Source organism: Anabrus simplex, chromosome 6 (assembly GCF_040414725.1).
Source record: "Anabrus simplex isolate iqAnaSimp1 chromosome 6, ASM4041472v1, whole genome shotgun sequence".
NCBI lineage: Eukaryota > Metazoa > Arthropoda > Insecta > Orthoptera > Tettigoniidae > Anabrus > Anabrus simplex.
This window is the reverse complement of record NC_090270.1, coordinates 301,151,787-301,295,965: the sequence shown is the minus strand read 5'-3', so window position 1 is coordinate 301,295,965 and position 144,179 is coordinate 301,151,787. Positions and strand designations below refer to the sequence as shown.

At 41.2% G+C, this 144,179-nt stretch overlaps 1 protein-coding gene across 1 annotated transcript; it reads right to left on the bottom strand.

Moving 5' to 3' along the window:
- Nucleotides 1-43,688: 43,688 nt before the first annotated feature.
- Nucleotides 43,689-129,340, bottom strand: LOC137501301 (uncharacterized). The gene is made up of 4 exons (XM_068228296.1): nucleotides 129,095-129,340; nucleotides 118,770-118,931; nucleotides 96,723-96,887; nucleotides 43,689-43,877 (listed from the first exon to the last, which is right to left on the bottom strand). The coding sequence occupies exons 1-4, from the start codon at nucleotides 129,338-129,340 to the stop codon at nucleotides 43,689-43,691; spliced, it is 762 nt and encodes a 253-aa protein (XP_068084397.1).
- Between the last annotated feature and the right edge of the window lie 14,839 nt (nucleotides 129,341-144,179).

The following is a 144,179-nucleotide window of genomic DNA, read 5'->3' as shown; positions in this document are numbered from 1 at the left end:
GGCCTTAAATTTAATTATCGAATATTTATATTATTAGCAGTCCTATCGATAAATACTATATAACTAAAGTTATATAGAATTCAATTTCCAATCATTTATGTCTTATACATTTTTACCGTGCCGGCTCTGATAACACAGATATTAATGAATTTGTATTTTTGTTGCTAAGTCCATATCAACGCCGAGCCACGAGAAAATGGGTCAACAGAATTTAATGAAAACCGCTATATAGAGTCGGGGAATAAGAAACTACAGTCTAAGCTGTAAATAATTTTATTTTCCCGAGATGAAATGGTAGTTTAGGGGAAGGCGCCTGAAATTTAATTTTTAAATACCGGTACCTATGTTATTGGTGCTATTGAAAAGTACGGTACTACATAACAAAAGTTATAGACAATACACTTTCCGATCATTTATGTTTCATTCAGTTTTACTGTACCGACTATGATAAGAGTGGTATTTCAGAAGGCCTACAATATTTTAAATTAATTTATTGGCTTTAGGTGCCAGACCAAACAGCCAGCTAGATATACAAAGGCCTACAATATCCAAAGCGCATAACACTGATCAACAATAACTTTACATTGACCATTGTTTGTTGTGATGTTCTTCGTGCCGCTCAACTCCGATAGATGGGATTACTACTGCGTACCGAGTATAACAGCCTGACTGAACATTGGCGGAAATAGCTAGGGAGTTGGATAACTTTCTTCTTTAGCATGCCACTCCTCTGGTTCATACATTTTCTGATACTGCACGTACGTAACACACTGGTTCATCATAGCATTCGAGCTATTCAATCACTACTCTGAGGCACTGATTGGAATGAGTAGTGTGCATATTTAATGGAATAATGACAGAGGAATGTTCATGGCAGTCTGCGACCTGGTTGTTCCAGCTCTGGACCTTTGGACTGTTAGATCGGCACCGTAGTACTGTTCGTTGAAAGTGAGAAAGTGTGCGGTTTTTCATTTGATCGAGCATTCTGTATGATAACATTGCTTTCAATCGCTACATTCCTACTGACGTTTTTGTAATGACCTATGTTGAATTCAGTTAGGAAAACCACCAAGTCAGTCTTTCTGAGAATCCCGTAGCGAAGCACGGGTACATCAGCTAGTTATATATGAACACCTATCGAAGGATAACCTAGCTACGCTAGAAAGAGTGAAGAGCATGTATCTTAAAAAAAGTTCTCTACCTGGCAAAAAGACTAACCTATTAGCTCACAAGACAACCGTTCTATATAGGAGAATGCGATTAAAAATGTCATTGCCTTCTACGACACAATACCAACTTCAGGATAAAAAAGCTAATATATGGATAGAACTTTACCAAACATACGTCAGAATGGAAGAATTCTGACTACGAACTGCGGCATACCATAACGCGCTCTTATTAAATGTTCATAAAACCATTGAAAATAGCAGACAAAACAATATGACTACGAGTTATCTGACCTAGAGGTGTGACAAACGGTTATTTTGGTGTAATTGCTACATCTGTCACGGTTACAATAAAGTAACTGTGAAAAGTAGCAGTTATAAATAACGTCCAACATTACTTACCTTTTATTGGTCTCAGGCTGTTCACGGCTTCTCAAGCTTGTCTCCTTACAGCTGTGTTGCGAAATCCCATTCATTCACTCGCACATGCGCGCACGTATCATTACATTGTTGAAAGTCGGTGCAGCAAAACACGCATTCCTATTTGCTATAAAGTTAACGAGAGGCAGACAACGGACAACATAGCGTCTTTTCTGAAATAGAGGAGTAAATTTGACAATGCGCCGATCAAGGATAGAAGACAAGAAAACATGATGATCTGTCTGCCAAACCTCGACATTAACCGGTACATGAGGATGGATTAAGTAACATTAAGTAATGTTATCTATAATATCAATATGGAAATTTAGCATACTAATTTATTTATGGTACAAAACATTATATGGGTGAAGCTTATAATTATAATATTATAATGTAGGTAGCCCTGCACGATGTCTGAGTCAACGATTACCCCTGAGCAGTTGAATATGTCATAACAGTTTACACTTTAGTTACCAGAAGACAGCAGCAACTTAAACAAATGCACTATAGAGTATATTATACACAATAGTGTATTTGACTTAAAGTGATCTCCTACGAAAGCGCTCTCACTTGGAAGACATGCGTACTATCTGAACTCTGAAGGTCACATTCTGTGTCTGTAAGCTGCTACTAGTGACAGTTCCCACTTCTCAGTTACTGTTTTCACTAGCACGTTATTCTGTTGTTGTTACCCAGTAACCTGTTATTTTTTGGCCTCGTTACATTTGTAACTGTGACAAAATAACTGCTACGTTATTTTTCACCCATCTCTAATCTGACCTATTTATAAGGAATGCTGCGGATCGGCACGCATCCTCTAGTTTTATATAATACCGCGTTGAATTGAAGAAAAAAACCGGGCTGAGACGGTTGAGGAAGGTTCGATCCTGGCTCAGTCCAGTTGTATTTGAAGGTGCTCAAATACGTTAGCCTCGTATCGGTAGGTTTACTGGCACGTAAAAGAAATCCTGCGGGACAACATTCCGGCACCTCGGCGTTTCCAAAAACCGTAAGAGTAGTTGGTCGGACGTAAAGCATATAACATTAACAAATTCATATTAAATTGAACAAGGTGCATAATTATTCTCTTCATTTGCGGGACATTTTTCAAGATGAGGATACATTAAATACCTTTTATTATGTGAGGTGTAATAAAACCTAATTGCATTCAATGACCGCAAACTGAAATTACTTTAAATTACATAAGGAATACATTTAAATGAGTGTTTCTTCTTTCTTTCTTTCTTTCTTTCTTTCTTTCTTTCTTTCTTTTTCCCTGACCACGTATGTGTTCGGAGTGTAAGCACTCAGGAGTATCACTTAGGGTCCGGTCTTCCGATCCGAAAAGAACTACTGTACCTGGTCCACTGCCTAAAGGCAGTTCCAAATGTTCATCATCATGTTACTCTTGCGTTCTCGAGTGTGAAACTGGCCAAATTATTTCTAACACACTCAAAAATTTTAACTATATTCTTTATTATTCTCGGGTTCGCTTTAAGGATAGAATCACACTGAAACATCGATCTGTGTAAAAGTACCATTTGATTCGATGTTAATACATTCATTTACTTCGCTGTACAAGAAATGTATAGGAGACGTCTGAGTTACCATGCGAATGGTTCATTAAGGATCCAGTGGGACCTCTCACTTCTCCATTTTTGAGTCTATCATTCTTTCATATCTTTTTGTTTTTTGTTTGTTAATTTCGTAGAATTCCAGTAACGTCATTTTGTTTTCATTCAGATATAACTATATTTTTCTCAGTATCTCGTACTCTTGCAATTACCTTCTTACATTATTATTATTATTATTATTATTATTATTATTATTATTATTATTATTATTATTATTATTATTACTTATTCGCTAGGGCCATTGAGAACCACATTAAGTCTTGTTACATTTGCCAGTGAACTTTGCTTTCTTTTGAGCCCAGAATTCTCTCGTTCTTTCTGAGCGGGCCTGGTTGCGTTTTTCTGTACAAGGGCCACCATGTCCAATTTTCGGTTGTTCGTCTCGGTTTAGCCCGTTCGTCACTATCTTCTTTTGTAAAGGACCTCTATCAAAGGCGTCTTCCGGTTTGATCTGTAGCACTTGAAGATATTTGTTCGTATTTCTAAACCAAGGCATCGTGGTTTTAGGTTTTGCAGTGGTGGCTGGTGGTATCTGAAGCTGGGTGTTGCACCAAATATTTCAGTGTCACATTTTTATAGCTTACAGAAATAACGAAGTTATGAACTACATTCCTAATACAACTGAAATATATCTTGCAATTTCAACCCAGGAAATAAGAGCCTAATTAAACCCTATAACTACCGTTACTCTCAATAAAAATGTTTTTGGCTTTACATCCCACTAACGACATTTTTACGGTTTTCGGAGACGCCGAGGTGCCGGAATTTAGACCCGCATGAGTTCTTTTACATGCCAGTAAATCTACTGACACGAGACCTTCAAATACCACTGGACTGAGCCAGGATCAAACCTGCCACGTTGGGGTCAGAAGGCCAGCGCCTCAACCGTCTGCGCCACTTAGCCTGGTACATCGGAAGCCAAGATCCGGCAGGAGTGGGAACAACAGTGAGGCTTCTCCGTCGTCATCCCACGAAATCGTCGCAAGAAAAACAATAGGCTACATTTTTATTGGCACATGGAATGTAAAAACATTGCTCAAACTGAGAAGTTTGGAGGAACTAAAAAAATTCAATTGTGAAGAACTGTTTAGATGTTATAGGTGTATGTGAGACGAGATGGGCCGGCAATGGTGACTTCAGTTCTGAGGACTTTAGAATAATTCATAGTAGCAACGGTAGAACCGTATGTAGTGGAGTAGCAATCGTATTGAGAGGTAAATTTCTCTACAATGTTGGGAACTTTATCATATTAATGACAGAATCCTAAGGTGAAAGTAAAAGCCAGACCAGAAGACTTGGTCTTAACACAATCTCATTCCCCCATACTACCAACAGTTAGGATGACGATGTAGAAGAGATTTATGAAAACATCGAAGAACTATTTGAAATTGTGTACAAGAACGCCAATGCGATTTTGATGGGTGATTTTAATGCATCTGTAGGTTCAAATGAAAATGTTCAATACAGTGGTAAATTTGGTCTCGGAGAAACAAATTCAAGAGGCAGAAGACTTAGAATTTTGTGAGCAGTACGAGATGGTTATATCAAACACATGTTTTGAGGTTCCCAAAAGAAGATATTATAGTTGGAAGGCCCTTGGAGATAAAAGAAGACACACCAGATTGACTATATAGTGATTAAACAGAGCTACAGAAATCAAGTGAAAACCAGTTATAGTTATCCAGGTGCTGAAATCGACAGTGATCATATTCTTGTTGCAGCTACATGTGATGTCAGATTCAAGAAGTTCCAAGAATAAGTGGTGCCTAAATAAATTTCAAGATTCTAGTGTGTTACAAACATTCAAGAATGCTGCCAAAGTGAAGAAAGGTAACTCGGGATGGGATGATATAAAAAGCGGATTAGGTATAGCTGCCACAGAAGTCCTCGGTAGAGCAAAATTAGAACTAAGGAAACCATGACTTACTTACTTATTTCCTGTTGCTCTCTCTGGAGCATAGGGCCTTGGCAAAATTTCTCCACACAGTACGGTTCCTGGCCATTCTCTTTACTTCGCTCCAGGTCTTGTCAACCTCTGCGATTTCCTTTTCGATTGTCCTCTTCCAGGTCTTCTTTGGCCGACCTCGCTTTCTGGCGCCTTGAGGGTTCCAGTCAGGCACCGCCCTCTCAACAGCTCCATCCGGCTTCCTTAATGTGTGGCCAATCCAGCGCCATTTCCTCTCCTTGATCTGGATGTCAATCGGCTGTTGATTGGTCATGGTCCAAAGATCTTCATTAGAGATTATGTCTGGCCACCTCACATTTGTTATGCGACGCAGACATATATTTATGAACACCTGTAGCTGGTTATTGATCTGTTTTGTAACTTTCCATGTTTCATAGCCGACTTTACATTGCTGTTGAAGAGGCGAAGCTTAGTCTTCCTGGAGATGTTTCTATTCTTCCACATGGGATAGAGCTGGACAAACGCACCAATTGCCTTCCGGATACGGCTTCGAACATCTTCCTCAGCTCCCCCATCCGTTGTAACTATACTTCCAAGGTAGAGGAAGGACCCAACTCGCTCAATTTCCTGTCCATTTATTGTCAAGCTGGTCATGACATCCGAATTAATCCTCATCTCTTTAGTCTTGTTTGTGTTGATCATGAGACCTGCACATTCCGCTTCCTTCTGCAACCCACTCAGTTTATCTTCTATGTCCCGGTACCGCTGCGCCATAAGGCAAATGTCGTCTGCGAAGTCAAGATCTTCAAGCCTGTCTCTCATCCCCCATTTAACACCCCTCTTACGTCCTCCTATTACCTTCTTCATCACACTGTCTTGGACCTGCAGGAACAGAGTGGGAAAAAGAACACACCCCTGTCTCACTCCAGACTTGACGTTTATCCTTTCTGTAAGTTTCCCTTCATGAAGAACCTGACACTCGTACCCCTCGTACATCTCTTTCATGATGTTTATAATCTTTGATGGAATTCTGTATTCCCTGAGGGTCTCCCATATAATTCTTTGATTTACAGAATCAAAGGCTTTCTCGAAGTCCACGAATGCGAGGCAGAGGATACTCTGCCATTCCACACTCTGTTCTATGATGATTCGAAGTGTATTGATGAGATCCACACAGCTGCGATGTTGTCGAAATCCCGCCTGTTCCATTCGAAATCTTCTTTCTACTGAATCCTTTATGCGATTCAGGATGACTCGCGACAGCACTTTGCTTGGAATGGAGAGCAAGGTGATACCCCTCCAGTTGTTGCAGTTTGTTGCATCCCCTTTTTTCGGTAACTTGACTATCAGCCCCTTCTTCCAGTCGGTCAATATTTTTTCCTCTTTTCATATCTTCTCCAGCAGTGGGTGCAGCAATTTGATTGTAGTATCAAGGTCTGCTTTCAGTATTTCCGCTGGAATGTTGTCCAGACCTGGTGCCTTCCCATTTTTCATTTGCTTCAATGCTGTCCGTATCTCACCCTGGGTTGGAGAGTCAAGGCCGATGCCTGGATCACCTTCTGCTTCTTCCTCACCTTCTTCTCCTTTCTGCTCATTTTCCAGTCCCACATTTCTATTAAAAACCTCCGCAAAGTGTTCCCTCCATCTACTCAGCTGCTGTTCGCACGTAGTGAGGATCTCGCCTGTCTTGCTCTTCACAGGCCTAGTTTTATTAAAACCTTTCTTCGAAAGCATCTTTGTGATACCATAAAGCTCCTTTATATCACCCCGTTTTGCCGCCTGTTCTGCTTTCTCTGCCCGCTCATCAATCCACTTCCTGTGATCATTTTGCACACTCCTCTTTATTTCCTTATGTGCTACTGAATACTCAGCTTGTGTTTGAGCCTTCTGCTGTCTACTTTTGCATTTATTTAGCTTGGCCTTTATCTCCTTTCTATAATTTATCTTGTCCCAGGTCTGATCAGATATCCATTCCTTCCGCAGGTAGTTTTTGTACCCGAGCTGCTTCTCACTTGTTGCCACAAAGATGTTCTTCACCTCGCTCCATACAGTCTCCACATCCCTCTCTATTTCGGAATCCAACACCTGGAATCTGTTGTTAAGTTCCAGTTGAAATTGTTCCAACGTCTGCTGATTCTTTAGCTTACGAACATCAAACTTCTTGTGCCGGGTGTTGAACTTCTGGTGGACTGCCACAATCTTTATACGGAAGTTGGCGACAACAAGATGATGGTCACTTGCCAATGTCCGCTCCTCTCTTGTTCCTAACATCTTCCAAACTCCTTCTGAACCTCCTACTCACCGCAATGTGATCAATTTGGATATCCGTGACTTGATCAGGAGACACCCACGTGACCTTATGACACCGCCTATGCGGGAACACCGTGCCACCTATCACCAAGTCTTGGCTGGCGCAATATTCCGTAAACTTTTCCCCATTTTCATTCATCTCGCCAAGACCGTGTATACCCATGATATGTTCCAATCCTTCATTTTTTGAGCCAACCTCCGCATTGAAGTCTTCCATAACTATGAGAATATCCTTCTTACTTTTTTTCATTGTGGCATCTCGCAACATTTGGTAGAATTCTTCATTTCCAACTCCGATTGTTCTGTAGGTGCATAGCATTGGATAATGGTCACATTCCTGATCTTGGTCTTGAATCTAGCAGTCAGTAGCCTACTGGAAATCGGCTTCCACTCCATAAGACTTCTCATTGCATTTCTACTGAGCAGCAACCCTACTCCATCCCTGTGCTCTTCGTTCTCACCACCAGAATATAGAAATGTAATTCCATTTGTTGTATCTCGCCAAATCCTGGCCACCTCACCTCACTCAATCCCAGGATGTCCAGCCCGTAGTTCTTCATTTCCCGTGTCACTTGTTTAGTCTGCTTTTCTCCCTCAAGGTCCTCACATTTCAGAAACCAATTTTCGTTATCCTCTTCATGCCAAAGGTCGCCGTCAGATTATCCGTCCGGTTTTGTAATTTCGCTTCAGTTTCTATAATCAGATTATTTACGAAGAGCGAGCGATTAACCCACTGCTTCCGAGTGCATTGACGGGGCTGCCATCTTAAGCCTGAGACACCACGCTGATTTTCTGTCGGGGTGTCTTCCCTTAGCCTTTGAAGTTCCCACTTCTACTGCAAGGCAGCCGTTCCTATTTTATTTACTCAGAATAGGAGGGTTGCCCCTTCCGCCAATTCCACCGTTCCGAAGTCCCTCTTCTCCGCCTTCACTGCCGTTGAGGTCTTCGCCGTAACCCTGGCAAGGGACCCTTACATGGGACTACCAGTCGGGTCAGCTGGACCAAGGTTTTTTAAAGAGGTGTTACTCCTCTATCACCCGCCCTTTGTCCTGACTTGTGGCAGGCAGAGCCTGGCTTCCCAAACATTAGGTCCAGGTTGGTGGGGTTAAGGAAACCATAGATGACCTCAAAAATTCTAGAGCTCATTGAAGAAAGGAACAGACTAAGGAAAATACAATTTGAACAACACAAAGAACTAAAAAACTTGATAACAATGAAATGCCAACTAGCCAAATACAACTGGACGAAGGAAGTAAGTGGAGAAATCGAAAATGATTTGAAGAAGGGATATTCTGATTAATCGTATGTTAAGATAAAATCTCTGGGCTACAATAAAAAACTAAAAGCACTGCGGTTAAAAGTAAAGATAGAAAACTGCGCTTTCAAGAATACATTGAAGACTTATATGATGGAGAAGATATTGCCAATATTGAAGAATATTTAGAGGATGTGGAATCAGCTCAAGAAGTCGACAGGAGTCCGCCATCACTAAACCAGAGTTCGATGCAGCACCTTTTCTTCTTCTCCTTCTTTACCTGTTTACTCTCCAGAGTTGTTTTTCCCTCGGTCTCAGCGAGGAATCCCACATCTACCGCCTCAAGGGCAGTGTCTTAGAGCTTCAGACTCTGGGTCGGGGATATAACCGGGGAGGGTGACCGGTACCTCGCCTTGGCGGCCTCACCTGCTATGCTGAACATGGTTCCTGCGAGGGGATGGGGAGATTGGAAGGGATAGACAAGGAAGAGGGAAGGAAGAGGCCGTGGCCTTAAGTTAGGTACCATCCCGGCATTTGTCTGGAGGAAAAGTGGGAAACCACGGAAAACCACTAGATAGATAGATAGATAGATAGATAGATAGATAGATAGATAGATAGATAGATAGATAGATAGATATGATTTATTTTAACTGGCAAAGTTAGGGACACGTGTCCCTGTCTTACATTTACCAGTGAAATACATAATTAACATAAAAATATATAACATAGTGAATAAATGAAAAAAGAGACTGAAACAAATTACTACGGTACTATGCTATCCTGCTGTACATAAAAATAACCATTATAATACACAATATAAATTAACATTTTGCTTCCTACGAAGAAATTAACATACAACAAAGAACGAATTACAATTTCAATAATAATAATAATAATAATAATAATAATAATAATAATAATAATAATAATAATAATAATAATAATAATAATAATAATAATAATAATAATAAAATAATAATAATAAATAATAATAATAATATGGCTGAGGAGTGAAGGTTAAAAAGTAGGATGATCCTATTTACGGGGTATGAACGCATTAGCTTATATTTAGCTTACCTTTTTATAAGAATTATTGATATATCTATCATCCCGTTCTACCGTACCCGCCGTCGTAGCTCACTGAGTAGAACGCTGGGTTATCAAACCCACATGCACCGTCGAGCTACGGCTCGAACCTACGTCAAGATTTGGTTTTTCTTTTGTGTGTGTGACGTCAGGTCCTAGTTTCCGACGTGTAACTGCGTTTGTAAGCATGACATCCTGTTGTTACATGACAATAGTCGAGCACAAGATCCATTCAACTGAATGCATGAGTCGACTAACCACGCAGTGCACAACCATGACTGGTCCTGTCAAGTGCACGTAGGGCGGCTTCCTGATGGAGTACACAAACGGCGAATACGTCGATATGCTTTTAGTGTTGAGTGGATCCGATAACCAAGCTTCTGCTGCTGCTCGTGAGCATGTAGCACGGTACCCTCGAAGGCGCCATGCCGATAAGAATGTTTTTCGTCGCCTTGAGCAACGTCTGGAGGAAACCGGTAATCTTCGTCCACAAGTAGTGGACAGAGGTCGTCCAAGGACTAGGCGTACTCTACAAACAGAGGACGACACTCTTGAAGTCGTTCACCAGTCACCTCGGCGAAGTACCCGTGATATTGCAAGGCAGTTCCAGGTATCTCAAACACTGGTTGTTGACGTGTTGCACGACGAAAAACTGTATCCACATCATTACACGTTAACTCAAGCCCAGCGGCCAGAAGACCGCATTCAACGAGTACAGTTCTGTGAATGGCTTTTGCAACAAGTTGAAGATAACGAATATTTTAACGTTAAATGAAGCGTTTCCAGGTAAATTAATTGGTCGTGGAGGTCCAATGTTCTGGCTTCCACGTTCCCCGGACCTTAACCACTAGATTTTTATTTGTGCGGACACTTAAAGGAACATGTCTTTAGTACTCAACGCATGGATGTACAAGACCCAATAGCTCGCGAGCATGCTGCATCGGCGATGGTGGATGCAGGTGTGTTGCGTAGTGTCCGGCAAAGTGTGCTCCAGCGAGTGGCGAAGTGTTTGCAAATGCAAGGTGGTCGCTTTGAACATCTGCTGTGAAGTGAACGTTGCTCGTAATTGTACGTACCGGCTCTGTGAAGATAAGACTGGACGTCACACGTACACTATGGAATTATTGTGCGTAGCATAATGGGCAATCCAGTGTAGCCTCCCTACTGTCCTGTATTGTGTTTCCTTGTACCGCACTGGATATAGATGACGTTACTGCATCCACTATTATGCTCCACGCACTGGCTTTATTTATGCCATGGACGAAACAAAGTGGTCGTTTACGTCTGTAAGAAGTTATGTTGTGGTTGAATGTTTAAATAAAGGTAACTATAACGTTAAGACAGAACATAGTGTAGTGCATAGTGGAGGTGTACATTGGATACAATTTGATACATTAACTGAAAAAAAAATTGACGTGACCGCGACTCCGCACAGCCGGCATGTATGGCATTACCTCGTCACACTGAGCTAATGAGACAGCTGCGGCAGAGCGCCGAGTTCATGCGACCTGTGCTTGGCCACGCTCTGCACGCCGTTACAGCGTTGCCAGAGCCTCGTTTCTTAACTCGCATTTCTATTAAACCTATTGGTGGGACTAGGTTTTACGAGATAAACTTTTGTCGTGAATTTCGACGAGGAACCGCATGCCGACCTCCACGTGTGGCATATTTTGTTCACCCTGTACAACACTCAAACGACGGAAGTTAATATTAATGGTACTACAAGAGAAGCAAAAATTAGAAGAAGAGTATGACAAGGCTGCCCACTGTCAATATATCTCTTTAACCTGTTTATAGAAAATGCAGTTACAAAATGAAAGAATACTAAAGGGGTGAATTTTAATGGTATTCAGGTGCACAGTATCCGCTTTGCAGATGATATTGCTCTCATAGCTAATTCTGAAAGGGACATTCAACAAATCCTTAGAAAAAGTTAAACTAAAAATAAATATAAAGGAAACAAAATTCATGATAGTAGGCAAAAAGAAGCCCACAGGTAGAAAACACATAAAATTAAATAACATACTGATAGAACAAGTTACAGAATTCTCCTATTTGGCTAGCGTAATTAACTCTGATAACAGAAATCAAGAAAATAGTGGTAGCAGAACAAGCCTTCCAAAATAAGAAAAAAATTATTACTAAACAACCATCTCAGTTTGGAGACCAGAAACCAGAAAATCATTTCTCAAGACCTTTGTTTGCAGTGTGTTACTGTATGGGTGGGAAACCTGGACATTAGGGAGAAGAAACAAAACTTGAGGCTGCTGAAATGTGGTTTTGGAGAAGAATTACAAAGACAAGTTGGACAGGTAAGAAACAAATGGCTATGTTTTAAATACGTAAAAGAGGATCGATATTTTTAAATACGATAAAGAAGAGGAAAACAAAGTTCCTTAGACGCGTACTGAGACATGACTCTCTTCTCCAAACCATCATTGAAGAGACCCAGCGGGCGACCAAGGATGTCGTTATACATCAAGAACTCCGTCAGTGAACTGGCATGTGGTTCATATAGCAACATGAAGAAGCTAGCAGAAGATCGTCAGATGTGGCTACAGCGACAATAAGATGATGGTGATGATATTTCAAGAAGAACCTGTCACAATGTTACCCCGTTAGATGGGGTTACTTTGTAACACCATCATTTTACCATCGCATTTCCACGTTTGGTGCAGATTCACAAAGTTACCCCCATTGAGAGGTTAAAGACTTCGGCTAAATATAAAAGGAGAATTTCTTTCACAACCATGATAATACAACACATTGTATATTTCTAAAACCTCAGATATACACATTTGAAATATTCAACATTGAAGTTATTCTACTTTCTCTCTCTCTCTCTCTCTCTCTCTCTCTCTCTCTCTCTCTCTCTCTCTCTCTCTCTCTCTCTCTCTCTCTCTCTCTCTCTCTCTCTCTCTTCAAACTCCACATATTTATATTTAATCTAGACCGACTCATTCATACCCATATACAGTCTCACTCACTCGGGATCACATAAACTTTCATCCGCCCTTCCAAGCGTACTGAACATTCACACGGTAGAAAATTACGTTATGACCAACGAGCTAGAATAACATAGAGGGGCTGTAAGCCTGTCATCAGCTCTCCCTGCTTGAAGCAAGTTGATAAGGGGCAGCCATGTTAACGGTTGTCAAAACAAAGCGAATTGGCGTGAGAGCATATGTTGAGGTGAAAGGGAGATCGTGCATGCCAATTTAATTCCGTAAGTTTTAAGAAGTGAAAACATAGATTCTCGCTTTCAAGAATGCCAGCCGCAAGCTCAGCGTATGGTTGTTCTAATCGGAGTAATAAAACCAAGGATATATCGTACTTTAAGTACGTATTACTGAATTATAGCCGAGATTCCTTTTTGTAATTTCTGTTTGTAATTAAATCCATTTTATTGTTTACTTAGTGAAAGTACGGATAGCCACGGTAATTATTTGTCGAATTTTGTTTCAGATTTCGTTTAAAGAACAAGGAGTTAACGGAACAATGCGTTGTGAGGGCGAAAAGAGATAAATGGTATCCCACTCAATTCAGTTGCTTATGCTCGGTACATTCCCAGCCCTATTTAATTTTCATTCACATTTACAAATAAAGGAAATGGAGCGCCCACAACCAAGAAAACGTAACTACAAAAAAAAAAAAAAAACCCACTTATTTCGTTCAAACGTACACTAAGTATGGTAAATACAGTATTTTACTGCTATTTTTGAAATGTATACAGCCTTTATTGTAGATGTCTGTTGCCTTGGTTTTTAAAACTATGCCACACTTCATAATGGACAACTTTCAAGCTTACCTTTCAGCTAGTAATCCCAGTATGATTCGGTAATGGGAGAAACATGATATCCCCCTATATTATAATAAATAATTACACTAAGCGATTATTGTGGTCAAGTATTCATGGGCCGCCTCTGTGGTATACTGGTTAGCGTGAGCAGCTGCCACCCCTGGAAGCCCGGGTTCGATTCCCGGCTCCGCCACGATATTTGAAAAGGGGCACGAGAGCTGGAACGGGATTCTATCAGCCTGGGGAGGACAACTGAGTAGAAGTGGGTTCGACTCCCACCTCAGCCATCCTCGAAGTGATTTCCCGTGGTTTCCCACTTCTCATCCAGGCAAATGCCAGGATGGTACCTAACTTAAGGCCACGGCCGCTTCCTCCCCCCCCCCCCACAAGGCCCCTGTTCAGCATAGCAGGTGCAGCCCTCCCTCACATTTGTATCCCCCGACCCAATGTCTCACGCTCCAGAACACTGTCCTTGAGGTGGTAGAGGTGGAATCCGTCGCTGAGTCCGTGGGAAAACCAACCCGGGAGGGTAAACAGATTAAGAAGGGAACACAGTACTCATGAGGATGCAATAATTTTAAAAATATGAACAGAATGAGGTTCTAACCTATTGTAGGTCCCTATGATATTTATGTCCATCGTTGTTATTCTAATTTACGCTTAACCACAACAGCCAAGCAGGGTAACGCTCTTGTTCCGATTTCGAGGCCTATTCGTATGTCACTGTGCGATGATTTCGAACTACCCTACAATCAACTGATCGTGCCGCAATATGATAAAGTGGCGGTATTCGCTTTAATGCTTCAAGCTATCGGCAACGGTCTTTAATTCTCCCCCAGTGATTCTAAAATGCGTATTTTCTACACTTTTCGCCATTTAAAGGCTATGCCCCCTTGCTTGTGTGACAACAGGAAACATGGCGGACTTTCGTTCTATTAGCTTCACCCAGGCAGCGCTTCCGCCTCTCTATGTTATTCTAGCTCGTTGGTTATGACAGAAGGTTTCGTTATATATATATATATATACATTCTTTTTACCTCTTTACAAAAGTGTTCAGTAGGTAGTTATTTGTCTGTGCTGAGAGTTCGTTCCATAGCCAAGCAGAACGAATAAACAAGCTACTTTGATAAGATGCTGTTCTTGCAAGTGGAGGGAAAGGGACACCCCTCGACCTTTTGGAGCGGAACGGTAGTTTAGCTGTAAGCGGTTGAAAGGGTTGATGTGAATGTTACCTCCGAGTGGTAGTGATTGTTCTTTTAAGAAGAAGTAGAACTAGGCAACCATCTATATGTATATATAAAATACGTGTTTTGTCTGTACATTACTCAGAATTTGAAAAAGATGGTATTTCTGAATCGGCCATGTCCACAGTAACAAGGAAATGCACATTTTACTTTTCCGTAATCTCTCTCTGTCTGTCTGTCTGTCTGTCTGTCTGCTGTATGCATGTATGTATGTATACGCATCACGAGAAAACGGCGGGAGAGAATTTAATGAAAATCAGTATGTAAAGTCGGAGCATGAGCCGCTACAATGTAGGCCAGGGTCTCTCAGAGTGCATGCGCCTCTGCACGATGCAAAAGACGACTTCGCTTGGTTACCCAGAGTGCAGACCCCCACTCCTCGATTTGGAGCAATAGCGCTGTCTCTCTCTTTCCCCACGCCCGTCTCGCTCGCTTCCCCTGTCTCCCTCTTCCTCACTTGTTCGGGAGCGCTCTAAATCCGAGCCGAGCTGAGCCGAGTTGAACCGAGCTTAGCCGAGTAGCCCAGAGACGAAGCGTTAGTCCGAGCGAGCCGAGTGGAACCGATGCACAGTGAACGGAGCTCTTGCGCCTCGATTCGCACGCGTAAGATTTTGGGCGTTTGAGAGGCCCTGATCTAGGCTGTAAATCATTTTATTCACGCTGAGTAAAATGGTAGTTTAGGGAAAGGCCTAAAATTTAATTTTTACATATTTACATTATTAGTAGTCATGTCGATAAATACTATACAACTAAAGTTATATAGAATTACATTTTCGATCATTTATGTCTTATACATTTTTACCGTACCGGCTATGAAAACAGATATTCATGAATTTGTATTTTCGTTACTAAGTCCATATCAGTGCCGAGCCACGAGAAAATGGGTAGACAGAATTTAATGAAAATCAGTGTATAGAGTTGGGAAATAAGAAAATACAGTCTAAGCTACAAACAATATTATTCACCCTGGATGAAATTGTAGTTTAGGAGAAGGCACTTAAAATTTAATTTTTAAATGCCTATGTTATTGGTCCTATCGAAAACTAAGTTACTACGTAACCAAAGTTACAGAGAATACAATCTCCGATCCTTTATGTTTTATTCAGTTTTACTGTACCGACTATGATAAGAGTGGTATTTCAGAGTCGGTAGGAAACTAAATGTGAAGGCCTACAATATCGAAAGCGCGTAACATTATCTACTGTATCATGTCCATTATTGTTGTCAAGGTCCTCTTTGTCTTTGGGCAACCTGCAGCTGTTGCAGGAAGATTGTATAATAAATAATAATTACTTTGACCATTGTTTGTTGTGATGTTCTTCGTCTCTTATGCTGCCACTCAACTGCTGCGTACCGAGTATAACAGCTTGACTGAATATTGGCGGGGAATAGCTGGGAAGTTGGAAAACTCTTTTCTTTAGCATGTCATTCCTTTCGTCCATACATTTTCTGATACTGTTGGTACGTAACCCACTGGCTCATCATAGTATTCCTGCTATTCGATCCCTACTCTGACGCGCGGTTTTGAATGAGCTGCTGCCATCTTGCGCAGTGGCCTCTAAGCTAGCTTTCTTCATAAGAGTAGCCGCTATCTTGTGCGAGCACCCCTAGGCTGTCCCATAAGGAGCTGTGTATAGCCACCATTTTGTGTCCGTCATCTTGCGCAAGCATCCCTAGGGAGTCTCAAGCCATCTTGTGCAAGCACCCTTAAGCTGTCTCATAAGAAGCTATGTATTGCCGCCATCTTGTAGAGTTAGCCGTCAATACCAAAGGGTCTAAGTAGGAACCGAACCGTTGATCTGATCATTAAACTACTTTTTTATGCTATCATTTCTAATACTGCGAACCTAGGTATTGGGCAGAAAAATTTTGTCCGTTTTGCTCTACGATGCACCGTTTTCGAGATATTTAACATTTTGCATTTAAGCCCCAAATTTAATGAATCGAACCAGCACGGTACGTTATACTCTCTACCATAGCTAGACCTGATCATGTTACAAAAACTTGCTTCAATACAAGCTAAAACAGAGCAAATGCCAAAGGGTCTAAGTAGGAACCGAACCGTTGATCTTATCATTATACTACGTTTTTCGTATGTTATCATGTTCCTCATACTGCGAACCTACGTATTAGGCAGAAAAAGTTTGTCCGTTTTGCTCTACGATGCACCGTTTTCGAGATATTTTTATAGTTTTGCATTTAAACCCCAAATTTAACGAATCGAACTAGTACGGCACGTTAGCCTCTAAGCTAGCTTTCTTCATAAGAGCATAAGCCATCTTGCGCAAGCACCCTTAAGGTGACTCATAAGGAGTCGTGTATAGCCACCATCTTGTGTCCGCCATCTTGGTCAAGCCTCCTTAGGGCGTCTGAAGCCATCTTGTGCAAGCACCCTTAAGCCGTCTCATAAGAGCAGCCGCCATCTTACGCAAGCGCCCTTAAGGAGTCTCATAAGGAGCCATGTATAGCCGCCATCTTGCGCAAGCATCCCAAGGAAGTCTCATAAGAACCTGTGTATAGCAGCCATCTTGCGTAAGCACCCTTAAAGAGTCATGTATAGCCGCCATCTTGTGCAATTAGCGTCGAGAGATGGCTGCTGTAGAATTTTTTAAATTATCCGCCACCATATTTCAAAGATTTGTACCTAAAGAGTGCAGAACTGAGGTTTGCGATGCAAGATGGCGGATGACACTCCGTAGGAGTCTGCACTCCAATTACATCACAGTCTAGCCTCGCAGAGACAATCAGTTTCCTTTGCGCATTAAAATTACACCTTCCAGTCAAATGTTCATGCACAGCTGCCCCAATGTGGGCTTATCCATTGCAAAATATTTACTTTTTCCATAAGGAAAATTTAACACTCAGAAATGAATATACAGGGGTATACTAGCCCATACTACATGGTCATAATGGTAAAAGAAAATGTTGCACATGACCGGCCATAAATAAAAGGCAAGAAGGCGAAACTCTTGCGCTCCTTCAAGAAATAGTTAAAATCCTAAGTGGGCTTATGGCCCAATGATACAGAGGCTAATCCTATACTACACCGGGGTGACTAAATCGGAAACATTATTAGTAGGTATATTGGATGGTTCGGTGGCCGCCGCCGCCGCCGCAGGGCTCCCAGGGGCCCGCTCTTCCGCCGCCACCCAGGAGGCCTTCCCAGGAGCCCGCTCCTCCACCCGCGGGAAATTTGAATTGGTAAACAAAGCCACGTGGTTTTTGACAGCTATCATCGACAACAACGCATCGCTAACCTCACTGCTGCCATCTTGACCTCCTTTTATGTCAAGGCATAGCTCTATCGAACAAGTTTAAACCTGCATCACGAAGGCAAGAGTGTGCAGCGATAACATTATTATGCATGTTTAGACTTGCAAATCACAAAAGAAGTGATTGAAACATAACAAGACTAGAATCGAACACTGCACTCAATGTCGTTAACTTCATCATGTGGTCGGAACATTGATTGAAGTGTTCAGAACACTAAATAAGTGATCAAGACTAAAATAGAACACTGTAATCGATACAACATGTGTTTAGAACATGTCAGGGGATACCTTTGATCTAAGAAGATTAGATTACCGCATATTCCTTGTAGGGCTAAAGGGCTAATAGGCAAATTGGCTAAAGGGCTAATGGGCTAAAGGGCTAATGGGCTAGGGTGCCTCTCCTCTCTTTATCCGGGCTTGAGACCGGCTCTACAACTAGAGGCGGAGTTAACACCCTAAGGAAGGGAGAATGTTCGAAAATAATCTATACGCTTATAGCTACTCGATCGACTATATACTACAGAAGGATGACTTAGGTGAGGGTAAGCGCTGGGACTGTAGGAAGGTGTTTAAGCTGTTGTACTGTCGAGAGCGATCTATTACTTAATAATACTGAAACGGTAACACCCTACGAGCATTCACGTTTCATTTTTTTATTAAGAGAAGCTCGCTAACACCCGGCCGTAAGCCTTTAAAACTTGCGCCGAGCGCACAGGCATAATGGGAACTGCGAGCAAGTTCGCGACGTTCCAGAACACCGGCCAAGGACAAGCGACGTCACGCAGAAGGTTCCTTCGTGTTCCATTGCTGCATGAACGAAATATAAGCGAGTCGCCAGCCGGGGGGTAAGGCAGAATGTAAGCAGAGAGCCTGCAGTAAAGCAGAAAGAGAGTGTGCGGTATGCGACGGCAGTGTGCTGAAGGCAGAGAGTGGAGTGAGTCGGCAGTAAGCCGTGAGTCAACGAGTGTGTGCAAGTAAGCACGTCGCGACATAATTCGTCTCTCGGTCCGGCTGTATATTTGAATTCGTTTAAAGACTGTGTTCTCGCCAGCTTGAATTCATTTAAAGACTGTGTTCTCACATAAACTGTGCCAGCTTTGAATTCGTTTAAAACTGTGTTCTTGCATTAATTGTGTCAGCTTTGAATTCGTTTAAAGACTGTGTTCTCGCCAGCTTGAATTCATTTAAAGACTGTGTTCTCACATAAACTGTGCCAGCTTTGAATTCGTTTAAAGACTGTGTTCTCGCCAGCTTGAATTCATTTAAAGACTGTGTTCTCACATAAACTGTGCCAGCTTTGAATTCGTTTAAAGACTGTGTTCTTGCATTAATTGTGTCAGCTTTGAATTCGTTTAAAGACTGTGTTCTCGCCAGCTTGAATTCATTTAAAGACTGTGTTCTCACATAAACGGTGCCAGCTTTGAATTCGTTTAAAAACTGTGTTCTCGCATTAATTGTGTCAGCTTTATTTCATTTAAAGACTGTGTTCTTGCATTAACTGTGTCAGCATTGATTTCGTTCAAAGACTGTGTGAAAGCAGCGGTAGTATTTCTAGCCAGCCTCAATTTCATTTAAAGACTATGTCTATCCGTTGAACTGTGTTGCATTATGATCTTAAGTGCCAGTGTTAATCTGAAAATCACGACGTACGGGAATTTGGACTGTCATTTATTTCAACAAATGTATTATGCTGGTGGAGTACAGTGCAGAGACTGTACTCGATAAATTTAATTTTCTTTATGAAGTGCTTGATCACCGCACCTCGGAAGGTTCTAGATTGTTTCATTTGCGTATTATTCCAAATACGAACTGTGACTCTAACTTTATCCTTGCTGCTGTGGGAACTATTTCGGCGTGCTTCGCCATAGGGAAGTGTCACACCAGTACCCCATGACGTCAAATGTGGAAGCTCCACATTTCCCCGTTCCTGCCTCTGGTTCGAGTCATCAACACTAATACAAACACCAACGACGGAAGACAACGCCGACGCCGACCGCAAGACGACGCAGCCGCCGCGGGACGACGTCCTCTTCACGCCCTCAGGGACAAATCTACAATTCAGCTATAAAAGGTGACATAATTATTTGCCTATTTATTGAATAAACTGAAGGATCCACTTAATCATGAATTTTTCTTTCACTACCCTTCTCTCTTACTCTCTTAGCATGGGCCGTACACGCCTTGTCGTTCCTCATGCTCTCCGATAAACTGAAGTACGGGCGTTCCTGTTACAGAGAGAAGGTAGTGAATAGTGGCACCCGTGACGTTGGGGCCAGATTAAAGAGAGTAAAGTGATAAAAATTAACTTTGAAATCAGTGATATCTTAACTTACCAATTCAAATAAAAGTGCATAGTACGTACGTTAATTCCAGTTCAGTGAATGTGTTAAAATTTTACGAAGTTCAATTCAATGACTTTGACGAAATTTTAAACTTTTGGCACAGAACTCTGATCAAGTTTATGGCACAAGTGATTATTTTTCTCTTTTTCTTGCTATGTAAAACATTTCAGGCATAATATTCATGCACAGGCTTATATAAATTTTGATATTTGGTGAAATTTTGAACTTTACCATTGGACAATAATGGTGACATTTAATTTTATGCACAAGTGTTTGATATTTTGTGTTGGTGAAATTTTGAACTTTACCATTGGACAATAATGGTGATATTTAATTTTATGCACAAGTGTTTGATATTTTGTGAAATTTTGAACTTTACCATTGGACAATAATGGTGACATTTAATTTTATGCACAAGTGTTTGATATTTTGTGAAATTTTGAACTTTACCATTGGACAATAATGGTGATTTTACGTATGAGGTGAATGATTGTATTTTCTGCATTTTGTGAAAATAACGACATTAATATGGAAAATATACTAGCTGCCATTGAGGCTTTAAAAATCAGTCTAAATGACAGGATTACGGAAAGTAACACTAATCTCGGACGTAGGATTGCTGAATCTAACGCGGCCTTGGAAAGTCGTATGGAAGACACTAAGGCTAGTATAGGTCAACTTAGGGAGGCTAATGATGCCAACATTGTAAAATTGACAGAATCTGTTGATCAAAAATTTGCGGAAGTTAATAATAATTTGGAACGTAGGCTCAATAGTGCAGGTGCCGAAATTGAAAAAAGATTTAAAGAATCTAACAAAAGAATGGATTCTAAGTTTACGGAAATAAATGAAAGATTAACACGTGACTTAGAAACCATTAAGCAAGATATAAAATCACAAGTGGCGGAGGACTTAAAACTTGCTTTCCCGTCTTCTTCTCAGGAAGTCCTTAAAGAAGTAGAAAGCTTAAAGGAAGAATTTCAAGAGTCCCATGCTCAATTATCTCTTGCGCAAACTAAAATCGCGTCTATTCAAGACAAACTTCATGAATCTGTTAAAAATAATTTCATGAAGTTGGGAAACGAAATTACTCTTCTGAAAAGTCAGCAAGAGGAGGCCGATAAACGTGTCAAGACTCAGTTAGATAATGCTCACACGCAGATTACTCGTATCTGTCGCGATGTAGCAGAAGTCAAGACCGACATAGAGAAGGAGGTCAAGGAAATTGAGAATTCCGTACAGGGGAAAATTAAAACCCTAAAACTTGAACTCCAAGGAGGTATAGAAGCTCTCAACAGCAAAGTATCGCAATTCGAACAGGATGTTTCATCATCTAGCCTTCACAACACTAGTGGAGAATCCATGAATGTTTCCACAATTTTTAAAATAACTGAGGAAAAACCAGCCAAATTTTCGGGGAAGGAGGAGTATACTGCTAAGGAGTTTCTCCTCAACCTCGAAGAATTCTTTCAAGAAAATCACGTTAAGACCGACCGTCGTTTACGAATAGCATCTCGATTGTTAGAAGGCAAGGCGTTAATGTGGTTTACCGCTTTTAAATTCAGTATTAACACTTACGAAGAATTTAAGGAAGCCTTACTTAGACGATTTTGGAGTGCTGAGGCTCAGCACCTGATAAAACTTCAATTATACTCTAGAAAGTATAACACGTCCGTCAATTCCTCGCGATATTCAGATTATCTCATATCTCAGCTTAAAAAGATGCAGTTTTTCGACCCTCCTTTACCGGAGCAAGAACTTATTCAGGTCATAACGCTGCAATTTCCACCAAATGTTCAGGAAATATTGGTGGCAGCAAACGTCCAGGACTTGGAGCAGCTCGATGATGTCCTGAGGAAACTCGATACTGCGCACACTCAGAGCGCAGCAAAAGCAGGTCGAACCAAAGAAACTACAACCAACTTTACGGAAATGAAAACTCCGGTTCAAGTAAATCCAGAACCGCGAGAAGAAAGAGAAACTCGCCGAGATATTCCGTTTCGGTATAGAAGATCTAGGAATCGCCCCTACGAAGGGAGGGCTAAGTTTCAACCTGGACCTTCATGGAGGCAGGCAGCTAATCAACCCAATGATAATAGGAACTCCCAGCGGGAAGAATTAGAGAAACGTTGGAGAGAGACTACGGAATATGTAAGGAATAAGAACAGGGAAGAGGGCTTACCTGGAGCAGCTTCTTTGGAATACCAGGCAGAGATACAGAGAAGAAATGAGAGAACGGAAATGGATCCAAGAGCTACGGGTACAAAAAAAAAACTTTGTCGAAGCAATAAAGAGACTGCCTGAAAACCCGGAGGGAGGAGAAGTAGTATGTAGCGCACTCATTAACCATTGGTATTTAGAGGATGCAGATTTACTATATCTGAGGATTCAACACCACGACAGCCTCAGATACAACGCGGCTTACCGATCATTATCATTAAGTTAGGCAATATGATTGTCCACTCTCTAGTAGACTCGGGATCGCAAGCCTCACTAATTTCGCAGAAATTAATAGATGTGGCGCAGGAGACGACCTACATCTCCATCTTGCCGGTTGCTCAAGTTAAGGTTAAAGGCATAGTTCCTGACAAAGCTATTAAATGCAAATTCCAGGCGTTTCTTGAGTTAGAAATTGGTGGTGTTAAGTTCCAACATCTATTTTTGATCTTGACGCAAATGAAATTCGACTTAATTCTTGGATCAGACTTTCTCATTCAACATGGGGGAATCATTGATTATCCCGCTAATGTGATTAAATTTTTCCACATCGAATCTGTAGGGCTACAGTTGGTTACTTATAATGACGTGAAGAATCCGGAATGTGAGACCCCGGTGGGCATAGTAGAAGGCAAGATGAGCGAGGCTCCGCCTGTCGAAGAAAGCGTCCACGAAGAGGGGCGACCCGAGGAAGTGGGACCCGTAGAGGACCAGATGGCGTCCATTATCGATGATGAGTTTAACGAGGACCACTACAACTTCACGCTTTACGCCAATGTAGCTGAAAGCCCAGATTACGATGATGATAAAGTAATAAAGGCAATCCAAGAGCTTTTTAAGAAGTTTCCAGATGTATTTTCTGAGAAACCTGGAGTCATTAAGGGTTTCAAGCACCACTTAGATGTTACTGACACATCACCTTATAAGAAACGGCCTTATGCGATACCCATGAAGTACTTGGAAGAAGCACGGATCATCATTAAACAGATGGAGAATGATGGAATCATATCAAAATGCGTCACACCTTACATTAATCCTCTGGCTATAGTAAGAAAACCAAATGGTAATCTGCGCATATGCCTCGATGCGAGGGCTTTGAACGATAGGCTTGTGTTAGAATATGACCACCCTCCCCTACTCCGGGATGTAATTAGGAGATTTCATAACATGAAAGTATTTTCTGCTATGGACATGGCTTCTTCATATTTTCACATTTTATTGGATGAAGATAGTCGGAAATTTACCGGATTCATCTTTGATAATGTCACTTATGCCTTTAATAGACTCCCTTTTGGCATTAAGAACTCTGGTGCAGTTCTTATCAGAGCCTTAGAGGAACAACTCTCCGATGAAGTAAAGGCAATCACCACCATTTATGTGGACGATATCATCATCGCGTCCGAGTCCCTGGAACAACATGTACGAGATGTTCATAAGGTGTTGGAGGAATTACAGACCAAGAACTTTAAAATTAACGCCAAGAAAAGCCAGTTTTTCAAAACTGAAGTTTTGTTTTTAGGCCATCTTATTGGAGGGAATGGGATCAAGCCCAATCCGGCTAAGATTCAATGTATTCTAGAATTTCCTAAACCCACAAGAATGAAACACATCAGGCAATTCTTAGGCCTCTGCCAGTTCTTTGCGCAGCATTGCCCTAATTTTACTGAAACGGTAGCACCCCTGCAGCAGTTGTTGAGGAAGAACAACAGGTGGAAGTGGACTGATGTCTGCGATAAAGCATTTGTGGCGACAAAACAGATGTTGAAAGACAATGTTCAACTCGCCTATCCTAATTACGAGCTACCCTTTTATATTGAATGTGACGCCAGCCACGTAGGGATCGGTGCAGCTCTTTTCCAAATTGATCCAAGGGAACCTGAAGTTCGCATCTTTCTCTCGTTCATGAGCCGCAAGTTGAGACCCCATGAAAAGACTTATACGACAACAGAGTTAGAAGCCCTTGCCGTAGTACATTCTCTCATTTACTGGAAGAAAATAATCTTTGGATATCCGGTGATCATTTGCACAGATCATCAAGCACTGACGTTCATTCTCAAGTCAGACATTACAAGCGAACGGATAACCCGATGGGCGCTGTTTGTACAGCAATTTGATATCACTCTTGTTCACAGGCCCGGAAGGAAAAATATCTTAGCCGACGCATTAAGTCGGAATCCGACAGATGAGGTTTCGATCCATGCGATTGAAGTCATGAATGAGGAAGACGAAGAGTTCTTGCGACGACTAAAGTATCTAGCGCAAGCTCAAGGGAGAGATCCTCTAAGCCATAAGCTGATTCGTTTTTAAAAAGGATTTATCCCTCAAGACGACGACGAGTATCCTCGTATATCTAGGATAGCTCAAAATTTTTGCTACCATGATGGCCTACTTCACAAGTACGTCGACCTCGCTAGAACAACAGATCGTATTTATGCCCCTCCTCGAATAAGGACTGCTATTATATGGCATTGCCATTCCATTTCTGGACACGCCGGTACGGACAAGGTCCTAAACCTGATTAGAGAAAGGTTTACCTGGGAATACTTACGCCGTGACATCCGTAACACCATTAGGACTTGTGATATTTGCCAAAGGATCAAGCCCAATAACAGGCTCCTCCGGGAATATCCACGACCTCTAATACCTGAAAAACCTGGCCAGATCTTCGCAATGGACCTATATGGACCTTTGCCCAAGGCGTTACGTGCCAACAGATACATTGTTGTCACCATAGATGCATTTTCTAAATACACTATGTTGCTTCCAATTCAGAAGGCAAATACCGGGAACATTCTCCGCAGGATTCGTCGAAACATAATTCCCGAGATGGGCAAGCCGGAATTTCTCTTAACAGACCATGGAAGTCAGTTTACCTCCATGGAATTCCAAGTTGCACTGGAAGAACTTGGGATAAGGCATATCATGAACTCCATCCGACACCCGGAAGCCAACCCAGCCGAACGGGTTATGCGCGAAATTGCCAGATTCTGTAGATTGTATTGTGGACAACAGCATTGGAAGTGGGTTGAAGTTCTGCCCATTATGCAAAGGATCGTCAATACCACCATGCATGAGTCTATTCAGGACATCCCTTTGAGTGTACATAAAGGCCTCACCCCTGACAGACCTTGGGATCGAGTTTTGCCTGATCAACCTGACGCAGCAGTGAGCCAACAAGCTCGCATTACCAAGGCACTTCGGCAATTACGACATGCTGCTCAAATCCGAGAAAAGAAGTTACGACATCACAAGTTTCGACAACCCTTACGAGTGGATGACCTAGTTTTAATACGCAAGCCTGCAGTTTCACACCCTGACCAGGGAATTTACGCCAAATTTTGTCCCTTGTTCATAGGACCCTTCAGGATACTTACCGCACTAGATAATGGTGCCTACGAAGTAGGAAGGGCAGATAGCGACGTTGAGGGAATCTTCAACTCGGCCAATCTCAAGAAATACTTTACTAGGAGATGAGCGAAAAGAAAATCGCCCAGCAATTTTCTTTTTCCCGAGCAGGGGGGGGAGATGAAACGGTAACACCCTACGAGCATTCACGTTTCATTTTTTTATTAAGAGAAGCTCGCTAACACCCGGCCGTAAGCCTTTAAAACTTGCGCCGAGCGCACAGGCATAATGGGAACTGCGAGCAAGTTCGCGACGTTCCAGAACACCGGCCAAGGACAAGCGACGTCACGCAGAAGGTTCCTTCGTGTTCCATTGCTGCATGAACGAAATATAAGCGAGTCGCCAGCCGGGGGGTAAGGCAGAATGTAAGCAGAGAGCCTGCAGTAAAGCAGAAAGAGAGTGTGCGGTATGCGACGGCAGTGTGCTGAAGGCAGAGAGTGGAGTGAGTCGGCAGTAAGCCGTGAGTCAACGAGTGTGTGCAAGTAAGCACGTCGCGACATAATTCGTCTCTCGGTCCGGCTGTATATTTGAATTCGTTTAAAGACTGTGTTCTCGCCAGCTTGAATTCATTTAAAGACTGTGTTCTCACATAAACTGTGCCAGCTTTGAATTCGTTTAAAACTGTGTTCTTGCATTAATTGTGTCAGCTTTGAATTCGTTTAAAGACTGTGTTCTCGCCAGCTTGAATTCATTTAAAGACTGTGTTCTCACATAAACTGTGCCAGCTTTGAATTCGTTTAAAGACTGTGTTCTCGCCAGCTTGAATTCATTTAAAGACTGTGTTCTCACATAAACTGTGCCAGCTTTGAATTCGTTTAAAGACTGTGTTCTTGCATTAATTGTGTCAGCTTTGAATTCGTTTAAAGACTGTGTTCTCGCCAGCTTGAATTCATTTAAAGACTGTGTTCTCACATAAACGGTGCCAGCTTTGAATTCGTTTAAAAACTGTGTTCTCGCATTAATTGTGTCAGCTTTATTTCATTTAAAGACTGTGTTCTTGCATTAACTGTGTCAGCATTGATTTCGTTCAAAGACTGTGTGAAAGCAGCGGTAGTATTTCTAGCCAGCCTCAATTTCATTTAAAGACTATGTCTATCCGTTGAACTGTGTTGCATTATGATCTTAAGTGCCAGTGTTAATCTGAAAATCACGACGTACGGGAATTTGGACTGTCATTTATTTCAACAAATGTATTATGCTGGTGGAGTACAGTGCAGAGACTGTACTCGATAAATTTAATTTTCTTTATGAAGTGCTTGATCACCGCACCTCGGAAGGTTCTAGATTGTTTCATTTGCGTATTATTCCAAATACGAACTGTGACTCTAACTTTATCCTTGCTGCTGTGGGAACTATTTCGGCGTGCTTCGCCATAGGGAAGTGTCACACCAGTACCCCATGACGTCAAATGTGGAAGCTCCACATTTCCCCGTTCCTGCCTCTGGTTCGAGTCATCAACACTAATACAAACACCAACGACGGAAGACAACGCCGACGCCGACCGCAAGACGACGCAGCCGCCGCGGGACGACGTCCTCTTCACGCCCTCAGGGACAAATCTACAATTCAGCTATAAAAGGTGACATAATTATTTGCCTATTTATTGAATAAACTGAAGGATCCACTTAATCATGAATTTTTCTTTCACTACCCTTCTCTCTTACTCTCTTAGCATGGGCCGTACACGCCTTGTCGTTCCTCATGCTCTCCGATAAACTGAAGTACGGGCGTTCCTGTTAACACCCTAAGGAAGGGAGAATGTTCGAAAATAATCTATACGCATATAGCTACTCGATCGACTATATACTACAGAAGGATGACTTAGGTGAGGGTAAGCGCTGGGACTGTAGGAAGGTGTTTAAGCTGTTGTACTGTCGAGAGCGATCTATTACTTAATAATACCTACACGACGTAATTCATGCTCTATTTCAAAAATATCTGCTTTGTACTGTGTGTAACCGGCATCATGATAGGCTCTTAGCAGTTGTAAATGTTTTACGAGTACGTTGGGGTCTTTACAGTATCTTATATCTACATAGGGTAACAAAGGCTTGTTGTGAACTTTGAGTCTATATGCAGACAGTTGATGTGTAGAGACTTGTTTTGATGTAATACGTGCTTCGGCAGTAGCGTTTCTAGGTACAAACTTAACTTGTTTCGATAGCAATGAAGTGTTGAAATTTTCTTCTCCTTTATCTTGCATCTCTTCTTGAGATGTTTGCACTACGACAGAACGTGTAGTAGGCTTAGGAAATGAAGTAAAATCATCAAGCTGTAATGGCAATGAAACATTAAGATTTCCCTCTTTTACTTTCCCTTTACTACTGTTTTGATCAACATCATTATCCTTATTATCATAATCATGATCTTGCCTCTCTTTATCTTGAAGTTTGTGCTTAGTAACAGAACTTGTAGCAGGCCTAGACAACAAGGAAGAATTAAGAATCTCTCGCAGAGGTGTACTTTTTAAAAATAAATCAGCTCTTTGTATTTTGTCCTCGATGAAGCTACGTTACAGGCGGCTTCATGACGTTGTATGCGTTCTTGAACTCTCTTCTACAATGTTTGCATTGAAAAATTGTCCTACATGATATTTCATGACGTCTCTTGTGATAGCTTCGGGAAAATGCTTTTCCACACTCTTTGCAAATATACCTAGAAATAGGTTTTTCCATGACGGACTTTTATCTTCTGCTAACAGATTCTTCTTTAAATCTACTTGACACTTGTTACTCCCTACTTCGATGATGCGAACAGCTTAGCGATTAACAGTAAACTAACACAAAAGCGTATAACCAAGGTAGCAACAGTAAGATAGCAGCAGTGAGGTTAGCGATGTTCTGTTGTTGGATTTTAAATTCAGCGCTACGACATGCATAAGGTCTCAGTCTTGAGGTTTAGCGGCGTAAAGATGGCAACAGTGAGGTTAGCGATGTTCTGTTGTTGGATTTTAAATCCCGCGCTACGACATGCATTAGGTGGCAGCCTTGAGGTTTAGCGCCGTAAAGATGGCAACAGTGAGGTTAGCGACTCTCTATTGTCCTTCAAAGTGAGGTTAGGGTCCGTCAAGATGACAGCTGTCAAAAAGGCACGTGGCTTTGTTACCAACAAGTGCACGTGGTTGTGACGTCATGTTATCAATTTAAAGAAAGACACAATATTAAATAACACAATTCACACAGTCGCACTGTTACAGCAAAGCATACACAACACTCACAATAAACAACTTGACAGACACGTCCACTGCGAAAGTATACGAGGCACAGATATCAACAGTCGAAGGGCCTGGCCACTGATGGTCTATCGGCGATGTGTTGTCATCTTCATTACTGCGCCATCTCCAATATTCCTTGTTCTTCAGAGTTAATGTCGACTCCTGATTGTAGTAACTTATTGCCAGTTAAAATCTTTGGTGAGAAAATGTCACTGTTTCATTAATTGCTGTGATTAAACATTAATTAGTTGTAGCCCAAAATACCAGTAGGCCTACATAGTATTTCATGCTAGCCGTGAAAACCTAACATGTTATATTAAATAAATTTATTATAATTTAGCCTTCTATTATTGCCTGTTGTTCTCGCTACTAGATCAATTTAATATAATACCGACATTTATACGATTACCTCCTTCATGTAATATATTTTGTTTATGAGAAAACCTTGTACAGTATGTAACAATAATACTGGAAAATGAAAGCAACTACTAAATCGTTGATGAGTTGAAACATGTCGCGTATGGTCATAGTTTACTTTCACACAAGTAGGTCCACAAAGTGTACAATTAAACGTGCGTTGAGTGGTCTTGTTCCCACACCTGCTCTCAGGCTACATTTTGCTCCTCATAACACAGCAAATTCCTTATTTTACCTCCAACCTCGCGGCTCCGCAGAGGTTTGTGCCGACAGTTGGCAATTACCAGTTTTGAACGATTGACTTGGCGCGACAATCACTTGGAGAGATTCGAAAAATGCTTATTACACAAAATTGTAATATTCGAGTTAAAAAAATCAATTCGGAAATCACTTCACGCCCCCGTGATAAAACCCCACGCCCCGAGGTTGGGAATCCCCGGTCTAATGTATTCTGTTTTCTTTTATGTGTTTTTCTTACAGATATTACGGGTAGTAATCAGCTATGCGGGAAACGACATGGAAAGGAATGTGATTGTAGCGGGGGATCTGAATTTACCAAATGTCAATTGGGAAGGAAATGCGAACGATAGCAAGTAAGACCAACAAATGGCAAATACGCTAATATGGAAAGGACAGCTGATTCAGAAAATGATGGAACCAACTAGAGGGAAAAGTATCCTGGATGTGGTGCTGGTAAAACCAGATGCGCTTTTTAGAGAAACCAAAGTAATAAATGGCATTAGGGATCATGAAGCTGTTTTTGTTGTAGTTAAAAATAAATATGATAGAAAGAAAGGTCTTGAAAGTAGGACTATTATGCAGTGCCATATGGCTGATAAAGCAGGCATGAGGCAGTGCGGGGGAAGAAATAGAGATTGAGTGTGTGAAAATAGTCAAATACTGGATGGGGTTGAAAAGAGGGGAAGGAGGGATAGTGTTCCAGGCTGCGTACAAACAACAAAAGAAAAACATGTATAAGAGGTGCTGGCTAGAAAAAATTAAACTATACTTGGAGAGGGTGGGATTGGGGTAGAAGCTAGGGATCAGGGGATGCTTTCGAGGAGGATTAGAGTTATACAAAGGCAGAAATTGTTAGAAGAGCACAGGAACAGAGGAGGATTACTATGGTGGCTCCTGGGGCTATACGACAATAAGGCATGGACAAAGGGTAAAGAGAAGGCATTATGCGTATCATGTGGGATATCATGCAATGATCTACACTTAATAGATAATAGTAAAGATACGGAAAAGGTAAGAAATAAAACTTTTGAGTGCCAATAATCGGAAATTATTAGAAAAAGGGGATGAGCAAAAAATCTTTGGTTGGATTATCGAAGAATGGGAGAACAGAGGTGAATTAAACAGGTATTTATGTGCGGTAAGGAGAGTTTGTGAAATATAGTTAAAAGGGGAAAGTTCATACAAAGAAAGTTTGAAGAGCTAAGGGAGTAAAGTGAGAATGAATTTGAGGAGCATGTATGAGTGATGAGTAAAATTATTAGAGATAAGGATTATTACGTGTAGAGTTGATTAGTGCTGTTAAGTAGGAAAAGTATGGTGACAAATATGTGTGAAGAGTGAGTGAAAGTTAGTTAAGTTAAAGACAAAAAGTCAGTAGATTCTGTTGTATATGATTATTTAACGTGGAGTTACATGGTGAATGTGAAAGGTGTGGGGAGTGTAAATATGAGTAGGGAAGTGGCAAGATATTGTATTTTGGAAGGTATAAGCGAAAAAGGTACGTCGTGTTATAATGGTATGGCAAGGCATGCTCGTATAATTGAAAAACAAAAGTTGTAAGTTAGATAAGGAAAAATCATGACTCAACTGTTGACTCACAAGCGATCTGGAATGTACTTGGAAGTACGTTAGTGCATAAGAAATATTAAGAATTGCTAAGTCGCTAGGTGAATACGGCGATTAGGTAACAAGAATGAAGTCACATGAGCTGCGGTTAACAGAATGCTAAGAAAGCGGAGCTTGAAAACACTGTTCTGCTGAGGATGATATGTTGATTTTATGAGGATTCAATAATATAGATCAGGCCTTGAGGTTTTGAGTAAATAAGTGTGTGTAAGCTTTAGGGTAGAGGAGTTTAGAATAAGTTACTCATAAGGGTGGCGCTCACATGAGGATTAGTTTGCGCACATGTGAACGTCCACAGAGTAGACTTTGTAAATTTGTATCTTTTTATTGTCTATTTTATTGTTTTTTGTAGGAAGGGGGCAGTAGGGGATGACACAAGAGGGAGGGATAGGGCGGGCCTATCCCAAATGTTGTTGGTAAAGGTGAATAGCTGGGCTTGAGAGGGAGAGAGGGAGAGAGGGGGCGTATGGGGTGCTGGATTCCAGCACGCGTGTGGCCTGTAATCAAACGGAATTGTGAGGATATAGCTTTATCAACTGCGTAAAGGACCGGACGTGTCGTTCCAGGGAGGGCGGCTCCTTTTTGTCCTCATCAGGGGGGACGGCACGGCCGGTCACTAAGGTAATTATAAGGGTGGCGCTCACCTGTGGATAGGCTATCCGCCCATATGGGCGTCCACATAGGAGACTTAATTTTTATTTTGTAAGGGTGGCGCTTGATGTGGCCCGGTTTTTCGCCCATGTGAGCGTCCACATTGTAGACTTCGTTTAGTTTTATTTTGTAAAGGTGGCGCTTGCATGTGGCCCTGTTTTCCGCCCATGTGGGCATCCGCATGGTAGATTTAGTTCATATATATATACTAACAAATTTACCCGTGCTTCGCTACGGTATTCTACGTTGTATACGGATATCGAAGTAAATACTGTACGTGCAGTAAATACGATTGTTTGAAAATTGCATGTCTCTTAGCCTTATCCGAGAAATAGCATGGAGAGGTCCCCATACGTTGTTTCCAATGTAAAGTGTGGGTTGCGGAGTTGTGATGATAACGGCAGGCTCACTTGCCTACAGCCATTCACAATCGAGTTGGGAAGTTTAATTATAATTGCAGGCCCCATTGCCTAGTGCGCGGTCACAATAGATTTGTAGAGTTTTCGTTACAATGGCAGACCCCTTTCCTACTTCCAGGCAGATAACAGTTGAGGAGTTTTTATTATAATGGCAGGAAACTTCCCTACTACCAGTCAAAATTGAGTTGTGCAGTTATCATTACAATGACATGCCCTATTTCCTTCTGCCAGCCAGCTTACAGCCAGTCACACAGAGTTGGTGAGTTTCCGTTAAATTAGCAGGTCACTATGCCTAATGCTAGTCATATTTTAGATGGGTACATTTGTTTATAATGGCGGGCACCTTTGCCTACAGCCAAACACAATCGGATAGGGGAGCATTGAACAAAATTGCATGCTCCCTTGCCTTCTGCAAGTCAAATCGAGAAGTGAATTATTCATTACAATGGTAGGCCCTCCTTACTAATGCCAGTTACACAGGAGCTGGAGAAGGACCCATTCCTAATGCCAGTCAAAGTCTGTGTGGGGAGTACTGATTACAATAGCAGACACACACTTTCTCGATCACTACAAATCGACATCAATGAATATATATAGATCGACACACGAAAGTACAGTATATGCATATTTACAATATTGCTGACCTTCATTTACAGATGAACTGCAGCTAAACGGTACGTCATATGGACAAAAAGATTGTACCATAAGACGCAGTATTTAGTGACCTAAATGGCTGGTCCTATGATATTTTCTCGCATCTCATCTATTCATCGGTCAGATTGAGTTAGAAACGTTGAATAAGGTGAAATTTGTGTAAGATTATCTTACATTGCATTACTTATCGGATAATTATGTGACAGCATTTGGCTCACACATGGGTATTGGGTGGGCCAATGTTCGTGTAGTGTTTGATGATTCTATCTTTCCTGTAAGTGATTGAAAGTATGAATTATGCATGTAAAATTCAAAATGTACTTAAAATCCAGAAATAGAGACGAATCTAACGTATAAGGGATAATGTTACGACAAAAAATCATAAGTCCAAGGTTGAATATCACTCCAAATTGAACGGTGATTGTGCCACCCGTTACGTGAAACGACTTCCCATTTATCCCACGAAATACCTCGAAATGAAGGTCTGCACCATCATTAAAATTGCCTCCATATTTCGATATTCTTCGGGGATAATATGTGAAAATTTTAAAGATCTTGGAAGTTATACGTCCGTTACAGGCTAAAACGTATAATTTTGCCAAATTTCTATTTTCTTGCTCGACTGGCAGATTATGCCGCAATCTAGATTTTGGGTAAGGGGGTTAAAATTAGGACTTCCAGAAAACTACACCAAAAATATGCAGATGCTCATTATTACCCCTCAAACGGGTAGCTGTAGGAAAATTTCACCAAAGTAGTCAATGTACGGGCACAGACAGTCGTTACGATTTTATTTATATGGATAGATAAGGAATCTGCTCCACGTACAACACCTTTTGGGCTGTGCCCGCTTGACTTAACCTGCAAAGCCGACCATTCATGATATCTCACTTATTAATACTCCTGTCGAAAGATGCACATGAGAATTTTTTTTAGAGGATTGTAGATTTCTATTAATTTTGGAGGTGCATATTTTGAGGGAGTGCAAAATTATGGTTTAAGTTTCGGACAAACCCCCAGTAAATTTAGGTATTCCGAAATAATATTGGCCCTAAAACCTATTCGAGGACAGGTGGATTCTAAATATCAAGTTTGGTAGAAATATATTAAGTAGTTTTCAAGTTATAAGAACTCATACAATCAATTCTTTTTTTTTTTTTTTTTTTTTTTTTTTTGATATTTGCTTATGGTTCATGTTTGCGGGCTACTGTAGTCACGTCCTAGTTCGTAAACCATGGGCAACGGCTGAGTGGCCTAGTAAGTGGTCCTGAGAGTCGGAATACCAGTTGCTATGGAATGGGAGTGGGCATCTCGGACATATTCCGAGTCGTGGACTCGTGGCCCTCCTTGTGCTTAGGCGGCTAGGACTATACAATTCACCGGTGGTCCATAACCCGTTAGAGGAGAGATCCTCACTTGGACTATAGTGAATTCACCGAGAGAACCAGTCCTGATGTAAACATAAGCACATGCTTGGGTTAACGTTTATTGGTTAGTGCTGCCGCGGGACACCTACGCGGAGACATGAAACTAGTCCGTTAGCCACATCATGGCTAATGCGATCCTAGATGCAAAATGTCCGAAATATAATTCCTCAAATAATTTAAGTCAGAGAAATATACAAAAAACTATTTGTATTCAATGTTATTTAAAATAAACAAGCATTTCAAATTGAAGAGCACGAGGGACGCATTCGCTCATGCTTGACCCGCCATTTTGTTAAGCTGTGAGCTTGGGAAGCAAGCAGTACAGTGCGTGAGTAAGTGAGTGAGTGAGACATTACTTGTTCTTGTGCAATGTGGTTCACCGAGTTGAGTTCGTTAAGCATCTCAAAGGGAAATCTTTGAAAAGTGGCGAGAAGGCAATTGCATTGAATGTGTTTCATAAATTTTGTAAGAAATACCCGACTTTAACTTTAAAGGATTTGCGAAGCTGACATCCGAGTTCACTTGTGTTTCGGAGTGGAGCATTAATACCGCACGCAGCGAACGACTGCCCCAAGGATTGGTAAGAACACCTGGGGAATCGAAAAAGCGCTTACTTGGAAGGCGTTCGTCCTTTATCATATTCTGATTAGGTAAAGTACCGGTACTGTACATTTTATTGTTTTAATATGCCTCTTCTAAGTTCCTCGCTAGAATTTTACTTGATTAGATATGTGAAGTTTTACTTATATGCGCTGTTATGATTGATTTATTACGTATTTACGTTTCGGCCATAAATTCGAATCTATCTTTCTTTTCTGATATGTTAAATATCGAGATGCCATTTGTCATTCATTGTTGTTTATTTTTCGCGGACAGTGAGTATAATTTGTGCCGTAATCCGCAACACAATTGCCTGTCAACTACTGTACATGTTGACGTCAGTGGTATCCGGCAACAGTCTATGTAGAGCTAATCCTGATGTAATAGCCGCAGTCAAGCGAAGTAACGACAGTTTCAAGACTGTCCACGTGGTTCCTGCCATGTGTCCGGAACTAGCCCAGTGATTCTCCAATCAGCATTTAGACCGCGGATGGATACATACGGATACACATTTTTCTTTGTTTACATCAGGTTCGGTTCTCTCAGTGACGGGAGAATATGTGCAAGTAGGGCAGCATCCTGCTTCATGAATTTACCGAGCTCAGAACACTTTAAGCAAGCCTCGGACCTATGGGAGTAATGGAGTCCCACTCCCATTTGACAGGCGAGGAACTCCTTGGAAACAACTTGGCGAACGAAATGGAATTCGATGGGGAGCTATCAATATTAATGGGGCTTATGGAAGAAAGAAGGTAGAACTGGCTGAGTCAGCAAAGAGGATGCATCTGGATGTGCTAGGAGTAAGTGATATTCGGGTAAGGGGAGATAATGAGGAAGAGATAGGAGAATATACAGTGTACTTGACGGGTGTTAGAAAGGGAAGGGCAGAGTCTGGGGTAGGGCTCTTTATCAGGAATACCATTGCACGCAACATAGTTTCTGTTAGGCACGTAAATGAGCGAATGATGTGGGTAGATTTGTCAGTTGCAGGAATTAGAACTAGAATTGTGTCCGTGTATTCACCATGTGAGGGTGCAGATGAGGATGAAGTTGACAAGTTTTATGAAGCATTGAGTGACATCGTGGTCAGGGTCAACAGCAAGGATAGAATAGTGCTAATGGGCGATTTCAATGCGAGAGTTGGGAATAGAACTGAAGGATACAAAAGCGTGATTGGTAAATGTGGGGAAGATATGGAAGCTAATGGGGATGGGAAGCGTTTGCTGGACTTCTATGCTAGTATGGGTTTAGCTGTTACGAATACATTCTTCAAGCATAAGGCTATTCACCGCTACACATGGGAGGCTAGGGGTACCAGATCCATAATAGACTATATCTTAACAGACTTTGAATTCAGGAAATCTGTTAGGAATGTACGAGTTTTTCGCGGATTTTTCGATGATACAGACCACTATCTGATCTGTAGTGAACTAAGTATCTCTAGGCCTAAGGTAGAGAAAGTGAAATCTGTCTGCAAACGAATAAGGGTAGAAAATCTCCAGGACGAGGAAATTAGACAGAAGTACATGGATATGATTAGTGAGAAGTTTCGAACAGTAGACAGTAAGCAGGTTCAGGATATAGAAAGTGAATGGGTAGCATACAGGGATGCTGTAGTAGAAACAGCAAGGGAATGCCTAGGAACAACTGTGTGTAAAGATGGGAAAAGGCGAACATCTTGGTGGAATGCTGAAGTGAGAGCAGCTTGTAAACGTAAAAAGAAGGCTTATCAAAAATGGCTCCAAACAAGGGCTGAGGCAGATAGGGCTTTGTACGTACATGAAAGAAACAGAGCGAAACAAATAGTTGTTGAATCCAAAAAGCAGTCATGGGAAGATTTTGGTAATAACCTGGAAAGGCTAGGTCAAGCAGCAGGAAAACCTTTCTGGACAGTAATAAAGAATCTTAGGAAAGGAGGGAAAAAGGAAATGAACAGTGTTTTGAGTAATTCAGGTGAACTCATAATAGATCCCAGGGAATCACTGGAGAGGTGGAGGGAATATTTTGAACATCTTCTCAATGTAAAAGGAAATCATCAAGGTGGTGTTGCAAACAGCCAAGCTCATAGGGAGGAGGAAAATGATGTTGGTGAAATTATGCTTGAGGAAGTGGAAAGGATAGTAAATAAACTCCATTGTCATAAGGCAGCAGGAATAGATGAAATTAGACCTGAAATGGTGAAGTATAGTGGGAATGCAGGGATGAAATGGCTTCAAAGAGTAGTAAAATTAGCGTGGAGTGTTGGTAAGGTACCTTCAGAGTGGACAAAAGCAGTAATTGCACCTATCTGTAAGCAAGGGAACAGGAAGGATTGCAACAACTATCGAGGTATCTCATTGATTAGTATACCAGGCAAAGTATTCACTGGCATCTTGGAGGGAGGGTGCGATCAGTCGTTGAGAGGAAGTTGGATGAAAACCAGTGTGGTTTCAGACCACAGAGAGGCTGTCAGGATCAGATTTTCAGTATGCGCCAGGTAATTGAAAAAAAGCTACGAGAGGAATAGGCAGTTGTGTTTATGTTTCGTAGATCTAGAGAAAGCATATGACAGGGTACCGAGGGAAAAGATGTTCGCCATACTGGGGGACTATGGAATTAAAGGTAGATTATTAAAATCAATCAAAGGCATTTATGTTGGCAATTGGGCTTCAGTGAGAATTGGTGGTAGAATGAGTTCTTGGTTCAGGGTACTTACAGGGGTTAGACAAGGCTGCTATCTTTCACGTTTGCTGTTCGTAGTTTACATGGATCACCTGCTGAAAGGTATAAAATGGCAGGGAGGGATTCAGTTAGGTGGAAATGTAGTAAGCATTTTGGCCTATGCTGACGACTTGGTCTTAATGGCAGACTGTGCCGAAAGCCTGCAGTCTAATATCTGGGAACTTGAAAATAGGTGCAATGAGTATGGTATGAAAATTAGCCTCTCGAAGACTAAATTGATGTCAGTAGGTAAGAAGTTCAACAAAATTGAATGTCAGATTGGTGATACAAAGCTAGAACAGGTCGATAATTTCAAGTATTTAGGTTGTGTGTTCTCCCAGGATGGTAATATAGTAAGTGAGATTGAATCAAGGTGTAGTAAAGCTAATGCAGTGAGCTCGCAGTTGCGATCAGCAGTATTCTGTAAGAAGGAAGTGAGCTCCCAGACGAAACTATCTTTACATCGGTCTGTTTTCAGACCAACTTTGCTTTACGGGAGCGAAAGCTGGGTGGACTCAGGATATCTTATTCATAAGTTAGAAGTAACAGACATGAAAGTAGCAAGAATGATTGCTGGTCAAACAGGTGGGAACAATGGCAGGATGGTACTCGGAATGAGGAGATAAAGGCTAATTTAGGAATGAACTCGATGGATGAAGCTGTACGCATAAACCGGCTTCGGTGGTGGGGTCATGTGAGGCGAATGGAATAGGATAGGTTACCTAGGAGAATAATGGACTCTGTTATGGAGGGTAAGAGAAGTAGAGGGAGACCAAGACGACGATGATTAGACTCGGTTTCTAACGATTTAAAGATAAGAGGTATAGAACTAAATGAGGCCACAACACTAGTTGCAAATCGAGGATTGTGGCGACGTTTAGTAAATTCTCAGAGGCTTGCAGACTGAACGCTGAAAGGCATAACAGCTATAATGATAATGTATGTATGTATGTATGTATGTATGATATATGCTTTACGTTGCACCGACACAGATATGTCTTATGGTGACGATGGTGTAGGAAATGTCTAGGAAGTGGAAGGAAGCGGCCGTGGCCTTAATATAGGCACAGCCCTGGCATTTGGCTGGTGTGAAAATGGGAAACCACGGAAAACCATCTTCAGGGCTGTCGACAGTGGGACTCGAACCCACTATCTCCCGATTACTGGATACTGGCCGCACTTAAGCGACTGCAGCTATCGAGATCGGTCTCATACAATCAGACAAACAAACAAACACCAAAGCTGAGAAATATTCAGATGGTCATTATTACACCTGAAACGGATAACTGTACGGAAATTATGCCAAAATAGTTAATGTACAGGCACACAGTCGTTACGATTATATTTATATAGATGACAGATAAGCATGGGCACGTTTGTAAGTGCAAACCTTCATTTCGAGATTTACTGCTCCTAAACGGTAGATCATACCAACAAACGGTTTGCACCCTCAGACTTCCCTTTTAACTCTCTACATGTCTGCTTTTTAAAAAAAATCTCGTATCTCCCATATTTATGGGTTCGATTGTGTTACGGTATTTGAATGAGGTGAAAATTGAGTACATTTTTAACATTTTACATTACTTTTCACATGCTTATGTGGAAGCTGAAATCATAAAATTTGGTTCGCATATAGCCATTGGTCGTGTCAATGTGCGTGCCAAATTCGATTACTCTATCTTTCTATAAGTGTGTCAAACTAAGTAACAAACGTGTAAAAAGCACACAATGTACGAACAATCGAAATATACAGCCAAATCCACCCCATAAGGGAGAGAGAGAGAGAGAGAGAGAGAGAGAGACGACAAAAGTCACATGACCAAAGTTGTAGATCACTCCAAATTGAACGAAGATTGTGCCATCCGTTTTGTGATAGGACTTACCGTTTAGCCGGGAAATACCTCGAAACGAAGATCTACACCGTCGTTAAAACTGCCTCCATATTTCGATATTCTTCGGCATAAAAATGAAAAATTTAAAAATCTTGGAATTTTCCATAGGTTACCGGCTAAAACGTATAATTTTGCTTAATTTCAATTTTCCAGCTCGTGTGGCAGATTATGAGGCAACCTTGATTTTGGGCAATTTAGGACTTTCAGGAAGCTATAGCTAAAAATATGCAGATGATCATTATTACCCCTTAAACGGAAACCTGTACGGAAATTTCGCCAGAATAGTCAATGCACAGGCACACGGTTGCTACGATTTGATTTATATACACTGACTGACAGAGCAAATGCAACACCAAGAAGGAGTGGTTCGAAAGGGATGAAAGTTGGGGAAAAAACAGAGACGGCACGGACGAATAATTGATGTTTATTTCAAACCGATATGCAGGTTACACAATGCGCACGGCATCGACTCAGTAGGATGTAGGACCACCGCGAGCGGCGATGCACGCAGAAACACGTCGAGGTACAGAGTCAATAAGAGAGCGGATGGTGTCCTGAGAGATGGTTCTCCATTCTCTGTCAACCATTTGCCACAGTTGGTCGTCCGTACGAGGCTGGGGCAGAGTTTGCAAACGGCGTCCAATGAGATCCCACACGTGTTTGATTGGTGAGAGATCCGGAGAGTACGCTGGCCACGGAAGCATCTGTACACCTCGTAGAGCCTGTTGGGAGATGCGAGCAGTGTGTGGGCGGGCATTATCCTGCTGAAACAGAGCATTGGGCAGCCCCTGAAGGTACGGGAGTGCCACCGGCCGCAGCACATGCTGCACGTAGCGGTGGGCATTTAACGTGCCTTGAATACGCACTAGAGGTGACGTGGAATCATACGCAATAGCGCCCATAACCATGATGCCGCGTTGTCTAGCGGTAGGGCGATCCACAGTTACTGCCGGATTTGACCTTTCTCCACGCCGACGCCACACTCGTCTGCGGTGACTATCACTGACAGAACAGAAGCGTGACTCATCGGAGAACACGACGTTCCGCCATTCCCTCATCCAAGTCGCTCTAGCCCGGCACCATGCCAGGCGTGCACGTCTATGCTGTGGAGTCAATGGTAGTCTTCTGAGCGCACGCCGGGAGTGCAGGCCTCCTTCAACCAATCGACGGGAAATTGTTCTGGTCGATATTGGAACAGCCAGGGTGTCTTGCACATGCTGAAGAATGGCGGTTGACGTGGCGTGCGGGGCTGCCACCGCTTGGCGGCGGATGCGCCGATCCTCGCGTGCTGACGTCACTCGGGCTGTGCCTGGACCCCTCGCACGAGCCACATGTCCCTGCGCCAACCATCTTCGCTACAGGCGCTGCACCGTGGACACATCCCTATGGGTATCGGCTGCGATTTGACGAAGAGACCAACCTGCCCTTCTCAGCCCGATCACCATACCCCTCGTAAAGTCGTCTGTCTGCTGGAAATGCCTCCGTTGACGGCGGCCTGGCATTCTTAGCTATACACGTGTCCTGTGGCACACGACAACACGTTCTACAATGACTGTCGGCTGAGAAATCACGGTACGAAGTGGGCCATTCGCCAACGCCGTGTCCCATTTATCGTTCGCTACGTGCGCAGCACAGCGGCGCATTTCACATCATGAGCATACCTCAGTGACGTCAGTCTACCCTGCAATTGGCATAAAGTTCTGACCACTCCTTCTTGGTGTTGCATTTGCTCTGTCAGTCAGTGTAGATAGATAAGGACTCTGCTCCACGTATGAACACTTTTTGGACTATGTCCGTTGGAATTAGCCTGAAAAAACGATCTTTCATGATATCTCCCTTATTAATCCTCCTGTTGAGAAAATGCATATGAGAACAGATATAGAATTGGATTTTCATCAAGTCTGATCGATTTCCAGTCAGGCTGGTCTTGTTCTTAATATATTGTGGGAGAGTAAAACCACAATTTCGGTTCCCTATAAAGCCCCAGTCCGTTCCGGGAATTTTAAATAATATTGACCTTAAAACCTACCCTTGGATAGGTGGATGCTAAATATAAAGTTTGGTTCAAATATCTTCAGTAGTTTTCAAGTTGTAAGAAATACGCTTTACACGCACCCGCTCTTGCGTTAAGTACGGTGGGACTTGTACCGAAAAACGGTCCGTTAATGATATCTCCTTTATTAACCCTGTTATCGAAATGATGCACACGAGAAAAAAGATTTAGAAATTAATTTCCTTTAAGGCAGGTAGATTTCCATTAAGTTTGGTTGTGCATAGTTTGAGGGAGTGCAAAATCACTGTTTCGGTTTCGTATATACCCCCAGTCAGTTCAGGGAAGTAGAAACAATATTTGCCCTAAAACCTATCCAAGGACAGGTGGAATCTAAATATGAAGTTTGGTGGAAATATATCCAGTAGTTTTCAAGTTATAGAAAGACAAACAAACAAACAAACAAAGAAACAGACAGACACAAAAACCTACCCTTGGACATGTGGATACTAAATATAAAGTTTGGTTCAAATGTCTTCAGTAGTTTTCAAGTTGTAAGAAATACGCTTTACACGCACCCGCTCTTGCGTTAAGTCTGGTGGGACTTGTACAGAAAAACGGTCCGATAATGATATCTCCTTTTATTAATCCTATTATCGAAATGATGCAGATGAGAAAAAAGGTTCAGAAATTAATTTTCATTAAGGCAGATAGATTTCCATTAAATTTGGTTGTGCATATTTTGAGGGAGTGCAAAATCACGTTCTCGGTTTCGTATAAACCCCAGATCATTTCATGGATTTCGAAACAATGTTTGCCCTAAAACCTACCCAAGGATAGGCGGATTCTAAATATGAAGTTGGGTGGAAATATATCCAGTAGTTTTCAAGTTATAGAAGGACAGACAAACAGGCAAACAAACAGAAAAACAGACAGATGCCAAAGCTAAAAATTATGCAGATGATCATTATTGCACATGAAACGGATAACTGTACGGAAATTACGTCAAAATAGTCAGTATACAGACACACGGTCGTTACGATTTTATTTATATAGATTTTTCTTCTTTGTAACGGGAACATGTATTTGGGCCGAAAGCCTGTAATATTCTTCAATAAATATACTCTAATAATGCTCGAATTCTAGTGTATTAGTATTTCCGGAACATTACACGAAAGGTTTATTATCGATGCCCAAGGGCAAATGGACTTAGGTACTTATCTGGCGCAAGTACTTAATTGTTACGTAACACGGATCATTTCTACATGTAAATATACTTTGTAACTTTGTTTTTCGGGTCGCTGCCCGCATTTTTCTCTGTTTAGAGTTTTCTTTACATTTGTTGTCATGTATTTTCATTCATATGCGAGTCGCATTTTTACGACCGATTTTGGGGTCAAGTTTCCTAATTTTTATCTTTGTTTTTCAATTAGTATGGATCATATATATGCTTTGGGACCAATAAATCCATTACCCCTTATATATATACCATTTCAAGATATGCCGCCATATCTCCTGTACATGTACTCATTAGTGTAAGTTTATTTAGAGATTTTCTTTCGGCCACTTTGGGACGGCACCGCACGCTCTACCTCCCCCCTGAGTTAGTCGGGTTTAAGGACAGGAAATGGTGCACAATATCCAACTGAGGTCTGGAAGCGGTAAAAATTACACGAGGAATTGAAGTCAAAAACATATGTAATATTTATTTTATTACAACACATACCAATTGAATCTCTGTTCAGCCAAGGCTCGATATACTTCGAGTATTATTAATAAAATATGAATTCTCACATTAATTACTAGCCTAAAAATAATCCATTATTACCGTATACAGTCTTTTCGGTAATCTCAGCGTTTAATCTCCAGCAACCTAATCTTTCCTTGTTAAGAAGGAAAATGCATTCCCCTTTGTACTTTCCATAGGGCAACTCGGGGAAATAAGATGATGGGTCTAGTTCAATAGTCCAGTTCCTTAGGTAGTAAGTACCCTGTAAAAGAAGACCAATTCATGTTCATGCTATGAACAAGGAAAAAAACAGATAGATAGATAGAAAGATAGATAGATAGATAGATAGATAGATAGATAGATAGATAGATAGATAGATAGATAGATAGATAGATAGATAGATAATGCCTTTATTGGTGGCGAAGTTAGGGCTCAAGGCCCTCTCTTACACTTAAGCACTAGAAGAGTATACATTTACATAACTTATAATTTCGAATACAAATAAAACAAATTATATTATTAATAATAATAAGAAGAAGAATGAAATAATCCTTAATTTTAAAATACACAAAATAAAGTACATTTAAATGATGTAACTACAGTAATCCATTCATTCATCTCATTCATTCCTTCATTCACTCAACAATTATCCAGCAAGGCAGCGGGATCTACCCAGCAAATGCTCACGGCAAGCCACTTTAAATTTGCGATGAGGTGGATTGTCTCTAATGTTCGCAGGTAGCGAATTCCATGACCTAGATTCAGAGATTATGAAGGAGTGGTTGTACACAGCAGTGCGGTTTACAGGTACGGCAAGAGTCAGACCCTGTATTGTGTTCTTGGTAGGACGAGAGGTAAGAAAAAGATGAAGATAGTGATAGTCAGGAGTATTAGTGGAAAGTACTTTGTGCAGATGTGATAGCATGTGAAATTCACGGCGCTGGTGCACTCGAAGCCACGACAGCTCCTTATAATAAGGTGATATATGAGCATCATATCGCAGATTAAAGATATGTCTCACGCAGCTGGTCAGATTCCGGTCCAGATTCTTGTTACTGTCGCAGATTATTTCAGTCAACACAGTGTCTCAGTAGTCAAATACAGGCAGTTTCAGGGAGCGAATTATTTGTACTTTAAGTCGAACAGAGAATACGTTAGCGAATCGTTTCATGGGATATAAGCATTTATGTACTTTATTACATGAGCTTATCACCTGTTGAGTCCAATTTAGGGTCTCAGTGATAATAATTCCTAAGTTAGTCACTGAAGTAGAGTAGGGTATGATTTTGTTGTTTAAAATATGTCCTGTTGCTTGATGGAATATAGATTTTTACTGGTACCGATAATAATAACTTGAGTCTTATTTGGGTTCATTAATGAACGGTTTTATTTGCATAGTCACTAAGATCTTGAAGGTCGTAATTTATTTTAGTAATTGCAGTATCAATATCATTCGGTTTTGAATGATAATAAATCTGTACATCATCCGCGTACACTTGCAATTTGCAGAATTTAAGATATTTGATACATCATTAATTTTGGATGATAAATAACAGTGGTCTGAGAACCGACCCCTAAGGTACACCGAGGGTCTTACTTTGCCATCCTGAACTCAAATTTCCAACCGCCACACGTTGCCGGCGATTTTCAAGGTAAGATGAAAAGAATCGAAGTGGTACACTATTAAAATTTAGCTCTCGAAGTTTCTGCAGTAGTAACTGAGAATTGACAGTGTCGAAGGCACTGCTGAGATCTAATAATGTCAGTACAGTCACGCCCCGTTGGTTCGTTGCACGTCTAATAATAATAATAATAATAATAATAATAATAATAATAATAATAATAATAATAATAATAATAATAATAATTCAAACCTTTTTTAAGTCCTTTCCCCCTACCTTTAAGTGTATTTTCCGAAGAAATAGTAAGTTTCTCTCTTTTTAAGGGAGATTCGAAATACCGATTTTCACGTCTGTTACATCTCCAGTCTTTTAGATATTAGTAGACTGTTATTGACTTGAACTTTACAGGCCTTCGCCCATTACAATGTTCAGTTCCATAACAACCAACAAGAATTGAATTTTTTTGGTAGTGGCTTTACGTCGCACCGACACGGACATGACCTATGGCGACGATGGGATAGGAGAGAGCTAGGAGTGGGAAGGAAGTGGCCGTGGCCTTAATTAAGGTACAGCCCCAGCATTTGCCTGGTGTGAAAATGGGAAACCACGGAAGACCAACTTCAGGGCTGCCGACAGTGAGATTCGAACCCACTATCTCCCGGATGCAAGCTCACAGCTGCGTGCCACTAACCGCACAGCCAACTCGCCCGGTAGAATTGAATATTAATCACAATGATAGTAATAGTTAAGTTCGAATTTTACAAAGAAAAAATGGCTTCCAGTCAACTCATTACCGGACCCGAAGGAACTAAAATACAGTTATTAATAATACACAAGCTATTACAAGTGTGTAGGGCCCCCACGCGGTGGTCACTGCCCGGCGGAGCCCAATGCCGCGAGGCTGCTCACAACATTAACAGTGGGGTCCCCCCACAATGATCACCGCCCGCAGGAGTCCCGTGATAACCAGGTGAACTATAACTGCCAGGAAATGTGAGGCTACTCACAAGACAATATGTATTTTGAACTAACAGAAGAATTACCTGCAAACGTGAGGCTGCTCACGGGCCTACAATAATTACATACTAATAGGAATGATAATCAAATAATAACCGCTCCTACCAGAAGTGCTTACTTCTAGGTAGGGTCTGGTGCTGACCAGGAGCCTGGAAAATGTTATGTAACCTGCTGAGGGTACGTACAAAAGAAGGATAAGCGACAAATTACTAAGACGATAGATAGTGACAGAGGAAAGATAGTGCAACCATGTATAGACCTACTTCTACATCCTGCCCTGTCAGCTTGTCTGGTAGAGTTTACCACTACACTCCGACGATATCATAACTTTTTTAAATTGCTCAGTGCCAATCAACTACTAACCCACTTATGCTGGCTACTACACTGTTTACCCCTATGTGTTTGATTAATTACACCACACACTACTTCTCACTTTCCTTAAGCATAGTTTTTTAACTGCACAAAGGAACCTATTCAAGCCGCCTTCTTATCTCCATTGATTCGCTATCCATACTACGATTTTCCTTTCATCATTTTGCCTACACATTTCTTGTTGCTTCACGCTTAGGAACATTGCCCTTAGCTTCTCTGTCTCTGTACAAGAGCAAAGCAGATGCAGGTCATCAGTCATTTCCTTACAAAGAATACAATGTGAACTCTCTTTACTCATAATCCATCCCTTATTTATATACAATCCCATCAGCCACCATAATATCCCGCCTTTTAATCTTCCTTCACCGCATCTTATGCTTAATTTGGAGATTTGGTAGATCTTATAGAATAGACTGAGCGAAGGCCTTTCCCTGTTTTCTTCAAACCATTTCTGCATCTGTATGTCCTTAATTCTCATCATGGCCCTGTGTGTTCTGCTATTTTTCCCCTTCCATACCTTCCACCAGTATATACCTTACCCAGCTTCTCAACATAGGTTTTAATTTTTGAAAGCCAACAATCATCATACATTGCTTTCAATTCTTGTTTATATGCTTCCTGCAGCAAAATACCGCCTTTGCCCCTCCTAAGTCTCGACCAGTAATTCATTACACTTTTAACGCAATCTACCTCTATAAACTCTTCGCATATTATTAATGCCCCTATACTGACTGTACATTGTCGTAATCTAATAACAGTCTTGCTGAATTTATGTATTATTTGGTTCAAGCTAACCCTGTATTTTCTAATCTCCATAATTCTACCCCATATAAAGCTCTGTTTGTAACTAGCGTTTTTAGTAATAATCTCAGTATTTTATAGCTTATCCCTGGGTGTTTAGCAACGAGAATTTTAAATGCAGCGAGAGCTACAACTCCTCTCAGTTTGCACCTCTTGATGTGGTCATCCTATCCTCCTCTGCTATTTAGCAGCACTCCTAGGTATTCTAATCTACCTACTTCCTCTATTCTTACTCCCTGAATCATCCATTCCCTTAATTTTTGTCCTCTTCCTCTTCCTTAAAGTCATCACCTTCGAATTGTTACAATTGATTTTTAACGACCACTTCTCTGCGTGTTCAGCTAATTTATCCATACTTTTCTGCAGCCCCCCCCCCCCTTGTTAAAGTCATTAACAAAATATCGTCTGCGAATATCAGACCTGCAATCTCTATATTGCTCACCGCCTGAACAGCCCAATTTTCCCCTCCATGCCCGTCCAGTATATCATTTAAAAATAATACGAATAATATGGGCGATAATTTGCAGCCTTGATTTAGATCCAGCTTGCATTATATCGGCTTACTTATTACATTATCCTCTAGTTTGATGCTACTAAATACTTTCTGATGCAACGCCTCTATCGCACAGATCATCTTCCTAGAAACTCACAACCTCCCTAATTTTACTGTTAACGCTCTTCTACTCACGGTGTCAAAAGCTTTCTCAAAACTGATCGCTGCCAGAAACACGCTACCTCTTTCCCAGACCATGTACTTTTCTGCTTTCAACTTCACAATCATGATATTGCCTATTGTTTGCCTCCCTTTCCTGAATCCTCCTGGGAATTTATAAATTATACCATTATTTCCAGACCATTCCCTTAACCTATTTACCAAAACACCTCTATAAATTTTACTCAATGAATCTAAGAGAGTTATTCCTCGGTAAATGTTAGGTAGGTTTCTATTCCCTTCCTTTTTATACATTGAGCAAATAATCCCATATTCCCATTCTTTCGGTACTTTCCCCCATTAAAAACCTTGTTGAATAGTTTTACAATTCCCACCCCCATCTGTTTGTATTTGCTTATTTGCTTCCAAAACTCGTTCATCAATCAATCAATCAATCAATCAATCAATCAATCAATCAATCAATCAATCAATCAATCAATCAATCAATCAATCAATCAATCAATCAATCAATCAATACTGATCTGCATTTAGGGCAGTCGCCAAGGTGGCAGATTCCCTATCTGTTGTTTTCCTAGACATTTCCTAAATGATTTCAAAGAAATTGGAAATTTATTGAACATCTCCCTTGGTAAGTTATTCCAATCCCTAACTCCCCTTCCTATAAATGAATATTTGCCCCAGTTTTTCCTCTTGAATTCCAACTTTATCTTCATATTATGATCTTCCTACTTTTATAAACGCCAATCAAACTTATTCGTCTTCTAATGTCATTCCACGCCATCTCTCCGCTGACAGCTCAGAACATACCAGTCGAGCAGCTCTTCTTCTTTCTCCCAATTCTTCCCAGCCCAAACTTTGCAACATTTTTGTAACGCTACTCTTTTGTCGGAAATCGCCCAGAACAAATCGAGCTACTTTTCTTTGGATTTTTCCAGTTCTTGAATCAGGCAATCCTGTTGAGGTTCCCATACACTGGAACCATACTCTAGCTGGGGTCTTACCAGAGACTTATACGCCTTCTGCTTTACATCCTTACTACAACCTCTAAACACCCTCATAACCATGTGCAGAGATCAATATCCTTTATTTACAATCCCATTTATGTGATTACCCCAATGAAGATCTGTACTTATATTAACACCTAGATACTCACAATGATCCCCAAAAGGAACTTTCTCCCCATCAACGCAGTAAGTAAAACTGAGAGGACTTTTCCTATTTGTGAAACTCACAACCTGACTTTTAACCCGTTTATCAACATACCTGCTGTCCATCTCACAACATTTTCGAGGTCACGTTGCAGTTGCTCACAGTCTTGTAAATTATTTATTACTCTATACAGAATAACATCAACCGCAAAAAGCCTTACATCTGATCCCACTTCTTTACACTTATCATTGATATATAAGAAAACATAAAGGTCCAGTAATACTGCCTTGAGGAATTCCCCTCTTAATTATTACAGGGTCAGATCAAGATTCGCCTACACTAATTCTCTGAGATCTATTTTTAGAAATATAGCACCCATTCAGTCACTCTTTTGTCTAGTCCGATAGCACTCATTTTTTGCCAGTAGTCTCCCGTGATCTATCTTATCAAATGCTTTAGACAGGTCAATCGCGATACAGTCCATTTGACCTCCTGAATCCCAGATATCTGCTATATCTTGCTGGAATCCTACAAGTTGAGCTTCAGTGGAATAACCTTTTCTAAAACCGAACTGCCTTCTATCGAACCAGTTATTAATTTCGCAAACATGTCTAATATAATCATAAAGAATGCCTTCACAAAGCTTACATACACTCCATCTCAAAACTTACTGGCCTGTAATTTTCACCTTTATGTCTATCACCCTTTCATTTATACACAGGGGCTACTATAGCAACTCTCCATTCATCTGGTAGAGCTCCTCCGACCCAACAATAATCAGATAAGTACTTCAGATATGGTACTATATCCCAACCCATTGTTTTTAGTATATCCCCAGAAATCTGATCAATTCCAGCCGCTTTTCTAGTTTTCAACCTTTGTACCTTACTGTAAATATCATTGTTATCATATGTAAATTTCAATACTTCTTTAGCCTTAGTCTCCTCCACTATCTGGACATTATCCTCGTAACCAAAAATCCTTGTAACCATTCCACCCGCCCACTGATTTCATCTTAAGTTTACCAATCACCCTCTGTACTTCTTCTAGTGTGAATTCCTTATCCAGTTTATATATCCTTACTTCCACATTAGACCACATGATCTGCCTTTTTTCCTTATACTCCTATTCGTCTCTTCCTCGTAATAACTCGCTAAAAGATGTCACCTACTGAACACAATCAAGATACATTTTTTAAGCCCCTTCCCTCTTTTATTAATAATATTTATTCTGTCCCATATTCTTCCAATTTCATTCGCTCTGCATTCCCTATTCATTAGCTCTGATTGAACCTTCATCCACTGCTTCTTCCTCTCCGCAATTTTACCCTTGTACTCTTTCCTCAACCTGAAAAATACTTCTCGTTCCTTGCTCCCTCCATTCGCTCTATATTCTTTTAATGCTCTTACCGCTGCCTTTCTGCGAGCTTCACATTATTTGTTATACTAACCTTCACCTTCCATTTTTCCTTCTGCTACATTCGACTGCCCGTGCCACTCTCCTTATGGGATATTATATTAGCTCCAACGCTCTATCGATATTATTTTTCACTATAGTCCTTTCCCAACCAATTCTAATTAATTGCATCTCTATGCCCATAAGTGCGTCTAGCTCTCCTTTTCAGTTCTCTGTCCATATATATTTAGTATAACCACTACCCCACTCTACAGGCATTTTCTTACATTCCTCGTTAACTTCCTCTCTCCTTCTCAATAATCTAACACATACCGGAGCGTGGTGCGATTTAATCCAGTCCTCCACAACTATACTTTTGATATTCTCTAGCATGTCTTCCGAACTCAATATTATGTCAATAACACTCCCCCCTTGTGCAGTAATATAGGTCATTTTACCTTCTCTGTCCCCCTCCCAGTTACCGTTCAAGATGAAGAAGTTCCCAACTTCACAGAATTCTAAAAGTTTTCCATCATAGCTATTAATTACATATCATTACCGGTGTCCGACTCGTTGGCTGAACGGTCAGCGTATTGGCCTTCGGTTCACTGGGTCCCGGGTTCGATTCCCGGCCGGGTCGGGGATTTTAACCTTAATTGGTTAATTCCACTGGCACGGGGGCTGGGTGTATGTGTTGTCTTCATCATAATTTCATCCTCATCACGACGCGCAGGTCGCCTATGGGAGTCAACTGGAAAGACCTGCACCTGGCGAGCCGAACATGTCTTCGGACACTCCCGGCACTAAAAGCCATACGCCATTTAATTTCATTACCGGTACTTCTTCTTCCTAACCCTACCGTCAACTCGCATTCTTTGCTAAACCTTGGACTTCGCTCGCCTATTCTGCCATTCCAGTCTCCAAGTAATAATATTCCATCCTCCTCATATCTCCCTCTAACGATGCTGATTTCTACTAGCTCCTCAAAGAACTTATCGTTTGCATATGGAGATCCTTTGGGGTGGCAGTAGGCAAAAGCCAAGCACATATCTTTCTCTCTCCCTGCCTCTCTACCCATGTTAAATCTTATCCACATAACCCCTTGTATGTCGCTCTCAATATCCTCTACAAATTCATTCAACCCTTCTTTAACTAGCACCACTATTCCTCCAGGCGTACGGCCCATTTTACTTAATATTTTTCTTGACTTGCGCCCTACCGTAAATCTCCCCCTTAAGTTATCTCCCTGCATACTTCTAGCCATGTTTCCAAAAGTGTTACAATGTCAAAACTTCCTATAAATTTTTCACTTCTATATTTCCTATTTTACCCAATAATCCTTCAGTATTAACAAAGTCTATCTTCCAGACTAGTTACAACCTTTTTTCCCTACCTTCCCAACTGCCATCTTTGCTCTTGCTTCTCGTCACTCTTTCCTTCTCTGCTTCTGCCCCCATTCCATCATTATTTGACGTTTCATTGTCATCATTCCTTTCCCTATCTTCTAGGCCTTTACTTTTTTCCCACAGGTTCTTCAAGCTCTTGCTTCTCCCCTTCAACATAGAGTCTCTCCCTTTTTTATCCTCCCTCAGGTCAACAATCACTGTATCTTTTTCTTTCAGAGCATTATGTGCTAGCTCTTCCTGAACCCACGCACTTGATTTTTCACTCACACTACACTGCACTGAACTGATTTATTACACGACGCCTCAGCCAACGTTAACGCATTTCCTCCCTTCTCTTGGGCGTTTTCCGGCCTGTCTTTTGGCCGCTTCGTTCTTTACTCTTCCTGATTGAGCTCTTCCTCCATGCCTTTTAACTTTGTCACAGGCCAAACTCGCCACCAGACACCATTTGATACCACCAGCCTCTGGTCTTTATTAAATACTCTAAGACCTTGGTGTCTAGCTCTACCTAGATGTTTCTTTAGAATTTTCATGTCCTCAATCCCTTCTCTTCCCAAATCTCTGTTTACCCAAATCTTTTCACCTTTTAAGTTCCTTGCGTTTTAACACTATTTTCGCCATTATGGTTGAAATTAACTTCACTTTAATTGGTCTCCTACCTTTCACTCTTCCTGAAATTCAGCTTCACTGAAATTGATTTTCATTTTATTTTGGTCGAGGTCCACCACTTTATATATAAGTTCACTTTACTTTCACTCCGTTCTTCCTGTAACCTATATATATATATATATATATGTGTGTGTGTGTATGTATATACATTTCTTCATCCTTTCTTGGTTAACGTTACCTAACTCCTTCTTCAAAGAGACCACCTCCTTCTCCAGATGTTTTACCTGATCCCTTAGCAGTTCAGTTGCGCTCTCATTACTTTCTTCTTTTTTCGTGACTCCCCACTCTTCCTTGAACCATGCCTTCATAACTTCAAATCCCTAAGCTTGCTCCTTTCTCATTCCCTTTACCAGTCCGTCTCCAGCGTTTACTTTAACAGCATCCCCTATCAGTTCTTTAATCTTCTCCCAGTCCTCCCAGCTCATGTTTGGGCCCGGGTTCATCTCCACGCCTCCTATAATTAGTAGCATGGTTATCACTGCGCTACCATAATAGCCTCGCCCATCTTCCCCAGCTCTCCATTGATCGCTGCATATCCTGCCGTCTTTCTCTGCCTTCGCTGCCAGCTCCCGATCGCCGCCCGGTATTGCTCAATGCCCACCATGTTACCCCGTACTCACCATTCGACACGTTCACTGTGGTTGCTTGCTCAAGTTGAACTGTGTTTAGATATTGGTATCATCATACAATGCATTCAATCGGCCCCCTTTTTACCACATTTCCCCTACTCCTTTAGGGGGATTTTACGAAAAAGTAATAAATGTTCAGTTTTTTAGATATATCCTCATAAAAAGATTTCGACTCTTTTTCGCCCCCTTACGTGGATATTCCGAAAACAGAAAAACACAGCTTTCTCTATTTTTTAAGGTAATTCCGAATACAAATTGTCACGCCTGTAACATCCGTTTTTTGAGATATAAGTATACCCATAATAACAATTCAACTCCTTCTTCACTTCTTTTCACTTCCCCTTCTTAAGTGCATCTTCCAAAAAAATGCTTGTTTGTTTTTTAAGGAGTTTCCAGTACCAATTTTCACGTCTGTAACATTTTAAGCTTTTGAGATAAAAGTATCATCGTAAAAGAATTCAGCTCCTTTTTCACTTCTTTTCACCCTCTCCCTGAAGTGGATTTTCCAAAGACAAATGAATACGTGTTTCCTTTTTTAAAAGGAGATTCCAAATACCAATTTTCACGTCTGTAATCTTCAGTTTTGAGATATGCCATAAGTATCCTCATAAAAGGAATTAAATATTTTCACTTACTTTCATCCTCCCCATTTAGCGGATTCTCAGAAAACAAAAAGTACATGTTCCTTTATTTACAGTATAAAGGAGCTTCCAAGTACCAGTTTTCACGACTGTAACATCTTCGGTTTTTTACTTATTAGTATCCTCATAAAAAGAATTCAACTCCTATTTCAAACCCCTGCCCCCGTTACGTTGATTTCCCCACAAACTATTCGTTTCTATTTTAAAAATAGATCCTAAATACCAATTTTCACATATGTAACATCTTTAGTTTTTGAGATATAAGTATCCTCATATAAATTTTTCAAATATATCACCCTCCTCCCCTCCCCCCAAGGTTTATTTTCCGAAAATAAAAGAATAGGTTTCTTTATTTTTAAACAAGATTTTAAATACAAATTTTAATGTCTGCAATACCTTTGAGATATAAGTATCCTTATAAAGAGATTTCAACCCCTCCTCTAGTCCTTTTTACAGTCCACCTTAAGTAGATGTTCCGAAAAAAAATACATGCTTCTTTGTTTTTAAAGATTCCAAATAACAATTTTCACGTCTGTAAAATTGGTAGATTCTCAGAAAAGTTATGAGTGCATTTGTCTCCATGACGAAGATCTTTGGAGGACTTTTTAACAGTTCGGCGCGTAGTGTTGTTCCAAGGAGCGTTTAATTCAATTTCTTTCAATCCCTTTTTCAGCCCCCTTAAGTGGTTTATCGGAAACAAAATTCACGTGTTTCTTTTTTGGAAGAGATTAAATACCGTATACAAATTTCACGTCTGTAAAATGTTAAGTTTTTGAAACAGACTGTAGATATCTATATATTAAAAAACATTATGAAAACTAAAGTCAGTCAGTCCGGCCATTCTACCCGGTCGATTTCCTTCATTTTTTGTTAACGGAAAGGTATTCACACACAGATTTGTCATCAGGTACTATAAATTCAATTTTTGTCTCTTTGAAGCAATCATATCCTTGGTTCTAATTGAGGTACGGAGTTCGTCTTGGCCTAAGAACACTCAGTGGATCAAGCTCTTTCATTTCAGCTTTTAACTATTCAAATTGGTCGATTCTGAGAAAAGTTATGAGTGCACATTCAATTTGACGTCTCATTTCTTCAATTTTTTTCTCATTGGAGGAATAATGTCTTTCGTTCTAATTGAAGTACGCAGTTCGTTTTGGTCTAAAACACTCAATGGATCAAGCGCTTTCTTTTGAGGTAATAACTACTTAAATTGGTAGATTCTCAGAAAAGTTATGAGTGCATTTGTCTCCATGACGAAGATCTTTGGAGGACTTTTTAACAGTTCGGCGCGTAGTGTTGTTCCAAGGAGCGTTTAATTCAATTTCTTTGTGTGATGTATTCTCAAGTGTTTTGTTGACATAATATTACATTCTATTACCACAGCAGATCATGTGCTTTATTTCATTAACTTGAAACTTTGCAAATACATGGGTGAGGATAGTAACGAACAACACCATACTTCGTACATTGCGGTCGGAATATTTGGAATCTCCTTTACAAATAAAGAAACATTTTCTTGAAAATCCCATTAAGCGGGGAGAAGAAAGGTGGGAATGGGGTTAAATACTTTTTATGTGGATATATCTCAAAAACTGAAGACGTTAAAGACATAAAAACTGCCAGTGCTAATTTAAAAAAATTCACCTCCTTCTTCACTTCCCTTTAAGTGGATTTTCCGAAAACAAATTACCCGCGTTTCTTTAATTTTACAGAAGATTCCAAGTACCAGTTTTCATGTCTGTAACATGTTACGTTTTTGTGATATACTGTATATATACTTATTTTAATATTTCGCCACTTTTCTCACTCCTGTTCACCCCTAAACATTTTTTTAAACAGACAAACGGGTTTCCAAACACCAATTTTTATGTCTTTAACGTCTTCAGTTTTTGAGATATATCCACATAAAAAGTATTTAACCCAATTTCCACCTTTTTTCTCCCCGCGTAATGGGATTTTCAAGAAATTGTGTTTCTTTATTTGTAAAGGAGATTCCAAATATAAATTTTTACGCCTGTAAACTGTTAATTTTTGGAGATATAGATACACTCGTTTAAACAATTCACCCCCGTTTACAGTACCTTAACGATGAAATATCCAAAAAATTCTCCGGTAGTGAACACCCACACTCTAATGTAAATGTATCCCAAAATTTCATTTCTTTATGTCCAGTAGTTTTGTTTCGGCGATGATGAATAGGTCAGTTAGTCAGGACATGTTATTTTATATACATTACTAGCAAATGTACCCGTGCTTCGCTACGGTATTCTACATTGTATACGGATATTGAAGTAAATTACTGTACATGAATTGAATGCGATTTTTAAATTGCATGTACCTTGACGTTATCCAAGAAATAGTATAGGGTGGTACGCATACGATGTTTCCAATATAAAGTGCGAGTTGGGGAGTTTAATATGCCCAATAATCCATAACAGCAGCCCATCAACGTTCGGGCGCCACTATAATATAACCTAAAGGGCATAAACAACAATGCATAATCGAACTTACCTGCTTACCTGTTACTAAATAACTGCACCAGCCTAGCTGCAATCGGCAGAGGTCGATTTGTGGGTTCTTGCGACGAGATTATGGGGTTAGGAAATTACTCTATTACTTGAAATTACGAAATGAGGAACTCAGTTATTATTCATATTTTTACTAGACAAAGCATATTCGATTAATCAAATAAACAAGAATTTTGTTATCACAATATCACCTTTACAGTGGATCGCACTCGTAGTGCAAAAAAAAACAGCTGCCATAAAGGCGCATATTCATAATTTACAAAGTTAAATCAGGTGATGACTCGGTGCAGGTGAATAAATCCGTGAACCAAACCTGTATTCCTCTTTAGGGAATAACCATAGGACCTATAAAAATAAAACATAATGCCAGGATCAGAAGTGTCTCGCAGAAATAAAGCTATTACAATGGGTTCCTTCACATACTGGGGAGTATACACACAAGATAGCAACTCCGTCTATTATAAACGAAGACTGAAATAAACCTACCACTACAGCCATATCTCTCCCTACCACGCATAGAAGTATATTTTAGGATGCGAACTCATGTCCATTAAGCAAGCGTTGTATTTACTAGATAGACTAACGCTACTAATTCCTTAGTGCCAAGATATCCTATGTATAATCCATGTCAATATTAACACGTAACTGGAAAAGAAAAAAGGAAAACAAAACCACAGAAAGCATCGCTGTCAAATGATTCTCTGCCTGAAGGACAATGTCTTAGCGCACTCGGCTTTTAAAAATGGCCGCGCCTCCCCCGGGTACAGAATGGGCCATTGACCGCTCCGTCTAGCCAAACAAGCCACCCTCGCTACAAAAAAATGTAAACACGGCAGCCAGCGATCCCGGCCTGGTTTCCGTGTGCTCAGACCTAACTTCACAAAAGGGCTTTTATTCTCGTCTACACTTGACAAACCAATAGCCATATAAACAGGTGAGGAATCACTTCTCATTCTATATATCCGACTCAACTACCAGACCACCATGGGCCCCATTTATATCATATAACGTACTTTGTCCTATTAATTCTCATAAAATCATCACCGTCAATCCATATGACAGTCCTGGTAACCTTTAGGTCTAAGGTTCAAGCCCCTGTTTAGCAGAGTAAAATGGAGTCGCAAATTTTAATGACACCGCCTACGATGTGGTTTAATTTCACCCATAGTCGAATAAATAAACACAGGCATAAAAATCCAATTCAGGCAGCATGCAAATACTACGTTACGCAGATCTACCTTCCCAATAGAGAAAAATGATACACTATTCTGAGCAACCCTTAGTTACAAGTAATTTATATCCGACGCCAGACATTAAGGAATACTAATCTAAGGCACACCAACAAGCTCCCGTAATACTGGGCACTCTTTTTCCTATCACGCAACCTAATTTATATCGTTGTTGGCTACATAATATATATATATGATTTACACTTTAATATTATAAAACAATCTTAATAAATAGTGTGATAGGCTACAATCACGTCATCTACTAATATTTACAAATTTAATTACTGTATTTCTCCGTAACAACCCCCCGATCCTAACACAAGTTTACAAGTATGGTTTACTTATCTATCATTTTGGTGACCTCCTCATCCCTCCGTCCGGACTGAGCTGTGCCTGCTTAACCCCTCATGGTTGCGGTGTGGTCCTGGGTCGATCCTCTAGGTCCAGTCTCCATGGGTAGCTCGTTCGTGATGTCGTCTTCTGGAAGAATGGTTCGTCCAGGAAGTCGTCTTCTGGAAATTATGGTCGAAAGATCTCGTATCACACGTCTCTTGAACACGTCACAGGTCTTCACTAGAATGAAATGCCTAATTTATTCACAGCATTTCTTCTCCTGATATATTTTATTCATTTTTTGAAATAGAAACCAGTACTGGCAATCTGCGACGTCAAAATTCTTGTCCCCTTTTATCTATCTATCCGTGCACTAATGAATACAAGCAATATATCTACTATTAGAAATCAACAACTGAATCATTCGAGGCAATAGTTATTATTTCATGCTCGACTGATCCAGTCTCATAAGTCTAGCAGGAACAACACCGATTGCTTTAGTTTATTATTAGCACTTCTCCTGCACTTCGCAAGATTCACCCTTACAAGTACGGTTCACTTATCTATCATTTTGGTGACCTCCTCATCCCTCCGTCCGGATTGAGCTGTGCCTGCTTAACCCATCATGGTTGCGGTGTGGTCCTGGGTCGATCCTCTAGGTCCAGTCTCCATGGGTAGTTCGTTCGTGATGTCGTCCTCTGGAAGAATGGCTCGTTCAGAAAGCCGCCTTCTGGAAGTTATGGTTGAAAGATCTCGTATCACACGTCTCTTGAACACGTAATGAAGGCTATAGATGCGGCATTGTTTATCGTCGATTAATTAGGCACTCGCGACCTCACTGCAAAGCGTCTAAATACCAATATACACTTGAATAACTACCGGAAAGTTTATAGATCACTGATCCACTGAATCAAATTTTGTGCAACTGCACTCATTAATCACAGTCTTTGTCCTAAACAACAGTTTCTGGTGCAAATACAGACAGACGCGCGACACGTACTAGCAGCGCTCTTATCGTCGAATGAACCCCCTCCTTCCATATCTCTCAGCTCTTATAGGGAGCAAAAAGCCAAGCGACGCCAGGGGAACTCTCTTGAAACACACTTGAGTTTGGTATGCAGCCACTAAACAATTATTATTACGTAGTTATTAATCTCATTATTTGTTAATAGCATTAAACGTCATTAAGCTTCACAAAATTCCGTAGATAATTTTCATCGTTATTATTTCGAAAAACCCTCCGATAGAGGAGATATCACTCAATTCCCGTGACGTGGTGAACCTGACTGCTCCCGCTTAAAATTATTGTTAGGGTGGTATGATGCTTCCAAAAACAAATTCTTATCTCTCTTTCTTCCTTCCCCATATATTCTGTCTCACTTGTGCATAACCACACCCTGCCTAGGGAATCACCTCCTGGGTTCCCGCGTTCTATATGGCATCACGCCCTTACAATTGGCGTCATGTTGCGCAATTTTATTTCTGCGTTAAATATCACCTATTAATGAATGAACAGAATGGTACAGTATTCTACATTTTATACGGATATCGAAGTAAATTACTGTACATGAAGTGAATGAGATTTTTAAATTGCATGTGCCTTGGCGTTATCCAAGAAATAGCATAGCGTGGTACGCATACGATGTTTCCAATGTAAAATGCGAGTTGCGGAGTTATAATGATAACGACAGGTCCACTTGTCTACTGCAACTCACTACACGTAACTTCAGTCACATTTTGATGAGTAAATTTGTTTATAATCGGGGGCACCCTTGCAAGGAGGCACCTTTACCTAATGACAAAGATAATAAGGTAAAGGAGTTTTGAAAGAATTGCACGCTCCCGTGCTGCTAGTCAAATCGAGAAGGGAATTATTCATTACAATGGTACACAGGGGTTGGAGGAGGACCCCATTCCTACTGCCAGTTAAAGTTGGTGTGGGGGTACTGATAACAATAGCAGACGCCCTCCTGCTGACAGTCACTATTGATTTGTAAAGTATTAAATACAATGGCAGACACACCCCTTCTAGATCGCTACAAATCGACTTCAATGAATAAATATAGATCGACATATGGAAGTATATGCATGTTCACCTTCATTTACAGAATAACTGCTGCTAAACAGTGCATCGTATCGAAAAACGGATTGTACGATAAGACACCTGTGGCCAAATTTAGCGATCTAAAAGGCTGGTCCTATGATATCTCCTCGTGTCTCATCTATTTAAAGGTAAGATTATTTTAGGAACGTTGAATAGGGTGAAATTTGTGTACGGTTTTCACACAGTGAAGTACTTTTCAGATACTTATGTGACAGCTCCAATCATAGAATTTGGCTCATATATGCCTACTGGGTGGGCCAATATTCGTGTAGAATTTGATGATCCTATCTTTCCTATAAATGTTTAAAACCATCAAATTATACGTGTACAAAGTGGAAAAGTTAGGTAAATCCAGAAACAGAGCCACATTTAACGTATAAGGGACAGAGATACGACAAAATGTGATAGAACCAAAGTTGTAAATCACTCCAAATTGAACTAAGATAGTGCTATCCGTTTTGTGATACGACTTACCGTTCAGTCACCAAATACCTCGAAAGGAGAGTATGCACCGTCATTAAAATTGCCTCCATATTGCGATATTTTTCTGGTGTAAAATATAACAAATTTAAACATCTCGTCAATTTTCCGTCGGTTAGAGGCTAAAAGGTATAATTCTGCCAAATTTCAATTTCCTAACTCGTCTGGCAGATTGTGCCTTCATCTCGATATGGGGGAGGGGTTAAAAATTAGGACTTTCATGAAACTCTTTTTCTGCTAGTTCCTTTACGTCGCACCGACACAGATAGGTTTTCAGGAAACTATTAAGCCCATGAAACCTATAGGTTATCATTCTGGATTTGTATAACCGACTGCGTTCTTATGCAGATTTGAAACTCCCAGCATGTCTCCCTCAGAGAAATTTGAGAATTTTCGATTTTTCTAGGGATCCTGAAATCATCAGCTTGTCTGGTACCAAGTTTTAAGTTCCTAAGATGCCTGGAATTATTTCATTAATTCACGTGTTTTCACTTTTATGCCTTAAATTATATATATAGTACAGTACAAATAGATCGCCCGAAACTGACTTCTATTTGTTAATATGGATTATATTTCACCAGCCTCGCTAGTGGTTCCAGAGGCGTCATACTCCCACAGTATATTTTCCAGGTAGTAAGTACTACTTGTAAGTCATACTGGAATATACACACGTCCAATATCTCGGTCATTTTGAACAATAAATTTTTTCACCCTTTCTCACCCCTATGCCAAAGGGGGCTGAAGTTGGACTTTAAAAAATCCGAAATGCTACTATTCATCTCACGGACCCGGAAAACTATGGTTTCGACACTATTTTTGATTATTTTTAGATATCACTCCCCTCCGCCGCCCTAAAAGGACTAAACTTTGAGTTTTAAAAATCGGGAGTGGTACTATTCATCTCAGCGACCTCAAAAACTATGGATTCGACACTATTTCCGATTATTTTTACATCTCAATACTCCCTCGCCCCCCACCCCAAAGGGGGGTGAACGTGGACATGTAAAATACCCGGAGACTCACTACTCATCTCAGTGACCCCGACAACTGTGGATTCGACCCTATTTTCGATTATTTTTATATATCACTCTCCCATCGCCCCCACCCCGAAGGGGCTGAACTTGGACTTTAAAAAATTCCGGAGTGTTACTATACATTTCAGCGAGCCAGGAAAGTATGGATTCGACACTAGTTTCGATGATATTTATATCTCACCCTCTCGCCCTCCTGCGCCCCTAAGGGTTTCTGGGGTGTATTATCCCCACGTGGTTTGTCTCCTGATTCTAAAAATCCTAAGTGCACAATTCACCTCGGCGACCCCGAAAACAATAGATTCGACACTATTTTCGATTATTTTTATATCTCAATCCCCCTCGCCCCCACCCCAAAGGGGGTGAACTTGGACATGTAAAATATTCGGAGTCACACTATTAATCTCAGCGACCCCGACAACTATGGATTCGACCGTATTTTCGATTATTTTATATATCAATCTCCCATCGCCCCCATCTCGAAGGGGGCTGAACTTGGACTTTAAAAAATTCCGGATTGTCACTATTCATCTCAATGACCCCGAAAAGTATGGATTCGACACTACTTTCGATAATTTTTATATCTCAGCCCCTCGCCCCCACGCCCCAAAGTTTCCTGAGGTGTATAACCCCCACGTGGTTGTCTCCTGATACTAAAAGTCTGTAGTGCCACTATTCATCTCAGCGACCACGAAAACTATGGATTCAACACTATTTCCAATTATTTTTAATCACTCTCCCGTCGCCCCCCACCCCGAAGAGGGCTGAACTTGGACAGTGAAAAATTCCGGAGTGTCACTATTCATTTCAACGAGCCCGAAAAGAATGGATTGGACATTACTTTCGATGATTTCTATATCTCACCCCCTCGCCCCCTGCCCCTAAGGGTTCCTTAGCTGTCTTACCCCCCACGTGGTTTGTCTCCTGATACTAAAAATCCCGAGTGTACAATTCACCTCTGCGACCCCGAAAACTATGTATTCGTCACTACTTACGATAATATTTATATATCACTCCCCCCGCGCCCTCCGCCCCAAAAGGGGATGAATTTGGATTTTAAGAAACGCCGAAATGTGTCCATTCATCTCAGCGACCCCGAAAAGTATGGATTCGACACTATTTTCGTTAATTTTGATATCTGACCCCTCGCCCCGCGCCCCTATGTGTGTTCGGGGTGTCTTACCCCCCACGCGGTTTGTCTCCTGATACTAAGTCATAAGTGTACCAAGTTTGGTTGAAATTGCTCCAGTGATTTAGGAAGGGATGTGTCATTTATACACCCACCAACACACCCACGCACACACATACATCCATTTTTATATAGTAAGAAGAAGATAAGATTGTTGTGCACAGTTTTTCGATTATTTTTATATCTCACCCCCTTCGCCCCCACTTGGACTTTTAAAAAATCCGTAGTATTACTATTCATCTCAGAGTCCCAGAAATCTATGTCTTCGACACTGCTTTAAATTATTTCTATACCTCAGTCCCCTTCGCTCTCCACCTAAAGGGGGCTGAACTTGGACTTTAAAAAATTCTGGAGTATCACTTTTCATCTTACCGACCTTTCAACACTATTTTTGATTATTTTTATACCTAACCCCCCTGATCCCCCTCCCTTAAGTTCGCTAGGGATGGCTTACCCCCACAGTGCTCGTCTCCCGATAGTAAGTAATACGTGTACCAAGTTTCGTTGAAATTGCTCCAGTGGTTTAGGAGGAGATGTGTCATTTACACACACACACACACACATACATCCATTTTTATATATAGTAGGATAAGATAAGATAGATTACATAGTCTCGCCTTTGCTCATTGGAAAACCAATTGCTCTCCGTTAGGAGTGGGTGAAAACTCGTCTCATTCCAATGTTGATATTCTACGTTTTTCACAGTTTCTTAAATATTTTTTACATCTAATGCAAGCTACATTCTTCAAACTGGGCAGACCTATCAAAGTTCGTCCTATGGCATGAAAGTACAGTACATCTCGATTACGGCATGTTGGATTGCTATTTCCAAGTAACAGGCACGGTCATGAACCTCCCAGCTAGAAACGTACTTGATAAAACATGGCGGCGCCCCGGCATGTTCCCATTCTCCTATATATTGAAATCTTGCTGTTATAACAATAAGAATAATAATAATTAATGGCCATTGCAATATTATTAAAATAATCAACTATGAATAAAATAAAATACTTAATCGCCTCACGCTTGGTCGTCAGTTGTAATCAAATTCAAAATGTAAGAATAAATAACTGAATAAATTACTAAAGTAAGTTAAATTAATAAAAATAATTGATCGAAATGTCCGTAGTATGAGCACCAGAGTTCACCAGAATGGATCCCTCGAATTTTGATAGAGTTTGATAATTCTCTCTCTCCCAGGGCGTGTATATAAAGCTGCGTACTGGCACATCTGCTTCAGACCTTACCTAACCTTCTGAAAACAACTAAATGGGTAGGAACTGCACATAGGTTCATCAATAACTCCACTGATTCAAAATTAACTAACTATACTGTATTCTAAATAACACCCGTGCATGGGCACCTCATCAACACACCAAAATATACATAAAATACACCCAAAAAATACTGCTGGAAAACTTCATATTTACAACAACTACAACAAAAACAACAAGAACAACAAAAACAGTGAGAAACCAAAAGCTAGGACCAAGCTACCTTTTGCAGTCAGTCCGTTGAAAGTTCTTTACAAAGCATACAGGTTGTTAGGGGTATACCTGCAGATATTTCTTCTAGCAATAGAGAACGATGTGATGAACCACTATATATCAAACTTTTAGTAATTATCGGAAGTTATTTTCGAGAGCAAAGAGATACGATGTTTTTAGAATAGGTAGTATGCCTTGTTCTTGTGAATGAATAGCTTCCTTTTGTTAATAGGCAAGTCACGCGCCATCCTTGCCAAACTGGTTTCTGTTTATGTTTACGAGCAAATGCACAACTGTAAAAGCTGAACGCTACCTATACAATGCATGAGATGTTATATAACATACTTCTCAAACTGGTTTTATGTTTAAGAGCAACTGACCTGCGATAACAGCTGAAGGCGGCTACTACAGCAGTGTATTACGTTACATTCTCGCCAGACTGGTTTTATTGTTGTTAGTATTTAGATTCCGTCTTAGGGGCTTCAAACAACACTGGTCATCGGTTCCGGACCCTGGAGATGTATCGAATTCTCATCGTTAATACTGGTTCATTTGCTGTTACGTCCTTTAGGGGATTGGGATATCTATGGTTATCAGCCCCGTGATCTACTGAGTATGGACATGACCTGAAAACCTGTGTCGGTGCTGGACCTGAACGAGCGTGTGATATAATTATTGGTTGGGATAGACGCGCCGGGACGGGTAATATGGTACGATCCCCGTTGTGCATCGGAAATGAATTATAGAAACACATCGGACGTTTAGTTTCAAAGGAATAATGGGCATGTTAAACAACTAAATAAACCGAGCTCGATAGCTGCAGTCACTTAAGTGCGGCCTGTATCCAGTAATCGGGAGATAGTGGGTTCGAGCCCCACTGTCGGCAGCCCTGAAGATGGTTTTCCGTGGTTTCCCATTTTCACACCAGGCAAATGCCGGGGCTGTACCTTAATTAAGGCCACGGCCACTTCCTTCCACTTCCTAGATATTTCCTATCTCATCGTCGCCATAAGATACTGTATATCTGTGTCAGTGCGACGTTAAGCTAAATAGCAAAAAACAACTAAATAAATTAAAAGTACCTACATTTCGTGCCTTCTTCCTGGCTGAGTGGCTCAGGCGGTTGAGATGCCGGCTTTTTGACTCCAACTTCACAGGTTCGAACCTGGCCCAGTCCGGTGGTATTTGAAGGTGCTCAAATGCTGTACGTCAGCCTCAGGTTGGTAGATTTACTGTAACATAAAAATAACTAAATTCGGGCACCTCAGCGTCTCAGAAAACCGTAGAAGTAGTCAGTGGGACGTAAAGCACTTAACCCTTTCGCACTCAGTGCGCCGATATATCGGCGCGAGAGGTTATGGCGAAAACGCTCACGGCGCCGATACATCGGCTCTGTCTTATTTACGGATTTTGGTCATTTGCGTAGCTGTTAAATCGTAACAGTTGATCGTGACGGTACATTAAAGCGTTGAATTTGCGTTTAACTCAACAGATATATCCACCAGCCCTACAAAATATTTTTATCTTGGACAAATGAAATCTGTTGACTGTGAATGTTTATGTTGTGGTTAATTGAAGTTGTTATTGCGTGGATCTGTTTTGATCGGCTTATGAATACAACAAGTTGATCTTGCTATGAGTTTTGTTTATAGTTTATTTCGTTTCTTTGGTATATCGTGTGTTCGATGTACTTCGTAAACTACAATTTTACTCCTTTTCATAAATCCATTGTTGCACGTGCTTGCGTCATCTTTTTATAGTGTTGGCTAGGCCCTATTCAAGGCCGAATGAGGCCGATATCCTTGAATTTTCAGATGATTTAGACAGTAATAATGACCTTCTTTTGCCGAAAGTGATTCCCGTTATGTGCCCTGACGTTGATGACCGTTACATGTACACTGAATAACTTTGTGCAATGCTTCATGAGTGAATTGCAACACACACATCATATTGATATCAAATTATTCAGAATTAAATATTCTTTCATTCACGTCTAAGAGTAAAGAAGGAAGACGCAACAATGTCTAATTTTCTATCATTGAAAACAATAATTTATTTTTAAAATTTTTTTCGAAATGTAATAATTTTGGGGGGGTTAACCAATAACAATGCGTTCAAGGAATATTCATTTCTGAAATGCTCATAGTTTCCTGTATTAGTGTGATTAATTTTATTTTAATGTGTGTTAAACTCTTTACGTGTTGAATTTTTGTAATTTGCTTTGGAAAATCACAAAAATTAGTCTTGAGTGTATTCGAGCAAACACCTGTATATAGGCTGAGTGCCAAAGGGTTAACGTTATTATTATTATTATTATTATTATTATTATTATTATTATTATTATTATCAGGCCACTAAACGCTGAAATACGTTGAAGAAAATAGTAAAATATGCGTGGTTTAGGAGGAAACAAGGTGAAATATACGTCACGTGATGCAACATCGGTCTCAGTAGTTAACTACACATTCCTATGCGTAAGACGAGAACCAGGTCAAGTTGTGGGGATGAGTCAGCTGTTATCTCGTATTGTGTATAAACATCAAACATACACATCAACAAATCTGAGACACATAAACAAGGTTACACGTTAGAGACATGTAGTTATTAACCTGAACGCCAGGCGGCCGACGAGCGCTTTCATGAGCACAAGATGAGATATCAAATTATACACAATTCACAGATGTCGAACGTATCTAAGAAGATTCCTCCACAACTACATCCGACATTCTACTATGATAGTGCTAATAACAAATCGCAGCAGATTACGGTACTGCGTGTTAAGATGTTGTCGGTAGAATACAGTATACCTGTTAAGACATAAGGCTGCAGTAGAAGAAGATGAAGAAGAAGGTAACGAGAGCCACATAGTCAAGCAGAGCAGAGCCGAACAAGGCGCACATTAGTGACACAGACATAAGAGTGGCGTGGTCGTATGAACTACAGTCGCAATAGTAACGCTCTGTTGTAGAAAAAATGAACTAAAATACAGTAGGGGCTCCGTAATTCCAGGTGGACAGTAACAGGGCTATCTCGAATAGAAAAGCAAGGATTTACGAACGCACACGAAAACGCCCGTGTAAAAAAAATGTACCTATGTTAAACATTACAGTACAACAGTTTAGAAAACAAAAACGTACAGATTGCCTTACACTGAAATAAATTTTAAACTTTCTTTTGTAAATTAACAAAACACTCTAGGCAACCTTCTTAAGTTAAATGTTTACTTATAGTTCTTATTTCAGTAGTGATGAATATAAAACAAGCATTTTATTGAATTTTTATACCTGATGATGATTATGATGACGATGATGATTATGATGTTTGCTGTTTTAAGGTCATTGGCACTTAAAAACGCAAAGTGTCTTCTGTTTAAACTCGTAGTGAATAAGAAACAAAATATAAATTGCTGGAACACACGTTATAAACCCAAACCACGTGCAGGGTAGGATTGAGGTACAGCCGAACTGCGTTAAAGGTCAATGTGTAGCGTTTTAACGTCAGGTCTTCCGTATGTTGTGCTCAGCTTTCGCCACGTACAAGGCACTCGCGCACTGAAACTCTCGATTTATAATTTTTGTTACCGGTACATCAATTACTCTGTTCGGATTTACGAGAAAATCGAACTATCGAGACTCAAAATACTATATCGATTCTGTACTGTACTCCCAATCCATTACGTTGCAGAAATGGCGTAACATCTGACATACCGAAGTAAAAACTCGTAGCAATTGTTCAAAGTGATCACCCTGGGCTTCTCTGCAGACTTCACTTCTCCGACTCCAGTTGCGACGCATTCGAGCCAAGACACCAGGGTTGTTCAGAATATCCTCTACTGCTTAAACAATTGGTTCACGGAAGTCATACGAAGTGGTTACTTCAGTTCGATATACTTTGTGATTCATATCCTCCCAGACATAAAAATCCATTGGAATAAGGTCTGGAGATCTGGCTGGCCAATTGATAGTTCCACATCGTCCTGTCCACCGTTGAGGAAATGTCTGCACCATCGTGTAAAATCCACGTGGTTCTGCGTAGTAGAAGCGACACGTTCTCTGAAAGATCAAGTAACGTACTGTATCAACAGGAGCAAGGTAACATTAATGAAAAGATGATTAGTCCACGTAACCGAGCTCCTACGACACCCATCCAGGTATTCATTCAGAACCGGTGCTGGAAATTTCCTTCTCCTACCGAATGGGGATGTTCCACAGCCCATGAGTGGGTTATAGTGGGTTCGAACCCCTCTGTCGGCAGCCCTAAAGGTGGTTTTCCGTGGTTTGCCATGTTCACACCAGGCTAATGCTGGTGCTGTTCCTTAATTAAGGCCACGGTTGCTTCTTCACGATCCTACCCCTTTCCTGTCCCGCCGTCGCCGTAAGATCTGTCTGTGTCGTGGCGACGTACATCAACTCGCAAAAAAATTATAATCAGCTGTGAAAGACACTGCACCCGTTGAATGTGGTCAGGATGCACTCGCTCTTCATGCAATGTCCTGCGTATGGTCCAAGTTGATGCAGCAACCGCATGTGTTATACTACGCGTACGGCACCCGGGATCATCGTTTACTATTGTTAGGATGCCCGGCTCCATGGCAAAACGGTTAGCGTGCTGGCCTTTGGTTACAGGGGTCCCGGGTTCGATTCCCGGCAGGGTCGTGAATTTTAACCATCATGGTTAATTTCCCTGGCACGGGGCTGGGTGTATGTGTTGTCTTCATCCTCATTTCATTCTCACCACGAAGCGCAAGTCGCCTACGGGAGTCAAATCAAAAGACCTGCACCTGGCGAGCCGAACCCGTCCTGTGATCTCCCGGCACTAAAAGCCATACGCCATTTCATTTCATTGTCAGGATGTCTTCTTCCGCGTCTAGGATACACGTGGCCGTTCAGGCCATCGCTTTACAAAGCGTGATGTAACACAACCTGTATCGCGAACACGCTGCAGTATAGCAAGTATCGTTGCTGGATTTGGCATCCGTCTGTTGGGAATTCTTTCCCGATAGATTCATGGAGGGCGACCCGTGTTCTGTTCTGCCACACGATACACTAGCAGCATATCATGGTATTCGTGGTATTCATACACTGGCATTATTCAAATACTACTACTACTACTACTACTACTACTACTACTACTACTACTACTACTACTACTACTACTACTACTACTACGAAGTACCTCGCGTACTAGTACGGACGATAATTCGCCTCTCTGACAGCTGTTATTCAGGTCAAGGTCAGACAGACAGCTCATACCTCTAGTCCGCTTTCATGCAGGGGTGGGAACCCGTCCTACCACATCCCCGTCGTTAGGAACAGCAGACATCCGAACCGGCACGTGACAGTTCTAGTGCTTTTGTCGAACTGCTTACGTGGAATATTCTCCCACAGTGTGATTTCAATACCATGGATTTTTGGGAGACCAACTCGCCGTATACAGAAACATCCCGTATTGACGTGTACGTAAATAAAGTTTCTTATGTCAACGAAATAATGCATGGGATAGGATTTCCAAGTGAGTAGTATCAGAATTGAATTGTCAAAACACATCGAACGTTTTGCTTCATACCAATAAGGGACATGTTATAAAAATAAATAAATTAAACGTACCTTCCTTTCGTGCTTCCAAACGAAAAGAACATGTTTAATGGTAAATTAAAGCATTCTGCTTTTGCAGTGCCTATTAAACGTATCAAATTAAACGTTGCCAGGCTGAGTGGTTCAGACGGTTCAAGCACTGGTTTCATGAACTTAGCAGGCTCGATCCTGGCTCAGTCCGCTGGTATTTGATGTTGCTCAAATACGTCCGCTGTGATCGGTAGAATTACAGGCACGTTAAGGAATACCTGTGGGCAAAATTCCGAAACCGCGCGTCTCCATTGGCACGTAAATATTTATTATTATTATTGTTGTTATTATTATTATTATTATTATTATTATTATTATTATTATTATTATTATTATTATTGCTGGGCGAGTTGGCCATGTGATTAGGACCGCGCGGCTGTCAGCTTGCATTCGTCGTAAAACCACTAACAATGTTATAATAAAAACTGTGTTATTCTATTACTACTAAATATTATGAAAATAAAAGTTAAACGCCCCACTCAAACTTCGTAGCTGGTAATCTGTCAGAAAACACTAAAGAAAATAGTGAACTTTTAACAAGTCCGAATTGTTTTTAATCTTATAATTAGGGACATGTCTCCGAAATTACCGAAACATGTACTTACAAATTGTTTTACGTCGCACCGACACAAGTAGGTCTTACGGCGACGATGGGAGAGAAAATGGATACAAGTGGAAAGGAAGCGTTCGAGGCTTTAATAAAGGTACAGTCCCAGTATTTCCCTGATGTAAGAATGGAAAACTACGGAAAACCATCTTCCCGGCTGCCGACAGTGGAGTTCGAACCCACTATCATCAAAATGCAAGCTCACAGCTACGCGCCCCTAACCGCACGACCAACCTACTCTAAGCTCTAATGCCGGTCTGAGTAGCTCGGACGATAGAGCACTGGTCTTCTGATCCCACCTTGGCAGGTTCGATGGCGGCTCAGTTTGGTGGTATTTGAAGGTGCTCAAATACGCCAGTTTCGTGTCTGTATATTTAATTGCATTAAAAATACTGCGGTAAACAATTTTGGCATTTCAGCGTCTCAAAAAACCGTTAAAGTTAGTTAGTGGAACGTAAATACATTATTATTATTATTATTATTATTATTATTATTATTAGTAGTAGTAGTAGTAGTAGTAGTAGTAGTGGTAGTAATATTATTATTACGGAAGTTCTAATTAAACGTGTCCATTACAGTCATCATTTTACCTATCGGCGCTTACTGTCCAGTAATAAGCCTTCTGTCTGCCTCTGTGATGTAGTGGTTAGTGTGATTAGCTGCCACCCCCGAAGGCCCGGGTTCGATTTCCAGCTCTGACACGAAATTTAAAAAGTGGTACGAGGGCTGGAACGGGGTCCACTAAGCCTCGGGAGATCAAATAAGTAGAGGTGGTTCGATTCCCACCTCAGCCATCCTGAAAGTGCTTTCCCGTAGTTTCCCACTTCTCCAGGCAAATGCCGGGATGGTACCTAATTTAAGGCCACGGCCGCTTCCTTCCCTCTTCCTTGTCTATCTCTTCAAATCTTCCCATCCCCCCGCAAGGCCCTTGTTTAGCATAGCCGGTGAGGCCGCCTGGGCGAGGTACTGGTCATTCTCCCCAGTTGTATCCCCCGACCCAATGTCTCACGCTCCAGGACACTGCCCTGGAGGCGGTAGAGGTGGGATCCCTTGCTGAGTCCCAGCGACAACCAACCCTGGAGGGTAAACAGATTAGGAAAAGGAAGAATAAGCCTTCTATTACAAATGCCCGGCGGCAATTGCACAGTAGCTATTTTTCCTTCGAGCAATGTTCACGATGGATGCAATTACAGTTTGTGAAATTTGTCTCATTAATAACAATTTCACTGAATACTTATATCCTTTTCTTTCAGTGACCACCGTCATTTAATTGACCTGAAAAATTTATGAATAAGCATAGACAACTCGCATTGTCTATTGTCAGAAATTCATCGTAGACTGTCGCAATAACAGTACAGAAATGTTGCGCCAATTTTCATTTTGTCAGCTTGGATCGCTGAGTAATGCTATTGACGTCTTCTAAATCACACACAACTACACAACACTTGATTCGCATGCATGTGTTGGTACGGATCTTCGACGTCAGTGTAAGGATTCTGTGTACTTTTCACACAGACTACCCTAGACCGGTTTTCGAGTACACAAATGGCTTAGCACGTGAGTCAACCACTGTCAACCACTCCTACTTGCCAAGCACTTAGGGGAAGTGCTCAACAACATGTGTTGGCCTGCGATAAGAAAAAGGTTCAACAAGCCCTATACTCTGCTACTGTATTTCCACTACGCGTGGACAGAATGACGTAACCGGCGTATCCTGCTACGGCCGTTCAAAACACATTAGGTCCTGAAATATTTGGCTCAGTTATGGGAATACTAATAGGACGAGGTAAAAAGTACATAGCATATATTGTGAGATGTATTTTTCTTTGCCGACTAGCTTAATATCTGCACGTATACCCCTAACACCCTGTATACCAGGTGGCTCTCGAACGCCGTACTTTCTACTTATAAATGCCCCGCAAGCACAAATGATGAATGGGATGTCTACCAACAGATTTTCGCAGGGGAACTACTGCCAACGGGCAGGTTATGTCAGAATATGAATAGATAAGAAACAGAGTGTCGCTCGCAGCATATTACTCAGCGCTACCGGTCAAATGCACCCCTTGCATTAGTAAACATCGTTTTCGACCGCATAGTTCTAGGCTGGTGTATGGTACAGCCGCACTATATTTGTTGTCTGCATATCAGCAATGGCTAGTGTGATCAGCAGCGACGAATACACAGACATTATTTTAATCTGGACAATCTGGTCGGAATGTAACGGAAGCTCCAAACAGACTATGCCTTCTACACACGTACTTCATCGAACAGTATTAGTTTTTGTTTCATACAAGCAAGTCTTCAATCGAGTGGAATGTCTCCACGTGTATAAAGTGATAAGTTATTATATTTACTTTTCTGCATCTTTGGCGTGTCTACAAACAGTAGTGGCGATTAGGGGGTAGGGCGAGGTGGGACGGTCGCCCCACTACCCACTTTGTGGAGTAATCATTACATTTTTATTCCACTTTAGCCAGCTGGAACTAGGAATTATTTTTAAAAAGCTGTCTGTACAAACCTTGTTATCTTATTGCTAATTCGTTCGTTTATGTTCTTTAATTATTAACATAATAATTGACGGAAATATGCACAAAATGCTGTTCGTCGCGGCTAACCAATTTTTATAGCACTACGGCAAGTAGTGGAGACTTTACATGAGCTGTGAGGAAGGGTAGTAGGGGTACATATTTTTTTGCCGAGGTCGTGGCCACTGAGTTATAATTCATCATTATGCCGCGCGCATTCGTCAGTCTGGCAGTCTCTTTAGTGTCTGTTAGTTTCTTAGTAAGTATTCAAATACTAAATGATTTTAATTGCATAATGATGGCGTAGTTCTACTTAATTATACCGGGCAAGGTCGCCGCGGGGTTACGGGCACGTAGCTCTGGGCTTGCACTCAGGAGATAGTAGTTTCGAATCCCACGGTCAGCAGCCCTGAAGATGGTTTTCCGTGGTCTATTTTCACACCAGGCAAGTGCTGGGGCTGTACCTTAATTAAGACCACGGTCGCTTCCTTTCCACGCGTAGCCCTTTCCTGTTTTATCCTCGCCATAAATCCTATCTATGTCGGTGCGAAGTAAAGCCAATTGTAAATATATATATTCAGTTGTAATGGTATTTCAACGGGAGCTAATACCAACGTTCCTAAATTATTTCTTTGTGTTATGTTATTTATTAAGTAAATGCCCCGTAGTATGTTTGTGAGACCTGGTGAAAATGTTATTATACAGCACTGAATCAAAATCTCAAAAAACTATCATTACGAATAATCCACGGGGCAGAATTTTTTTTGCTAGTTGCTTTACGTCGCACCGACACAGATAGGTCTTATGGCGACGATGGGACAGGAAAGGGCTAGGAGTGGGAAGGAAGCGGCCTTGGCCTTAATTAAGGTACAGCCCCAGCATTTGCCTGGTGTGAAAATGGGAAACCACGGAAAACCATTTTCAGGGCTGCCGATAGTGGGGTTTGAACCTACTATCTCCCGAATACTGGATACTGGCCGCACGTAAGCGACTGCAGCTATCGAGCTCGGTACGGGGCAGATTAATTACATTTACATATAAAATAACATAATACAAACGAAATAATGTAGTCCGGTGAAAGTAAAGTTGGTGTCCGCCTCTGTGGTGTAGTGGTTAGTGTGATTAGCTGCCACCCCCAGAGGCCCGGGTTCGATTCTCGGCTCAGCCACGAAATTTGAAAAAGTAGTACGAGGGCTGGAACGGGGTCCACTCAGCCTCGGGAGGTCAACTGAGTAGCGGTGGGTTCGATCCCCACATCAGCCATCCAGGAAGTGTTTTTCCGTGGTTTCCAACTTCCCCTCCAGGAAAATGCCGGGCCGCTTCCTTCCCTCTTTCTTGTCTACCCCTTCCAATCTTCCCATCCCCCACCAAGGCCTCTGTTCAGCATAGCAGGTGAGGCCGCCTGGGGGAGGCACTGATCATTCTCACCAGTTGTATCCCCCGACACAATGTCTCACACTCCAGGACATTGCCCTTGAGGTGGTAGAGGTGGGATCCCTTGCTGAGTCGGAGGGAAAAAAACCCTGGAGGGTAAACAGATTAAGAAAGAAGAAGAAGAAATAAAGTTGGTATTCTCTCGCGTTGAAATTACAATTACAATTAATATATATTTTTTACCATTGACTTTACGTCGCACCGACACAGGTATAACTTATGGGAAGGAAGCGGCCGTGGCCTTAATTAAGGTACAGCCTCAGCATTTGCCTGGTATGAAAATGGGAAACCACGGAAAACCATCTTCAGGACTGTCGATAGTGGGATTCGAAATCACTATCTCCCGAGTGCAAGCTCACAGCTGTGCGCCCGTAACCCCACGGCCAACTCGCCCGGTACAATTACATAGATGTACGGCATGATTATGCAATTAAAATCATTTAGTATTTGAATACACACTAAGAAACTAACAGAAAAAAGAGACTGCCAGACTGACGAATGCGCGCGGCAAGCGGATGAATTATAACTCAGTGGCCACAACCTCGGCAAAAAAATATGTACCCCTACTACCCTTCCTCACAGCACATGCAAAGTCTCCACTACTTGCCGTAGCGCTATACAATAAAGGGAAGATTTAGCATATAAGATAACATGGCTTGAACAAATAGCGTTTTTTTAAAATAATCCATAGTTCCAACAGGCTAAAGTGGAAAAAATGTAATATGTACTCTACAAATTGGGGGTGTGAGCGACTGTCCCTCCTTACCCCACCCCCTAAATGCCGCTACTGTTTGCAGACACGCCAAAGATGCAGAAAATTAAATATAATAACTTATCACTTTATACACGTGTAGACATTCCACTCGATGGAAGACTTGCTTGTATGAAACAAAAAGTAATACTGTTCGGTGAAGTACGTGTGTAGAAGGCATAGTCTGTTTGGAGCTTCTGTTGCATTCCGACCAGATTGTCCAGATTAAAATAATGTCTGTGTATTCGTCGCTGCTGGTCACACTAGCCACTGCTGATATGCAGACAACAAATATAGTGCGGCTGTACCATACACCAGCCTAGAACTATGAGGTCGAAAACAATGTTTACTAATGCAAGGGGTGCATTTGACCGGTAGCGCTGAGTAACGTCCTGCGAGCGACACTCCGTCTCTTATCTCTTCATATTCTGACGTAACTTGCCCGCTGGCAGTAATTTCCCTGCGAAAATCAGTTGGTAGATATCCCATTCATCACTTGTGCATGCGAGGCATTTATAAGTAGAAAGTACGGCGTTCGAGAGCCACCTGGTATATGTAGATGAATACCCTTCATTGTGTCTGTGTATCAACACAACTTGCATATTCTTATTATTGTCACTTGTTAAATCACACAGACAGTGTACTTTATAATACTGTGTTCACTGATTCTAACACTTCGTTTAAAGATACATTCACTTGAGCAACACACGCTTGCTGTTCCAGAACATGAATTATGGAAAGTCTGAGATACAGTACCCCATAGCTTTCACCAACATACGAGCCAAGCCGCACCAAGTGATACAATACCAAGTGCCTAAGCACTCCAGAGTTGTAGGTTAGTACCACACTTCACATTCCACAAACATTCTCAGATCACGTTCCACCAAAGTTTCATCTCCTCTTCCATCAAAGTTTGAAGTCAAGTCTGCTCCACCAAAGTTTGAAGTCCAGTCCCTCCCGCCGTTTTCACACACGCCTATATAGACCTCAGCTTCCCTCTACTCTTTCATGATACGTCCACAGTAGATTGATGCTGGCCATCCAATCACGAGTGCAAGGTCCTCTTTTCATTCCAACACCACGCCCCGAACCACTTCCGGATCACGAGACAATAACAAGGCTACCACATGGGACTTTGGGATGTCCGCATGACTCGTACAAAGTTTCCGAGTTGGAAATAGCACTGTTTTCTCATCCGTTTGTACAAAACAAATTACTCATATCACATATGGAGACCTTCCAGCTTAAAATATTCAGGATAAATATACAAATTAAATAATAATAATAATAATAATAATAATAATAATAATAATAATAATAATAATAATAATAATATTTATTTGTCCAACCCTTGTCCCGTTTCCCTACGGGGTCGCGTATGAGATGAGATGAATCCGTCGTGGCGGGTTTTTATGACCGGATGCCCTTTCTGACGTCAACCTCATCAACGGAGTTAATGAGATGAAATGAATGACGTGTTATATGATAGTAGGGAGAGGGTGAAACCCGGTGCCGGCACATAGCCTACTCCTGCCGAATAACACCAAGGGGTCTGCTAAAGGCTTAACGTCCCCATCCGACGGACGAATCACCATCAAGGGCTTCATATGCCCTCACTCCGTATGAGCACTGCGGAGAGGTTTGGAATTTAATCCAGGCTTTTGGAACGCAATCTAGTGATTAGAAATTGTATAGAACCGCCTCCCCTACTTTGTCGGCCAACATTCTGATGGTAATTTTTTTTCGAACAACGGGACTCGAACCGGCTAACCTCGATATCAGAGCGTTTAGACTTGAGCGCCTTAACAATCATGGCCACCCGGCGGGCTTAAATAATAAGAGGGTAAATGGATGCGAAAAAATTCGGAAGAACTTGACGCATTAACTTCAGTCGCACGCAAACGGCGTATGAAATTTTATGGATATTTAGCACGAATGGATGACTCACGACTAACTAAGAAAATATTTCTTATTATCAATGGAAACCGACAAACCAAAGTTCGCTGGCTAGTGGATGCAAAAAAAGGACCTCGCAGAAGTCGACGTTGAGCCAATGGCAACCACAAGGAATACATACAGACAAAAGATCAACAGCCTTAAATTTGCACCCAAGAATCCATCTGAGAAAAGCTTGAAACTCAAAAACTCATGGACACAAGAAAGACGGCAGGCCCATAGTGAAAGGATGAGGAAGTTTTGGGAAGATAAGAAGAACAAGAAGATGAAGAATACCAGTGCTATTTAATGGTTCCACGTGCTCCTTAAGGGGCTAAACGAATGTATATAATAATAATAATAATAATAATAATAATAATAATAATAATAATAATAATAATAATAATAATAATAATAATAATAATAATAATAATAATAATAATAATAATAATAATATCTCCTACTTCTGAATACAGTACAAGGGCGTGATATATGTACTATCACAATACAGCATTTCTTACCGGACTATCATGATATATCGTAAGCTGCTATCGACAGTCTGTCCATCGAGTTGATCCGATCTTGGTGCGGCTTTGCAATTAAATAACATTTCCTAAAATTACTCATCATAAAAGACTACCCATCGGATTTCGTTCAAACCACTTCATAAACCCTCTCAGAAGTAACAAGAACAAACTGTGAAATTGTCAGTGAAATCGGTTCAGTAGTTTTGAGTCTGTGAATCTCATATATACCAACATTCACTTTTATGTAATAATAATAATAATAATAATAATAATAATAATAATAATAAAGATAAAATAACGTCACGTGAACATCGTTGTCAAACTGTTGGAGACCTTACAATTAGGGGATACCGTTACCGTCTGATCAAAGTGATTTAAAATAGATATGTATAGTCTCACAAAAATTACAATACATTTAATTAATCCTCATCATAAACCAAAGTGTCAGACAAGGGTGATTTTTTTCCTCCTACTTTAAGCTAAGCTCTGTTTAAATGATCTGAAGATAAGCTGGAGAGATGGAGAGTATTACATCCGGACGACAAAAATACCTAATTTAATGATATGGCTTTAATACAGGACTGTGAGACAAAACGAAACTACAAGGAACTAAGCATGAAAAATATGATCAACAAAACATAGAATCTTACCATTAAGTGTAGAAGGAAAATAGTCTCAAGGGATGTACCCCACTCTCTTCCCAATCCCATTAACGAGAGCTCATCGGAATCGAGGTATATCCCCATCAGCGCAGCTCAACTTATCCCGCAGCAGACCTGAGAGAACCAGTCCTGGGACTTACCTTTTGAATAATGTAACACTGTAATTCTCGATTCGGGACTCCGAAGAATACTGAGCTCCACATTTTAAGGTGACTTAAAATCCAGGAGAAGGATTGTTTTGAGGGCGAGGGCAAAATGGCACTCTGACCCCCTAAGGTAACTTTGGACGGCAGAAAACGCCTCGCCCCCAACAGTCGGCACCACTGATATGCAAAATAGAACCGGAACATAGCGTCCGCTGAATGCAACGTAGAAAAAATTCGCACAAAAATTAAGAATTACCATTAATTAAAGTACTAAACTCCTGCCCATCGCTATATCTGATCGTAAAAATACATAGAGGCATTACCAACTTTAATATTCTCCCAAACAAAACAAAAACGGTTTGCTAAGTTAAACAGAAGTGGCTCAAAACATTTCCCATAATTTGCGTAATCACCTTATCTCGTGTAAACAAAATCCTGGTGCAAATACATTGTTGGGAATCAATCTCGCCCGTGTGTACCAGTTGCGGATCAAATCAGAAAATGCTTACCAGTTGTGTACTCGTACTGATTATGGGACAACCTAGTTGCGTTTCCACTTGCATATTGAGAAATCCGAGTTGCGTCTCGCCCTTTGATAGCACACATTTCCTTTCTCCTCTTAATCAGAATTAGACCTGGGCACCAAGTGTACTAGGCCAAGGGGTGGGATTGAAAAGGTGTGACAGCTGAACATTCACGGCAGAAATTTGTATGAAATGACCTCCATGTTCTGTACTGTAACCTGCTGTATCCGTCTTGTCCAAATTGGGTCATTCTGTGTTGTTGACTGTTCTGCTAAGTTGTTCAGGCACCTTTTTTAAACATATTTACCAAAGTATGACGAATTACAGATTTTTATGTTACATCTTCAAAGGATGTTATAATTTCTGTACGGACTTGATTAATTTTTCTATGTTATTTACATTTTACTTGTTATCGATTTCCATTCAAATGTTAGAAATACCTAGGTAGTGATAAAGACTAGTTTCACTGAGTATTCTAGACAAGGACTTGACTGTACACAGTTTTGCTGTTTTTCTGTACAAGAGACTTTACAGTCTGTAAGGAGTTTTAATTTCCTGTTACACTTTAAGCAAGTCCTACAACACAGCAGGCTTTTTATTCTCTTCAGGTATGCACTGTAAAACTCCTTGTCCAGCTGTCCGTCACAATTCACTATCAAATGAACAGTACGTCCAATAATCCAGAGTGTAGAATTGTGTCTTGTCGTTGGAGTAATGAAGCCTTATAAAATGATCCTGTCTCTTGATTGTGAAGTTCAACTCTTGAAGAAATGGTTTCTGCTTGAATATACACCGGTCTGACCCTCAGACGAGAGTTAAGTCTGTGAAGTATTGAGTCATCTTGAATACAATATGAGCAAGAATCCGAATCAGTCATTCGTATTCGATATAACCGTTCCTTTGTTGGTACAATGCCATTGATTACCATATACCATGTAGACTGCACGCTAGCTGGTAAGTGAGGAGCACTAATGTTTTTCAAAAGTTGTTGAAAGTAAGTGTTTGAAGGGAATTGTTGAAGTGACCGACGAAATAAATCAGCATAATCTCGACGTGTTAATTTTATTGTATTGCTGGTACTAACTTAGCTTCCGTCAAATAGTACCATTCTTGCAGATACACGCGGAGATACTCCCGGGCTGGCGGGACAGTCCGAAGATCAGGTGGATTGCACAAATCAGTCACAGTAGACCAGTGTTTCAACCAAGCAGATGAGAAGCTCCGTTGTTTCATTTCTATTTTTCTTCCACGATGTTTACCAACACAAGACGCCCAGATGTCATCTCCAGATACAAGGTAGTTAGTCTATCGGTACTCGGAAGATATGTCCATGCCAAATGTACCATGGAATAGCACATTTATCTCTCTAGCAAACGTTACAGGCAACGGTAGTACTAGTCCAAGATACGAACATTGTTATAAAAGGTATGTTTGGACAGTCCAATCCTTTGGATGAGAGAGAGGTCTCGGCAGTAGTGTTCTTTTGCATAGACTTTTATCTTGTTGATAACAAGTCCCCAATTTTGTTGATTCATCTCCCTAATCTTTCGAGCGAAATATATCCCAAGTTTCTTGCTTGTTTCCACTGCTTGTAAGGGTGAGAGTTGAGGTAATGGTTCCCAGTCTTCTGAGGGAAGCACTTTGGATTTATGATGGTTGATAGTGTAACGGACTCGTCACATCACCGGCATCTTCTTCAAGGAATTTAGCCATGCACATAACCCTCTATTGCTGCTATGGACTCACCTTCATTACAATAACACGCCATATTTTACTCTGCAACTGGGACTCGAATACCTCATTGAAAGTATTTATTGAAAATCATATACTCCGTACGGACTTCAGTTCTATTCATCTTCACTATCTGCTGTCAACTAGCGCTGTGAAGAGGAGGCGGACCTCCTGTTGATTGAATCGGATAATACGATTACAGCGCTCCTCCGGAGACCTCCGGTAGTCCTCCGATTGAATTCACTGGCGGAAAATTCAAATGCTTAGATGTGGGCAATGTTGCAACGGTGATCTTAGGAGGAATTACAATTTAGATTTTAGTACTAATTCCACAGATGCATGTGTTCCCCAACGTTTGTCATTCAAATGATGTAGTCGTTTCAAGATCGCCGCATTATTTGTTACGTTATGAATAACAGATTTTGATCTGCTGACGTTCAGTTTGCAATAGGTGCAGGTGGATAGAATACTGTAGATTGAATATTGGCATATATTATACTGTTGCAAATGCGTTAACAATATTATTAATACTGGTAGTAAAATAGTTTAAGTGGTAATTATATTCCATTGCATGTAAACATGTATTATATACGATGTTCTTACATTAAGTATACACGTAGCTCATTTATTACGGAACAGTACATCCGGCTCCATGGCTAAATGGTTAGCGTGCTGGCCTTTGGTCACAGGGGTCCCGGGTTCGATTCCCGGCAGGTTCGGGAATTTTGACCTTAATTGGCTAATTTCGCTGGCGCTGGAACTGGGTGTATGTGTCGTCTCCATCATCATTTCATCCACATCACAACGCGCAGATCGCCTAAAGACGTCAAATCAAAGGACCTGCATCTAGTGAGCCGAACTTGTCCTCAGACACTCTCGGCACTAAAAGTCATACGCCATTTCAGTTTTTACTGAAGAGTACGAACTGATTGAAACTGGTTATATGCTGTACCGGGCTGAGTAGTTCAGGCGGTAAAGCGCTGGCCTTCTGAGCTCAAGCTTGCGGTTTCAATTCCGACTTTGCTCGGCGGTACCTGAAGGTGGTCAGGTGTACCGGCAGTAGCGGCGATTGGGAATTAGAAGTAGGGGGGAAAAATGTAAAGACAACAAAATACCCCAGTTTGTGGGATATATGTATATACGTTATACATTAAAACTGAAAAAAAAACTACTAAATGGAATTTCGACAGAGAGGTAAAGATTCTCAGCCTACCAACTTACCTGTGTTGATAATATTTATTTGAGATTTTGATTCAATACTATACAATAAAACTTTCACGAGAGGAACAATATTACACATGTATTACAATTAAATAGACGTAATAGACAATTAAATATAATTAAAATCATTTAGTATTTGACTACAAACTAAAAAAAAAACCTAACTGACACTAAATAGACTGCCAGACTAACGAATGCACGCGTACCCTTACACACAGCACATACAAAGTCTCCACTACAGTACTCGCTGTGGCGCTATACAAATCGGTTAACCGCATGAACGACTTTGTTGCGTATTTCCGCTAATAATTTCGTTATTAATTAAAGCAAATAATTAGCCGATAAGACAACAGGGCTTGTACAAATTGCTTATTTTAATAATTCCTATAATACCTTGTTTCATCCAGCTAAAATGGAATACAAATGCAAAGTCTTCTCCACAAAGTAGGGGGGCGACTGTCCCCTCTCGCCCCCCCCCCTAATCGCCGCTACTGTACCGGCACGTGAAAGAACTCCTGTGGGACAAAATGTCGGCACCTTAACGTCACAGAAAACCACAGAAGTGGTTATGGGAGTACAATAATAATAATAATAATAATAATAATAATAATAATAATAATAATAATAATAATAATAATAATAATAGTCCGCCTCTGTGGTGTAGTGGTTCGCGTGATTAGCTGCCACCCCCGGAGGTCCGGGTTCGATTCCCGGCTCTGCCACAAAATTTGAAAAGTGGTACGAGGGCTGGAACGGGGTCCACTCAGCCTCGGGAGGTCAACTGAGTAGAGGTGGGTTCGATTCCCACCTCAGCCATCCTCGAAGTGGTTTTCCGTGGTTTCCCACTTCACCTCCAGGCGAATGCCGGGATGGTACCTAACTTAAGGCCACGGCCGCTTCCTTCCCTCATCCTTGCCTATCCCTTCCAATCTTCCCATCCCCCTACAAGGCCCCTGTTCACCATAGCAGGTGAGGCCGCCTGGGCGAGGTACTGGTCATACTCCCCAGTTGTATCCCCGACCAAGAGCCTGAAGCTCCAGGACACTGCCCTTGAGGCGGTAGAGGTGGGATCCATCGCTGAGTCCGAGGGAAAAGCCGAACCTGGAGGGTAAACAGATGATGATGATGATGATGATGATGATGATAATAATAATAATAATAATAATAATAATAATAATAATAATAATAATAATAATAATAATAATAATAATAATAATAATCCTTCCATCAATTTACCCTCCCGGGTTGGGTGTTCCCTCGGACCTATACCGCCTCAAGGACAGTGTCCTGGAGCGTGAGACTTTGGGTTTTGTTTTATGTCGCACCGACACAGATAAGTCTTATGGCGACGATGGGATTTGGGAGTGGGAACGAAGCGGCCGTGACCTTCAGTTAGGTACCATCCCGGCATTTTCCTGGAGGGGAAGTGGGAAACCACGGAAAACCATCTTCAAGGCTGCCGACAGTGGGATTCGATCCCACTATCTTCCGGATGAAAATGGGTTCGAACCCCACTGTCGGCAGCTCTGAAGATGGTTTTACGTCGTTTTCTATTTTCACGCCTAGAAATTACTCTCCTTAGCCGTTCCTATCACATCGTCGTCATAAGACGGCATGACGTAAAGCAAATTTTTACAAAAGTAATCGACAAATGAAACACGAACGATAAATGAGAATGTATATATTTCCTATATTCTCCTTCGTCATACTTATAAAGCAGTATTTACTATGTCGCTAGCACATCCGTTGCGCACCACGGATGGAACGGCAAGCGAGGCACACATTCTGTACTGTTGCTCCGTCCTCCGCTCGCCCTCCGCTCGCGTGCCGAAGCACCGATTGGTTTCCCAGCAACAGTTTACTACCGGAGAATACCGGAGGGAGCGCTCACTCGCACTACCGATTGCAATCATAGGAGCAACTGCTCCGTTCCCAGCTCTATTCGCAACAGTAGCTCCGAGTGTAAGGACTTAGTGGGCTGTAATTTCAAACTTACGTCCATGAATGTAGGCGCCCTATAAAAATCGTTACCTACATAAACAAAAATTGATATATATCACCGATATTCCATACAATACCCCTTAACAAAGAACGTATAGTCGTTCAGAATAATTAATGCATCCTCTCATTTGTTATCAAGAAAATGCAATTATATCGACATATAATACATACCCCATATACCTGTAGGTATAAACCCTGTAGATACAACAAACAATATATCGTAATAGGTTCAGTTGTTCCTCAGAAAAGTACAGGCCCTACCTGTGCAGAACTTACACAGTGGTTCGTTCATTATTATTATTATCATTATTATGGAAATATTCCCATTATATTGGCGCTAGAATACAGTAATTTCAAGTTAAATTTGAATTCGTTTTTAATTTCTGGACATATGTAAAACACGTGAAAGACGTGGCAGAAGTAAGGGATGATTATTTACGAGCGGAGAGAGGAGTTCAAGTGGTTCAAATCTGTAAATGCTGCTGTGTAAAACATGGCACAAACGACTCCTAACCATTGGTCTTGCGGTGTAGGTGGCAACGCGTCCGCCTGTCACCCCGCGGCCCCGGGTTCGATTCCCGGCCCGGTCAGTTTTTTTTAATTGTAAATTATTAATATCCCTGGCCTGGGGACTGGGTGTTTGTGTCATCCTTAATGTTCCTTTCCTCGCATTCAACACTTTACCCTACCGCCATTTACATAATACACGCAGGTTTCCTCATATATGGTGCAAATAGGGGCAAAGGATCTTCATAGGTCGACGCCCCGAACAAATAACATTAAAAAAAGTTAAAGAAGGAGTGTAGTTTCGCGCTAAAACAGCGACGTCATGAATTCCTGTGAAAATGCTCGTTCATTCCTCCCGTATGAAGTTCACACTACGCGCTTGTCATTCAATGTTTTTTTTCTTTGCTAGTTGTTTTACGTCGCACCGACACAGATAGGTCTTATGCGACGATGGGATAGGTCTAGGAAGTGGCTTTAATTAAGGTACAGTCGCGGCATTTGCCTGGAGTGAAAATGGGAAACCACGGAGAACCATCGTCAGGGCTGCCGACAGTGGGGCTCGAACCCATCATCTCCCGAATACCATCTTCAGGGTTGCCGGCAGTGGGGTTCGAATCCACTATCTCCCGGATGCAATCTCACAGCTGCGCGCCCCTAACCACACGGCCAACTCGCTTGGTCGTACCGACTGTAACAGCCTGCCTGTATATTGGTGGGAAGTAGCTGGGGTGCAAGATAACTTTCTTTTTTAGCATGCCATTCCTCTGGTTCATACATTTTCTGATATATCTGGTACGTAACACACTGGTTCATCATTGTATTCGAGCTATAAAATCCCTACTCTGAGCCACTGATTGGAATGAGTAGTGTGCATATTTAACGAAATAATGACAGAGGAGTGGTCACGGCAGTCTGCGACCTGGTTATTCCAGTTCTGGAACTTTGGACTCTTAGATCGGCACCGTAGTACTGTTCGTTGAAAGTGAGAAAGTGTGCGGTTTTTCATTTGATCGAGTATTTTATATGATAACATTGCTTACAATCGCTACATTCCTACTGACGTTTTTGTAATGACCTATGTTGAATTCAGTTAGGAAAACCACCAAGTCAGTCTTTCTGAGAATCCCGTAGCGAAGCACGGGTACATCAGCTAGTAATAATAATAATAATAATAATAATAATAATAATAATAATAATAATAATAATAATAATAATAATAATAATAATAATATTGGCTTTACGTCCCACTAACTACTTATAAGGTTTTCGGGGACGTCGTGATGCCAGAATTTGGTTACGCAGGAGTTCTTTTACGTGTAATTAAATCTACCAACACGAGGCAGACGAATTTGAGCATCTTCAAATATCACCGGACTGAGCCAGAATCGAACCTGCGAAGTTGGGGTCAGAAAGCCAATGCCTCAAACGTCCGAGCCACTCAGCCCGGCATGCAATGATAATAGTATTAATTATTTCATAACGAAGTAATTTACAGTCACGGACAAGGCCTAAATTATAACATGTTTATATTTAAGAAAATACATATGTTTGTACGTAAGAATGCTATGTGTAATATCGATAAATAGTTAAGGTATTAACTGAGGGGCCTAGTTTCGCACAATAGTAGCGACAAGTTTTAAATTCCTGAGAAAATGCTTTTCCATTTCTCCCGTACCAAGTTCACACTACGCGCTTGTCATTCAATCGGAGGTTCTGTTACATAATTATTATGTCCGTACGTAAGAATGCTAGGCCTATTTGTAATATCGCCAAATAACTGAAGTATTAACGGAGGGGCGTAGTTTTTCACATTAATAGCGACAAGTTATAAATTCCTGTACAAATGCTCGTTCATTTCTCCCGTGCCAAGTTCAAACTACGCGCTTGCAATTCAATCGGAGGTTCTCCGGAGGCAAACGATTGAAAGCGCCCGGAGCCTCCGCTCCGTAAACAACCGCTCCGTTAACAGCGCTACTGTCAACTGACTACCTTCTTGCAGGCTCGCACTCATGATGTCGTCACACGATACTGTTTTGTTTGCTGCGCACTCTCCCGTAATATCTGGAATATTCCCGATGTGTTCCTCCTCAATTATCTCTCATCTACTCTAGCATATATAAACCAGGCTTTTCTCCATGTTAATTGAGATGGACCTTAGCCTGTGTGGAGGGTGGAACACGAAACATCGTTTCCGTCATTATGGAGCTATGCACATGAGTGCCTTTCTTGTCCTAGTACAACCAACGTCGAGATGAGGTAAGACCAACATTTCATTTCTTTCCTTTAAATTTGGAACTTCAGAAGGAACAACGTTTCCTTTGGAACTTTAAATTGGGAGCATGGCATTTCCTAACCAAGTTATTACCTTCTTTCAATCTACGAATTGTTTCAAGTCATGAACTCAGGTGCAACTCTCTCTCGAGCTGTGCGTGGTCTATATCTAGGGCTTCGCGAGTCCTATGCACGTCTGAGCGTGAACTGTGCTTCTGATTCATGTTTAAAATTCTATAAATTTGATATGAGACTGTCTTGGAATAGCTTCCTTGGATAACCGTGATTTCGGCCTGGTTGATTATCTTGCTTAACATGAACTTATACTATGACTGACTGGTAAAAGATGCAGTTCCTCTCCATGTTAATTTATCATCCTATGGACTTCTCTTCGGAGGACTTTTGTATTGTTTCCCGTGCTTGTAATTGTGTAACTTTTTTGTTTTTCTTGCTTCTCTTATTAACTTCATAGGTAGGCACATTTTTCCTTTTTCCTGCCTCTTCCTTTCCTTTCCTGCTTTCTCTCTTACTTTCCTTCTTGTAGGCTTTATCTTTAATCATGTTGCAAATTTTAAGGTTAATGGTTGGGAAAGTACCATATTTGTATAGTTTCATTGTCTTTTGAGAACATTTTTAAAGAGTTTGATTTGTTTCAATACATTTGTCTACAAAGTTTATTTTGCTTTTCTCTTGTTTCCTAATCTTGACCTATCATGTTCCTAACTTGACTTGACACACTCCGTTATTCAGTGCTCATATGCACGGTTTCCACTGCGCTATTTCGATAGGTTGTCTGAGAATGCTATCTATCTTGGTACTTCGAAACTACCATTATTACTACGGCCTCTATTTACCTGTCTGACATAACTGGATTGTGTGAATTCTATGTACGTACCCATCTTGAAACTTCACGGTGCTATAAATTGTAGGGGATCTTACCTTATTATTATTATTATTATTATTATTATTATTATTATTATTATTATTATTATTATTATTGTTTTTACATTACCATTACAATAGACAACCCAGAGTCTGTGCTAGAGCATTTAGCATATGATGTACTTCGTTACCCGATGTTAATATTACACTGACGTCATCAGCGTAAGCAGCTTCCGCGAGCTTTGGTCTATCTTGTGTTTTTCCTCCTACTTCTTTATGCAGCTTGCAAATGAGAGGATTTTAAGGTCAGGGTAAGCAGCACTATCGAAGACAGACATCTTTGTTTTACTGACCTCTTAATGGGAATGGTTTTTGTGTGAAAGCCATTAATTTTCAGAATAGCAGATACGTTTGCTTATAGACGCTGAATGTAGGAGATAAATGCGGGACTAAAACAATGCCATTTCAAACACTTTAGCAGATAATTATGATTCACACTGTCAAATGCACGCTGATAGCTAGTCTAAGAACACAAGTAAGCTCTGTGAATACTTCCGATCGGCTGACCCCACGTAATCGCACAGCAAACAAGTAATATCAAAAATTGTTCTACCTAGCATTCCACAGTGTTGTAGGGTGAATAAGAGAGGATAATAATCGTCGTAATCTGTTAACGAGGGTTCTGGTTAATACTTTGTAGTCTTAAGTCGGAAGCCAGATTGGCCGACAGTCATCGCCAGTAGTGGTTGTAGAGAACTTATTCATTAGTACAACAATCCCTCGACGATGTGATTTATTATGCTGTAGAATAATGTTCAGGACGCAGGTAATGTCTTCTCCAATTATCGACCAGTAGACGGAGTACAATTCCTGAGGTATTCCGTCAATCCCATGCGCTTATGAGCTCTGTATCATTATTAAAACATCTTCTTTGGTCTCCTTCAAGGTTTGAGTTATCCCCTTCTCTGAGAGGTGGAGAAGGTGGAGAAATTAATCGAAACCCTTACTTATAGTCGGTTCTGTTGAGTACTCCTGTCCTTCTGGGGTTTTAACTTTCAATATGAAAGATGATCGGCTGCGCTTAAGTCATTCATTAAATGATCCGTTCATTTTCGATTCGTTCATTGATCCGATTCCGTATATTGAGTCTCTGCATTCGTTGATGATATTGAACCCATAATACTACAGATTTAAAAAATCACTGCAGGAGTCATTGTACTGTACCAGAAGGCGGGAAGGTGAGCCTCCATTTTTAGTACAGAGCGAGCGATATGCTACGGCGCAATCATAGATGCGTTGTATAGCGTCCTAAAAATTGTTATATAAAACCCCACTCCTTCGACCCGCTCATTCTGATTCCATAGGCACAAGAGGGGTATGGATAGGTAGCGCTTCGAAGTTAGGACAATTGCTTCGTTCGGTCCACTACCAGCCAGTTTCCGCCATCTTTGCCAATTTCAGTTTTGTCATCGTCACCATTCGCGAGAATGAGGGTTTTTCTCACTAGAAGGTGACTTGGAGACGGAACAATCCACAGATGGTGAGCTCTCAGATTTGGAGCGGTGGGTCTTCTTTCTGGGAGAACTGGTTTTCTCAGAAAGGGATCGAAGTGGAGGCCGTCGGGGCATCTCACTCTTTCCCACCGTTTCCTTAATCTTTGAAGGAGACCCGGGAGGTGGATTTCCGGTCTTCTTCTGGGATCCTATAACTATTTATTAGGTTGGAGAAGGCTTCATCTACAACTTTTTAGAGAAGCGCTGGAAAATCCAGCCCTAGTTGGGGAAGTCTTTCTCTCCGCCCTGGTCAGCGAGAACCTCACAGCTGAACGTTCCTGGGAAGGGCCCTTCTCAGGCCACGTCGGCAATAACGCACTTTTTTTCTTCCCAGTAGGTGCCAGTAGCGTAGCCAGGATTTCAGTTTGGGGGGGGGGGCATTTTTAGGTGACCAAACTTCCAGAGTTTAGGTGGTATAGAATACCTAAAAAGGAAATTAGTGTCCTTGGATCCAAGTAAGAGTGGCGGATTCGTGCGGATTCCGGAAGCTAATAGTAATCATCATCATCATCATCATCATCATCATCATCATCATCATCATCATCATCATCATCATCATCATCTGCTTCTTCTTCTTCTTCTTCTTCTTCTTCTTCTTCTTCTTCTTCTTCTTCCGTTTTTCCTACATCTGTGGGGGTCACGGGTGCGAACTGTGTCATACATGTGAATTTGGCCCTGTTTTACGGCCAGATGCTTTTCTGTATTTATATCAATGACATACCATCCGTGACAGGAAATAACATATCGACACTGCAAGGCAAGATATTAACAATGACCTCTGATGACTCAGTATATATGCACAACGAAATTCTCTTATACTAAACTCCACAAAATCTCAGGCAATCATAATTGGACCACGAAAAAAAAATTTTTTTTTTGCTAGTTGCTTTACGTCGCACCGACACAGATAGGTCTTATGGCGACGATGGGACAGGGAAGGGCTAGGAGTTGGAAGGAAGCGGCCGTGGCCTTAATTAAGGTACAGCCCCAGCATTTACCTGGTGTGAAAATGGGAAACCACGGAAAACCATTTTCAGGGCTGCCGACAGTGGGGTTCGAACCTACTATCTCCCGAATACTGGATACTGGCCGCACTTAAGCTACTGCAGCTATCGAGCTCGGTACCACGAAAATTACTGAGCTGCTCAAACAATGTCGCAATCCCGCCTATCCTACTGAATGGGAACATTATTCCCCACAGTAAACCGGTTAAAAATCTTGGCTTAATTATGAATGAAACACTTGATTGTTCTGGTACACGAAAGAAATACGTAAAAAAAAAGACCTTTGGAGTGCTTCACCCTCTTAAACGGCAGAGGGATATATTTCCATTTGACCTAAAGGCAAAACGAATACAGACACTCATTCCCCCTATTCTTGATTACTGTTACGTTGTATTAGTTGATATGACGAGAGAAGAAACACTTAAACTTCAACGAGCACTGAATTCCTGCCTGAGATTTATTTACAACATCGGGTACGATGTTCATACCACCCCATACTATGAGGCTGTCCCATGGCTGAAGCCTGATAAACGTCGGCAGCTACACACTTTAACGATGGTGTTTAGGAGTGTTAGCTGAAAGTCAGCCACTGTATATTTCTTCTAAATTCACCTTTTTATCATCATTTCACAACTTAAATACACGTTCTAGATCCTATCTTTCTATTCCACTGCACCGCACAAATACAATTAATAGATTATTTGTGGTGATCGGCGTCACATTATGGAATTCCCTGTCAGCTCAGGTCAGAGAAACTAGCTCTTTATTAAAATTTAAGGTCACCTGCCGAGACGTCCGACTCGTTGGCTGAATGGTCAGCGTACTGGCCTTCGGTTCAGAGGGTTCCGAGTTCGATTCCCGGCCGGGTCGGGGATTTTAACCTTCTTTGGTTAATTCCAATGGCCCGGAGGCTGGGTGTTTGTGCTGTCCCCAACATCCCTGCAACTCACACACCCCACATAACACTATCCTCCACCACAATAACACGCAGTTACCTACACATGGCAGATGCCGCCCACCCTCATCGGAGGGTCTGCCTTACAAGGGCTGCACTCGGCTAGAAATAGCCACACGAAATTAAATTAAACCTGCCGAGACTACCTGCTGAGGACAGCTGACTGAATGGTTGAAGTGTGAATGTGTGCATGCCTGAGGATGTCATTTTTAAGAGTTTTTAATATTGAAATGAAATGGCGTATGGGTTTTAGTGCCAGAAGTGTCCGAGGACATGTTAGGCTCGCGTCGGGATGAGAATGTAATGATGATGAAGACGACACATACACCCAGCCCCCGTGCTAGCGAAATTAACCAATGATGGTTAAAATTCCCGACCCTGCTGGGAATCGAATCCAGGACCCCTGTGACCAAAGGCCAACTCGCTAACCATTTAGCCATGCAGTCGCACACTTTTCAATATTAATTAGTTTTAATATTAATTTAGTTAGTAATGTATTTACATTTATTTTTAAAACTATTAATTTATGTAGTTTTAACTGTTTTACGTATCTCAGTATTCTACTTAAGATTTTGATTAGTATGTGGTTAAGTATACGAGAGGGCCTCGAGCCCTAACTTCGCTACTGTAAAAAAGGCATTAATAAATAAATAAATATAGAATGTAAGGGGTATGGGTATAGACATTTTGTTAGTTGGTTAAGAAAAATATATATCACACCATACGCTAGGGAATGTTTACCTTGTCCTATTTGTTTCCCTTGCGGTTAGGGCAGCGCAGTTGTGAGCTTGCATCCGGGAGCCAGTGGATTCGAACCCTTCTGTCGGCAGCCCTGAAAATGGTTTCCCGTGGTTTCCCATTTTCACACCAGGCAAATGCTGGGGCTGTACCTTAATTAAGGGAACGGCCGCTTCCATCCTACTCCTACGCCTTTCCTATCCCACCGTCACCATAAGGCCTATCAGTGTCGTTGCGACGTAAAGCAAATTGTTAATTCGTTTCCCTCGCAAGCCTGGGGTGCAGAATATAGTAGCATTAAGTTACAGTTTTGTGACGCTAATATTCGTATGTATAATTTTTATTAACGTGCCAGAAACCAACGACATGGAGCTGTTGCCATTTCAACACTGTTTTGAGGGCCACCGACCAAAGTCGGGATTTGAACCTGCGAACTCGGACTCAGAAGGACAGCGACTCAACCAACTGAACCACATGAAAAGGAGGCGTTTGTGATTATTGTTATAAATAGATTCAGTTAGTATGTTTACACAGGTTTTATGAAGAGCATTTATTAAGGCGTACGTTTTCCAACTGTCCTAAATGCACGAGACCGGACGGAAGAACTAGCTGGAAGCTAAAGAGCCTTGCAGGTGTGTCGCTTACTTCTCTGTACACTTTTCCAAACCAAACTCCATGGCGTAACAGCCCCGAAGGGCCATCGCCTACCAAGCGACCGCTGTTCAGCCCGAAGTCCTGCAAATTATGAGGTGTCCTGTGGTCAGCACGACGAATCCTCAACGCCGTTATTCTAGGCTTTCTAGACCGGGGCCGTTATCTCAACGTCAGATAGCTCCTCAATTATAAGCTCGTGGGCTGAGTGTACCTCGAACCAGTCCTCAGATCCAGGTAAAAACCCTGACCTGGCCGGGAATGGAACCCGGGGCCTCCGGTAAGAGGCAGGCAAGCTACCCCTACACCGCGGGGTCGGCTTGTTACTTTCAGGTCACCTTATTTTAGAATTAGACTTAAGGCATCCTGCATTCGATGCCCGCCACTGACAGAGTTAAGAAAGGCATGGGATCGGGAAGATACAGCCTTGTTTCTGGGTGCAATAGAGTTGGCCATGAGTCTCCCGTGATCGAAATATCTACGACCTGGCAGGTAGTCACCTTCACGGGGCGTCGTACCAAAGTGGTTCTTTCTTTTAGAAAAAAAAAAAAAAAAATTAAATGAAGATTCTACTTCCTCACAAACGAAGAACGATATTATCAATTTTACGAACAGTTTCAATAATGCAGCCGGTTTAGAGTACAGAAGCTATGATTTCGATTGTTGGATATAATTACATGGCAACAATCAAAACCATCAATATCTACAGAAGATCCGTCACCGCACTCGGTAGGACCGGCTTTCTTTTCATATCCACCGGGCTAGTTGGCCGTGCGGTTAAAGGTGCACAGCTGTGTGCTTGCATCCGCTTCGAACCCCACTGTCGGCAGACCTAAAGGTGGTTTTCCGTGGTTTCCCATTTTCACACCTTAATGACAGCTGATGGCGGAGCTGTTGAGGATCCAACCAGCCTTAGGGCTGAAGACTGAACATACAACATACAATTAAGGCTAGGGCCGCTTCCTTCCCACTCCTAACCCTTTACTTTCCCATCGTTGCCATAAGACCTACGGTGCGACGTAAAGCAAATTCTAAATACAAAATAAAACATCTTTTCACAACCCCTTCCATGGAAAAGTTGTATCTACGCTACTGGCCTAGACTTGGCCACTGAAATTATTTCGTGGGTACGCCACTGCATCCACTCACCATTTAAGGTACAAGGTAAGCGCGAAGAATGCTTGATACTCAAAATACACCATCATAAATGATGCGGTTATTACTCAAAAGTACTAAAGAAAGGTAAGGCACGCGACCTAGTGTTTTAAGTAGAATCTGCATCAATAGAACGTGACTTCCCATTTTAAAAATGTTTCATGCATCGACTGCGACTCAAGCCTCGGCCGTCTTGATGAGAAGATAGAACCATTGGAACTGAGTTATCACGTCCGCTAATTACAAGATAGTTACATGCACTTTTGATGGTGCCATTTGAAGTTCTAATCAGTCCCCGGGCATTTGACAAAATATATAGACCTACCTATAGAACTAAGGCACGCATCTGCGATCTGTCTTGCTATTAGAATTTTTAAAAAATCATAACTTACCGAGGATGCACATTATTTTGCCCTTAGTGACAAATAAAGTTATTATATGGCACAAAATGAGAAACTAACGTGCAGCTCACAATCCTGTCACAGTCTTCCGAACGCTGCAACTTAAACACAGCACATCTTTCAACCACGGTACAACCCCAGTTTACTGGAACTGATCTGCAAAAGTTGACACGATGTTGTTCAACTGTTTCTGGCTGCCTGGACCCCGTTATCTCGGTGGTCACGTTCCGGCCCCCTACTGAGTAATCCCTGGCTAATTGCCCCTTTCCTCATCTTTTGGCATTTGTCAACACATTCCCAATACTGAGGCCTCTACAGTGAAATACCCCGCGCATCACAAACCTAAGTGTCTTCCTTTCATTCAAGCAGTACAAATATGGAGAATTATGAATGGCCGTATTGAGCCCTGCTAGTAGATTCTTTGTCGCTACGTTAATTCGTCATTTCGGCGTAAGTTTTAAGTTGTTCGTATCGTACGTAAAACAACGACTGATCCTCGCTCTATTTTCAGGAAACATTTGGGGGGGGGCCCGGCCCCAGTGGCCCCCCCCCCTTGGCTACGCCAGTGGTAGGTGCCAATACATTCTTGGGATCGCCAGGTTTACGTACCTGTTCCTGTTGGTGGTTGAGACTTATCGATGCTAGCTATGTAAAGGTAATTGTTACAAAACTCTGTGGGGTTATCTGAAAGTTCGCGAACTTTTCAGCGAAGGAGATGAAAAACTCCGGATCAGCCATAGATTTGAATTTCCTCCGGGCGTCTGGATAAGAAAGCTTATCCAGAGTTTTGACCACCTGGATCTTTTGTCCTGCTTGAATGTGGGACACTCCTTGAAGATAGGAGCATCCACACAGGTGGGGGTGTGCAGTCAACACCAGCATGCTCACATTTCCCACATTTTTTGCAGATCGTCGAACTTAGACATCGCAGTGAGATGTGGCCTAAACTTTGGCAGTTATAATACCTCATTGGAGCTAGAATATACGGACGAACAGTCAGTTAATAATATGCTACTTTCATTCTTTCGGGCATGGTCTCGGCGTCGAAGGTAAGGATGAAAGCGCCCGTAACGAGCAGCTTATCACCCACATGCCTATTTATCCTCTTCATGTGGGTTATACACCGAAGTGCTAGATATCCGATCATGGTATCATCGGAATACTTAACAAAATCCCTTTGGAATATAACCCCCTTGCAGGAGTTCAGGGATTGGTGCTTCTCGATTTTGACCTCTACTTTCCCGAATCATTTGGGTTTAAGTAGCTGTCTGGAAAGTTCAGCCGTAGATGTCTTGAATAGTACGAATCCATCGTGAAGCTTGCGATCTCGTCGACTTCACCACCAATAATTTCTTTCAGTGAATCACTTATCATAAAGGTACATTCGTCAAGAAAGCTTTTACCATCGATCTTGGAAACAACCAGAATTCGAGGAAGTCGTCACTTATATAATCCACATGTATTGGAGGATACCGATTACATTTCTTACCCATTTTATAAGCTGATTTTGAAAGAGTTATGCCCTTTGAAGTTAAGTTAAAAGGTTTCGTTCTCGGTCCCACGAGTACCCTGGAAATAAAGGTCGACCTTCAGCAGAGCCCTGGTGTACCAAATGTAAGACTTTATACTCCAGAGGGCGCCCGGTATCTGGAAGGGGTCGCTAAGAACTACTCTCCCACTAGTCATGCATCACCTCGCCACAACCTAAAACTTGTGGTTAGGGGAGAGTAGAGCCTCTACACAAACTTATTCTAGCCGAGACAGAGAGGCTGGGTAGACAGTAAGAGAAATATAATTTCATCATTTTAGCATAGAAAGGTAGCAATAGAAATGAAGAATAAAGGACACAGATATCTCTCAGGCAACTCGGGGGACACTTGTTAGTCTGGCCCTACACCGAGGCTAATCCAGCATGGCTAACGCTGAGCTGGTCCAGCCCTCGTGATCAACAGGTACACAAGCCCCACCCCGACGTCAAGGTCTTGGTGTCTACATTGGGCTGGAGGTGTAAAGTCGTGTGGAGCGCATGCAGTGCTGTTTGACATAGCACGAAACAAAGCACAATTTAACCACACAAAGAAATTTCAGAGTAGAATATCAGAAAGATTCGCCACGGGTAAAGACCATCAAAATATGGCATAACAGAGTCATGGAAACAGGTTCTGCGGCATACCGAGAGAAGGGGTAACGGTGCCATTGTGGAAGCTGTAACAGGGACATATGTTCAAAGCCTAAAGCAGTCTATAACTAGAGCAAGTTTGGAACTGGTCATTCCGCAGCCTATTGTATGACGAATTTTACGATGACTGCGGTGTAAGGGGACAGGTTGCAACTGGCTCATGCACTGAGTGTTGGAGAAAAGCAGGGTAAGTTTGAATTATGTGTGGAATCATATTAAACATTCGAAAACTAATCTTGTGGTTATGTCACTTTGAATTTTAAAAATAAGTTACGTAAAATAATTACGCAAACGGTGTAATTTAATGTCACCTTCACGTAAATAATTTAGAATAACCCTGTATTCACTTCGAGGCTTGTTCTTACCTGTTTAATGGGACATCTTGGTGGATCAACTCCTGATGAGTTAAAGAAAGAGTCGACTACATCTGGGGCGAACGTCCTTCCTTCTTTGCATGGCTGATATGTTTCATAAACGTAGGCGTTGAAACCCCATCCTCCGATGCCCCATTTGCTCACATCAAAGCGCATCTGGAAAAAGTAACAAAAACACACATTATCCATACAAACCATTCCTAGTATAAGTAAACTTATAATTCTGTCTGCACACTTCAAATATTTGCCTTTATAAAAATCTCGGATTAGCTTTGACGCAAGTGCAATAAACGGATATAAATTGAAAACAATATTCACTCACACATGGGTAAATAATACAAGAACGAGGTCGAATTATTATTATTATTATTATTATTATTATTATTATCATTATTATTATTATCATTATTATTATTATTATTATTATTATTATTATTATTATTACTTGTATTATGGCTATGAAGTGTTACGTCCAGTTAGTATTTGTATTATTGTTATGATACAATGGCGTTGTTTGTGAGGTTATGTCATGGAACATGCACCGCATATAGACATTTATATCAGTTCAATTAATATAAGAACCTGTATATAATTCATTCTTACCTGTATATATAATTTGTAATCCATAATTGTGAAACACACTGTAACATCCAGAATGGTATAGGTAGGCGAGAACGATGGAGAATATTCTGTACATTATAATCTATGTATTAGGCACTCTCGAATTTTCGAGAAGGTATATTTTGTAATGTAGCTTTCTAGAAGCCTGGCCAGGCACATATATGAGGGGGTGGTCTTGATGGTAACGACGAGTTATTGTTTAGGAGTTTCACTGGTGAACACATGTTGTGGTTAACTGACATGCCGATGTAGGCAGTAGGTAGTCAACTGTTTCAACTGTGTTTCAAGGTTGTAATCTTCATGTGCAGCAACTGGCATTTTTAAATGGCGGTTTGTGATGTGAGTGCTTTGTGGTGACAGCAGTGATTAAGGTTATGTGTGTGTTTAATTTGTAAATTGATGTGAATAAAAATTGTACCAACTGACAGCATCTCGTGTGCGTCTTTGTGGATACGTTAGCTTTACATAAGTCGAAAGCAGTTTCATCTGAAGACCATCAATGTCTGACTCCGGGGACAGAGAGGATGTGCACTAGGCTATATAGTATTTAATTAATATATAGAGTGGCTTAGTAATATTAAGGGGACCAAAGCAGGAAATGCCCAATTTCTCAATTAATATTTGGTGCATGAAAATATGTACATAATAAATGTTGTGCAAAATATTATTTCCTTCCTTTTCTGTTTCATGCGTTTTTACCGAACGAAGTGTAATAACGTAGATATTCATGATTATTATATTTTTCACAAATTACCAAATATCTCGGAAAATATTGGTTCTATTTTAAAACAACACAAAATAATAAATATAAGAACCTCATTTTGTTTTTTACATCATTTCGATGCATTTTTACTGTAATACGAGCTATAATAATGGAGATATTCAAGAATTTATGTTTGCATTACCAAGTCCATCAGTGCCAAATATCTCTGACGTAGAAACGCTGTTCAACTATCATAGTAAAGATTTGTAGCAAGGATGGTCGTTGTTAATGTGATTATTTTAATTTTACAAAGTGCAAATCCACGTGGTTATCCACCTGTATTAATCGGGAAGGTAATGAAATGGCCATTGAATTAAGAATGAAAACGTTAAGAAGAAGACGAAGAAGAAGTCGATAAATAGGAGTTATTAATAGAGGGGGAAATAAAAGACTCCCTTTACCTGGGATGCTGTAATACCGCCTAACCTGAAGAAAACAGAATGTGATGATCTGCAATTCCCAAAAGGATAAAACTGGTCAACAGTAGCATCACACTGACTGATTATCATCGTTACTTTGTCTTTTCTGCTGCTAGTCATCTCCACTAGACAATATTACCGCTCCAACTGAAAAATGGATAAAAGTTAGCCCTCAACGACGGTTGTAACATCTATACACAATTCCTTTGGACAGCAATATCCAAACTTTTTGCACATTCGTCTCCCTCTTCAGGAATGATATATTATTCGTGAGTCCAGGGGCATCTATTGAGAGGTAGTAGGTAAAGTGGCACTTCACTAATTAGTTTTACCAGAAATAGTGTACTGTATTTTTAAAATGTATTTTCTTTATCAGGTATATGGGTTTTAACAGAAACGCATTTCTCATTGCTATTCGTCCTTCGAGGTTTGCGAATATTGTAAAATTCGTGAAATTGTGCCTTATTGTACGTGAGTGAAGTGAATTCAAGTGTACATGTCATGTTTGTGCTGTTAAAATGCCGTGTTGTGTGGTTGTAAACTGTACAAACCGTCCCAGCAACGCAAAGGAACGTAAGTTGTCCTTTTATAGATTCCTAAAAGACCCAACTCTGCACAAACAATGGGTAAATTTTGTAAAAGAAAATATGTTTTAACTCTAAAGTCACACGTTTTTCTTTCTTTCCGTTTTCATTCCCCACCCTGAATGGTTGATGTGGGCTACCAAGAGTGTTGTTCCCTCGCTCTGGCAGAGAGTTGTGGGCGTGTTGGGGTTTGTTTTGAAAGAGGAAGGTGGGTAATTGGGTGTGAAATATGACGGAAATGGAAGAGGGGGATGTGGCCTTTTTGAGTTGTAATGAATTGGCCTGCGTTTCCATAGGGTGTATAAATGCTTGACTGTGTATATTTAGTGCATTTACATATTTTAGTTCAACGAATAGGATATATAGTATTTTTATAAACCCTTGTTTCCAAATGTTGTTAGTCATGATATAAAGATTGAGTTTCATTATTGGTTATGTATTTATTCGTATCAGAAGCATCAATGTTATAAATACATATATACTCTTACTAAATTATATTCATTATATACAGAGTCACACTTATAAAAGAATGTTTATACTACTTTTGCCCACAAATTGGTGACTTCCAGTGCATTTTCTGTTGCCTGAAGTAGATCTTGTACTGTGCATGTTTTAGGACACCTACTACACTGCAACAAATGAGACGTCGTCTGGATTGCACCACTCTCACGCAATGATGACTCGATGTTGAAACCCCACCTCTGCAGGTTGCTTTTACATCTTGTCACGCCTGCCCGTAATCGGTTCCATGATCTCCAAGTACTTAATTTCTCCATGTGACCAGGTGGTAATTCTTCACTTGGTGTCAACCATTCTTCGGAACGAGTGCAACTTGAGCGCCGTATATCAATTCTGGATTGCTGAGGTGCCCGTTAAGAGCCTCTGTTGTTCTGAGGAAACTTTTCCTTGATTTGAGTCTTGGAGTAACTGGCCTGTATCCATACAGAGGGTGAGCTTCAGATGTTTCGCCTTCAGCCTCTCGTTTCTTGCTGCAACCTCTCGATGGATATCAGGAGGGGCAATACCAGCAAGACTATACAATTTGTTCAACGGAGTAGGTTTCAGTTTACTTCAGTTAATGCAATATAGTATTGGTTGGTGCCTGCTGCCATTTCTTGATGGATACAGTACTTTTGTACCAATCTCTTGGCACAGGCCAGAGTAAAGTGTAGCTTTCACCAAAGTCCCAGTCTCATCCATGGCTGTGACAATATGGAAGCTGCTGGGGGTATGGGTGGTACTGAGTAATGGCATTCAGAGCACGACTAGTGCATCTGAGTGTTATGAAAGGTGTTGCTCATAGGGTCAGTCGTGCTGCAATAGCACTTTCTAACCCAGTGAGGAAAGCAATGGCAAACTACCTCACTCCTCGTCTTGCCTAGTACACCTCATGTTGGTGCTGCCATTGGTTTTTGCGGTTTCCTTATAACCGCATAACCTTTGGTGATGCTATTTGAGGATCCAACCAGCCTCTGGGCTGATTACCTAACAGACAGACAGTATTGGTTGATAAAGACAGACATATAAATAAATATATGAATACATGGTTTGAAGGTGATAGTGCCAGGTGAGAGTCGAGCAGTTCTGATAGCTTCTGGGCTTAATATTATGCTTAACCGGGTGTCCGATGCTGAACATGGTTCTTACGGGCCCGGCCGATCTGCGGGCGCTATGAGTGTTTGGAAGTTGTGAATTGGGGTAAGGATTCGGAGAGGGCGTTTCAGGTGAACTTGGAAGAGATGGGTTATGAGGGGATTTTCTTCGTCAAGGGAGCGCTGGATGAAGCGTTGGAATATAGCTGAGGTATGGGCAGCCAGTTTGGGGATTCGGAAGATGTTGTAGAGGTCACAGGTGTGGTAGAGTGGGGGAACGTGGAGGGCGATGCGGAATAATCTTCTCTCCATGGATAGGAGTGGGTGGAGGAGATGGGGATTGGTGCTAGTTGCAGCGAGCCAGGCTGGATATCCATACGTGATGAATGAGCGAATGAAGGATGTATACGTGAGGATTAGAAATTGGCAACTGAGACCCCAGTTGGTTCCCGCAAGCCAGCGGAGCAGCTGGGATCTCTGCTGGGCTCGGGTCGTAATATGAAGGAAATGTGGGCGGAAGGTGAGGTGTTCGTCGATGATAATTCCGAGATATTTGAGGGATGGTTGGGGGCGGATAGCGGTTTTTTGGATGGTGAGCTTGAGTTTTTTTAGATTTCGTCTTATAGAGAGGCGGCGCTTACGGGGACAGATAAGGGTGGACTTGGTTCTAGTGGAATTGAGCCGCAGGTGCCAGCGATCACACCAGTTTACAAAGGATTTAAGGAAGGGTTGGAGACGCCGGTTGATGCTTTGGACGGATGGAAATGGAGCGAGAATAGATGTGTCATTTGCGATATTGAATAGATGTATGGGGGAGGTGTTGGGGCTGTGGAATGTCTCCGTCGAATAGAAGGAATAGCAGTGGGGACAGTGGGGACAGTGGGGACAGTAGATGTATGGGGGAGGTGTGGGGGCTGTGGAATGTCTCCGTCGAATAGAAGGAATAGCAGTGGGGACAGTGGGGACAGTGGGGACAGTGGGGAAAAACTCATGTGGAAGGATCGGGAATATTGGCCTTGTATGTGAATGGTTGCAGAGCGGTCAGTGAGATATGATTAAAGGCGACGGATGTAGGATTGGGGAAGAGAGAACTGGTGTAACTTGAAAATGAGAGCGTCATACTGTCCGCTTCAAATTTGGCTATCATTAGATTATTTACGACAAGCCGACATTAAAAGTTTTATTGTTCGCCGGGAGTTGTATTCATTATTTGGAAAGCTGTGTGTGAGCACCAAACTGGTTTTTTCTCTCGTTCAGAGGGACAATGTATTGATCCGTGTTCGACTGAGTGCAGGGTAGATCACGTGACAAGCCAGTATTCCCAGGCGAGACACGCGCATGATAACCAGCCGTGCAAGCAGGCAAGCTTATAGAAACAGTCACAACCAATTACAAGAGACCCCGTGAACCAATGATCGTCTCTAAAAAGCACACACCCCGAGCGAAACGTATAAAACGTCATGTTCGTAGTAAACCACTCTCTGCTGCTGCTACACTATTCTTCTCTGCTCTAATCTACTCTGGTCTACGCTATTTCATCGGAACCACGTGGGAGGAAAAGTTCAGCCGTGCAAGCAGACATCCGCTCTGCTAAATTTAGTGCAGTTTACTATAAAATCTTATGGAGTGAACCTCAACAGTAATGATCCAAGTTACGTTTATTTCTCCACGAGAACATTACGTATTCCAGCATGTATGTGCACATTCTAATATCTGTTTCATTAGTTACAGCTTACACTTCTGGAACGTAGCAAGTTCATCCCAGCGAATCGCCGTATACGCCAAGATGGACTTTTCCTCTACAATGTGCATCATAATTTCATCGTGGGACGTCTAGTGCCGTGTCTCCATGACCTTCTAAGTATGTAAGGCACTTCTGGGCGGAGAAGGTGACTGACGGGAAAATGCCGGAATGACAGACTTCAACCTGGAATCGAACCTCAGCTAAACTTGAGTACCATTTTAAGTGCTTATTTTCTTTCTCATCTTTGTAAAGCTAGAGGATCTTTCTTCTCTAAATCGTAGCTCTATTAGTTCTTGTAGTAGATTGAGTTATTTCATTTTCATTTCTTGAGGTGTCATGGTAGTCGATTTACATGTGTGTGACTGAAATTTGAAATCTATTAGATTGGCTGTGTAGTCTGTCTTTGAACGAGTTCTAATACGTAGGATTTAGACAGATTTTAAAATCACTGACCACGCGATAAACTTCATTTGTTTACCTGTGATATTGGAAATAAACTTGATTGGAGTTACATGTAAAACTTATGAGATAGTGTCGAATTAAGTGTCATTTTAAGATCACTTGCATTGTTTAGGATCGAGTCATCTTATTTCACGACATTTCAAGAAGACTGATAGACCTAATAATCACTTAAAATAATAATAAAATTAAGTAAAGATCGGGTTAAGAATGGAATTAAACGGTCGTGAGCTATAAATTATCTTAGATTCCTTATATGTGAGATTTAATGTGCTCAGTTCATGATGCGCTTGGAATATGGCAGTGTGCGGGATAATAATATAATAATTTATTAATTGGATAATTCATTATTGTTGAATGATTTGTTGCCTGTGTCTTTGGGAGCACAATGTGATTTACTATAAGTGGAGCACACGTTGAATACATTTCGTGAATAGGGAGTAATAATAATGTGATTATGGCTCACGAACGCTACCTTTTACGACTTGTAACCCATGTGATGGTGATTATTATGGAATTCTATTGGAATCTTCAAAATAATTTCAGAAATTTAGATGAGTCTCCGTTGCTGTTTAATGAGTATTTCATTCAAGTGATACCCCGAATTTCGATCACCTAGCCACTATTCGAGTGGGAATATTTCGACACGAATTCATCTTCCGGATATTTTTGAGGCGACCATGCTAAAAATAATCAAAAAATTCAGAGGGGCAGGATTCATTGTAAACATTGTGTATATAAAAATACGCGTTACGTTGTGTTAGTGTGAAGTATGTGTGTGTTGTAATTATGAATATTTTCTATGTTTTCGATTGTTTATGTAATTTTATCTGGTCGTGCATTTATTGCCACGGCACGGATTGTGTTCAACGTTGTTTTGCCACCATGATGACTTATTTAGCATATCTTAAGGAACAATTTGTTGAGATTAGTGTCGATTAAGACCAGGTTAGGATTTAATTTGCACTTTCCAAAGATTTAGACGTAAGATCGTCTCGTTATTTTCCAGCAAGGGCAAGCGATTTATAAAGTAATCTTTAACTAACTCACACGTGGATATGAGAAACTTTTTAATACATTTATATTAAATTTACAAAATATTTTCAATTTGATTTGAAACTTCAAAGGTCATTCAAGTATAAATTTAATGTTCACAAATGGCATTATCAGCCTGAATTTAGGTGATAACGAGTAATGTTAATAATAATTCATTGGGTGACAAATAAATAGGAAAATGTGTGTTATAATTTCAATGAGAATTATTTAGTGAGATACACCAATTTGTAAGCACAATCGTGTGATGATAAAAGTAAATGCTACAAGATAAGGTTAGAGATTAATAATAATAATTAATTAATTAATTGTAATTTTGGAATTAATTTTGATTTTCCAACAGAATTTCCACTAGTGTTATTAATGGACCTTACACACTTTAGTTAATGAAATTCATCCGAATACAACATTGACCACGTGTTGAGATTGCAATAAATTAATGGAACCTTAAGTTAATTTTATTGTGGAATAATAAGCGAGATAGCTGCCTACTAATTTTGTGTAAATCCTCATTGAAGTCTCTGGACACTTTCATTTAAAATATTTTAATTTTTGAAGGCAGTGAAGGCCTAATCTTTGCTCATTTTCATTCCAGAACAGCAAAGTTGGAGGACGAGGATGATGTTTAATTGGTTGTTAATTGCTTCAGGAAGACCTGACATTAAGAAAGCTCATTGTAATTAAATCCCAGGAATGATATTTTTGTGTTTTTGATGCTTATGTTAATAAATGTAAGAGCGTTGTTCTAAATTAAATTTTTTTCTGCTTGGTCGTCACCCCTTTTTCCCTTAAATGCCTCAAAAAAACGGAAAGCCAGGAACGAACGGTCCACCCCGGGATTTCTCGCTCACTAGCTGGGCTTAGCTCGGCAATAATGGGGGCATTTAAGATGGCTTATTCGACGTGGGGCTCGAAAGATGGGCTTATCCAAGCTTAGAAGTGATCTTGTGCTGTTCATGACATTGACAAGATCAGACGACCAATTACACTGACTGACAGAGCAAATGCAACACCAAGAAGGAGTGGTTCGAAAGGGATGAAAGTTGGGGAGAAAACAGAGACGGCACGGACGAATAATTGATGTTTATTTCAAACCGATATGCAGGTTACACAATGCGCACGGCATCGACTCAGTAGGATGTAGGACCAGCGCGAGCGGCGATGCACGCAGAAACACGTCGAGGTACAGAGTCAATAAGAGTGCGGATGGTGTCCTGAGGGATGGTTCTCCATTCTCTGTCAACCATTTGCCACAGTTGGTCGTCCGTACGAGGCTGGGGCAGAGTTTGCAAACGGCGTCCAATGAGATCCCACACGTGTTCCATTAGTGAGAGATCCGGAGAGTACGCTGGCCACGGAAGCATCTGTACACCTCGTAGAGCCTGTTGGGAGATGCGAGCAGTGTGTGGGCGGGCATTATCCTGCTGAAACAGAGCATTGGGCAGCCCCTGAAGGTACGGGAGTGCCACCGGCCGCAGCACATGCTGCACGTAGCGGTGGGCATTTAACGTGCCTTGAATACGCACTAGAGGTGACGTGGAACCATACGCAATAGCGCCCCAAACCATGATGCCACGTTGTCTAGCGGTAGGGCGCTCCACAGTTACTGCCGGATTTGACCTTTCTCCACGCCGACGCCACACTCGTCTGCGGTGACTATCACTGACAGAACAGAAGCGTGACTCATCGGAGAACACGACGTTCCGCCATTCCCTCATCCAAGTCGCTCTAGCCCGGCACCATGCCAGGCGTGCACGTCTATGCTGTGGAGTCAATGGTAGTCTTCTGAGCGGACACCGGGAGTGCAGGCCTCCTTCAACCAATCGACGGGAAATTGTTCTGGTCGATATTGGAACAGCCAGGGTGTCTTGCACATGCTGAAGAATGGCGGTTGACGTGGCGTGCGGGGCTGCCACCGCTTGGCGGCGGACGCGCCGATCCTCGCGTGCTGACGTCACTCGGGCTGCGCCTGGACCCCTCGCACGTGCCACATGTCCCTGCGCCAACCATCTTCGCCACAGGCGCTGCACCGTGGACACATCCCTATGGGTATAGGCTGCGATTTGACGAAGCGACCAACCTGCCCTTCTCAGCCCGATCACCATACCCCTCGTAAAGTCGTCTGTCTGCTGGAAATGCCTCCGTTGACGGCGGCCTGGCATTCTTAGCTATACACGTGTCCTGTGGCACACGACAACACGTTCTACAATGACTGTCGGCTGAGAAATCACGGTACGAAGTGGGCCATTCGCCAACGCCGTGTCCCATTTATCGTTCGCTACGTGCGCAGCACAGAGGCGCATTTCACATCATGAGCATACCTCAGTGACGTCAGTCTACCCTGCAATTGGCATAAAGTTCTGACCACTCCTTCTTGGTGTTGCATTTGCTCTGTCGGTCAGTGTAAGTTAGGCTGACTGGTACATTTATTCGCCCAAATTCTTGTGGCTAACAGAAGCACGTGTTAAATTTAATTTATGTGGATTTTGTTTAAGATAAAATTCTTGCTGGTGACTACGAATTTTGAATTTATTGCCATGATGAAATTAACTTAACTTAGGCAGATAATTATGACCGATACAAGTAAAATTTAGAACTCTCATGGTGTCGATAAATCATTACTTTGCTATTAGATTGGTTCAATTCCTAACATTCCCGCGTCCGGATCGGAATCCTTCTCTTGCCAGAGTAGCCATTTAATGAATTATTGTTATTATGGAGGGCTTACGGCAGATGCTACTGGAGATGGAGAAGAGACTTGACGCTAACTTAAATGGTAGCCAAGCTAAATTAGAGGAAGGACTCTCTGATCTCAGCAACATTCAGGCTAATTTGGAGAAATCACTTACGAATAGTCAGGCCAATTTAGATAAAGGACTTTCGGATCTTAATGATGCTCAGGTAAATTTGGAAAAATCTCTTGGGGAAGCTCTAGATGAAAACTTACTGACATTAAACACCAAACCGAGGAAGGTCTTGGAAGAATATGCTAGGACATTAAACACTTTAATGTCAAGTAAGCTTCAATGCAAAGCGAACTCGTAAGAGTCAAGAGCGATTTCACGAGTATGAAAAAGGAAGTAAACGAAAACATAACTAAATCCATGGCAGACATGTCAAACGAATTTAGCAAACGGTTGGCTAACGTTCAACAAGACATCCTGACAGGAGTAGACATGTAAAAGGGTGAAGTTGTGCAATCATTCCAGAACATTGAGGAAAAGATTGGCGATAACGCCGAAGACCTCAAAGCCACTAAATTGGCATGGACCAGGAAGTTCCCCGGACTGAACGAAAACCTGAAGCAAGTCGAGAAGGGCATCCTTGACAAAATCAAGACATCCCAGGCTGACGATTCAGAACGGATGGAATACTTTTACGAAACGCTCAAGGATAGTCGATCCGAGATGAAATCCATTAAAGCCACCTTGATTAAGGAGATCCAAAAGGTCAAGATCAACTCGAAAACTGATACCGAAGGTATAAGAGAGGAATACTCGGACGGAATTAAGGAGCTAGTACACTAAATGCATCTCCAAAAATCCAGAACGAAAATACTAGCACGATAACCAACTCGCTGCTAGAAAAATAAGCGTTACTAGAACAGCGCATAACTGGTACAGCTCAGGCATCAACTCCACTGGCAACGTTAGGAAAGAGCGCTGCTAATCCTATCGACATTTCTTCAGGGCCGATGTTAAAGACATCACAATTGAACGCGACTTGTCAGACGCAAATCGTTAATATTATCGGACTTCACGAGGACCAGCCAAAATAGTTCAATAATATTAGAGGCAACGTGACACCAAAAGGCTTTATCAACGAACTACAGGACTACATCCGTGATGCAAAAATCCCGCCAGAAAGACAATTAAGTCACTGAAAGATTTCTGGAAAATTCAGTGCACACCTGGTTTGTGGCATTTAGATTCTCATTCGACGACTTTGACGGTTTCAAGAAGGCATTCCTGGAAAAATATTGGAATACCGACGTACAGCATAACCTGAAGACGGAGCTATACGCCAGGAGGTATGCGTCGTCAGTGCCCACTAAGTACGCAGACTTATTTGCTAGTTAATTACGTAAGCTTAGAGAAATAGATTCACCACCATCTGAGTCCGAACTGGTCAAGGTAATTGTCCGACAACTACCGGCTGACGTGCAGAGGATTATGATAGCCTCGAACACACAGACAGAAATCCAGGCTGAGGTAGCATTACGACAGCTGGACATGACGTCCAAGGAACCAGTTCGTCAGGCGCGAAATCTAGAGCCTCAAGTACAATAAGTTTCCACCACAGGTAAGGAGGAGGTGTCGAGACCGTTCAACCAAGGGAGAACGTGGCAACGTAACCCCGAAGGGCTAGATTCACCTCGTGATCGCTCGCCAGTACGTCGAAATAGACCCGTACGGAACTGGGAATGTTCACGACGAAATGGAAGGAAGCGACCGTACACAGACTATCCCAGGAGTTGGAAAAGAAAACAGGACTTCCGCCAGTCGAGAGCACGGAAGGATTGGCGAGAGGAGGAGAAGGAAAAATATCTTAAAGACCTCCAAAGCACAACTCAGGAAAAAGAAAGGTGGAGAAGAGCAATCCAGAACCAGGATATCAACCTTGATATCGTGGGAGCGGAGAGCCTTCAATACCAAGAGGCTAAAGCTCGAGAAAGCCAACAGAAAAAAATCGAGTCAGGAACACAGCCAGGGTGCCGTGAAAAAACTCCATGTCCAATGAAAGGAGATAGCCTGAATCCTGAAAGCATTGTCGGAAAATGTCAGGAATGGAGAGTATACAGGACACCTACACAGGAAACTAACATTAAGTAAGCGTCTACTCGAGGGGAAAATTATTTACTAAATAAAGAGTCAAAACTTATGGAACACTCTGTGTGAAAGTCCTAGGCTATCAAATGCAAGGAGCGGAACGGACAACTTCGAGTCTCAGAAGAACGGACACCTGTTGTGAGCTAATCTACGCTACTTCAATGCTACATATGATGCAAATTTTCGGGAACAATATTTAATGGACACTACCATTTAATAATTTCATCTGCTTATGAAATTATGCTCCAACCAAGGGAGAGATGTCCCCTTCAAATTTGGCTATCATTAGATTATTTACGACAAGCCGACGTTAAAAGTTTTATTGTTCGCCGGGAGTTGTATTCATTATTTGGAAAGCTGTGTGTGAGCACCAAACTGGTTTTTTCTCTCGTTCAGAGGGACAATGTATTGATCCGTGTTCGACTGAGTGCAGGGTAAATCACGTGACAAGCCAGTGTTCCCAGGCGAGACACGCGCATGATAACCAGCCGTGCAAGCAGGCAAGCTTCTAGAAACAGTCACGACCAATTACAAGAGACCCCGTGAACCAATGATCGTCTCTAAAAAGCCCCCCCCCCCGAGTGAAACCTATAAAACGTCATGTTCGCAGTAAACCACTCTCTGCTGCTGCTACTCTCCTCTTCTCTGCTCTAATCTACTCTGGTCTACGCTACTCTTTCATCGGAACCACGTGGGAGGAAAAATTCAGCCGTGCAAGCAGACATCCGCTCTGCTAAATTTAGTGCAATTTACTATAAAATCTTATGGAGTGAACCTCAACATTAATGATCCAAGTTAAGTTTATTTCTCCACGAGAACATTAAGTATTCCAGCGTGTGTGTGCACATTCTAATATCTGTTGCATTAGTTACAGCTTACACTTCTGGAACGTGGCAAGTTCATCCCAGCGAATCGCCGTGTACGTCAAGATGGACTTTTCCTCTACAATGTGCATCATAATTTCATCGTGGGACGTCTACTGCCGTGTCTCCATGACCTTCTAAGTATGTAAAGCACTTCTGGACGGAGAAGGTGACTGACGGGAAAATGCCGGAATGACAGACTTCAACCTGGAATCGAACCTCAGCTAAACTTGAGTACCATTTTAAGTGCTTATTTTCTTTCTCATCTTTGTAAAGCTAGAGGATCTTTCTTCTCTAAATCGTAGCTCTATTAGTTCTTGTAGTAGATTGAGTTATTTCATTTTCATTTCTTGAGGTGTCATGGTAGTCGAGTTACATGTGTGTGACTGAAATTTGAAATCTATTAGATTAGCTGTGTAGTCTGTCTTTGAATGAGTTCTCATACGTAGGATTTAGATATATTTTAAAATCACTGACCACGCGATAAACTTCATTTGTTTACCTGTGTGCCATTTCACTGTTCCCAAGCAGGTGTAATTGGAACAAAAATGGAGTTTGAGCTATGAGAACGTCAATAGTAAAGCGTCAGCAGGACGAATAGAAGTACATAGTGTGACGACTTCTGCTGTTTGATATGTTCCTACAGTACGCGGCGCTGGTGTAGGTAAACAGAGATCAGCTGTCCCTGAACATGTGATTTTAAAGGAGATCTGATGTGACTTTATTAGGAATTTATCGTTTAAATAAATTATTTAAAACGATGTGTTTATTATTGTTATGTTTCAGGAATGTACATGCTCTTTACTGACCGATGACTGTGTTTATGTGCGATCTGTGTTTCGTGCAAATTAAGATTATAGTGTTCCTTGTTTTGAAAGTAATATGTGACAAATTCGTAGGAAATATTTTACATTCAGTAATGATTTAATGACATTACTTCTGAAATTGTTTCGTCAGTGTCTTAACGAATATGTCAAACGGGTATGTGTGTATAGAGCTATTTCATTAATTCACCACAAAATCAAACTCAGTTGCAATTATCAGCTATAACCTTAAAAAAACACACGTTCGACTGTTGGTGTTCATGCTGCGTAATATAAACACATTAAAACTCTGCAGGCACCCACATTATGTTACGTACCGGTATGTCATACATATGTAATTCCTACAACTACTTAAGTTAAATTATATATTAACATGCTCAAATTATTGAATCTTACCAGCACTTCACCCCATCAGTCAGTTAACTGGACACCTTGGACATTTTCCGGGTATGTTTTGCGGTCGTACAAGCATGCATTTCTTTCTGTACTTCTTTTGTTCGGAATCATATGTAATGAAAAATTAATTTTGGTACCAAGTCCTGAGCATGTTCAGTACAGCACTGTAACGGTTCAAATCCCGTTACAAGATGATATCTGTATTTTTATTATTTTATTATTTTATCTGTATTATTATTATTATTATTATTATTATTATTATTATTATGTCAGTATTATTATTTTATCTGTGATATTTTTACTATTATTGTAATTATCATTCTTATTCAATTCGATTATGCAATGCTTGTCGCTTGCATAATTATAGTCAAATGTATGCATATATACGTATGTGTAGAATAACACTCAAGATATGTACAGTGAGAATTGTTATATATCAGATGTTGGATATGACATTGCTATATTGTGCAATATTGCTGACATTGCTGTCAAGTCATCGCTCCGTCATGGCTACGTCATCGTGAGCTTTTAGCAATGCGCTCAGAGACTCAGCCGCCCCAGGGGATTTCACCATTACATGCAACAGTTTGAGGTGGGTGGGAGTAAATTATTGTTATTTCTGGAGATTACGTAGGTGTGTCAACCAATGGTTATAAATACGAGGACCAGCGCCTTATAGCGTCAGTCTACAGGAAGGAGAGGCCTCAGTCGGTCATAAGTCATTAGTTAAACGGAAGACGAACAGTGAAGAAGTCTACGAGATGAAGAGGCCACAGTTGGTCATTGTGTGAACGAGATGGAGAAGACTCAGTGAGCCATTATTCTTTGGTCATTGAGAGAGTGAGGCCAAAGTTGGTCGGTTACCTAGTTGAAGATACGGACGCAAAGGCTTACCATGGAGTCATCGAAGGATACCACTTGCAATGAAGTAATACCATCCAGACTTACAAAGAAGTCATATGATATGGAGAAGAAGCAGTCACATGGATACATCACCAAATTAGGCGTGACACATCTACAGTTAACACCAGATTTAAGGAATACGTCGTTATTACACTCAAAGTATTGAAGGTACAGTCAAGTGAAACAGTGAGTGATATATTTTGTATAAATTGTTAAATGTCCGGTCAAGAAGAATTCAAATTCATGCCTAGTTTCTTTCAGTTGCAATGTCATAATTTCATATTCTCATCTGTTTTATCGCAACAAGACTCACTATTTTTTATATATTATTTAAAGAATATATTTTGTTCTATCAAACGAATTCATAGTTTTATTTCAATGACAGTAAAACATCTTAACCTCAAAATTAATGGGGAAAACGAACGCCAATCTCCTTTTCCCAGAACTTATATGGTATGTTGTCAAAAGTAAGCATATTACCCCACACCCTTGAGATAGTCAAGATTCTCATTCTATTATTGCTGCACTGAGTGGTAGCTGGCGCCCTTCAAATAACGTATGTGTAAGTAAGCAGGTAAGAAGTAAGTGTGAGTCCAGGGTTCGACGATTGTGTATTTTGTTTAATGAATGTTAATTTTCATAATTTTCATGTTAAATGCAGATTTAAATGTTTTTAAGTTCAGTATACGAGTCACGAACATCTCACAGCACCCAAGTCTATAAGAAACAGTAATTAAATAATAAATAATTTCGTGTGGCTATTTCTAGCCGAGTGCAGCTCTTGTAAGGCAGACCCTCCGATGAAGGTGGGCGGCATCTGCCATGCGTAGGTAACTGCGTGTTATTGTAGTGGACGATAGTGTTATGTGTGGTGTGTGAGTTGCAGGGATGTTGGAGACGGCACAAACACCCAGCCCCCGGGCCATTGGAATTAACCAATGAAGGTTAAAATCCCCGACCCGGCCGGAATCGAACCCAGGACCCTCTGAACCGAAGGTCAGTACGCTGACCATTCAGCCCACGAGTCGGACAAATACAGTAATTGAAGGTAAACTAACCAGGCATTCTTGAAATATTTCGCCCCATAATGCTTCTTGTACACTAATATTTCTCACAACAACTTCCTCTACATGAGAAAACATAAATAATAATTCACTCGATGGATAAATAAGATAGTTGGATGCGTTAAAATATTCTTCTAGACTTGTTAGGTCCTCCTCTGTATTGTTTTGCATAGAACCAATACATACTGTACAGCCTATCACTTCGCTTGCATGTTTAACAATATACCCACAGAACTGATGAATGACATTAATTTTTGAACTGGTGAAAGGAGCTATTTGTTCATCTTCCCAACTTGATAATGGTGGACCGAGCTAGTTGGCCAAGCGGTCAGGGGCACGCGGCTGTGAGCTTGCATCCGGGAGATAGTGGGTTCGAATCCTACTGTCGGCAGCCCTGAAGATGGTTTTCCGTGGTTTCCCATTTTCACACCAGGCAAATTCTGGGGCTGTACCTAAATTAAGGCCATGGCCGCTTCCTCCCAACTCCTAGGCCTTTCCTATCCTATCGTTGCTATAAGACCTATCTGTGTCGGTGCGACGTAAAGCAACTAGCAAAAAATAATGATAATTGTGGCTCATCAAAGGTAAGCGTGCTGTAATTTTTTTCCTGAGCTGTACTTGTGATTTTGGCATTCTCTTTGACAACCAGCTTTTGCCATGGCTCTAATCTGACTGAAAAATTATGTTAAGGGTACTATCACTTTAAGGCAGATGTTGACGTGGGATAGCCTTCGACCACTGAGAACAGAGTGGGTTCTTTTGGGGGTGAAACAAAAATGACGCTTATCATTCGAATGTTTATTGTAACCCGAATTACAGCCCGGGACATTGCAAGTTGTAGGCATATTCAAGTGCGGTAGTAAATTGAAGCATATATCAAAGTATACGTCCTACTTCTCAAATGCGTAATCTTTTTCACTTTTCAGTTCATGAAAAGTTAATGCCAGCTATTTTGCACTTACACAACTGGAGAATGTATAAAACTACTGAAAAAGACCACACACTGTTTGCACACTTCCACAGTAAGCCGACGAAAAGCGCGTGTACTTGGCCCTTTTATCGACAGCAGCGCTGCAGGTGGCGGAGAAAATGTACACCGTGTCTGTTAACATGTGATTCAGAGGGAGTCGTCACACTATTCATTTCTATTCGTCCTGGCGTCAGAATATTCCTATATGCCAAGGAGTACTGTTTTCGACAGGTGCTTAATGAGGAAGGAGCATAGAAGGCGGTGGTAAAGAAAGACACAAGAACATTGTTAAAATTTATTATTGGAATATAACATTCGATTCGCACTGAAAGTACAGAAGGAGAACATCATCCAGAACTGCTCGAGAGGAAGAAAAATATCGTCTAAACGAAGTTTAAGACATTAAATAGATAAGGAATACTGTCCACGAGCAATTTTGCGAGATATCGGCGCTGAATAATATTTCATTTCAAGAAATTAAAAGTGTTCCTACAGATTAAAAGACTTTCGTACTACTACGTCACAATATCCGTATAAGACGACGTGTTAGCCGATATAATTGACTTTGAGAGGCCACATAGCCATAATATCAATATAGCGAAAGAGAAGAAAAACATTTACTACCAGAGCTCAATTGAAATATTCGTAAACACATAAGTCTTAGAGTAACCCAAAGATCATTTTAAGAAGCGGTATTCCTATACGATATATAGATTTTAGAAGGCTATATGTGAAAGATGACGAAATTAACCATGCTGACGTATTGTTCTGTTTTGATTGCGCAAGAGACCAGAAACATCATGCACTAAGGAAGTGAAGGCACAGCTACCTAGATTATGGCGACACGAGATGACGATTCCAGCCCACGATGACCGGTAACCGACCGAGACTGTCCCAGATGTTCCCAAATAGATGAGGGAAATGCCGTGAACCAAGCCTGCATATCTAACCACCGAGACATGTGATGACAACGAGGGAATCTAGAGAGAGATAAGACATTGGAGTTATTATTGTAAATGAAATTCATTTCATTTGAAAGTGCTATCTTAATTAATGTCGTAGGAGTGGTAACATATGAGAAAACGAATTCTATAGATAGGTTAAAGGTTGGTAGGAAATCATATGACATAGACGTCAAATCCACATATAGGAGGCAGTTAACCAGTGATAATTAGGTACTCCGTTCGTAATGCTGTCAATATTAAGTGAAAAGAGGTTAAGTTTTTCCTCTGGGTGAATTATATACGACGTTGTGGTAGTTACTAAGCTTGTAGGAGAAGATGTGACATGAAATTAAGTGGAAATGAGATCGCATATAAGATTTTTCACAGCTTAATAATAAAATGTGGTGATATTTATGGAATTATTCAAAGTTTGAGAATACAACGGAATAATCAGGTGAGTGGGCATTGATGTCAAAATAATATACGTCAGGTTGAAATGAATTGATGTGTTTAATGTGATGTAGAATGTTATATGAGATGAATAATGTGACGTGATGGTTTTATATGCGAGTAATGGTAAGAGGTTATGATGAATAATATAGGTGATATTTATTGTTTCATCGCAAGTGAAGTTTTAATTTATTTTAGCGATGATGTAATTTCAATTTGCGTGTTTTTGAGATTATGGATGATTATAATTTGTTTTCAATCGACCGTTGATCCCTGAATAAGCCACATATAACGTAGAAAACGATCTCAATAACGTTCTTATGTTGATATTCAATTTGAAGATCATCAAATAGTTCCAGATATGAGGATAACATAGAAATAGCCTATTTTCATGTGTTTCTTCTAAACACAAAGATTCTTACTCAGATTAGCAAAGCTAGGAGGCTTATTTTACTACATTATCCAATATCACCGGTAATTTTTCTGCACAATTGAAGGTTGTTAATAAGGGATAGAGTCTTCTTACAAGCTAAATCACCTGCAAACATCATGATCTGGTTGAATGACTGTCAGATATAGATGATAGTACCATATTATGACGTAGATAAGCACTTAAATTAATTAAGACTTACAACTAAGAGAACAATTTGAGTAAATTTTAGGCATAACATTTTGATCATATTTTCTAAAGGTTGTAATGACTGAATGGTTTGTCTTTCTCTATGCAAGAAGAAAATACCAAGAACCTTGAAATAATGTTGGAAAAGTGTAATACATGTTAAATATTTTAACGGTTTCTGAAAAAAAATTCTCACGACTAGCCTGTTGTCTGTAATATTGAACATGAACAGTTATAATCCAGCGAAATCGTTGCACTGTGATGGAATTAGCAAGTGTTTGATGAAAGCGAGATATATTATAGGAACATTTTCGCATAAGAGTTAATAAGATGAAAGATGTGATTCTAATTTTTATTTGTAATTCAGTCGTAGAAATCTGCGTCCAGTGCATTTGAGAACTCTCAATCGACGATATTGTAAATAATGTAATCTGATATATTTTCTTTCATTCAATTAGATGCATCTAATATTTTCATCCAAGACATTTCCAAGATATATTTCTTTATAAGTTTAATTTATGTGACATCAAGTCAGTTATTCCTTATCTACTTTCTCGAAGAAGGATTCAACATTTAATTATTCTCCTCAAGTTTTATTTTCATTTTCAAATAAACATTGTATTGTAAAACTTAAGCGCTCTTTCAATGACCTCTTAGAATAATTATTAGATGTAAGTGATGATAATTTTATATTTCAATGAGCCAAATGCGGAAACTGACTGTTACGTCGAACCCGAAAATCTACCCGATAAACGGAATTCGTCTGATAGTCACACAGGTGATGACTTTTATTATTTTCCACAAACTTAAAACTTTATTTACATCGTTATTTCTGGTAGAAAACAAAACTGTTCTCAAAACCAAAGAGTACAAAATCTGGTGGGTGCATTCCATTTAGTCTCTGGATGTAACATACCTCCCACCTTTTGGTTTTTTTATTCCCCTGTTAACAGAAAACCAAAATGAACCAATAAAATAATCTGACAGTCATTTCACCTTCACAGTTTAACAAGACAAGAACTTATCACAAAATTTAAGTCCTATATCGTGCAGGGAGTTTCACCAAACGTCCACTTTTCGTTTTCACTTCATCTTTTACAGCAAATATAACACTTTCTTGCTCATTATCTCCATCATCTTCCACTTGTAAGGTATCCTGCGATGAAGTAATCTCCAGTGGGTACAAACGTTGAATGGGCCTGATGATGTCCCGTCCAGCAGTCTGGACTCGAACCACTCTTGTGTTACCATCTTTACCAGGAAACATCTCAATCACTTTACCCAAAGGCCAATCGAGTCTTTTCCTTTGATCAGAGCCTACTAACACAATGTCACCAATCTTTCGCATCCTTCGACACTTTTCTTTAACTTGCGGATGTACTAAAAGGCTCAGGTAATCATCACGGAATCTTTTCCTCAACTCCTCCCGTAAACGCTGCAGGTACTTGGTCTTCTGAGATCAGACCTGTCAAGGCAATCCAGATCAGGGACTCCAATCGACCGGTTGTCCTGCAGGAACATTGCAGGAGTCAGTGGCACTAAGTCGCTTGGATCCTCAGACAGGTACGTCAAAGCCCTAGAATTTACCACAGACCCCACATCTCATAGGACAGTCAAAGCCTCTTCGTAGGTGAGAGAGGCTCTTCCCAATGTCCTCTTCAACAACTTCTTGACCATTTGAATGATCCTCTCCCACCATCCACCCCACCAAGCAGCCGTGGGTGGAATGAATTTCCACTGGATCCTCCTTGAAGATGTTTCCTCTTCTATCTTATGCCAGTCCAAGGAGTCAAAGGAATTCACAGCTCCTGTGAAGTTGGTCCCATTGCCACTGTATATAACTCTGGGTCGTCCCCGCCTTGCAATAAATCGCCTAAGTCCTTGAAGAAATGCTTCTGTGGAAAGGTTTAACACCAGATCAATATGTACAGCTCGATACACAGCACAAGCAAACAACAAAATCCAAGCTTTCTCTCCACCCCTTAAAATCAGCGGCCCAGCAAGATCAACCCCACTGACCTCGAAGACTGACGAATCTTTCACTCTCCCCTGTGCTCGGTCTCCAGCTACAAATCATGGACGTGCGGTTACTCGAGCCGCTACAAAATACAACTGGTTATTAGCATGACCACATTAATACCAACGGCAGCAAGGCTGATAGACCTGATTAGGCCGCAAATATATTAAAAATGAGTGAACCCTCAGAAGGAAAGTGAGGTGAAAGTAAAGTTTGTTTTCTGGCACAGTAACACAGACAAATTTGTTTTGCGTTAATCAATCAATCAATCAATCAATCAATCAATCAATCAATCAATCAATCAATCAATCAATCAATCAATCAATCAATCAATCAATCAATCAATCAATCAATCAATCAATCAATCACCACTGATCTGCACTTAAGGCAGTCGTCGAGGTGGCCGATTCCTATCAGATGTTTACCTAGACCTTTTCAAATAATTGTAAAGAATTCGGAAATTTATTGAACACCTTCCTTGATAAATTATTCGAATCCCTAACTCCCTTTCCTATAAACGAATATGTTTACCCCAATTTGTCCTCTTGAATTACAACTGTATCTTTCCTACTTTTAAAAACATCACTTAAACTTATTCGTCTACTAATGTCTTTCAACGCCATATTTCCACCGACAGCTCAGAACATACCACTTAGTCGAGCAGCTCGTCTCCTTTCTCCCAAGTCTTCCCAGCCCAAACTTTGCAACATTTTCGTAACATTACTATTTTGTCAGAAATCACCCAGAACAAATCGAGCTGCTTTTCTTTTGATTTTTTCCAGTTCTCGAATCAAGTAATCCTGGTGAGGGTCCCGTACACTGGAACCATACTCTAGTTGGGGTCTTAGCAGAGACTTACACTCCCTTTCCGTTAGATCCTTACTACAACCCTATCATGTAATAGCTTAATGCACTAATACTTACTTTGATCCCACGGTCATCGCTGAATGTCTTGTGTGTTGTCCAGTTGACATCATAGCTGTAATTGTACTTGCTGATTTTTCTCATCTTAAGGCTTATACTGATTTCTCCATTTCCAGGATCATCACACTGTTCGAAGGACTTGATCTCTAAATCGTACGGACCCTGGAACAATGTATTAGACTAATGCTATAGATTGTTCAAAATGCGTATGTTTATGAAATATCTAAGACATATATGAGATAATGTTAAGCAAGGCCGTACCCAGATGGTTAGGGGGGTTCCCCAACGCCCGAAATGACTTAACAAATCGAAACAGCACATATGGCTTATCGAAAATTCAACCCGTTAAATTAAAACAAGAATGAAATCAAGACTGGAAAATACAACATTTGAATTTAACTTAGATTTCTTTATGAAAATAATTAAATTTATTGAAAAGTAAAGGACTTTTTTTTTAATTTTGGGAAGATTTGTATTTTTCTATTTCTTTGTTCAATTAACTGCACTCCAGACCAAGTCATTCTTGTCTAAAATGTTTTCTTGGGCCTTTCATTAGCATCGTATGAATACATAAAACGGAAAACATGAAGTATAATATCTAGATATTGTAAAGATTGAAATACCTATATATTTGAATGGTTATATGCCTAAACTTACGATAGTCATCACTTTATGACATATTTGCTGACACATGTGGATCATGTTTCAGATATAGGCAGTTAAGAGATTCTTTTACGTTTATCTGCGATCGGAATTAATGTAGATTAAGCCTTGTTCTACGGATGCCAGATGCCCTTCCTGAAGTCAACCGTATGATGGGGGAATTATTTACTGCTTCATGTTTATGTGGTTGGTAGTAGTGTGATAGTGTAGGGAAAGGTGTATTAGGATGATCACAAACACCCAGTCTCCGAGCTAGAAGAATCAACCAAACGTGGTTAATATCCTCGGCCCATCCTTGAAATGAGCCCGTCGCTTTACGCCAATACGCTGACAATTCATCCTCGAACCCGGACTTTCAGATATAATTAAGAGCCTCGCCTCTAATAAACATTCTTAAGAGAATTTTTGGTCATTTATTCCAAAGAATTCAAATAACAAATTCGTTTTTCTTTACAAATATATTAAGATTTTAGTCTCAGAATTTTCATTGTCCTAACAGATTTCATCCTGAATGGTTGTCACCCATTCATATTTATAAATTAAAATTTATTGTTTTTAATCAATTCGTGATGATCATTAAACAATTTCATCGTTTTTATTTTTTCTTAGGCTAGTTGCATTTTGGAAAAACCTACTTGCGTCAGCCGACTAACAAAAGGCCAATCCCTGACACTGAAGCAGAAACAAATGCTCGCAAAGGGAACCTCTAGCCTGAAGTAAATCCAACAGATCATAAAGGAAGTGATAATGCGAGTGTTAATACTAGATGACTAGAACTTGTGAAGCACCTTTTCCCTAGCATACACATTTTAGATTTTTTGTTTTCTCCACCTAAAGGGCCACCTTTTTCAGTTATTAAGTGGAGGAATGGAGCAACATTTACTACCGTAATCTAAAATCAAAGTCTTACCATCGTACCGTTCTGACTGCCAGTTAACTTATTAATTGTTAATAATTATAGTTTGATCGTGATCTCGCAACTTTCTTAGTCTAATATTAAATCCTGCATGTTTTATGGAAACTGTTTACAAACTATATGCATTGCTATAATAAACGCTATAATCATTTATATATGTGCGTGAAGTGTTTTAGTTTATTCGAGTGTGAAGATGAATTGTTTTGAAACTGATTTTATGCAGCAATATACATATATGAGCAGATGTAATGAATAGTTAAATTTGTTACCTAATAATGTTTATACACTGACTGACAGAGCAAATGCAACACCAAGAAGGAGTGGTCAGAACTTTATGCCAATTGCAGGGTAGACTGACGTCACTGAGGTATGCTCATGATGTGAAATGCGCCGCTGTGCTGCGCACGTAGCGAACGATAAATGGGACACGGCGTTGGCGAATGGCCCACTTCGTACCGTGATTTCTCAGCCGACAGTCATTGTAGAACGTGTTGTCGTGTGCCACAGGACACGTGTATAGCTAAGAATGCCAGGCCGCCGTCAACGGAGGCATTTCCAGCAGACAGACGACTTTACGAGGGGTATGGTGATCGGGCTGAGAAGGGCAGGTGTGCCGCTTCGTCAAATCGCAGCCGATACCCATAGGGATGTGTCCACGGTGCAGCGCCTGTGGCGAAGATGGTTGGCGCAGGGACATGTGGTACGTGCGAGGGGTCCAGGCGCAGCCCGAGTGACGTCAGCACGCGAGGATCGGCGCGTCCGCCGCCAAGCGGTGGCAGCCCCGCACGCCACGTCAACCGCATTCTTCAGCATGTGCAAGACACCCTGGCTGTTCCAATATCGACCAGAACAATTTCCCGTCGATTGGTTGAAGGAGGCCTGCACTCTCGGCGTCCGCTCAGAAGACTACCATTGACTCCACAGCATAGACGTGCACGCCTGGCATGGTGCCCTTCCCTACTAAAATCTCAAACTTAGTCTGAACAAATTATTGCTTACAACATTATGCCGGAAGACAACATTTGGTACTTGTGGAAAAAAAAAATGTCCTGACACATTTCTTGCAAGGATAATTAGTGACAGGCAGATATGACGAATGAAGTTAAAATTATAATATAAATAAGTCAAAATATGTGAATTGGCTCCCTACTTCACCAACACTGCTCAAATGCAAACATATAATCTTTAACAGTAGTAAATGAAATATATTTTGGCTGCAGGTAACTTTACAAGTTCAAAATATTGTGAAAATTGTAGACAAATGATTTTAATGCAATACTTTTAAAAATCGGTAAGTTGTAAATTAATGAAATGCACGTATTATATATATTTATATTGTACCAGGAAATGATTATGGGGCCAGAGCATGGGAAGGATCTCAGGTAGTGTTCGGTTTCTTATTGGAGCAGGTACAGAGATGGATAGTATCGCAGGGTGAATAATAGATGGTAAAAAAAATTTGACAATAATTATTAAAAATGTTCATGAAAATCACCCTGTAGTTAAAACTTAAAAATCAAATTTCCAGCCAAAAAATGCAGAAATAAAATATCGATGCTGTTGTATTCTGAGACATCTACTTGCTTAAAAATGTCCAAAATTAATATCACTCTTTTAGAGATCGTAAACAGCCTACAGTTCATCTAATATGGATTTAAATACCAAAATAACACTTTGCACCTTGAATTTCATTAAGTCCAGACCTACAGTTTTTCTAATAGTTTTGAACATAATATTAACACACACTTTCATGAATATGTTGGTAGTTCAAATAAAACATATTTGATCACTTGCTGTATACTACTACAGTTCATCTAAGAAAGTAAAATAAAATAGTGCACTTGAAAAACCTAGAGATCATCTACGGGAAATTACTTCAAGTTATAAATGATTTTAAAAAGGAATTTACAGTTCAAAAGCAAGACATGAAGCTTTCTTGAATTGTTATAAATAGCAAGCTGAAATTCACACGAAGCACTTTTCTGTTGTTGGAGCACTATGATTAACTGAGTGCTTTGTTAAAAGTCAGTTAGTGGGATTACTCGCCCAAAATATAAGAAGATCACCTGGAATCTGCTTATAAGTGTTGGTGTTGTGCTGTCCTGCGGCGTGGTGTCTGGAACATTCTGCAGCGTGCAGCCAAGGCTCGAACTCAGCACCAGCAGCGTGACAAGTCCGTTCAGTGAAGATACCACGTTAATATCCCTCGTCGACGTCCCTAGATGGGTGCCATGATCGAAGAAACCACGTTAATCCCACGTTGGAAACGACGTTCGATGCAGCAGAATCTCACAACACTTTGCCAAGATTTCCGCTGTTCTTTTAGAGATAATGTCGGAACACGGAAAGTTCAATTGGCACTATAGAGATTTCAATTATCACTAAGATTGATATTATACACCGACACAAGTCTCAATGCACAGTTCGTATTCTCACGTTTGTTTTACGGTGATGAATACGTAACTTAGAATATCACAGTCTATGCTGCAGTATGATTTGTAAGTCAGGTTAATGAAGTAAGGACTTACAATAGTTTTCAGCACGGAAAACACAGTTTTTATACACACACAGTTGATAGGATTAGGATTTAACACTGTCACAGTTCATAATAGTCACTGATTATGTCTGAGGTTCGACCGTAGGATAATCATCACAGTCCATAAAACACTTGAAAAAATGTCATTAACACCAGTCTCTACAACAGTCTCTGGAATAATACTGTTCATAGACCAAGAAGAGTTTATGACAGAATTTGCATAACACGAGTCCGTACGACTTAATATTGTCAGAAAAAGTTCTTAATATTCACTTAGTTTCTCGTAGTGGTGATCGGAAGTTCGAGAAAATGCACGAAAAAAATAGTCACATTTAGCCTTGTTATTTGGTGAATGTTTAGTGGAATAGTATCTCACACAGTTCACAATTGTACTAGTGTAGGAGAAATGTGTCTCAGAATCATTAAAATGGTCACAAATTAGAATATTTTCACAGTCAATGATACCGTTTAGAATTACGTGAAAATGACAAAGTCCACAATATCGTTTACTGATAAATGAAATACTTGACCCTTCAATTCACAATTTCTATTATAACTTCACTCGGTTAACACACTCCTAAATATTATATAACGACGATTTAGTCGGAGAAAATTTTAGAACTTTTCCTTCGTCGCGACGCGACAGAAACTTTACTTGCGACGTCTTCACACAATTTCAAAGTGTTCGAGTGTGATTTCTAGGTCCGCGCATATCGCGACGGAGCATACTGTCCTTCTGTCATAATCGCAGAACACACACTGGCTATAACCTCGGTTCGTTGAGCTATTTATACCTGGCTGCGAGCAGCGCTCGGAATCAGGTGATAAAGGGGTGATAATGCTTTCCAAACTTTAACTTGTAATATCTTGGAAACCACTGGACGGATTAATCTCAAATTTGCAGGGTTTCACTTTCAGAATATGGGCTACAATTTAGTGTTGGTCTTGTGTTAATTGATCCAGGCGTTAAAAAGTTCAAAAAATTATTTCGAGAGAATTCTGAGGGGAGGGAAGCTACAGGCAGTGCTGACGTCACTTGACCTTGCTTCACTCATGCGGTCTCCCTACGCAGTGCAGTGAGAACGAGAACCTTCTCTCACACAGCTGTTTGTGCATCGGAACTTAGCCGTTCGCTCATTAATAAAGATTTATAACTCGTATGTGCCAGGGCCTATGCCTTCCTGGTACAATATATATACAAGAACGAACTATTAAATATGACAGATGGGTGTCATCGTTTTTAACAAGCATATTATAGAAATGTTTTCATATTATTGAGCCGCTATAATATTTTAAAATGTATAAAACACGTAAAAGTCTTTTACAGTGATTTTAGTGTGAACAAATTCGGCTTTCTCCATTTTTAAACATATGACACACCTCTTTGTTTAGAACGCTGCAACTTTAGCTTTCCATTTAACCTGTTGAGTTGTAAATGGTACTACTCTAAAAATGTTTGAACTTTTTAAATTGATTACATCTATTTCATAACTAAAAGTACTGTGTTCTTTCTCTTCTGATGGTTGTGGTCATGGCTTTAAGAGGAAGTTCAAACATGCAACGTTCGTGTAGTAGCTACCACCATCAGGGGTCCGGTACTGGCAGAGATTTAAGAGTGGCAAGAGGGCTGGTATGAAGTTAAAATGACACATGTAGCTCACCTCCATTGGAACTGTGTCTGAAAAGAGCTCTACTACCTCGGGACGAGGACAGGAGTTTTGTCCGGCTCATGATTAAGTATTTACGTTGCTGGCCTTTGATCCAATGAGTACCGGGTTTGATTCTCGACCGGGTCGGGGATTTTAACATTCGTTGGTTAATTTTTCGGTTTCGGGTGTTGGGTGGTGGTGATTATTGTTTTAAGAGGAAGTACAACTAGGCAATCATCATCTATGTAATACTAACCAAAGAGAAAAAATGGAAGGAATCCAACGCTTCGAAAAATGAAGATATCGGTCGAAGGAAGACAAGGGCCACGGAGTGCGTGAAAATGAGACTCCCTAGGCATCGATACCCAATACCATCGGGGTCGAAAAAGAACAAGAGTTGACCAAGGGAAGTCCGATAGGATAGATTATAATGAGGATCCTGGAACAAGTAAGTGGAAGCAATGCCAGGGACCAGCTGATGGCCCCGTAGTCGCCAACCCCCGCTCCCAAGTTAAGAGCCCCTGGATTCCCTTTTAGTCGCCTCTTACGACAGGCAGGGGTTACCGTGGGGGTTATTCTACCAATCCAACCCAAGGGGGACGGGTGTTGGGTGTTTGTGCCTTCTTCAAAGTTAGAATTCGCCTTGGATAGGGACCCTGCCTAAGAGATACGCAGGTAGCCTGTAGGGAGTCATATCGAAAGACCTGCATCATATCTCTCTGAAGTTCATACGCCATTATTATTATTATTATGATGATGTTGAGGCTTGTTTTTAAAGGGGTCTAACATCTAGGTCATCGGCCCCACTATTATTATTATTATTATTATTATTATTATTATTATTATTATTATTATTATTATTATTATTATTATTATTATTATTATTATTATTGATACTGGGATTTATTGTGGAACGCAAAGGCAAGGAAGCGCGTGGGGTGAATGGCTAGACAGGGGATCACTTAGAGCAAAAATTTACTTTAACAAAATCGGAAATTTTATTTCTTTCCTCTCTCAAAACCCAAATAGAGCAATCTAATGATTTAACAAGAAGTTAAATAATTGGGAGAAACTCCCAGTCATTAAACTACATATGAAGGAGCATAATTGCTTCTGACAGGTATACATTATAGTCTGAACTCAAAATGTATAGAGGCTAGCCTCAATAAAGCGATATGTCACTAGTTAAATTCTCAATTACACCATTAACCAATCGGGTAACCCCACTTTATAGTGCAGGTTGCCCCATAGCGGTCTTATCAATAACAAAATTTCACAACCAGGTTAAGTACTGTTCCCCAAGGGAACCTAAACGTAGACACGTTTACTCGGAAAACCATAAAGAATATACAGGGGCATATTGGCCATCGTATAAGACATTAAGAAGGAAAAGAAAAGGTTACAACAAAACGAAACGGAAGGAGGCGAAAGACCAGCACTCCTTTAAAGGAACATTCAGGAAAGACAAGAACCTAAGTGGGAATAAGTCCCAGAGGCACAAAGGCTAATCCCATGCTAAAAAGGGCGACCAAAGGTGAACGTTTATAGGCCGAGACAAATTCCCAACATTTAGATGTTGAAAAACTTAGTCACCAAGCTCAAAAGTAGAAGAGGGGAGTTCCTAGGGTTGCCACTCGTGCTCCTTTACATTATTTATTATCCTAGTAGGGAATACAAATTGAGTCGGAAGACTGCGAACACCCAGCGAAAAATGAAAATATTACATCTTGTACAGTATTTTAAGGAAAACCGCCGAAATCTTCCCCTCAAAACACACGCCGGCACAATCACATATTTCAGTAAATTCTGCCATTACTAAGGATGGGTCGCGTGATACAAAGCTCTCCATGCATTCTGAGCAACCGATGCAGTACGTGCCTCAGAATGCTATTTCGATGTCGTGTAATGACGTCAGGCGCATGCAGTCTTTGTCTTGAAGCAGTGCTGGAAAGCGCATCGAGAGCTCTCGATGTATTCTGAACAACCGATACTGTCTATGTCTCGTAATCCTGTCTTTAAGTTTGAATCGGGACATCATGTACATGCAGTGTGTTATCCCTCAACTATACTTTGTCTGCTGATCAACTAACGACGTTACGCCCACTTCTTTATAATCTATTGGGCACTGACCGCTTCCAAGGCTAAATGGTTAGCGTGCTGGCCTCCGGGTGCGACTCCCGGCTAGGTCGGGTATTTTAACATTCATTGATTAGTTCCTATAGACCGGGGACTGGGTATGTGAGATAAATAGTAATGAAGAGTGTGACGTATTTTTGAGATTTAATTGAAACTTTCTTTTACGACACATGGAATAATGTAATCAGTTGCACAGAATGGAAAATATAATGGTATAAAGATACTAGTGTATGTGCATGTATCTGAAAAAATACTCGTTCTCGGGTTAACTCTTCTTCTGGACTATCAATACTTTTATATGAATATGGTAGCAAATAGATCGTTTCTATGGAAAGGATAATTCAAGACCAATTACAATATCATCAGACCTGAAGGCATGAAGCCGAACTCACCGTCAAACTTTTGGAGGTTGTTCAGAGATACCTTCTGCGTACATATAGCTTGTTACAGAGTATTAATGAAATTATGATTTATTCGTTTTTTACCCCAATCAACCTTATTTCTGTGAAATTACCTTCACAATAGAGAAAAAGCCTGAAATATTCAATAACCAAAACGTAATTTGTAATAACCAAAATGTACAACACGAAACACAGAGTAATGCGATAACCCTCAGTGGAAACACGTAAACTTTTATCACAGTGTGTTCAATATGTACGGCAAGTGTACTGTACAGTAAATCTGTTTTAAAGGTAACAATTCTATGTCGTTGGCTTCCAGCACGTTAAAAATGAAATGAAATGTCGTATGGCTTTTAGTGCCGAGATATCCCAGGACGGGTTCGGCTCGCCAGGTGCAGGTCTTTCTATTTGACTCACGTAGGCGACCTGCGCGTCGTGATGAGGATGAAGACAACACATATACCCAGCCCCCGTGTCATTGGAATTAACCAATTAAGGTTAAAATCCCCGACCCGGCCGGGAATCGAACCCAGGACCCTCTGAACCAAAGGCCAGTACGCTGACCGTTGAGCCAACGAGTCGGACAGCACGTTAAAGAACTCCTGCGAGACAAAATTCCCACACCTCGGTATGTGTCAAGAACTAGCATTTAGGACGGGCGTAAAACAAATAAAATTATTATTAAAAACATTTAAGCTCTTTCAATCGTGAAATTACCAGCGTTTCGCCCCAGTGTAGCAGTGGGCTTATCAGTTGGATTGCTACGCCTTTCCAAGGCGCTGGCGGATAGTGCGCCGTTGAGACACACTTTTATTAATTTATTTAAATAGTTATTTAATCTTCCCATTAGGGAAGCAATCCATCAGTCCAACAAAGGGACTCCTTGGCCGATTACATTTACAAATATTTGTTTTTAAATGTTTATGATATGATTGTGTGCTAACAACACAAGTTTTACGAACGAAGAAAGCAACTTCTTTTGTAGAACACGTCTATCTTCTCGAAAATCCAACTCAGCAATTCCGCTCCCCACGCAACATCCTTTTCACCCTCCTTAAGTTTAATATGCGCCGTGAAGAGATTGCAAACATACGGCCAACCACCAACGGCGTTATCATCAAACTGAATGGAGACCTCGCCGCCCAAATCTCACTCTGTCAATTGGAGCAGGTCAACTTGGTTCCACCTCTCCCTTCAAGCTTCTATCACAACCAGCGGTCAAGTTACCACCTCTGCTACCCAGACATAGTCTCTTCAATTGTGTGGTTCGTGGTATAGATCCAACTATCACTGAGGAGAAAATAGTCACCGAATTAAATTCCGAAGGTATTCCAGCTCATAAAGCCTACCGAATCCGGAATGCAACAGACCCAACTTACATGGTGAGAATTATTCTTCCTACTACCGCAGATTTCGTCAGGGTGCTGGCTTCACGTGTGTCCATCTACCGACGCCACTACAAAGTTGAATGTTCACGTGCACCGCCACCGCAACCTACTAGCTGCGAAAGATGTCTGATATACAACTCACACACGACCAACAAGTGTCGAGCTCCGAACCCTAAGTGCGGGCATTGTTTACAAGAACATCCAACTTACAAGTCAGTTCGGCTTGTCAGTTAGAATTGACAAATCTAACTGAAGCAGCAATCACATACACACGTTCAATTCGGCTTGTCAATTCGATGTGAACAAGCCGAACTGACAAGCCGAATTGCCGTGTGTATGAAAAAGTTTGTTCAAACGATGTGAGCTCAAGCCAGAAATTTGAACTGATGGCATGATGGAAATTCGATCAATTCTGCTTGACACATCGGCTTGCCGTCAAGCCGAATTGAGCGTGTGTGTGGAAGCGCAATTCAGTTCCTCAAATCAGCTGTTCTGCGCATGCGCACCAGTGATTGGCGTCTGTCTAGCAACAAGTGTCCCGCATATTTTTATTTTTCAACAATATTTGAGGTGCCTGTAGTTATTCCTATTTCAACAAAACTTGTAGGTTAGACAACACAAAATGTAATTACTTACCTTACAGAAGTCATTCTTCAATACTTTTAAAATTGCTTTGCAGGTTTCCTCTATAATGTTACCAAGTGCCTGTGGGGAAACGATTGTTGAATATTTAAGGTCTTCCAGTGACCTGCATGTTGCTAGATACCGTAGAGTGGCTGTAAGTCTTTCGTGTGGAGTTATTGCTGCTCGCATAACAGTGTCCTCCTTCTTTATCAACGGAGAAACACGAGACAGCAGATCTAGATATGTTTCTTCGTTCATCCTCAAATAATTATGCCAATCTTTGTGGTGAAACCGAAGCTCTTTTGAAAGGTTAACATGGGAGTACTGGGCTCGTTTTAAAAGCCAGTCTTCAACCCACACATTCCGCTTGAATTGACGCCTTTTTCTTTCCACAATTACGCAAGCCACTGCACCATACATCAGTAATAACTCATCGTCCGAAAACATTATTAAGTTGGAATTTCAGAAACACAAGCACGGCCAAATTTTGGAGTTACAACCACATCGAATTGACACACCAAACTGAACGTGTGTATGTGATTGCTGCTTCAGTTAGATTTGTCAATTCTAACTGACAAGCCGAACTGACAAGCCGAATTGAACGTGTGTAGCGGCCTTAACACTGCGCAACTTCCTGTCTGAAACCCCTGCGGAGAAGCACACCATACCTACGCCCGCAGATGTAAAGCTAGTCCCGCTCCTCCTGATAACCACGAACTCGTCGCACCTATCCGGACTGTACCGGGAGGTACACCTCCACTCCGCTAATTTAAAATGTGCGCCAGTTGAAACTCCTCTGCTGGAGGAAGTCTGAACTTTATCTACGCTATTAATTCTTTACCTTCTCAGAAGATGTCACCACGTGGAAAATTTTGAGTTTTTGAACTGTGTCATTTTTGATGTGTTTTTGTTTCGCCTGAAGTAAGAAGTGTGAACTTTCTCTTCTAGAGGACACTACTGAAGATCAACAATAGTGCACCCTAGTGCGGAGTCAAAGAACTATTTTGTTGGAGAAATTTTTATTTCAAATGTTTGTTTCTTGCTAAATTTCTTTCTGTTATTGTTTAAGTTGGCTGTATACCCCTCTTTTCCCCCTTGTTTTAGATTTATCCAATCCCGAATTTCTTTTAGTAATTTCCGACCAATCCGATGTATCTTCCCCCATCTTGGATATGTTTCTGTACCCTAGCCAATAAAGTAATTGTGGGCGGGTGTTTTCATTCCCCTAACGCCTAGAAACTTCCGCGAGAGGATTTAAACTGCTGATTTTAGGGTCTCCGGGCCACTTCTGTTCCATCTTTCAGTGTATAAAGTACATAGCAGGAGGCGGGAAGCGCCTCTTTCCTCGGCAGCGGTCATCAATAAGGTAATGGCCGATTAATAAATTCTTTCTTTGCTAGCTCAGCAGTTTAACTCTCGGGGCGGGTGCGAAGCGTTCCTCCATGTAACCTTTTCCTAAAATGTAACGATCTTTTCTTCTATTCTCTTGTAAGCTGCATATTGGGATAGAGAGTGCTAACCCTCTCGAGCTCCCACTCACATTGTCTTGAGGTGAACTTATTTTCTCAACCTATTCTTCGTTAATGTAAAACAAATTGCTCTTTTCTAAAGTCACCTCGGTAGTATGGGATTAGCCCTTGCATTAGTGGCCTAGAGCCAGATTAGGTTTTTAAAAACAAGTGTATTAGGAGTGCAGATTGCCTCCTCTCAAATTGTTATTTTAGAGGTCATGTAATTGCCCCTTTTCATTTAATAGACCTCAGTAGGTTGGGTATTGTACCCCTGTGTCTATGTCCAGTGAGGACAACTTGAAGGTGGAGTTTGGTGTGGCCTGGGAGAGGCTTAAATTTTGAGAGCGAGTGGCTCTTTTGAAAATTAAGTGTTGTATGCCTCGTGGAGGCTTTTCTGTGTAATTTGGAGCAAGGGCTCCTAGGTATGAATGGGGTTTTCTGCCCCTCTGTTAAAACTCGTGTTTGGGGTAAAACTGAGCTGATTGCCCAAGCTGTGTAAAATCAGGGCGCGAAGCCCAATTCCTGTAAATATTGTAACTACCCCCTTTGACTTGCTACTTTGTACCTGCCATGCTTGTTATTTCTTGTTTTTGAAAAGAAAATATAACCTTGTTAAATTTTAAATTAATTTTGCTTTCGTAGCTGGAGACCTATTCACACCCGCACCTTCTTTCACCTCTACCTACCACGGAAAAACTCCGTAACACGGACAATGATGAGGGAAGAAAGCTCCAGCACCATAACGTCGACAAACTCCCATCGCTCTTCCAGTTCCAGAAGGATCATCGGTGGATTTTTCCTACTTTGTATTATTTATTTTATTTCCAGTCATGTAATTTTTTATTTTTACTGTATTTTTCCCCAGCTCAGAATGTACGTATTTTTCGGTAACAACGCTCATTCTCCAGAGCAGAGAAACAAAAACGAAAAACCAATTAGAGGAAGCAAAAGCTCCTGTAAATGAGAACAAAATAAAATGAAATTACTCGTTAGCTCAAAGGTCAAACCCCCTCTCAACCCCATTCTTCTTCACATCCTTTACCCAACTCCTTCCTTCATCACATCTCCCCAACCCGCCCGCATCTTTCGGCCAGAGAGAGGGCGTAACCCTCTAGGTGGCCCGCCCCACCCCTTCAGGGTGGGGAATGAAAACATTGATTGATAGATAGATAGATAGATAGATAGATAGATAGGTAGATAGTTGGATAGTCTCTCAAAGGCGAAGTAGCCGCCAGCGTCTTGGAAATGTGTAGCAATCCAACTGATGAGCCCACTGCTACACTAGGGCGAAACGCTGGTAATTTCACGATTGGAAAAGCTTAAGAGCTTAAATATTTTCAACATTTACAATCGATAAAATTAAATTATGGTTTCCTTCTAGAAACCTAATTTTTGATAACATTATTATTATTTTCAGTGTAATACAGATACAAAGCTGACTGATCCGATGAAATGGCCACGAGGTAATCGGGTTTGTTTATATTGCATGCATATTCAATAATGTTACAGTTAGCGATTTGGTTGTTTCTGCACGAATAGGCGTGTATTTGGAAGCCGAAACTCCGAGTGCAAAACAAAAACAAACAAAAATATTTGAAGTGAACATTCGGACCATCACCGAATGACAGCACCCAACACTATGCTGCTTAGCCAACTAAGCCACGCCCACAAGACATGTTAAACGTTTACTAATCGTTCCTGTTTCTGCCATATACGTCCTGGCTGAGGTCCAACTAAAGCGTGCCTGGAGGCGCATCGAGAGTAGTGGCACCAATCTCGAGTACCTATCTCGAACGAGTTTTGCCCATCACTAGACATTTTTTTTGCTAGTGGCTTTACGTCGCACCGACACAGATAGGTCTTATGGCGACGATAGTACTGGAAAGGCCTAGGAGTTGGAAGGAAGCGTCCATGGCCTTAAATAAGGTACAGCCCCAGCATTTTCCTGGTGTGAAAATGGAAAACCACCTTCAGGGCTGCCGACAGTGGGATTCGAACCCACTATCTCCCGGATGCAAGCTCACAGCCGCGTGCTCCTAACCGCACTGCCAACTCGCCCGGTCACTAGACATTACCTGTCAGCGCTGGATCTTCTTCAAGCCGGCCACCCTCCTGCCTCCTCTAACCTCACTCAAGTCGCACTCTCAATCACCAGAGCAAATCAGACAAAACGCCCTTATTATTACTACGAACATATTTTCATTCCTCCCCTGAAGGGGGAGGCGGGCCTCTTAGACGGTAACGTCGTCTCTCAGGCCGGTAGATTTATTACAGTAAATGAAATGGCGTATAGCTTTCAATGCTCGGAGTGTCCGAGGACAATTTCGGCTCGCCAGATGCAGGTTTTTATTTGACTCCCGTAGGCGACCTGCGCGTCGTGATGAGGATGAAATGATTATGAAGACGGCACATACACCCAGCACCCCGTGCCAGCGAAATTAACAAATCAAGGTTAAAATTAGCAACCGTGCCAGGAATCGAACCCGGGGCCCCTGTGACCAAAGGCCATCACGCTAACAATTTAGCTATGGAGCCAGACATTTTTTACGGTGAAGGAGATGCACGGGGGAGGTGAGGAGGTTGGCGGCCGAGGCCTAATCTAGGAACTATCCCGGCATTCACCTTAGTGCAGGAGAATGGAAAACCACGGAAAACCATTCTTAGGATAGCCGACGGTTGGGGCCACCCATGAGGTCCAGCCCTGCACCGTCTTCGGAATACAGAGGCGAAGAGCCACGGTGGAACCATGGCCACCCCTCCTCTGCTCGGTTGGTCGGTCAGAGTGCAGAGCTGTTGGATCACGGACCAGCCGTAGCCACTTGAGGGCCGAGACCCACTCTGCATCTACCGACGAAGACAACCCTAAAGCGCTCTCCTTAAACAGGTCCTCAGGGGAAGGTTTGAGACTTCCAGTGTGCTTTAAGACCACAGAGGGGCTGTCAGGCTCAGATTTTCAGTATGCACCAGGTAAATGAAAAATGCTACGAGAGGAATAGACAGCAGTATTTATGTTTCGTCGATCTAGAGAAAGCATATGACAGGGTACTGAGGGAAAAGATGTTCGCCATACTGCGGGATTATGGAATTAAAGGTAGATTATTAAAATCAAAGGCATTCATGTTGACAATTGGGCTTCAGTGAGAATTGATGGTAGAATGAGTTCTTGGTTCAGGGTAATTACAGGGGTTAGACAAGGCTGTAATCTTTCACCTTTGCTGTTCGTAGTTTACATGGATCATCTGCTGAAAGGTATAAAATGGCAGGGAGGGATTCAGTTAGGTGGAAATGTAGTAAGCAGTCTGGCCTATGCTGACGACTTGGTCTTAATGGCAGATTGTGCTTGCTAGTTGCTTTACATCGCACCGACACAGATAGGTTTTATGGCGACGATAGGACAGGAAAGGCCTAGGAATGGGAAGGAAACGGCCGTGGCCTTAATTAAGGTACAACCCCAGCATTTGCCTGGTGTGAAAATGGGAAACAACGGAAAACTATCTTCCTGCCGACTAGGGGTTCGAACCCACTGTCTACCGGATGGGCACATTGTGCCGAAAGCCTGCAGTCTAATATCATGGAACTTGAAAATAGGTGCAATGAGTATGGTATGAAAATTAGCCTTTCGAAGACTAAATTGATGTCAGTAGGTAAGAAAGTCAGCAGAATTGAATGTCAGATTGGTGATTCAAGGCTGGAACAGGTAGACAATTTCAAGTATTTAGTTTGTGTGTTCTCTCAGGATGGTAACATAGTGAGATTGAATCAAGGTGTAGTAAAGCTAATGCAGTGAGCTCGCAGTTGCGATCAACAGTATTCTGTAAGAAGGAGGTCAGCTCCCAGACGAAACTATCTTTACATCGGTTTGTTTTCAGACCAACTTTTTTACGGGAGCGAAAGCTGAGTGGACTCAGGTTATCTTATTCATAAGTTAGAAGTAACAGAGATGAAAGCAGCGAGAATGATTGCTGGTACAAACAGGTGGGAACAATGGCAGGAGGGTACTCGGAATGATGAAGTAAAGGCTAATTTAGTAATGAACTCGATGGATGAAGCTGTACGCATGGGGTCATGTGAGGCGAATGAAGGAGGATAGGTTACCTAGGAGAATAACAGACTCTGTTATGGAGGGTAAGAGAAGTAGAGGGAGACCAAGACGACGATGGTTAGACTCGGTTTCTAACGATTTAAAGATAAGAGTTTTAGAACTAAATGAGGCCACAGCACTACAGTAGTTGCAAATAGAGGATTGTGGCGACGTTTAGTAAATTCACAGAGGCTTGCAGGCTGAACGCTGAAAGGCATAACGGTCTTTAATGATAATGTATGTATGTATGTATGTATGTATGTATGTATGTATGTATGTATGTATGTATGTATGTATGTATGTATGTTCTAAAGATGTGCATTTGCGGTCTTGAGCTCGGAGCGGACCGGCTCTTCGCTGCGCGAGCTTTCAAGCTCAGCTCACTGTGGCGCAGGGACCGAAAGACCGGCTCGTTAAATACTAGCGTCCGTCTACAGCATAACTAAACGTCTCCTCCATATCCGAACCCTGATCAGTTTCGAAAGTAATCAATCTTTCGTAGGTCTGACAAGTGAACGCCCAATAAGCCCTTCTGTTCTCTAATTTCTAGAATAATATTGTCACTAGACTTTGATACATCAGGGAAGAGGCATGTGAATGTTATTCTACTTTTGAGGACCAAGTGACGGAAGTAATACACAGTGAGTGGCAGGAAATAATTATTCTTTTGATAATTGTCAGTCCACACATCAGTAGTAGCTTAATAACGATTATTCCGGGAGAACTGAGCGACAGTTGTTCGATGAGGTAGTACATCGGAGGTTTACGATTCATTACCCACGTTAATTAGTTCTTGTGCCACCATACGAAAACACGTTCCGACACGATACTAAATGGCCGCACATCTAATGCACACATATTTTTCAACGCTACTGAATGTGTAATGTTGGTCTCTTTTACATCTCTGGTATAATATAGGCCCTAGTGGGTCTTTACCATTCCTTACCATCTTTAAAGGTACATACCTCTTTTCACATTTCTCAACCATTGTAAATGTCGTTACTATCATAGGTAAATTGAAATACTTCGTTAGTATTAGTCACCTCTTCTATATGGACATTATCCTTGTAACCAACAATCTTTACATAGGCCTACTGCTGACTGAATACTTCTTCCTTTTGAAGATCCTCACATACCCACTCTCCTTGTTCATTAATGATCCCTGGAGTGTCCTCCTTGGAACCTGTTTCTGCCTTACAGTACCTATACATACTCTTCCATTTTTCACCAAAATTTGTATGACTGCCAATTATGCTTGCCATCATGTTATCATTTCTTTTTTTTTTTTTTTTTTGCTAGTGGCTTTTACGTCGCACCGACACAGATAGGTGTTATGGCGACGATGGGATAGGAAAGGCCTAGGAGTGGGAAGGAAGCGGCCGTGGCCTTAATTAAGGTACATCCCAGCATTTTCCTGGTGTGAAAATGGGAAACCACGGAAAACCATCTTCAGGACTGCCGACACACAGTGCGTAATTTCAGGAATCTAGCCGACCAAAAATCGTATCTCGGAAACTAATGGACCGATTTACATAAAACTTAGTATGTAACTGCTATTATTGGAGATAATTATGTGTGTGGTCAAACAAGTACAAAGAACAAATTACTACGCCAGGAATAGAATTAGTAATCTTTGCAATTTTAATCATTTTTCGTTATTGAACAGATGTTGATAGTGGGGCATGCGGTTTAGAATGTTTAAAAACAGATACAGGAATACATGTACTTGCCAAACAATTTATTCATTAGATGCAGTTACATCAGAATCGCTATCGTCACTGTCATTATCTCCTTCGGCAGAACCAGATACAGGAGGCACAGGCAGTAAGTTGAGCACTTCTCGTGAAAGCGGAATCAACTTCCTCCTCCTTGATTTCCCTAAGCTGGTAATACAAGGGTCCGATGATATAAGCAGCCTATGGAAAAGGTCAGTATTTGTGTTTTTGTGGAAGATTTCCTATTATCTTTATTCCTGGTCTCCTGAGCTTCCTCGGAGAGTTGTCCAGTAGGTATAACACAGTGCCTAATGACCTCCTCTCCATGACCCAAGAGTTTGCGCAAAGTTACAGGCATGTATAGTAGTACGATTTGTATTCTTGTAAGTACAATTGTATAGTTTCCTTTGCGTACATGCCAAATGTCACTTTATCAATCGCATACCCACACGAAAGAGTTTCTACGATGGCACGTAGATGGTTTATTAAATTTATATCTACTCCAGTAATATCCGCAGAAGTGGAAGCCTCTCTGAAGAATCTTCTAGCAGTTTCCATCATTGGTATTGCCAGCACTTTGCTTCGGATATCAACCAATAGACGCGTTTTCTCCCTGAACTTCTGTAGTGAAGTCATCTACAGTATTTATTTATTGCGTGTGTATTTTAGACTTTAAATCAGTGCGTAAATGTATTGTGTTGAATGAGAGTTATGCGATAAGCCTACGTGTATGATTTATTTCTTTAACATTAATACTGTGATCTTTTGTAGTCATCTGCAGTAATTATTTATTGCGTCTGTTTTCTAGCTTTTAATGTCTGGATAAATTTATTAAATGCAATTAAAAACATCCCCCGCCCCTCGAGTCCATAATATTGTCTATTTTCTCCCGCAGTTTGCCTTATATTTCACTGCTGAGCTGGCCCGTGGCCCCTGTAAACCCCACGCGCCACGCCCCCTTCAGTTCATAAAAGTAATTTGTAGCTTAGTTTCTTCAACCTTTTGTCTTGCACTTACATACTGAATTTCACAAATTTATGTACCGCCGTTTTCCCGTGATGGCGTTGAGCGGAGCCGTTCGATATGGCAACCTTGTTGTCATAAGAGCAATACTGTTTTCTTAACATGGAATGAGCTATAGTACTGGCAGGCTCATCCTGACATTGTTATGATGCACGTCCTTCTGCAAGGCTCATTCTCTGCTCGAACCAACTTTTATAGCAGGCCTACTTCAGCAATTTGTCCCTTTTCCTACTATATTTTGTCCAGCGTGATCGAATTTCAGCACACAAAATACTGACAGATTTCCTTATTGACTTGGATATATCCTCGGAACAATCCTCAAAGCCCAAATGTTCAATTACAACATTCGCAATATCATCGTTCCGCTTATATACCTTGCTGTACCTCAACAGCTCGAAAACCGACTTCCGGGTTACAGAGTACATGGCTTCTGAAAAAAATTAATTACTCTCATGGTCGCGCCTGGTCGCAGCAAAAAGTCACAGTTTTCTATTCTTTAAAGTATAGATAACTCATCCAAAAGACTTTCATTGCGGAAATCAAAGGCAATCCATTTTGAAAGCCAGCTCAAATTTGTATAATTAGATAGCGCTTGGACACCGTGTACCTGAATTTTAAGTGCATATTTCGGACAACATTATAGTAATTTTCAGAAAATGCTACATAATATATAAAAATACATACCTTCATCTAATATAATCACATTGCAAGCTAAAGAAATATTTAGTTCTGACATCTTTACTGAGTCCTCACATAATAATAAATGCGCGCTCGCCTCGCCAGAATATGATGCTCTGACGGAGGAGAGCCACTTTAGGCCTTCGGTGAGATTAGATAATCAGACAGTGCGACTTTTCAATACTTAATTACTGTACCCAAGAGTCTTATAGACACGACTCGCAGAAAATGCGCACCAAAGACAAGGGTTGAAAATATTATTTTCGGCCGGCTGGATGCTAGAAATTACCCACTGTGCGACAGTATCTCCCGGATGCAAGGTCACAGCCGCGCCCTCCGAACCGCATGGCCAACTCGCCCGGTCATGTTATCCTCAGCTGACTTCTTCGCTGGATTCAATTTCCTAGTAAGTTCCTTCACTTTCTCCTTACTTCCGCAGCCATTTCTAACTCTATTTCTTTCCAACCCGCACCTCCTTCTTAGTCTCTTTATTCTCTGTTAGAATATTGCGGGTCTTTACCATTCCTTACCATCTTCGAATGTGCACACCTCTTTTCACATTCCTCAACCATTGCTTTAAACTCATCCCACAGTCTGTTCACGTTTTCACTTATCGTTTCCCACCGATCATAGTTACTTTTTTTCAAACTTCGTCATGTCTATTTTATCAGCCATATGTTAGTGCCTACTAGTCATACTTTTACGACCTTCCTTTCTATCTTATTTATTTTTAACTGCGACAAAAGCAGCTTCGTGATCACTAGTACCATCTATTACTTCAGTTTCTCTACAGTGCTCATCTGGTTTTACCAGCACCACATCCAGCATATTCTTCCCTCCAGTTGGTTCCATCACTTTCTGATTCAGCTGTCCTTCCCAGATTACCCTATTTGCCATTTGTTGGTCATGCTTCGTGTCGTTCGCATTACTTTCCCAAATGACATTCGCGTTCCTTTCCATATCGTTTCCACATAGCTGATTATCTTATCAAATATTTCTGAATCAACGTCGGCGCCATCCTTTTCCGGTTTGTAGGCTACACTCGAAAAAACATCCGCCCGCCTGGTGGCCATGATCGTTAAGACGCTGAAGTCTAAAACGGTCTGACACCGAGGTTAGCCGGTTCGAGTCCCGTTGGTCGAAAAAATTGTCACCATCAGAATGTTGGCCGACAGGGTAGGGGAGGTGGTGGTATACAATTTATAATCACTAGATTACGTGCCAAAAGCCTGGATTAAATTCCAAACCTCTCCGCAGTGCTCATATGGAGTGAGGGCATATAATGCTGTTGATGGTGATTCATCCGTCGGATGGAGACGTTAAGCCTTGAGCAGACCCCTTGATGCTATTCGACAGGAGTAGGCTATGTGCCGGCACCGGGTTTCACCCTCTCCCTACTATCATATATCGCGTCATTCATTTCATCTCATTAACTCGCTTGATGAGGTTGACGTCAGGAAGGGCATCCTGTCATAAAAATCCGCCACGACATATTCATCTCACCTCATACCCGATCCCGTAGGGAAACGGGACAGGGGTTGGATAAAACAAACACTCGAAAAACATCCAGTTGCCTGTTATCTTTAGAGATAAGCCTTACACCTAGAATTTCATGTTTGCCATCTTTAACTTTCTGGCCGCTTACAAAATTCTTCTTTCACCAGATTGAATACTCCCCCTCATACCATTCCTATTCTATAATCAATGAGCGTTATTCACCATACTGCTTGTTATTAAGGTTCTCCGTTACCTCTTAACAGTCTCCACCTATATTGAATGACAAAGAATAGGACTGAACAGCTGTATAATATTTCCCATTGTCAGTTCTCGATCGCATCAGACTTGAAGACCATGGGCTCACTAAGCAGAGCTCGCTAATTATAATAATTTCATGTGGCTATTTCTAGCCGAGGGCAGCCCTGTAAGGCAGACCCTCCGATGAGGGTGGGTGGCATCTGCCATGTGTAGGTAACTGCGTGTTATTGTGGTGGAGGATAGTGTTATGTGTGGTGTGTGAGTTGCAGGGATGTTGGGGACAGCACGAACACCCAGCCCCCGGGCCATTGGAATTAACCAATGAAGGTTAAGATCCCCGACCCGGCTGGGAATCGAACCCGGGACCCACTGAACCGAAGGCCAGTACGATAACCATTCAGCCAACGAATCGGACTGCAGAGCTCGCTAGCCCGACGGCCAAGCGGCAGCAAGCATTCGAAGGTAGACGGTGCTTGTATTCCAATCACTCTACACCGGACCTCGAAAGACCGGCTCTACCTGTCACCCACCTTCACGTTACATTACTAGCCATCACACGATGCCGTAGTGGAGTAGTGGAGGTGGCTAACTAGTTCTAGTAGAATAAGAATATCCCACCGTAGTGAATTAACGACTGCTGGCGATATTTTTGCTGCAGCCAAAACATATATGTTTAAGTGGAATCCGAAACAGCAGGCGAGCTCGTGTACTGACTCGTATAAAGACCTTCATCTTCGATTACCGCTTGGAGTCGGCGAGGAACGGAAGCCATGAGACTCACTCTGGGCAACTTCCTCCTAAACATCAATGATTAGGTCTGTGCACGAAGAGTCCGTGCCTCGACTGAGAGGTAAACTCAAATTACCACACTGGACACCATTCTCATTTCCATTGGTAACAACATAAGAGTCCGCCTCTGTGCTGATGTGGTTAGTGTGATTAGCTGCCACCCCCGGAGGCCCGGGTTCGATTCCCGGTTCTGCCACGAAATTTGAAATGTGATATGAGGGCTGGAACGGGGTCCACTCATCCTCGGGAGGTCAATTGAGCAGAGGTGGGTTTGATTCCCACCTCAGCCATCCAGGTTTTCCGTGTTTTCCCACTTCTCCTCCAGGCAAATGCCGGGATGGTACCTAACTTAAGCTACGGCCACGTCCTTCCCTCTTCCTTGCCATTCCCTTCCAATCCTCCCATCTCCCCGCAAGGTCCCTTTTCAGTATAGCAGGTGAGGCCACCTGGTCGAGGTACTGGTCATCCTCCCAGTTGTATCCCGGACCCAGAGTCTGAAGCTCCAGGACACTGCCCTTGAGGCGGTACAGGTGGGATCCTTCGCTGAGTCCGAGGGAAAAACCGACCATGGAGGATAAACAAATAAAGGAGAAGAAGAAGATAACAAGTAGTTAACCGAGCGAGTGACTGTGTGATTTAAGTCACGTAGCTGTCGGCTTAAATTCGGGAGAGAGCGGGTTCGAACACCCTGTTGGCAGCCCTGAAGATGGTTTTCCGTGGTTCCCATTTCCACACCATGCAAATGCTGGGATTGTACCTGAATTAAGGCCACAGTCGCTTCCTTCCCATCCCTAGCTCTTTCCCAACCCATCGTCGCCATAAGACCTATATGTGGCAGTGTGATGTAAAACAAATTGTAAAAACAAAATACAAGTTGTTGCAGTTAGCGATATAAAAGAAGGGAAGCGAGCCGTCGGTGGATTCTAACCAGTCGCTTCCTATTTCCCATGTACAGCACCTCTACCAACTAAGCTACTTTTTACAGGTACTATAGTGTTATAATTTATATTTAAACTGTGTATATCACCGACTAGAAAGATTTAAAGTTATATTTATCTAAATCGACACTGGAAATATGGCTTCCTTCTTAACAAATAAAACATAATTAACAGCTAATAAAATACCTAACAATAAACAATCAGTAAAGTGCGCGCGCAGTCCAGGGTAATATAGGTAAGTCATTATATTAGGAATATTTCAAACTAAGTGCAACCATTTTGAACTTACCGCCAGTTTGGAAAAAGCTGCCACATTATACAAAACTATTAACAAACCAACTAAGCAACTAACAGTGACCAAGGATGGCGAGCTCATGACGAATCGTCGATGGTTTAAAGTGCGGGAGGAATTGACTAACTTATATAGCAGTGGCCGGACTCATTCAAACATCCTTATCCGATAGTATCAAAGCCACGAACCGTAGAGAGCAGATTATCAGTTACAATCGCCTAGGAAACAGATTGTTATTCAGCGGCGTATTTTCCTTGCATGCAAGGCATTCATTACATGCGTAATGATAGCGCAAATAACTATCTGAAGTACGATTTTAGGTTTTTAAAGTCTATTATTATTAACTAGCTGATGTACCCGTACTTAGCTACGGGATTCTACATTGTATACAGAATTCTATAGGATGGTTAGTGTACACGTTGTGAGCAAGATTGTATTAAATTGTATAGCTCTTAACTTTACCCTAGAAACGCGACAGGGAAGTCACCAAACGTCTTTTCTCATATGAAGACTGCATTAGGGAAATAGCGTTCTAATGGCAGGCCCGCTTCCCTACAATCAGTTTGGGGAGTTTTAATTATAATGGCAGACACTCACTCTCCACCTGCCTTTTTACATCCTCAAAAAGACTGTCTTAGTGGTTTTCCGAACCGAAATGAACATAGGTCATTACAATGACGTCAGTAGGAATGGCGCGATTAAAAGCAATGCTTTCATATGAAATACTCGATCAAATGATAAACCACATATTTTCTCACTTTTAGCGAACAATACTACGCTGCCGATCTAACAGTCCAAAGTTCCGCAGGCAGCCGTGATCCGTGAACACTCTTCGTCCTTTTTCGGCGGAGGGGGGAGGGGTCGAAAAGTGGCGAGTCCCAGGGCAAAAACTATGCCCTTTTACGAGTCTGTTTCTAGGAGTACCCCATGAGACGGAACATCTCAATTCACTACACTGACGGCGGAAAATTCTATCTGACATGGAGGCAAATTTTCCCTCCAACCCAAAGAAGAAACCCCCTCTTCACTGCTAATTTCGAATAAAATGAATGTAGAATTCAATAAAAGTGAAGAGGAAGAAGCCTTTCTAAGGAAAATGCTCTTTTCAGGGTCGAATTTTGAGTCAGTGAATTGAGGTGCTATAATTTGGAATAGGCCTAAATTGTAATTATAGACCAGGTCATACTACTACTATTACTACTACTACGTGAGTCTCTGCCTTAAGCGTGCACACTGCTCATTCAAAACAGCGCGCCAGAGTAGTGATCGAATAGCTGGAATACTATGATGAACCAGTGTGTTACATACCAGCAGTATCAGAAAATGTATGAACCAGAGGAATGGCATGCTAAAGAAGAAAGTTTTCTAACTCCCCAGCTATTCGCCGCCAATATTCAGTCAGGCTGTTATACTCGGTGCGGAGCAGTAATCCCATATATCGGAGTTGAGTGGCAGCATAAGAGACAAAGGACATCACAACAAACAATGGTCAATGTAAGGTCTCGCCGGACAGAACGCGGCCTGGCGCCGCTGACAGGCCGACGCGTACAGCCGCTCTTAACAACGGCCTGGAGATGTCAGACGGAGGGCGGCCTAACAACGGCTAGTCAACGTAGTTATTCTTATTGTTCGCGGTTTCATGTCAGTGCTGTAAATTTAGGATGTCTGATTCTGATGAAGAAGAACTACTCTTGTTATTTGTAATAATAATAAAAAACGAAGGAGGAAATGTGTTCACGAAATTAACAATAAACGTGAAAACATGGGGGGAATACGACAGACTATATCGTGAACTTCAGTCCCATGAAGATAGATTTTTCATTTATTTTCGCATGTCTAGACAGTGCTTCGAAGATGTGTTTCATTTACTTGAACAAAGAATTACGAAAATTACGACCAACTGGAGGAGACCTATATCCGCGAGAGAAAGGCTAGCAATTTGTCTAAGGTAAGTCAATAATTTAGGTTTTTTGTCAAAAATTTCTAGATTTATTGGAATCAAATTTGCAATGTAAAGTACAAAATAATATTAATATTAAATAAAATTAGACTTTAAACTGAAAAATAATATTCAAACTGAATGAGTCTGACCACATTAAAAGAACACAAAATTACATACTACACATTACTACAAATCGAAAACTCAGATATCATTTAACGTATTGTTCGTATTTTCGTAAACTGATTTTAGAGTTTCGAAATTTGTATTCGTACTTCGGCTGAGAGTAATGTTAGTGGGTTGCATAGAGTAGACAACTTCGTCAGTTTCAAAAGCTGCTTGAGGACCGTATAGAGTGAAATGTTCGGGTAATATT

Excerpts from the sequence above, each read along its gene's own strand:
- LOC137501301 (XM_068228296.1), bottom strand. The coding sequence starts at position 129,340 with ATGAACGAAGAAACATATCTAGATCTGCTGTCTCGTGTTTCTCCGTTG. Across the intron at positions 96,888-118,769 it reads GCGATGACCGTGGGATCAAA|ATGCGCTTTGATGTGAGCAA; the intron begins GTAAGTATTAGT and ends TACTTTTTCCAG. Across the intron at positions 43,878-96,722 it reads CAAGATGTCCCATTAAACAG|GGTACTTACTACCTAAGGAA; the intron begins GTAAGAACAAGC and ends CTTCTTTTACAG.